This window comes from Maylandia zebra, linkage group LG22 (genome assembly GCF_041146795.1).
Source record: "Maylandia zebra isolate NMK-2024a linkage group LG22, Mzebra_GT3a, whole genome shotgun sequence".
NCBI lineage: Eukaryota > Metazoa > Chordata > Actinopteri > Cichliformes > Cichlidae > Maylandia > Maylandia zebra.
The window spans coordinates 13,795,825-13,937,053 of record NC_135187.1 but is presented as its reverse complement, the minus strand read 5'-3'; the positions used below and the strand labels follow the sequence as shown (position 1 = coordinate 13,937,053).

General features: G+C 42.3%; 8 protein-coding genes and 2 non-coding genes across 15 annotated transcripts in view; 2 read left to right on the top strand and 8 right to left on the bottom strand.

Annotated features, from left to right (window-relative positions):
- Positions 1-7,406, top strand: part of snx27a (sorting nexin 27a) — a 14,531-nt gene extending 7,125 nt beyond the window's left edge. Inside the window, exons 8-13 of the mRNA XM_004549048.6 lie at positions 294-383; positions 1,064-1,213; positions 1,881-2,009; positions 2,274-2,333; positions 2,508-2,556; positions 3,021-7,406. Coding sequence (XP_004549105.1) covers positions 294-383; positions 1,064-1,213; positions 1,881-2,009; positions 2,274-2,333; positions 2,508-2,556; positions 3,021-3,091 — 549 coding nt within the window. The 3' untranslated portion in view covers positions 3,092-7,406. The remainder of the gene's footprint in view (positions 1-293; positions 384-1,063; positions 1,214-1,880; positions 2,010-2,273; positions 2,334-2,507; positions 2,557-3,020) is intronic.
- Positions 7,407-12,080: 4,674 nt separating this feature from the next.
- Positions 12,081-12,157, bottom strand: trnak-cuu (transfer RNA lysine (anticodon CUU)). The gene has a single exon. It is a non-coding gene; the product is annotated as a tRNA-Lys (tRNA).
- Positions 12,158-24,268: 12,111 nt separating this feature from the next.
- Positions 24,269-51,399, bottom strand: chrna11 (cholinergic receptor, nicotinic, alpha 11). Of its 2 annotated transcripts, none has more exons than XM_076878915.1 (10): positions 51,382-51,399; positions 41,564-41,703; positions 41,175-41,219; positions 39,897-40,006; positions 39,731-39,810; positions 37,423-37,590; positions 37,148-37,342; positions 34,834-34,920; positions 31,525-31,634; positions 24,269-30,206 (listed from the first exon to the last, which is right to left on the bottom strand). In XM_076878915.1, exons 2-10 carry the CDS (start codon positions 41,639-41,641, stop codon positions 29,472-29,474), a joined length of 1,608 nt encoding a protein of 535 aa, XP_076735030.1. In that variant the 5' UTR covers positions 41,642-41,703; positions 51,382-51,399; the 3' UTR covers positions 24,269-29,471. The 2 variants fall into 2 exon arrangements, with proteins under 2 accessions (XP_076735030.1, XP_004549103.1); XM_004549046.4 differs by lacking the exon at positions 51,382-51,399 and adding an exon at positions 44,414-44,757.
- A 2,409-nt stretch (positions 51,400-53,808) lies between these two features.
- LOC101466709 (small conductance calcium-activated potassium channel protein 2) lies at positions 53,809-64,329 on the top strand. 3 transcript variants are annotated; one of them, XM_012918585.3, is made up of 11 exons: positions 53,809-54,348; positions 54,610-55,486; positions 55,701-55,796; positions 56,056-56,343; positions 56,570-56,605; positions 56,962-57,083; positions 58,744-58,885; positions 58,983-59,093; positions 59,612-59,733; positions 63,512-63,581; positions 63,708-64,329. In XM_012918585.3, the coding sequence occupies exons 2-11, from the start codon at positions 54,629-54,631 to the stop codon at positions 63,930-63,932; spliced, it is 2,070 nt and encodes a 689-aa protein (XP_012774039.2). In that variant the 5' UTR covers positions 53,809-54,348; positions 54,610-54,628; the 3' UTR covers positions 63,933-64,329. The 3 variants fall into 3 exon arrangements, with proteins under 3 accessions (XP_012774039.2, XP_004549101.2, XP_004549102.2); XM_004549044.3 differs by having other exon boundaries at positions 63,702-64,329; XM_004549045.3 differs by lacking the exon at positions 56,570-56,605 and having other exon boundaries at positions 53,810-54,348; positions 63,702-64,329.
- A 112-nt stretch (positions 64,330-64,441) lies between these two features.
- rps27.1 (ribosomal protein S27, isoform 1) lies at positions 64,442-66,721 on the bottom strand. The gene is made up of 4 exons (XM_004549043.2): positions 66,578-66,721; positions 65,846-65,954; positions 65,626-65,736; positions 64,442-64,696 (listed from the first exon to the last, which is right to left on the bottom strand). Exons 1-4 carry the CDS (start codon positions 66,581-66,583, stop codon positions 64,668-64,670), a joined length of 255 nt encoding a protein of 84 aa, XP_004549100.1. The 5' UTR covers positions 66,584-66,721; the 3' UTR covers positions 64,442-64,667.
- LOC111501622 (small nucleolar RNA SNORA35) lies at positions 64,902-65,031 on the bottom strand. Its single transcript, XR_002721590.1, has one exon. It is a non-coding gene; the product is annotated as a small nucleolar RNA SNORA35 (small nucleolar RNA).
- A 133-nt stretch (positions 66,722-66,854) lies between the features above and the next one.
- lrrc71 (leucine rich repeat containing 71) lies at positions 66,855-76,463 on the bottom strand. 2 transcript variants are annotated; one of them, XR_013095096.1, is made up of 18 exons: positions 76,131-76,463; positions 74,309-74,347; positions 74,105-74,227; positions 73,292-73,390; positions 72,980-73,055; positions 72,795-72,869; positions 72,567-72,635; positions 70,504-70,663; positions 70,328-70,411; positions 70,114-70,188; positions 69,897-69,992; positions 69,753-69,816; positions 69,593-69,663; positions 69,468-69,494; positions 69,280-69,388; positions 68,941-69,032; positions 68,053-68,244; positions 66,855-67,705 (listed from the first exon to the last, which is right to left on the bottom strand). XR_013095096.1 is itself a non-coding variant. In XM_076878916.1 (17 exons), exons 1-17 carry the CDS (start codon positions 76,192-76,194, stop codon positions 68,134-68,136), a joined length of 1,434 nt encoding a protein of 477 aa, XP_076735031.1. In that variant the 5' UTR covers positions 76,195-76,463; the 3' UTR covers positions 68,045-68,133. The 2 variants fall into 2 exon arrangements, 1 of the variants encoding a protein (XP_076735031.1); XM_076878916.1 differs by lacking the exon at positions 66,855-67,705 and having other exon boundaries at positions 68,045-68,244.
- A 569-nt stretch (positions 76,464-77,032) lies between these two features.
- On the bottom strand, positions 77,033-115,820 carry ash1l (ash1 (absent, small, or homeotic)-like (Drosophila)). Of its 2 annotated transcripts, none has more exons than XM_004549040.6 (27): positions 115,465-115,820; positions 114,528-114,640; positions 110,516-111,324; positions 105,229-109,678; positions 101,604-102,273; positions 101,271-101,444; positions 101,040-101,134; positions 100,428-100,501; positions 100,301-100,346; positions 99,974-100,082; positions 93,410-93,616; positions 93,164-93,310; positions 90,162-90,270; positions 89,913-90,062; positions 89,296-89,363; positions 88,373-88,539; positions 88,055-88,207; positions 87,817-87,871; positions 87,275-87,407; positions 85,516-85,788; positions 85,013-85,099; positions 84,800-84,890; positions 84,165-84,303; positions 83,818-83,990; positions 83,458-83,624; positions 82,352-82,799; positions 77,033-79,656 (listed from the first exon to the last, which is right to left on the bottom strand). In XM_004549040.6, exons 3-27 carry the CDS (start codon positions 111,119-111,121, stop codon positions 79,565-79,567), a joined length of 8,883 nt encoding a protein of 2,960 aa, XP_004549097.3. In that variant the 5' UTR covers positions 111,122-111,324; positions 114,528-114,640; positions 115,465-115,820; the 3' UTR covers positions 77,033-79,564. The 2 variants fall into 2 exon arrangements, 1 of the variants encoding a protein (XP_004549097.3); XR_191131.4 differs by having other exon boundaries at positions 79,566-79,656; positions 81,365-82,799.
- Positions 115,821-118,069: 2,249 nt separating this feature from the next.
- Positions 118,070-126,500, bottom strand: rnf115b (ring finger protein 115b). The gene is made up of 9 exons (XM_004549039.4): positions 126,118-126,500; positions 124,456-124,514; positions 124,250-124,310; positions 123,946-124,160; positions 122,523-122,591; positions 122,317-122,395; positions 122,059-122,152; positions 118,773-118,888; positions 118,070-118,633 (listed from the first exon to the last, which is right to left on the bottom strand). The coding sequence occupies exons 1-9, from the start codon at positions 126,193-126,195 to the stop codon at positions 118,511-118,513; spliced, it is 894 nt and encodes a 297-aa protein (XP_004549096.3). The 5' UTR covers positions 126,196-126,500; the 3' UTR covers positions 118,070-118,510.
- Positions 126,501-127,229: 729 nt separating this feature from the next.
- On the bottom strand, positions 127,230-139,772 carry scamp3 (secretory carrier membrane protein 3). Its single transcript, XM_004549038.6, has 9 exons — positions 139,356-139,772; positions 139,034-139,114; positions 134,142-134,261; positions 133,687-133,807; positions 131,865-131,993; positions 130,415-130,580; positions 130,177-130,278; positions 129,901-130,018; positions 127,230-128,112 (listed from the first exon to the last, which is right to left on the bottom strand). Exons 1-9 carry the CDS (start codon positions 139,407-139,409, stop codon positions 127,963-127,965), a joined length of 1,041 nt encoding a protein of 346 aa, XP_004549095.1. The 5' UTR covers positions 139,410-139,772; the 3' UTR covers positions 127,230-127,962.
- Between the last annotated feature and the right edge of the window lie 1,457 nt (positions 139,773-141,229).

Below are 141,229 nucleotides of genomic sequence, written 5' to 3'. Positions count from 1 at the left end.
ACAGTTGGTGCACAGCTGCCTGCTGCAGCCAGAAATGACGCTGTGAGACGAGAGTGAACCAAAGCATTAAAGTTATGGGCTAGGAGGCTGAAAGTCATTCAATAAAATATATAGAAATGCATTGTGACTGCCTAAAAATGCACATACGTAATTTTTACGGTCATTGTTTGAATTTTCTCACACAAGGGAGAATGCCTTCATGATGAATGGCCTTAATGTATATATGTGTTTATATTTTATGACCTTAAATGATAAATGTTGTGTCTCCCCATCCCCTCTCCCTGTTCGTGTAGGCACTGGATGATGTGAAGAAGGGATTCATAAAAACAGAGGACAAATCCTACCAGCTGCAGAAACTGGCAGAGCAGCGCAAGATGGCCACGGTCAGTACCACAGACCAGTCTTTGTTCAGGAAGGGGATTGGAATAAGTACACTTTGTGCCTGCTGACCAGCGCTATCACCAAAACACTACCAAATAAAAATGGACAGTCTCAGAAGCCTTTCACACTTCAGAATTCTTCCCTCTGTGGTGTAAAGAGAGATAAAGGAATTGGGTGTATTTGAATATTTGTTGAACATTAACTGAAAGTGGCATGTGTGTAAATTTGGATGACATTCGCAGCTATGTTACTGCTTTCACGCAGCATTTCTGAGGCTTTGAATGTCAGCCTTAGAAGGAAAAAGGTTCATTTATTTGTTCATTCACGTGTCGACAAGCTATCTAATAGCTCCAAATGTTAGGAAGTATTCAGCATGGTTTTCTAAACTTAAAACAAAATAAAAAGCAGAAAAATTACATATACTTTACTTGGATCTACAGCCGTGTTTGTATGACAGAGACACGTGGACGTGAGTGCAGTGTTATAGTTCATCCACATTGTGAGTCAGTCTTCACAGCTCAAACTGCAAGCTCTTCTGAGACCGTCAGCTCAAATGTGTTAACAATAAAAAAACAGCATTGTCACATCAGTAATGAGATTTCTCATAAGTTAACTTCTTTCCTTAGTGTGTTCTGTGGAGGAAAATAAAGTTGACTGTTACTTTTCCTCTATAATACCGTAGTACCTGAGTCTATTGCGGACATGCGAGGGCTACAACGAGGTGGTCTTCCCCCACTGCTCTTGTGACTCCAGAAGGAAGGGCCACGTCATCACAGCGATCAGCATCAATCACTTCAAGTTGCATGCTTGCACTGAGGACGGCACGCTGGAGGTGAGCATTTAAATAGATAACGTTTTATATTTTTAAGCTAAACGTCAATGCAGTGCTCCCTCGCTAGTACGCGGTTCACCTTTTGCGGCCTCGCTGTTTCGCAGATTTTTTTTGGTGCAATTTTGCATGCTTTGTTTTTTTTGTTTGTTTGTTTTTTTTACAGCGCATTGTGTTCTGCGTCCTGATTGGCTGTAGAGCATTGTCAGTCAATCTCGTGCCGTATCTCCTGCACAGTACAGAATGTCAAATTTACATACATCTTCGATCGCTAGCAGTGTGACTCTGAAGTGTTGTACTGTATGTTTGTAAGTTTTCTCCCCAACACGCAACACTGTCGACGAAATGTTGTCACCTTCGGGTGCCTTTGGTTTCATTCTATAATACTGGACTTATTTTTCTACAAGGTTTGAACTTTGAGAGTGTTTAAACAAGAGATAGAAATGTGAACATGTTCATGCCTGTCTGAGAAAAGTGTATAAAGTGTGTAGTGGGGTTTTTTACAGCCTTATAACATCTATAATTATTGTAAAAAATAAAGTTGGCTACTTCGCGGATTTCACTTATTGCGGGTTATTTTTAGAACGCAACTCCCGCGATAAACGAGGGACCACTGTATAGATTTCTGTGCATGGAGCTTAACTTCTATCATCTCTTGTTTCTCTCTCAGAACCAGGTAATAGCTTTTGAGTGGGGGGAGATGCAGCGCTGGGACACGGACGAGGAGGGGATGGCTTTCTGCTTTGAGTATGCCAGAGGAGAAAAGAAACCTCGCTGGGTCAAGATCTTCACTCCGTATGTAAGTGTACACTCAAGTGTGCCATTCTCTGGTTTTTTTGTTGTGTTAGCAGCTTTTAGAGTGACACACCTTGATGGGAACAAACGCTTAATAAATAGGAAAATCCCCGATTTATTAATCAACCCACTTTCCTTCACGTGTAATAAAATCTTTAGTAATGAGAAGCAGGAAAAGTAAACAGAAACATGACTTTTACACAGTGACTCTCCTAATTGTGGTGTATTAGAAGCCTGGATTACAATAACGTCTACTTTTTCCTCCCAGTTCAACTACATGCACGAGTGCTTTGAGCGGATCTTTTGTGAGCTGAAGTGGAGGAAACAGGTAAGAACCACTCCTTTCCTCTTTCATTCTGGGAAGCATGCAACTCTATGCCAGCTTCGGTTTTCTAAACATAGCCTGTTCTTGTATTCTATTTAAATCCAGGAGCCTTTCTTTAGTCTTTGCTTTAAAATGATTAGTCTTATATTTCTGGTGTATTGATTTCTTTGCTCTCAGGTTGAGGAAGAAGCGTCTGATAAAGACAACAAAAACTGCAGCAACAACGGTAAGCAGTAAGCGTTTGTTTGTGCTCCTTTTTGCCCTCAATTCAAAGAGATAAACAGCATCACTGAAAGAATAGAGCCTCCAATTTGATCAGAGGCAAATCATAAAGAAATTTGCATTCAGATCTGGTACAGAGTTATGTTTTGATTGATGGCACACATCAGGCGGCATGAATTATGCAAAAAACAAAGGAATCCAATATGACAGAAGTTAAAATGTCAAGGGCAGGGATAAGATTTAATGCATGCTTTTATTTTTGTGCATTATGGTAAAAGTTTACGTGAAATGTAATGAAATATGGACAAGAGACCACAAAGGCAGGAGGATAACAGACAGCTGAGGCCTGAGAAAGCTGAGGACATTCAGATAAGAGGCCTTCAGGATGCTGCACGGGGACTGTGCAGTAATTAATTCACACCGTCTTCAAACTTCCTCCTATTCTGAATCGTCTTATCTATGTTGCAGAGTTTCTGCCTCCTCTGGAGACGCAGCAGAAGGGATGGCGCCACCTAGGGGGAGAGATTGCAACTTCCTAAAGCCGTCACTTGTCATCACTTGAACTAAAACTGGTCCACTTGCATCATCACAGCCACCCCAGAGAGAGCCCATCGACAAACACAGTACTGAGTGACAGACTCGAGGCGAACCCTGCCCCAAAAACAAACTGGAAGTGACCGACTTGGGAAATTGGATTATTAACACTTGCCGAACCCAGGGGGACACACACATGTAGACACACACATGAAAACAGTAGGAAGAGCATCGAAAGAAGATAAACAAGAGCCAACTTTCACGTCACTTATTAGATCCTCCATAGTGTAACTGTTGTTTTCCTCCATGCATCTGCCCCATGATGTGAGGCAAGACATGAGAGAATTCTCACCACAGCGTGTGATTGGTCAGGGTCACCACAGCGCGAAGGGAGCGCCGCAGTGAAACGCCGCTTGTCGAGAGAGCTGACAGTCCAGAATTGAGGTTGCGACGTTCGGTTTTTCCAACAGGACCCATCCAGATCCCGCGGCGGTGACCTTGTCTGCTGAACTGAGCTGAGATGAAAATAATAATGGAGGGAAACAGAAAAAAGTTCAGTGGTTCTTTCACGGTTGTGATAAAGGACGAAAGTAAAATCATCCTTTACGCCGATGCTGGACATTAACACAGAAGTTGTGTTTTATGTCTCTGGAGTCCTCTGTTTCATCAGAAATCATAAACGGCACAAATGTAACTACATGAAACGGATGTTGAGAGAATGTGTTTGTAATTATTTGTATGTTTAACAATCTTACTTCTGATAAAATATAGATTAATATAAGAGCTGTAATAACTGGTTTCTTGAGATAACACAGTGAAACGCTAACTGAATTTCATTCAAGATGCTATAACTAATTTCCATTTTTCACCTTGACTACAGAGCAACATCTGTTGGCAGTCAGCCCGTTAATGTTAGTATGGCTACCCCCCCCCAGTGTGTGTTTTGTTGTGGTGAATTTTGCAGGGCTTGGAAGCTGAGGAGAGGAGGCGTTCTCATTTTTAGCTCTGTGCAGGAGTAATTTCTGGAACAAAAGGTTGACGGGCCAAAGCGTTTGTTTGTTTGTTTTAAATTTCACACCTTTATATGTGGGCTGTCTTGTCGACAGATTGTCAAGGCGAACAGGGAGTTTTGATTGTAATGCCTGCAGTTACCTGAGCAGGCAGCAGGGAGCAGCAGAGCATACGTATGAGGAGTCTTCTCAGACTTTCCTAAAGACCGATGCCTCTGGCTCTGTAACTCACCCAAAAGTATCACTCCACTGCAATTTGTCCATTAACCAAGAGTCAGGAGGATAGATGGGGTGTGTGCTGCAGAAAGTAGATGGTGCATAAGGTTGTGTGAGCCATCAGCATACATAGCAGTGCAGTCATCTGTCCCCCTCCTGCTGCACCTAAATGAATACAGTATTAGTTGTGTATGTGTCAATGTAATATAATATAATTTCGTGATTATTTTACAGTTCAGGTTTACTTGTGTTTCTCTTTATCTCTGTCAAAGTCGGATTTTACTCTTCTCTCACCTGAAATATGTAGAAAGCAGATTTACATGTTGACAAGAAAGAAAAATCACAGATTCTTTCCATACATGTATTGATTTAAGTTTTGTTTAATCTTACCAAGGGCTACTAGTTTATCTTGGCATTGGGTGGGGAAAAAAAAGCCAAAAAAACCCCTGAAACTGACACTAATTTTTGGAGCGCGGGTCCAAGTTTTCCTTTACGCTGAAGTTGAAATTAGTTGAAACAGTTCAAATTAGGTTTCGGCTATATAATTGTTCATTTTAGGCCTAGGTTTTAGCCGTATATTTGTTCTCAGTCGGTTACCTTGGGGCATGTTTGTGTGCTGTGCCAGAGTGTGTCCTCTGTGTTTATCATTGACATTGCTGATAAGCTTTTAGGCTCTGATTGGCCGCGTCTGATGAGCTGCCGGTGTCAGAGCCAGCAAATGAAGATGGGGGTTTTGTATCTGTACGACAGCAGAGACGCCAGACAGATGGAGACAAATGGGGAAGCGTCTCCTATTGTCTAGCAAACATTCCTTGCCGCTCACATGCTTTTTCAGCGTAGCGCACATACGCGCACCCCCCCACCCCCAATGCCACCAGTCCAGCTCCCTGCTACTCTCACAAAACTGTTGCAGCCGCACAAAATATTTTAATTGCAGCCCAATTGTTGCTTCTGAGCACAGGCCTCAGTTATACAGGAGTTTATAGAAATACATACCTCAGTGTAGTATCATGTTTGTTTGTTCTTTGCAACACATCACAAGTAGCTGGAATAAGAGGGGGGAAAAACTGCAATGCAGGATGGGCATTTTGACAGGCAGAGTAATAGGCAATTTAGAGATGGATGACATAAGAATCAAAGCTATTCAACCATGATGGGGTTTTTTATTTATTTATTTTGGGGTGGGGGGTATAAGCTAGATTGTGTGCTTGCGTGCAGGTTTGTCTGTCCTCTGCTCGTACTCTCTCCAGGTTGGTCTCCCGTCAGCGCAGGAGATGCGGTTGCCGTGGCAGCACCACGTTGTCTCCACACGCTCAGTGCAGCCTCTGTTCCTTTTATTCCTGTCAGCCAACTGACTCGGTCCTCCCAATAATGTATTCAAAGCGGTGTGTTTTTACTGTTTGATGTTTGTTCTCTGTCCCCGTGGCTCGTGCTGCTGTGAATAGGCTTTTAGAAAGCTGCTGTTTTCCCTGTGGTTTTTTTGTGTTTTTTGTTTAGTTGTTTTTTTGTTTTTGTTTTTTTCCTTTTCTTTTCTCGCTGGTTCGGTTTGTCTTGTCTGCACCAGATGCCATCTTAAGCTCAGTCACAGGCAGGTGTGTGTACCCTGTGAGCTGTTGTCCGTTGGAGACGTTTCTTCTGCGAGCTAAATGTCATAGAAAGCAGCGCGTAGGTGACAGCTAAGAGATGAAGGGAATGTTAAGAAGCATGTCTTTGTACAGTCGATCTGTGTTACTTTCTGTTTGTCAGCGTATTTGCGGTGCCGTGGCCCACCTGGGCTTCAAAGTGAGTATTTAATTATGAAGATGAGATAAAATTTTCACACAGTGCTTAAGCTTTTAACATCCAGCAGGTCACCGGGGACCTGGTTGCGATTTATCTGCATGTTAAACGAGCACATTTCCAGAACCATTAACATTCAGATTAATCCTCATACGTCATTTTTGTCCTCACGGTTCTCCCAATCTGCTTTTTTCCCCGCCATTTGGCTATGCTGTTGTCCCCGTTGTCCTAGCACTAGGTCACCAGCAACCGGGGTGGATTGTAAGAGGTTAACAGATGATGTGAATGCAAACGTGGTGATGGCAGAATAAAAAATGTCCATGCGTGGACTGCACACGAGGGCTCAGAAAGTTTGTCTTCATCACTAACCAGCACTGAAACGCTCATCTACATGATACTGTTGCTATAGTAACACATCAGTTTTCTGAGTCTTGTGTGCCAAATCAGTGCTGATTTTCATAACATCTTTCAGTGGCAGATAATATATGAAGGCCTGTTTGTTTGAACGCTGCAGCGTTTCGATTAATCTGTTTGAAGTTTTGATTTATTTTTTGTTTTTTTGACTTCGTCCAGAGGTTATGTTGGTGTCGTCAGCAGCATTTTTCTGTAAACTTGATGTCTTTGGACCTCTGGAATGCACATCTGGGTCAGAGCACATTAGCTGTAGGCTTGTCTGTTTTTAGCTGATGTGTCCTCCCTATGACTAATCTGAAGGGTGGATGTAATTGGTGTTCAAAAAGTGCTGGCCTCCATGTGATTAATTTGTCTTCATTGCTTACAGAGACGGGGGCTTTCCCATTGCAAGCTGACACCGACGTTGATTACAAATCTAAGCCTTGTTGCTATCTCCAGCATAACCTGTAAATAGCTGTTTTAAAAAGTAAAAGAATATTCTTCTGACAAAAAAATAATAATAATGCACTCTTGTTTCTCCAACTCAGAACTTTTTATTTATTTAAAAAAAAAAAAGAAACTATAAAGATTGGGGAAATTATAGTGTACAATGTTAGAGCCACCAGTGATCTTTTTTTTGTGTGTGTGTTTGTGTGCGCGTGTGTGAGTGTGTGTCGAGGAGGGGAACGTTTGTGAAACACACAGAGAAAAGGTGTTTAAAAGAGAAGCGGTGTCTCATTTACTGTATAAAGACATTAACACCTGAGGCTTAAAAAAAAAAGGAAAAATGGAGAGTTTTATATCTAAAATTATCCAGGAAGGTTTACTAACCAGTGTAAGAAAAAGAGAAAAGTTTTGAAAATGTTGTGTAGAGTAATAAATTGTAACAATATTTTAAATAAAGTTATATATTGGGAAAATATCCTATTGATCTGCTTTCTTTTACTCCCCTCAAAACGTACACTCATCAGCATCAACTGTGCCCCGCTGGTGCTGGCTTGGACCCCCTTCTTTTTCATGGCACAGTTTCAGTAAGGCGCTGGAAACATTCCTGACATGATAGCATCACACAGTTGCTTCAGATTTGCAGTAGCCTGAGCTATTGATACAAAGCAGGATGCATCCATGCTTTAATGTGTGTACCTAATTCTGATCCTACCATCTGAATGTCACAGAAGAAATCAAGGTTCAGCACACCAGACAACATTTTTCTAATCTTCTATTAGCCATCTGCTTCAAAGTTTGACATACCGTGCGTTCATAGATGCTATTCTGCGTACCTTGTTTGTATCACGTGGTTATTAGAGTTCCCTTTGCCTTCCTACTAACTTGAAGCAGTCTGGACAATCTCCTGTGACGAGTGGCCTCAACAAGGCATTTTCACCGCCGCTTACTGGATATTTTCTGTTTTTCAGATCATTCTCTGTAAATCCTGGAGATGTTGTGTGGGAAAATCCCAGCAGATCAGCAGTTTCTGAGGTACTGAGATCAGACTGGCACCAACAACCATGCCACATTCAGAGGCCCTAATATCACCTTTCTTCCCCATTCTGATGATCCGTTTGGACTTCAGTAGATTGTCTTCACCATGTCTATATGCCTACATGCACATAGTGGATGCCACAAGACTGGCTGATGTGATTTATAATAAAGAGTAGTTGAACAGGTATACCTAATAAAGTGGCTGGTGAGAGGATAAATTAGCTTCATGGAGTATTTTCACTTGCTGTTAAATGAAATGGCTCTCAGACCGTTCTAGCAGTGTACAGACTCTTCCTGTCTGGTAAGACCTCGCTAATGTGAAGACTGTCCACCTATAAAGACACAGCAGTGCTCATCTCAGACCGATTAACTTGTTGAGGAAAAATATGAGACCACTTGAGAGGCTTTAAATGTCTTCATATTTAGATTAGTCAAAATATTATTCAGGATATATTAACCACATCTATAAGCGTTTCTTTCCTGAGCTGCCCAGCATGCTGCTGTTTCAGGTACATTTCATTCATGCCTTTTATTCATCTCTCAGGCTTACATTAACTGCCCCATTTGGAGGAATAAAACCTGTAATTTTTTTGCGTGTGTGGGTGACATTTATGCAAATTCAGTTCAAACTGAGCCGCTGATTGTAAGTGGTAAGTTCAGAGCAAAACAGTTTGGCACAGAATGACTGAGTTAAGGGGCTGAAGCTGATCTGACAGCAATTTTTGTCTTTATATGCTGCAGTGGTTACAAAGTGAAGGCAGGCTGTTCACGACGAGGAACAAATGTGACCGTTTGCTGGCAGGAAACATTTCAACAGCTAAGGAGGTCTCGGATGAATAGGAAGTATAATGTCACAACTTTTTGGATTTATTTATAACTGTCTTGTGTGTTTGTCCTCATCTTTAAAAAAACAAACAAAAAAAAACACACATTTGCCTCCAAATTAGCCTCAGGTTTGTAGGAACAGGAGAGGCCCTGTGCAGCATGTTACAAGTCCCAAGGCAGCCACTAACAAGTCCACAGGCACATTATTCTGGCAGAGAAACGAGCACAGTGACATTTTGATGGTCACATGCTGCTCAGATCTTAATGTTGTTCACTGTGCTCAACAGGAGCTGTCGAGGTCCGTTGGGAGGCAGGGGGAGACTTGAGGTGAGGCATTATTCAGACCAAAAAATACAAGGTCTCTTAATGCACCCTGTGGAACGGAGCCCATAAAATGTTGTGTGTATTGGCACTGCTGAGGTGAAAATACTCATCTCATTAGAGCCATCTCACGGGGGCGCTACGTGCTGACTGCAGGCTGCCACCCCTACTTTACCACCTGCCCTCACGACTTCATTTTTCTTATGTCCACCTCCCCAGTTGGTAATGCTCGTTATCTATCACATTTTAATGCTGGCCTGCCATTAATCCTAATTAAGAATATATGAACTGCTACTGGCAGTTTACACAGAATATTTAATACTTAAAAAGATGATTATCTGTAGCCAAAGTTACCAACTGTGCTTGTCATTTAGCTCCGTAGCCTCTGATTTCCTTCTTCTAATCTGAATAATTGTCTTTATTATAGGCCTCATCTGATAATTAATTAAGTGTTGGAACGGACTCCCTAGCAAGCAGTATTATGAGGTTTTTGAAGGTCAAAGTTTATTGAGAGTAATATGCGGTACCTGAAGTTAATGATGGTGAAGATTCCTTAAAAACAAACACTGAGTTGATATTTTGTCAAGAAAATTCTCTAGTTTGACAGTCAAAGGTAAAAACATGTGCTCAAAGACTGTATGAAAGTACAGCGTTCTCTGTTGATATTATTTCTGTTTTATGACTTTTTATATTGCTGTGTTGTAGCACAAAGACATATACAGATAGTTATTTAGAATATTAAGAATTTTAAATAGAATAGAATTCAACTTTATTGTCACTGCACATGTCACAGGTACAAGGCAACGAAATGCAGTTTGCATCCATCCAGAAAGTGCTTTAGCCATGATACAGATATATTACAATATATATTAGCAATAATAATATATTAGTAAGTAAGTATATTACAGAAATGGGTCTATTATGGTATGTTATAATGTACACGGTATGAAGGTATGTTGTGAATATGCTATAAGTATGTACAGGCTGTAGTGGGTACAGGCTATGAACAGGATATAAGTATGAAAAACTATACAGAAATGTGAACTATGCAAGTTATAAACAGTTGTAGAATTAAAAATTATCGTATTGTACAGAATGATTATTTATACAGAATTATACAGTAGTGCAGTTAAGATAAGTGAGATATGTGGATAATTTCTACAGAGTGGTTGTGAGTGGTGGTTCAGTCCATGTTATTATTGTGTGTATGAGGGTACAGTTGTCCATTGTGTGTGTGTGTGTGTGTGTGTGTGTAGGTGGTTGTGGGTGTTTGTATGTCCAGTCCATGTGTTTAATGTGAGTCAGATGTCAGGAGTCTGACAGCTGTGGGGAAGAAGCTGTTCCGGTACCTGGTGGTCTTAGTCCGGAGGCTCCTGTAGCGCCTCCCAGAGGGCAGGAGGGTGAAGAGTCCATGTGATGGGTGACTGGGGTCTTTGATGATTTTCCCAGCCGTTTTCAGACACCGCTTCCTGTAGATGTCCTTTATGGCAGGAAGTGGTTCTCCGGCGATGTGCTGGGCAGTTTTCACAACCCTCTGCAACGCCTTCCAGTCCGAGGCAGAGCAGTTCCCGTACCAGACTGTTGTACAGTTGGTCAGGATGCTCTCGATAGTGCAGCGATTTCACCAGGATGTCTGAGGACAGGTGGGATTGTAGATGAGCAGCGGTTATCCAGCCGGACATGTTGGGGGCGGTTGGTCAGGAAGTCCAGTATCCATTTGCAGATGAGGGAACTGATGGCCAGGTCTGTCAGTTTCCTGATGCGTTGCGAGGGATGGATTGTACTGAACGCTGAACTGAAGTCTATAAACAGCATTCTGGCGTATGTGTTGTTGTTGTCCAGGTGTGAGAGGACAGAGTGCAGTGCGATGGAGACTGCATCCTCTGTGCTCCTGTTCTGACAGTATGTGAATTGGTGGCGGTCCAGGGTGGGGGGGAGACAGGATTTGAAGTGTGCTAGGACCAGCTGCTCTAAGCACTTTGTGATGATGGGGGTGAGTGCTACTGGGCGGTAGTCATTGAGGCTAGATGGGTTGGAGTTTTTGGGTATCGGGACGATGGAGGTGGATTTGAAGCAGGCCGGTACCACAGCATGGGCCAAGGACAGGTTGAATATGTCTGTCAGCACTCCTGCAAGCTCCCCAGAACACGCTCTGAGAACACGCCCGGGGATGCCATCAGGACCTGCAGCCTTGTGGACATTGATCCTGCTCAGCACCGCTCCTACATCAGTGGGGGAGAGAGTCAGAGGTTGGTGGCCTGGTGTCATGTCTGCTTTGGTTGTGGTTGTGGGGTTCCCTCGCTCAAAACGAGCATAAAAGTTGTTGAGCTCGCTGAGAAAGGAGACATCAGAGGATGCGGGGGAGGGTTTGGTGGTCCTGTAGTCTGTAATGGTCTGGAGTCCTTGCCACATGCGTCGGGGGTTGGAGTGGGAGAAGTGTTCTTCTACCTTCTTTTTGTAATGGTGTTTGGCTTTTTTGATGCCCTTCTTTAGATTAGCCCTGGCTGTGCTGTAGGCGTGTGCATCTCCTGACCTAATGGTGGTGTTGCGGGCCTTCAGGAGGAGACAAACATCCCGGTTCATCCAAGGCTTCTGGTTGGGGTACATGGTGATCCGTTTCTGGGTGGTAAATGGACTGGTTCTTATATAGTGCTTTTAAGATAAAATAAGCTTTATTAGTCCAACAGGTGGGAAATTTGTTTTCTACTCATCTGAGCACTCAAAGCGCTTTATACAACTTGGGCGTTCACCCATTCACACAAGCACATTTTTCTAAGTGCTTTATAGCTAACATTCACACACACTCATACTCCGATGGATGCATCGGAGAGCAATTTGGGGTTAGTATCTTGCCCAAGGATATTTGGCATGCAGACTAGGGGAAGCCAGGAATCGAACCACCAACTTTCCAATCAGTAGATGACCTGCTCTACCACCTGAGCTACAGCCACCCTCAAAAAAATTTCACCGCCCAACGTGGGGCTCGAACCCACGACCCTGAGATTAAGAGTCTCATGCTCTACCGACTGAGCTAGTAGTTTTGGAGATGTAATTCAGTACAGATGAGGCATACTGGTCCAGGTCTGTGTGGGTGAACGTATTCCAGTCCGTGTTTTTGAATCTGTCCTGGAGAACTGCGTCTGTCCCCTCTGGCCACACTCTAATTGTCCTCACAGCAGGTTTCACACATTGGATGAGTGGTGAATACCAAGGTGTGAGGAACAGGGAGAGATGGTCCGATTGTCCAATGTAGGGGAGGGGTGTTGCTTTGTAGGCTCCAGCCAGGTTGGAATAAACATGGTCTACAGTCTTGTCCCCTCTGGTGTGACAGGAGACATGTTGGTGGAATCTGGGGAGGACTGTCTTTAAGTTTGTGTGGTTGAAGTCGCCAGCAACAATAGAGATTGACAGACAACGTGACTTTCGCGCATTGCATTGTAGGTACAAGTGGCAACAAAATCAAAACACTGCATCAAGCGCTAGCATTTCCAGCACCGGTAATCATTAATTCTGCAGTTTTAATCCCTACTTGCATTTTATTTACCCCAAAAACAGTTATGTACAAAACGATGCACGGCAGGTCCATACAAAGACAGACTTGACGAAAAGGCAAAAAAAAGTATGAGGAAAAAAATCAAAGGAGTGAAAGGGTCAGACCCATACAAGCATACAGAGTGGAATAAGGACGTTAGCGTGCTGCCCAACTTTCATCACGCACATTATTATTATTATATGGTCCTAAGTGTGAGTGCATACACTCACAAAATGTTTAGTAACTTCAGATCCCTGCAACAAGCCCAGGTCCAGTTTACTTTGGTGATTTGGACTATTCCATTTCACAGCTGTTGTTAGATTTTTTTTCTTTATCTCCTGTACAGGCCAACGCAATCTAATTGTCATTTCAGGTTGTAGTGTTACACAACATTTTCGGATCTAATAAAAAAAAAAGAGTTTCGTAATTCATTCAATTATTGTCTTTATTTATAACTGGCATTATTATTTCATTCTATTATAGAATCTTACAGGAAAGACGCAAAATTGTATTCCATTGTGCTTTATTAGCTGCTTCGGTGAAAAACAAATCAACAATGCAACAAAAAAACCCCAACAACATTGCAAAACAGCATACTGGAAAACAGTTATTCTTCAGCTGATTGCTTCAATACAACACTTGAGCACATATATGCGGGACTTTTCGTGTCTGTTTTGATCTCGCTCTCTCTCTTAACCGATTAAATCTCACTGTGGTAGCAGCTTTAAACTCGGTATGACCCAGGTTGATAGAGGGCGTCCAGTCTGGATTGCATTCCAGCATTTTGTAGGCTGGTTGTCCTACAAAACACAACAAACATTAGCCCGCAAAGCCACCGCGAACAAAGCAGCATAGTGCAACAAATTCAATTAAAATTAAGACTTATTTGTAACCTACATCAACAATTATGTTGTGATAAATTATGTAATAACTACAACAGAAGACTTACCTTTGTGGAAATGCTTGGAGCAGACTAACATGTGAGCTGAAGTGTTCTGAAACGTTATATTTGGTCTTCGAATGGCTGCAATCCAGGCCATCCGTCGGCTCTTTGTTATTTCGGAAACACGGCTTGAACAATTTCTTTTCCACGACGGAATCCGATAAAAAACGATCACTTTGCCCGTCGGCTTCCCGTGGCTGTCATGCGACCGGCTATTGCAGTTAATAATACAACAGCTTCTTGCCATTCTTTGTGTTTCTTTTTATCGCTGCGTGACTGTTTTCATGTGAAAGCCCGCGTGCGCTAGTACCGCTCGCCACTCGTACCCACAATTCTTTGCGGGTTTACCCCGGAAATGACGTCACATTTTCAATCTCTATAAAAGCAGCCTCGGGGTGTTTGTTCTGGTGTTTGTTAATGGCTGCAGAAAGTTCTTTCATGGCCAACCTAGCATTAGAGTCAGGGGGGATATACACTGCAGTGAGTATGATAGAAGTGAGTTCTCTGGGGAGATAATAAGGTCTGCATTTGACCATTAAAAACTCCGCTTTAGGTGAGCAAATAATATTTTGATATAAACAAATGCACGGCTGTATGTACTGGTCTTTAGCTTAACACAAACTCAAAAGAGTCTAGAACAATTTCGATATTTTTCTCTATATATTTTACTCTGCCAAAGAAGCTTTGCTTTATTCATGGTACATCATCATTTATGGGCCTTTTGTGGATCTTCATTTCATCTACTGTGTGAAATAAGCAGTTTAGCTCCTCCCCGATTAAGCCAAGTTTAAACTGCTGCTGGGTTTGGCATCTGTGTTTATAGCTATAAATGTTGTATGGTATAATTGTGTACAGTTGCTACTGTTTGTAGTGACGATAGGTTAACAAATGAGTCTCTGTGGCAGAGGTGTGGACTCGAGTCACATGACTTGGACTCGAGTCAGACTCGAGTCATTAATTTTATGACTTTAGACTTGACTTGAAAAAATGTTCTAAGACTTGTGACTTGACTTGGACTTTTACACCAATGACCTGGGACTTGAATTGGACTTGAACCGGTTTACTTGAAAAGACTTGATATTTCACCCCAAATATAAAATTTAACACGCATATTATATAGAGATTGAAAATGTGACGTCATTCACGGGTAGAACCGCAAAGGATTCTGGGAACTCGTGGCAAGCGGTACTAGCGCACGCAGGCTTTCAATTAAAATCAGTTATACAGCGATAAAAAGAAACACAAAAATGTCAAGAAGCTGTTGTATTATTAACTGCAATAGCCGGTCACATGACAGCCACGGGAAGCCGACGAGTAAAGAGATCGGTTGTTATCGGATTACGTCGTTGAAGAGAAATTGTTCGAGCCATGTTTCCGAAGTAACAAAGAGGCGACTGGATTTCAGCCATTCAAAGACCAAATATAACGTCCCAGAACACTCCAGCTCACAGGTTAGTCTGCTCCAAGCATTTACACGAAGGTCAGTCTGCTGTTGTAGTTAATGCGTCATTTTCACAACATAATTAGTGATATAGGTTACAAGCAAGTCTGGAGCTGAACAGAAATTGTCGCGCTATGCTCCTTTATTTATTGTGCATAAATAGTGAATTGTCCTGACACAATATTGCGTTTCGCTTCTGTTATTATGGTACATTGACAAAAACATATACTTTTATTCACAGGATAAAACAGTTGTTTTGTATCACTAATTGCCCAGTACGATTACAGCATACAGTATTATTGTCACTGCTACATTTCTGTAACTCGTACCAGAAATTATTTCCACTACTAATTGATTACCGTTGAGCTCAAAGGTCCTATTAATAAACGGTTAAGGAATGTGTATTTATGACGACAATTTGTGAGACTGGTAAACTTATGATACGTACGATGGTCTTTCGTTCTACACGGTGCATTTCAAGGTCCTGCACCCATCCGTCGGTAAACTGTACCTGGGCTTGTTGCAGTGACCTGAAGTTACTAAACTTCATGAGTGTATGCGCTCACTCCAAGAACCGTATGATTATAAATATGCATATAAATATGCTAAGATGAGATAGCTGACTTCATCTAACTAGCAAATGTTGTCCAGGCTACGTTGGTGATACAGTTTTTTTTTAATGTGTATGATATTTTTGTCATGCGATTTTAAAGCTGGTCCTACAACCGCATCCAAGAATAACATGCAGCTTATCTCAGAACTGTCGGTGAAAATTATTCTTGGAGCTAGGTTTAATTGAGCTGCATTTTAAAGAGGTGCAATTTCACAATTTGTGTATATTTTCTAAGTTCACTATTTTGTCATGTGTTGAGAAAAACACAGATTTTAAAATTACATGGTCTAATATTTACATTTAGCATATAACTGCAACATTATTTTTTCGTTTTGTTTTTTTTTTAAAGACTCGAAAGGACTTGAAATTCAAAGTTTCAGACTTGTGACTTGACTCGGACTTTTACACCAGTGACTTGAGACTCGACTCTGACTTGCCTGACATTACTTGAGACTTGACTTGAGACTTGAGGATAAAGACTTGAGACTTACTTGAGACTTGCAAAACAATGACTTGGTCCCACCTCTGCTCTGTGGAGTTTGCAGATGATGTTGTGATCTGTAGTGAGCAGGTGGAAGTGAGCCTGGAGAGGTGGAGGTATGCCCTGAAGACAAGAGTAAAAGTCAGGAGAAGCAAGACAGAATACATGATGCATGAAGATGGAGACAGGTAAAGATGCGAGGAGTAGAGCTAGTGAAGGCCGATGTGGTCAAACATGTAAGGCAACAGACTCATGAGAGAGAAAGAGAGCGCAGGCAGGGTGGAGACGAGCATCAGCAAGAGTGAAAGGAAAGTTTTAAAAAATGGTAGTGAGACCTGTTACGATGTGTGATTTGGAGACAGTGGCACAAACAAAAAAAACAAAAAAACAAGGAGGCTGAGCTGGAGGTGGCAGAGTTGAAGATGCTAAGATTTTCATTGGTAGTGACCAGAATGGACAAGATTAGAGATGAGTACATCAGAAGGACAGCACAGGATGGAGACAAAATTGGAGAATCCAGGCTGAGATGGTTTGGACATGTGCAGGGGAGGGATAGTGGATATACTGGGGATATTATGTTGAAAATGGAGCTGCAAGGCAGGAGGAAAAGACCACAGAGAAGATTAATGGATGTAGAGGGCTGGTTTCACACAAGAAAAGAGGATGGAGCCAGACTGAGCCACTGTGGGGACTCCTTAAGTGAGCAAGGGAGTCTCCTTTAAGTATATTTAATAAAAGGCTAGCAGTTGACCTTTAATAGTGCAGTATTTTTACACTGACCATTGATCCTCAAGTACAATATTACAGTATTGCTTCCACCATTGTTTACTGAAATTCACCAATCAATAAGTAGTATAAACAGTCCAGAGTCAGACCAGAGTTGAGGGCTAAGATGGAGCTACAGCAACTGTTTGATCGATCAGATGTGGTGGTGGTGGTGAGGAGGAGGAGGAACAAGAAGGCCTGTCTGCCGAACAGTCAAGCCACTTTATCTGTCAGGTTGGAACAATGTCCTCAGACCCACAGAGTGGCTGCTTATCTTGTGGTCACACCTGAGGGAAAATGTGTTGAGTCCACTTAATGTCCACTTGTGTCGAAGTCACAGTGAAACAGTGTGGGAGTCTTTTCGATGTGCCATTCTCAGTTTAACACAGAGCCATCTGAGAGGATCTTTACTCCTTGATTGATTCTTTCTGTGTCCTTTCTGGTGTATTTTTTTCAATGTGTGAAGCAAATAGCTTTTTTAATTTAAGTGTTCTCTTCTTATTTTGTAGTTTGACATCGTAAATAGTGTTATATAATAACGAAATGCATAATTAAAAGTAGTTGGAGTATCAGGTCACTACACACTGCTTTGGGTTTGCAGTGAATTGCAGATTTTCCAGAGAGCAACAACTAAACATAAGACAGTCTGTTATTGCATAAATATATCCCACAAATCACACCATTATTTAGTTTACATGTCACAAAAAGACGCCAATGCTTACAGTGGTCTTCTGAAGATTTAACTCAAAACTTAAATGCAGGATATTTTTAAACAGGAATCATGCATTGTAGGGGTTTTTTTTCAAATGAGATTAAAAAGCCAGGAGCTGTCGAATAGGTGGGAGATCTAATCATATAACATTAGGTCAGAATATTTCTGCTTCTGCTGCTTTAAGTTTAATTTCTTTTCTGTATTGGTTTCCCAACTTTATCAAAGTGAAATGTCACATCAATGGAGAGCACACTGAAAAAGATGACTGAAGAGATTAGTCTCAGTCCATTATTTCTGTTTAAAAGTGGAGTAAAAACTTCTAAGGATTCATGTCTTTGCCAGTGCTCTATGATCACTGAGTATATATTTGTTGGAAGGATTTTTGTTTTGGCATGCTGAGAGTATCTCCCGCTAGTCAGTGAGCTTAGAATATAGCAGGCAACTAGCCAGTAATGTAAAGCGCAGTCAGCCACCCCTGCCTTATTTGTTAGGGGTCCGTGTTCCTCGTGCAGACACCTCATGTCCACTTAACCTTGTGACCGCAGCAGCCCAGGTTGGTTAAACGGCGGTCTGTAAAGTGAGTGGATGTGGCTTGGCAGGATTAATCAAGTCTAACGACACATCTGTAGGTAGGCTCACTGGGAAGAGTGAGCATCAATCAAAGTCTGGAGCATCTCTCTCTCTCTCTGCTGCATCGACCAGTGCTTTGGGCCCTTGGTAATTAAAAGGCATTGATTGGCTTCAGCCGCAAGATGCTGGGATGCAGTCAAGCAGCACAGCGCAGTGGGATGCTCAGAAAGAACAGGTGTGGTTGTTCATGTGTGGGTGCATTTGCATGTGTTTACACATGTAATTAATGTGTTATAGCCACGCAAATGTCAGTAGTTTTGTTGTAGTTTGCTTTTAGCTCATGCAATAGATGTCCTTATGCTTTAAGTCCTTTTTTTCTAGCTTAACTTGTTTTCTTTCTGTTTGATTTATAAACATTGCAGTAATTGCATCTTTTTAGCTTACATAAAGCTGGCTGCATGTGCCTCTAGTGAGGTTTAGTTGACTCATCCATTTGATAAAATCTGAAGCCTGAGAGAAACCTTTAGGTCTGTGCGCCCTTATTAAATGAGAATCAGGAGAGAAAAAAACAAAAAGGGGGGGAAAAAACACGATTGATTCTGTGCATATACCCGAACCCTGAGGCTCATCTTCCCCATGGACACACACAGTCCTCGCACACTCGCTCTTCTTTTATTCCATCTGAGTGAACACAGTAAATCTAAGTGCTGCCAGATTGCTAGCGCTGCACATTTTTCGACCCTCAAGTTGGCTCATCAAGCAGGGAGCCTTGCCTTGGCTGAATAAGGACCAGAATACTACTATAAATACACTCCCTGACTCTTTACTCAGTCTGACACACTGACTGAGTGACAGTGAAGGCCACACATAAACACTCAGAGTCCCCTTTGATGGGTTTATCGATGTGTTAAAATACATAGTGGTTTTTGTTTTTGTTTTTTGGTGCACTATCCTTTGAATTACTAGGATTTCTGCAAAATAATCCTTCAGATCCTCTCTTCTGTCTTCAGTTTGATATTACATTCACTCCAATTTGCTGCCTATAGAGGTTTCCCAGATAATTACTAGAGAACAAACATATTTACAAGAGTCTAATATCGTTTAAAGTCTATACTGATGCACTAATAAGCTAAAAAAAAAAAGAAAAAAGCTGGATTTAGCAGGCGTTAAAGGGTTTAGCAAAGAAGAAGTAAAAGCTGTACAGCCTGTTCCTTCATTTGTCGTGTGGAGGGGGAGCACTGGCTGTTTAAAAGATTCCTGTCTCACTCCATCGTTTGACCACAGCTTGACAATGATGATAATCCCACCCGTGGCGCCGAGTTTTAGTCTTCCTGCTGTGCTCATAGGACCGATTAACGCTTTGATCGAAAAGCCTCTGTTTAATGTCAGGATGGCAGATGAATCATTAACCCAGTGGAGTGGACTGATTCGAGGTCTAAATCCAGGCAGAAATTCAGTAACTTGTGATCTTATTTAGCAGATATTCCCTGTAGCTGTCCTGTAGCTGCTAATGAGATGTCTGAGGAGATGAGGGGGGATATTGGATCATTCCTCCCAAAAAAACTGTCTGATTTCATCAATATTTTGAGCATGTATTGACTGAACAGCAGTCTTCAGTTCAGGCCACAGCATCTCAATTCGGGTAAAGTAAAGAATTTGGCTTGCCTTTTCCAAAACATGAATTTGTGTATTTTGCAAACATTATGTTGTTGATTTATTTATTTATTTTATTCCTAAGATGCTTCAATCCAGGACACATCTGGGTCAGGGGTGTCAAGCATAAGGACCAGAACCCAGAGGACATAAATTTGAGACGTTTAACTGTATTTTGATGTCATTTCAGAGTCGTGCTGGCAGATTTCATTCATTTTCTTCATAGAAAATTTGAGACATTCTGTTGAAATTGCACTTTTTTATGCTGTATTAAGATATCTCAAGGATTATATGTCTAGTTAAACTTCTTAACACTGAGAGAAAGATGGTTTTTGCTGCTCCAGCCCACAATCTAAAATGAGTTTGACATCTGTGATCTAGGTGGTCTTTCACAAAGTTAACACAAGCAGCTTTTTCCTTTGGTATTCCTCAAAGTGGACACATGAACACAGGATTTAGCTGGGTTTTGGAACTTCTGCAGGTGCTTTGCTGTTATTCCTGGCTAAGAGGAGTGCACATGGTCCTGGCGTGATCTCTGCAGGATGCCCACTCTGAGCGACAACAGCAGCAGCTCACACTTTCCTCTGTTTGTTTTTAGAAATGTTTTCGTAGCATTTTCCTGCTTTGTTCATCTGTACAATACCAAGGTCCTGTGAAAGTTGCTGTGATAGAGCATTGATTCACACGAACAGTCTTCCAGGAGCAGAGCAGACTTTGAAGGCAAAGTCAGTCCTTTTATTTTTTGCTTTGAGGTTATTTGACAGAAAAACAGAATATTGTGCTCATAAATATACACTGATTAGCATGTAATTATGTTTTCCATCACCTGATGTGTTCTCACAGATTTCTAACTATTCTAGCAAACATAAAAAAAGAGCAGGTTCAGTTTATTTGGAGCTCCCATGTTTCCCTGCCATCATGAATACGGTGGCCAAGATGAACATCTTAACATCTGCCTAACTGTGTTTTATGTATGTTGCTTGAGACCAGCCACATATGTAGTACACCAAAGGCAGAGGTGTGAAGGTCCTCCAGTCTACTGGTTTCCTTGCATATCTCTCACTCTCTCGCTCTCTGTCTGTTGTCACTAAACATACCTTGCTTTGTGGAGGTGTGTCTTCCACCGGTCCCAGCCTATCTGCACCTGGGCTAAATACCACACCTGCCAGGGATTTGGTCTTCAGCCAGTTTCCATTTAAAGCAGAAGAAGATATTCATTAACTGCCAGATTGTTGACTAAGCTAGAGTCCTGTCGCCCTGTAGCCCTCACCTCAGTAGTGATGAAGTGCTTTGAACGCCTGGTCAGAGACTTCATCATTTCTTCACTACCAGACACACTGGACCCACTACAGTTTGCTTACCGTCCAAATCGTTCCACAGACGATGCCATCTCTCATCTCCTCCACACATCACTCACTCACTTGGACACTAGAAGGGGGAATTATGTTAAAATGCTCTTCATAGACTACAGCTCTGCATTTAACACCATAATTCCCTCCACACTCACCACCAAGCTGGAGCATCTGGGACTCAGCTCATCTATGTGTCAGTGGATCTCCAACTTCCTAACTGGCAGACCACAGGCAGTAAGGATGGGCGGACATGTCCCAGCCTCCACCACTCTCAGCACTGGAGCCCCCCAGGGGTGTGTTCTGAGCCCCCTGCTGTACTCTTTGTACACATATGACTGTGTGGCCACTACCAGCTCCACCACCATCATCAAGTTTGCTGACGACACCGTCGTGGTGGGCCTGATCTCTGATAACAACGAGACGGCCTACCTGAAGGAGATTAGGAATCTGGAGAACTGGTGCCAGAGGAACAACCTCCTTCTAAACGTCAGTAAGACAAAGGAGCTGATAGTGGACTTCAGCACTAAGCAGGAGAGGAACTACCAGACCCCCGTCATCAACGAGTGCCCAGTGGAGAGAGTGGACAGCTTCAAATACCTCGGAGTTCACATCACGCAGGACCTGTCATGGTCCTGTCACATCAACACCGTGGTGAAAAAGGCCCGTCAGCGTCTCTACCACCTCAGACGCTTGAGAGACTTCCAACTGCCCTCCAAGGTGCTCAGGAACTTTTACTCGTGCACCATAGAGAGCATCCTGACGGGAAACATCTTAACCTGGTTCGGGAACAGCACCATGCAGGACAGACGAGCTCTACAGAGGGTTGTGCGGTCAGCTGAGCGCACCATCTGCTCCGAGCTCCCTGACCTGCACTCAATCTACAGCAGGCGGTGCTGGACCAAGGCCAGGAAGATCGTGAAGGACCTCAGCCATCCCAACAACAGACTGTTCTCTCTGCTGAGGTCAGGAAAGCGATTCCGCTCCCTGAAGACCAACACAGAGAGACTGAGGAGGAGCTTCTTCCCGCAGGCGATACGGTCTCTCAATCACACCACCACACAGTACTGACCCACACATACAGTTCTTACACACACTGGACATTCTGGACATTGTTTTCACTTCATTACTTAAATCACGCTGCTGTTATTGTGTATATATTTATTTATATTTCTTCATACATTCTTATATAGTTCTATATTGTGTATTTTGTTGTACAGTTATTTTATTTTCAACTTTAATTTATATATTTTATCTTATTCTCCCAGTTAAATTTACCCTTCATTCTAATTTGTGTTGTACAGTTATTTCATTTTTAACCTTAATTTATATTTTATTCCTTCCTAGTTAAATTTACCCTTTTTAATTTTTCATATTTATTTCCTATCTTATTCATAGCCTTTTCCTTTTTTGTTTTCTTTAGGTCACGAGCAGTTGTCCAAGCATTTCACTACATATCGTACTGTGTATGACTGTGTACGTGACAAATAAAATTTGAATTTGAATTTGAATTTGAGTCCCGGACCCTGGTAAGAGTGGACTTAAGAGTGAGTGTTCTGGACTTTGAGTCAAGGGTTGTGGACCTGTTTCTGCTGTTGCTTCTGGCTTGGAATGAGGCTTGGAGCCTTCAGGACTTCCAGCTGGCTCAGAACCCAGACACCAAATTGTTGCTCTTCTGTGTAATCATTTGTCGCTGTAAATAAATGCACTGTACGGAGGATTCGAGAGTCTGCATTATGAGTCCTTCTGACCACTAACCGTGACAGGAGGAGGAGGGAACATGGAGGTAAATTTAAATTTACCCATATGAGGGATAATTTTTTGTCACGTAAGATGGGGTCCACTTCACCAAAGAGGCAAAAACATGAAGGAAAGAGAGAATGCAACCAGTATTTAGATAACACATTGTCTTCCTCCTCACTTCAAGCCTGATCTCTTCAATCGATGTCAGGACACTTAATACAAAAAAAACCTGGGCAGATTGCTCATTTATTCCCAATATTATCACAATTACTTATTGTCAGCGGACTGGACATGTGACCTCCTGTCTCTGGACAGCTGACAACAAACTGGCTAAACAGTAAAAACAGCTGGCTATATGCTAACATTATGCCAGCTAGTGTTAGGCTCCAGTGTCCTAACAATTACACTTTCCCTCTGATTAACAGTTTGATTAAATTCTCATATTGTATGAGAGTTTATTCACTAAGTGTCAAAGTCTACCTCAAAGAAAGTTTCACTAACACCGGCTAATAGCAGCTAACAGAGGCTAACAGCAGGCGTTACCAATAGAAAAGTTCAGGATATGCACAACAACTTCTTTCAGTATCGCTGTCGTTGGACAGAAGTGAGCTTCACAGACTCATTGACTTTGTATTGAACGCCTTTCACACAGTTTTACAGCCTCGGCGTGTACACCAGCTAAACAGCAGATTGAGAGCCTACACTTGAACTACAGAGGAATGATAGTCAGAGTTGTTTGTCCTATAGCGACCACCGTCGCTAGGAGGAGTGGTAAGAAAACAGGAATCAGTTGACTGTAATCTACTGACATCTAGTGGTGAGATTTTAAACACTGTGCCTTTAAAGATTGACAGCTTTGAAACAGACACTTTTACTGGAATTCCTGGCTGGAGATCTGGAGAGGTCGTTTGTAAAGAATTCCTCTTAATATTTCTACTGACAACGATTAGTGTCGATAAAGATATTATTATATTCCCTGTAAAGCACTTTGTAATAGATTCCTGTCTTAAAAAGTGCTATATAAATAGATTTTAGTGAGAAAGTGTTTGTCTTTAGTTGTGAACCGTGAATCTTCAATTTAAATATGTATATATTTTCCCTTGCGGTGTGATATAGTGCATGGCCTTTCGTCTAATGTCTGTGACTGAGCTATACTTGTCTGTGAGCCTATTTCCCCTGCCGCTGTCCTTCATAAATCCAATGAATTACCCAGTATCCCCCCTCTTTCCTCCATTAACCCTCCCCTACTGCCCACCTCCCTCTTCTCTCCCTCCTGAACGAGTGATCAATTAAGGCCCTGTCCAGCGCTCAGTGCACGTCAGCACTTTCTCTCCTCCTCTTATCCCCTCCCTGTCATTTTTTTCTTCTTTTCGGGTGTTGGGCCAGCCACCACCAACACGACAGGATAGGGAGCAGAAAAGACCAAAGGCAGTAGGAAAAACAAAAAGAGAGAATCTTTTATTTTCAGGATGAGAAATGCTCTGTACAGAGATGTGAGTGTTCAGGTGTCAGTATGTGCTCGAAGGAAAACATCCTTTCGTAAACCCTCTGGCAGGAAGTTTACCTTCTGCCTTGCTAGAGGACTTTGCTTTAAAGAGGAAGAGAGAGAAGACAAAAGATGAAGGCAAGTAGAGAGGAGTTATAAAGGACTTGTACAGCTGTCTCTACACTCTATCAGTTCACAGTGAGAAAATACATGTGCACAGACAGTGCTGGTCAGGAATGTAATGCAGTAAACATATTTTGTCCTAGAGGAGTAAAGTAGGAGATTTTTGTTTATTATCATCAAGTCCCATTAAAACTAAAACAAATCTGCTGAAATGACTGCCTGTGTGGTCAAAGCTTCCTTTTCCTTTGTGTCATAAAATTTTGAGGAACGCATTAATGAGCCACACTTCACACTGAGTGTCATGCTCCTCTGTTATGATGAACACGGGCTCTGTTGTATTTTACCAGGGTAAATCCCTCAGCCATTGTTCTGTTGCTGCAAGAACAGCAACAAATGTGCGTCTGACGGTGTAAAACGCTTGCTAGAAAGTGCACTGCTTAGCTGTTTTTTCAAATTAAAAGAAGAAAAATAGCATCAACCTTGGGATTTGTTGAAAAATACAGAGAAACTCTGCTTTTATCCTTCAGTGGGTTGTTTAGTATCTGAGGATATTCTCCCACACAGCAGTCAGGTAAACTGAATGAAAGTGATTTATGTCTCTGCTTACAGTTTAAAGGTATGGTCCAATAGTGAGCTTAGTGAGATCCAACACCTGCCACATAGTTGAAGAAAACACACGTTATCCACAGTTTAATGTTAAAACAGACCTCTGTGGGCTGTTTAAGGCTCCGTGTTTGGAAAGACACGGCATATTTTGTACTTCTGCACGCCGGCAAAGTGGATTTTAAAGCAAACACTGAATATGTGATTAAAGTGCAGTTTTAATTCAAGTGTTGCTTGAATTTACTGCTTAGTAATTACTGCCTTTTTCATCCGCACTCCCCCATTTTCAGAGGCTCAAAATTAATTGGACTTACTAACATATTATTAAATATATATGGACTTATTTTTAAGCACTTGTATGAAAGTTTTTTGTAGTCACTGCCTGAAGTCTAGAACCCATGGATATCACCAAATGCTGGGCTTCCTCTCTTGAAATGAGTCTCACTTTCTTCAGTTTTGTATTTAATAAGTGAAAAGCATGCTTTTTGGGGCTGAGATCAGGTCACTGACTTTTGCAGTTTGCCTTTGGCCATTTGCACTGTGAAGCGCTCGACTGAGTTTGGCAGAAAATGTGGTAGGCTTCAAATTATGAGCTGCTTTTCTCCTTCTTCCCATCATTCTGGTACAAATTCATCTTAGTTTCATCTGTTCAAAGATGTTTTTTTTCTCTAGGATGCTGCAGACTCACGTCCAGTCTAAAAATGGGGGAATACGTATAAAAGTGGTTGTCACATTGTAATTGTTTGATTTGAAATCCTCTGTAGTGGTGTATAGACGCAAAACTATAACAGTTGTGTCTCGACCATCAAATGATGGACTTTGCTGTATTTGCATTACATCCTAATAGACAACCACTCGTATTATCTCTTTCAAAAGCAACACACAGACTAGTTTGAACAATTTCCATTCATCCCTCCATCTTTTTTAACCACTTATCCAATTCTGATTTGTGTGGGAGTTTGAACATTTTTTAGTAGCTGTGCACTAGAATTGTACTCACATAGAAATTCACATTGAAATGCTCAGATAATAGCATCAGTGAAACACTGGGAGACTCTGAGCTGTTAAAGGTGGGCTCTATCCTAGCTGTTTCAATGACTCATCCTTCCCTTATAATCTTTGTGCTCAAAATCCCCGCATCATTAAACTCCCATTATTTCAGTATAGCTTACTCCATAGTGAGGATCAAATTGAGATTTCAGACACTTATAAATTCTCCTTTCCCATCTCCGCTGTCACTGACTAAATGTAGGGTCGCACGACTTTAGTATTTTTCACAATGTTACATTTCCATTCAGTTCTGGGACTTGTTAAGTGCACTCGTGTTGTGTTATATAACAACGAGGGAACACTTTTAGATACATCCTGTGCAAGTACAATGAAATCACATTGGACCTTTTTTTTTTTACAATTTCCTCCTCTTTTTACCGTAAATTGCTGAGAAACACTCAAAGTTAGGGAAGCGAGTCTAACTTTGTCGAGACCGGAGTGGAGAAGCTCCATTAATCCATAGATATTTGTAAACAGGACTAACTTTGCATTCTGCATACCTTCAAACTGTTTGCAGACACCCAAATATAAAGGATATATAAAAGGTAGATAAAGCTACAGAGTCTAAAAGGTGCAGCCAATACATAACTGTCTCAGACCAAAAATAGTCTATGGGGAAAACAAATATCCTACACACTCTTGATGAGTTTATGATTGTGATTGCTACTTTCAATTCTTGGATAATACGATGTTTATTTAGTAAAATATGATCTCCTCACTGTCCTTAAAGGTAGATAAAGCAGGGTGTGTGTGCATTAGGGCGTGCCTGTCCTGTGACTGACAAGTTGCTACCCTACGAGCATGCAGCATCCCTCAGTTTCTCAGTCACATCCTCCCTCCTCATCGTTTCCAGTTTTAAATCATCAAGATGGCAAACAGCCAGCATGCTCAGCTCAGGCTCTGGACTGGGATGGGGACTTTGCTAACCATCGCTGACATCACGATTACTACATTAATCTTTTATATGCGTTCTGTAGAGACAATTCATTTTTTGTTTGACTGGACTTGCACTGTATGGACAAAAGCACTGGCACACTGCCTCTACAAGAGCTGCTCGGCCATGGAAACCCATGCTATGAAGCTCCCAGCGAACAGATATTGTGCTGATATTAACGTCAGGGGAGGTTTATCTCTCTGCAGAGGATTGGCAACTTTTACGGACTATGCACCTCAGCGTTCAACAACACCGCTCTGTAACTTCATGTGTCAGAGTTGCTGTGTTTCCTTCCACTTCTACACTACAATAATACAAATTACTTCAGGAAGGGCATCCGTATGGTTCCTCTGAGGGTTCACATGCACTCCAACTAAAATAAAAAAAAACAACCCACCAGCAAATAGGAAAAAGCACACGAAACCCAACAGAAGTGTGATGGAACAGCTGCAGATGTGACAGAAACCAAAATATGCAAACTGTACTGAGACACGCTTAAAGGAAGCAGAGGCTTCATCTGTGCTGTGTGGCAGAAAAAGACAACTGCTAATGATATTATCATCATTAGCTGTCAGGATTAGCTGTTTTGGTTTTTTGTGAGCTTTTATTGCATTTTTTTTTCTATTTCCGTTGTGTATTGGTCGCCTTTGCAGCATTTTACTATTTGCTGTTGTTGTTGTTTTTAATTTGCCTTGCGGGACATCCGGCAAACGTGGAGCTACCCGCTGCAGCGACCCTGTAGTGACAGGGTAGCAGCTGAAAGCAGCAATGCTACAGCTGATCTTTAAATATCAATATAAGCTTCACAATCTGAATATGAGTACCACGCTGTAATTCACTCGCTCACCCATTCACAAATGTTTTTGAATGCAGACTGCATGGCTGAGTGCTTGCTGTTATACACCTGCAGCAATGGGACTAAAAGCATTTGGATTCAAAGATTAAGAGGTGTGCTCCATTACTTTTGTCCATATAAGTAGTCTGTGTGTTGGCATAAACCTTCAAAATGCCACTGCAGTGTATTTCATGGAAAATATGATCCTATTAAATTCTCTTATCTCATTTTAGATCACTGAGGAGACTCTAAACCTTTCAATAGATCGTACAGAAATTTGATGGGATGTTTTTTCGCTGTAATATATATTTTTTATTTAGAATGCCCTAGCCCTATTTTTCTGCCTCTCGTGCCCTTTTAAAACCCTGACTTCCCCTCTGAGTTATTAAACCTTTTAATACGAAATCCAATGAGTTTCGCTGGTCTATTACGAGCTGCCAGATCCACTTAGATGACTGCCTCATAAGTTATTATCGGTTCAGGTCTCCACTGTGGTGCAGCTACCGGCCACTGCATCACTGATGACCAGTTAATTCAGTTTCCCAGTCATGATTAGCGCCGCACACTGTGCACACTGCTGAGGAGCTTTGATCTCTGCTGATTGTTGCAGATTGGCAATCGTCTCAAAGAGATAAGGCCTCGCAAATTTAAAGTGGCTCGCGAGCAGTGGAGGGACTTCATCTTTTAAAAGCTTATTAGTCTTGAAGATTATCCGAGGTCTTTCAATTTGACGGTCATTAGATGGGTGCGATTGAATAATAGATGAGATCCTCTTCTGTTCCTCTGTGCTTTCTTGCTCTTCGGTCCACTTTTGCGTATCCAGCAACAAGCCGCTTACTGCGCCTCACTGTGCCAGTGTCGTGGGAGAGGCAGTCTCGTTCCTTCACCACTGCTCTTTGTTGTCTGTCCTTGTAAAAGTCTCTGTCTCCTCTCCCCGCCCTCTCGTCCTCACATCACTCTAAATGATGCAGTATTTTCTGAACATGTGGGAGTCTGGGGCTGTCTTCTCTCTTCAAGAAAATAAAACAGTAAAATGTCTGCCTCATTTATCTATCTGCCTCTCTCTTCTCCACCCTTATTCTTTCAATCTCTCTCTCTTGCTCTAAGAGCTTTCTTACTCCAGGTTGGATTACACTGATAATCCTCCCTTTCTTTATCCATTTCTGGCTCAGCGCTCACCCTAATTTTGGAGGAAAGTCTTTGAATTAACCAGAAGAATCCATTTCACCTTTTCAAGAATCTGATAAAGCACCCTGCTTGCCGTAATCTCATTTTACCTTCACTCTCCATCCCCTTCTTCATCTGTTTTCTTCTTTTATTTCAGTTCCAAAACAGAATGTATTGCAAAGAAAACCTTTTTTTTTTTGTTTCCGATTGCTTTGCAATCACAAATCATAGAGCCTACAGTCCACTGGAAATTGGGTTTCCTTGGATCGGGGCCCACTCCATATTTTATCCCATATTTAGTTTCTTTCATCCTTTCCTTCACGTTTCTCCTCCTCTTTTTTTTTTCTTTTTCTTTGTTTTCAGACAAAGTCTTTTGAAATAGCGTCCGCAAAGTTGGGAGCAGACATGAGGATTGAGATGGTGCATATGATGTTGAAAACACTAAATGCCACCAGACAGAGGCGGTCAATCACAGCGCCTGCAAATTTCCACTGCTCCGCCATGCTTTCGTTCTCATCTTGCTCCCGGAAGCGGTCCGCCATGTAACGCACCTCCTCCAGGATGGCCTGGAGCTGGGGGTCTCCCATCCCTACAGTGGAGCACCCTCCAAGACCTCCCGCCCCACCTCCAAAGCCCCCACCACTGGAGACAGTGCTGGGACATCCTACAGTTTCCACATTAGGGGTAGGCGGTGGAGGGGAGCTGCAAAATTGTGACGGCAGGTGTGGAGGTGGGCTTCCCGCCACTCGCAGAGGCCCAGCGGAGATGTTGTTTCTCTGGATGCTCTCCGGGAGCACCGAGGGGTCGTCCATGCTCTGAAAACCCATATATAGAAGATTCCCATTGTTGTTAGCACTCGTCTGAGCCTGGAGGTGAGGGTGCCCTGCATGAAGCGGCCCTGTTTGGAGGGGAGCCAGGTTCTGTGGGTGCAGCGGGTGGAGGGAGTCCGGAGGGTTAGGGATGCTTCCGCTCTGTGACCCCGAGGAGCAGCGGCGCAGGTGGGGGGCGCAAGGTGGCCGCTCTGGGTCGTCACTCTCACCCGGGCGCTTCATCCGCAGGAACCACGCGACCCACTGCAGCAAAACGAGCCGCACCTAGTAAGAGAGAGAGAGCACAGAGCATAAAAGCACTCAAAGAAGTAAAAGAAAACATAAGAAAGCAGCCACAAAGCACTAAAAGCAGCTACACATCCTGACCTGCACCTAACGCCAGTTAAGCTGGGCTAATAGGCAGTTATTTGTCTCTTTCAAACTGCAGCTGCACTTGTAGAAGTATGAGATCCTCACCAGGGTCGCCTGAGGAAAAGATTTTTTTTCTTTGACTGCATTCCCCACAGAGAGGAAACTTAGAAATAGGCATACATTCAAACTGTGGAAATATTGAGAGCAGTGCTCACATTACTGTTTTATGACTCTAACAAGTTTGCTGTAATGTTTCATTAAACAGTGTTTAAATAGAGACCTTATTCAAATTGAAACCTTCGCTTCTGCTCTCCCAAAAAATACAAAAAAGACTCCAAGTCCCCTGAAAGTCATTCTGGCCCAGCAGAGTCCAGATGGGTGTCTGGCATCTAATGAGCAGCTAATGTCCAGATGACTGCTCAATTACACTCGACAGAGTATGTTTACCAGCCAGGTAACCGTCTCTGTTGCTGCTGCCGTTGACGTAGGTTTTTTTCAAGGGCTGTAATTATGAACTGCGCTGGTTCGATGCCCTCATCTGAACCACATCAATTAGCCTGTTAATTGGCCATTGGACTGTCTGAACGAGCCATTCATCAACAAAGCGTCCTTGAATTGTGTCGATACATCGAGCATCTGCGCCGTCATGCAGTAAAGCTGATGCACATGTATTGAAAACTGCAGGCCTGTCAGTTCGTCTCTGCAGTCCACACATAAATCACCGGATAAATACATCTCAAGATGTTGGTTAATATTACATTACATGACATTTATTTTCATTTCACACCTTCTTTCAACATTTTTCATGTTTTAAAAAATTCACGTTATGACAAAACCTTTGTTAAAACAAAGCTTGATGAATTTTTTATCATTAAAAAGGCGAGGAAAATAAAAAAAGAAGGAATGAGGCAAATCAAATCCTCCCACACATCCAGAGTGCTTTGAAATGCACTCCTGTTGAAGTCTGTGGTGAGGCATTTGATGAACACACTCAGGCAGACTGACACTGCTGGATGAGTCACAGCCGAGGAAGTCGGAGAATAAAAAGCGAAAGAAAACTGGCAGAGGAGCACAGGTATAGAGCTAACAAATGGATGACATGTTATTGAAAATGGCAGAGCAGAAGAATTATACTGAAGCTTGAACAGAGATTAACAAAAAGATTCATTTGAATATATCTGCGTGAATTAAAAAGACTCGTAAGTGATGATGTTTGTGGAGTTAGGCTCACCCATTTGGGCATTTTTCCTCCGGTCGGATCGTGATGATGATACTGCAGAACCACCACTGTGGCGATGACTGACATCCCAACGATGATCATTATACTGGCAAAGTACTGACCTGGGAGGAGTGGGAGAGAGTAAAATATTTCATTTTTAAGTCACACCGTAATTTCCTACTGCCTCACTGAGCTTCACAGTATCTGCTACAGCTTGTTATTTAGGAAACAGCCCAGCAATCGTTGTATAGAAGTAAAAGATCTACAAAATGATGGCTTAATGTCTGTTTTCAAGGACTCTAAGGTCAGCAAGATGAGGTATTTCACTGAAACACATTATGATGGGATTCTCAAGAAAAATGTGAATTTTTAAGGATGGTGTGTTCCTGTTTTTTTCAAGGTGGATGTCTTCATAACACAACTTCTGCCAAGTTTATACTCCTGGGGGAAAAATCATCAAACAGATTAAATCCACAGCAGATTCTCCTAATTAAAAAAACAAGCAGAAAGGAAAACACTAATGATTATGACTCTTTTTTTTCTTCTCTTACGCTTTTAATGACCAGGATTTGTGTCTTCAGGCAAAGATGGCCTTGCATCTGTGTCGGTTGCCGTCTAAGCTCGCTAAACATAATTTCCAGCAGCGTGCCCACAATCAATTTAGACTATTAAACTTTAAGGTGAGCAGGTGGCCACAGTAAATCCTGTGATTACAGTTTTTTGGGGGGGAGCATTGTGTAGATTTTCTGGTCTCCTGTAGTGCGGTACTGTGCAAATGTCCCTCAATTTTCCATGTTTTGCAATGAAAATGGGAAATAGGTGCAAAAATTGATTAAAATGTGCAAAATGAAATCCATGGAAATAAAGTGTATAAGGCAATCTGTACAATTCAAACAGCTTGAAAGTCAGTGTTTGGTATGACCACCCTTATTCTTCTGTCTTAGGGAAGCTTTCTTGTTGTGTCTTTAAGTGTGTCTTCATGAATAGTTCTCCGGGCTTCTTGAAGGACATTCAAAACTCCTCTTTGGATGTTGGCTGCCTTTTGTTCTGTTCTCTGTCAAGATGATCCCACACTGCTTCAGTAATGTTGAGGTCCGGGCTCTGGGTAGGTCAGTCCATGACTGATGGTGCTGCATTGTGAGTTTTTCTATCCAAGTGTGGTTTTACTGCTTAGTGTGTTTAGGATCATTGTCATGAAGCTGTCGTCAATCAGACACTTTCAAGATGGTATTGCATTATGGATCAAAACCTGACTGCACGTTTTGTGTATTCAGAATCTCATCAATTTTGACAAGATCACTGTTACCACTGATTTTCACTGCAGTTCCCTGTTTCCCTTCCCTAAGAATGGCTTTTTTGACAGCCACTCTTCCACTCAGACTATTTCTGATGAGGGTCCAGTGAACAGTAGATGGATCAACTGAAGGGTCAGACACATTTCTCAGGTCCTCTATCAGGTCTTTGCTGCATTTTTTCCCATTTCTTAAGGACAGGACTTTCGGATACTGTTCATCAGCTGTAGATACTTTTTTAGGTCACTTCTTTTTTCCTCCACTTGTCAAGTTTCCTTAAATGTTTTAGAACACACTGCACATCATCCAGAGAAATGCCAAGTTTTCAGCTAACAGCTCACTGAATATGACTTTGTGCAAAAATACTGTTTTATGTCTGCCAAACTGTGGCATGTGTTTTTGCAACAGGCTGCTAATAAATTTAAAATGAAGTTTTCTGTCATGTATAAGAATAACACTGGTTTGTGTCTGGAGTTAGGAGCCTGTTACATGCTTGAATGAGCCATGGGTTACTGTTAAATGGGTTAAAAAGCACAAAAAATCCCATTCCACTGAAAGTGGTTAAGTGAGAACTACTGTCTCTGGTAGCTTTTCATGTAGTTTCAGGGTTCTCAGATTATCAGAACAGCAGCTGATGGGAACATTTTGTGCAGCCTGCAATTGGGTAATGTTCCTTTCATCCATTCATAGTTCATGTTATACTCTTGCACTGCAGAAAGACCGTAGCAGTAGACAACATACTTCCTCCGTTTCAGCCTTGAAGGCAAAGTATAAAAGGCAGCATCACTCAGCTAATGAATTTAAAAAACCTGTAAACCCGAAAGCATTATCAGCATATAAAAACACCATCTGAATGGTCACAGGGACACTTGTGTATCCCATCTAAATTGATACTTGGTCATTGAAACCTTGGGAAAGTCTACAGTTAGGTCCATTATTTGTTGGACACAGTATTTGTAATTTCAACAGTTTTTTAAAAAGAAGGAATGCACTGGCCAACACCAAAATGTCTAACAGACCACAGAAGACAAGTTCACAACATCTAACAGTCACCAAGGCTCTTAGAGATGCTGATCTACAATCAGCAGAGCCTTCAAGATGAACTTGTCCTAAAAGATGGGAAGAGAAAAGTAAGAAGGACAGACGCAGCTCATCAATCCAAATTTACCACATCATCTGTGAAACAAGGTAGAGGCAATCTTGTGGCATGAGCATGTATGGCTGCCAACTGAACTGGACTACTAGTGCTTATTGATGATGTGACTCCTGATAGAAGCAGCAGGATGAATTGTGAAGTGCACAGGGCTGTACTCCCTGCTCAGAGTCTAAAGTGGACTGCACAGTGCAAATGGATAATGACTCAAACCAAACTACTAAAGCAACCCAAGAGTTTCTCAAGGAGAAGAAATGGGATTTTCTTCAAATGGTTGGTCACTGATGTCAACCCAAGACAGCATGTTTAGGCCTGCAACTGAAGGTGGCTGCACTAAACGCCCAGCAGAGCATCTCAAGGGAGGAATCACAACATCTGGTGATGTTCACGGGTTCTAGAGTTGAGCCTTGGATTTCACTCCAACAGTCCTGATATTTAAAACTATATTAGTCTGTACGATTCCTCCTGAGCCTCTGAAAATGGGGAATTGTGTACAAAAGTCACCGTAGTTCCTAAACAGTTCATTTAAATTTGTTGTAAAACCCCAGAATCAAAGCCTCGAATTAAAGCCTGCACTTCAATCACATCTTAATTGTTTGGTTTAAAATCCACCGAGGTGACACACAGAGGCGAAACTACAAAAAAAATGTGTCTTTTCCCAACGAATTATCAGCCTAACTGTTTAATCAACATGTTCAGCATCCACAGGCTAACTATCAATTATAACAAACAAAAAACAAGCACAAAGTATCGATCGTGCCCATCAGATAGAAACTGCATGCAGTATTTCCAGTGAGTCAGACAGCCTGATTTAATGCTGTGTGTTGCGATGGCAGCAGATTCTTTTTCCTATGAATATATCCATCTTTCACATACCTATGAGAGGGACGGAGTCAGATGTGGCTGGCATGATCTCTGCGACCAGCAGCATGAAAACAGTGAGAGACAGGAGGATGGTGATACCTGCAGATAGAAAGAGAAATAATACATTTTGTTAGGCCATCGATCCAGTGGTTTGGTCTCCTCCCCTCAGTCGCTCTGTCTACTTCTGAGAAACTGCATTAGTCTGTTTGGTATTTTGATAAATAGTTACACTCAGGAGGAGATCGGGTTCGATTTATGTAAATGACTGGCTAACGCTCGTACAGTGAATCACTTTTTTGGCATTGTGCATCTCTAAAGCAAAAAAAAAAGCACTTCCGCATACACAGCACATAACCCTTTTTAAAGGTGTTCAAACACCACCGGTGTGCACGCGAACACACTCCTCACACCCTCCCGCAATTCCATCTTCATTTATCCACCGCCACGCAATCTGTCTCACTTCTCCAGCAGACGGAATTTAGGGAGTGCTTTGCTGGCATAACTGTCCCCATTCAGAGGTATTCAATTAAACTCCCAGGCCGAGAGATAAAATATGAATGCTCTTTAAGGATATTAGGTGAATTAAAAATGCGTCTTTTATGTCGCTTTTTCTCTTCACATATGACATTTATTCTTTTTAAAAGCATGCTCCTCTAACCCTAACGGCTCAGCGGCTCGGTGCACGCGTCTCCTCCATCAACTGAAGTGACAGAGTATTTTTCTGGAAGCCAGTGTGTAAGCTCTCCCCCCAATCAATTCACTAGCTTTAATTACATCAATAGGTTAATCGTCCGTGTGTGTAAGGCTTGGCATCCCCCCCACCTCCTCCTTTTATGGAGAAATGCTGCGTAATGCATCCTGCATCGGGGGTGAGGTTAGGCTTTGACAATGCTGTTGCCTCCCAAGCAGACATGAGTCAAAGAGCATTTAGATTTATCCAGTTACCAAGGTGAACTTAATGCAATATCAAGCTGCAATCTTCTATTTTCTTAAACAATTAGTCAAATAAATGGTGGAAAAAATAATGCAAAATTTCACAAAATTCAAAAGTGACACAAAAAAATCTTGAACCAATTAAATTAGATTAAAAAAATGTAAAGCTGAGACTTTTTCTCTATTTTTACTTTATAAAACTTAATCGGTTTCCCAAACATAGTCATAATTTTTCAACCACTTCCCTCTTCCATTAGTTGCCTAACAGCTTTACCTCTATAAATGTCAGATAACGTGAAATCTGGACTATTTAATGTCCTGAGGAGATGAACATTAGTCATCTCTAAACAGGTTGAAGCAGATATTAAAACATATTTGCAGCTGCTGCTTGATCCCGGCAATGCTCTCTCTCTCTCTCTTCCAGCCCATTATTGTGCGATTTGGATGTCTCTCCCCTTCTCCTCCTCATCAGTCGTCCCTCTCTCTTTTGTGCTGTCCTCTCTGATCCTTTTCGAATTCTTCTCCTGTCGGTGTTATCTTTTTGCTTCCCTCCCACACCCATCGGTCTGTGTTCCTCCTCCTCGCATTTCTCATCTTTCTATTTTATCCTGTAATCCCTCTCCTCTCTCAGCTCCCCACCCCTCTCCCTTTGTCTGTTTCATGCCTCCCCGTAGTCTCCAGTGCCACTCCTTCGATTCTTTTTTTTTTCCTTGAATTTATTCCGGGATGGCTTGCTTGTTGTGAGCTCAGTTTTTGGCAGCCTATAAACTACTTCACTCAAACCCGGGAGCAAGTTGGAGATTTTTGCATATTTGACACGTTCTTTTTACAAAATATATACATTCGTTTCAAAAAGCCCGAACACTGTGTAAAACCTGCAAGTCGTTTCAATCATATAAGGGACATTTGGAAGTCTTACTGCATTTGCAGCAACATGCTTGGAGAAAGTTGAAAGCAGAGCAATTAAAAACTACAAAAAGTCATGGCCACACGTGCTGCTTTTGGGGCGCCATCTTTTTCATAGAAGACACCTCGCTTCTTCCATGTATTACAGCAGCTTGGCTGTGTAGTGAGTTTATGTGCCTGAAGTTTCTATTTTCCTTCAGGTTTACTCTTTACACTGTGTGCATCTTGCACTTGAAGCTTTCATTGTTTGCATTCATGATTACCTGCTTTACAGTTCCCTGGTATTTTACCGGTGTCCCTTTGTTTCTTGGCTACACGCAGATTAGTGACTAGAGGCAAGAAACTGCAAAAATTACAAAGTATGTTTTAACTCAAATGAGCTTGCATTGATTCTCAGACTGGTTTACTCTAAATGTGTGTGTGTGTGTGTGGGGGGGGAATTCATGTTTCTGTGAAGTCTTTTAAAACATGTTTTTGATCCACTCACCCAATGAGATCTTCTCCCCGGAGTCAGCAGGCAGCACAAAAATGAGCAACGTCATAGAAGAGAGCAGCACACATGGGATGAGAAGGTTCAAGGCGTAGTAAAGCGTTCGCCGCCTTATTGTAATAACAAATGTCACATCCGTGTAGGGCTCCTTACAGCAGTCATAGAAGACCTCATTCCGCTTTCCAGGAACTCCTGGAAGTAGGTGAGAAACTGGTTTGGTTGCTCATGCCTGAATAAAAGTGAATGCAATGCAAACTTTTTTCCCTACTCACCTATTAGGTCCCATTCTCCGTTGGGCATGTAGCCGGAGATGTCAGCGTCGACCATCTGGAGGTCCAGCAGCCAGCCGTCGTACGTCCAAGAGCCAAATTTCAGCTCACATTTCTGAATGTCAAAAGGAAACCAGCGAACATCCACATTGCATGTGCTCATAAAGATTCCTGAGAAAAGGACAAAAGCACAGGGGCTCCTCAATCAATTGACTAAATGACAATAATGAACCGCCGCTTCCTGAGGAGAGGTGACAAGGGAAAGATGTACAGCTGGACCATTTGTTTAGTGCAGGGAGTCTGTCCAGAATATCAAGTTCCTTGTTAGAGAAATCATTCATTCACTTCAAGAGCTCTTTTTTTTAAACTTTCTACAACTGTGTGAAAAATGTTACATCACAACCAAAAGTGCACACTGCAACAGCATTTTTATGAACACCCTGCAGGTCTACAGAGAGTTTTTAAATTTCGTTTGGAGGCTGAGGAAGTGAAAGCAAGGACTAGATTAGAAACGAGCTCCCGTCAAAGAGATGGCTATAAAAACAAAACTTGGCAGCTATATATATTGTCACTCACAGGTTTCAGATATTTTCTGCTGTGAACAAATGCTGCTTCTGCTCTCTGCCTGCACACACACAGCTGTTAGCTAAGCCTCAGCTAGAGAAGAAAACATCAACGATGACACTGAAAAATGAGATTGTGCACAGTGCCATAATCAGATTCCCACTTCTATTATGCAGAAATAATAAATGCAACCGCTCCCATATGCACGGCATAAGTGACCAAGAAATCATAAAGACACACTTCCACCCTCAAACGAAAAATTGCAATGATCCTCGCTGTGATCGCTGGTGAGCTGCAGCTCTTAAAGTAATTACTGAAATAAAACGGTCTCTCACACACACAAGTGCAGAGAACCAAAATGCCAGTGAAGCCTTGCAGCTCTCAAAGACGTTCATTATGAGCCTGCCCACATGCAAATCAGCCTGTGGAGGTAAATGACAACAGGGAAAGGGGGCTAACAGGTGGAAGGTATAGATTTTCTCTCTCCCTGCACTTCTTACTCACTAAAATCCAGCTCCTAACCTCAGGTTCCAACCTTTGCTTCATGAGTGTGTCTTTATAATTACTCCCGTTATGAGCTCCTAAGGCCCTAAAATCTAAACGTACACGAATTAAGTTAAAGCAGATCCACCTCTCTGTGCTTCAAATCCATGCATATTTGCAGCCTGCCTCTCGAATATATCCAGTAACCTTGAAACAACACCTTCAAACAAGGCGCCAGAATCTTCTCTGCAGCTTGGAACAATCTGTCTCGCAGCGCGTACGGCTCCCAAAATAAAACTCCATCATTCTGAGCATTTCAAGGCCTAGAGACAAGATTACCTTGTTATAAATGTCATCCGGTCCAGATATGAGCTAAAGCCTGTTACACGACGTTTCCTGTTAGGCCATTAACACAACACAGCACCTTTACCTCTGCAGCAAGAGGAGTTATTCAGACAGCACGCAGCAGACATCTGGGATCCTCCACATCTGAATTATTTACTGTGTGTCAAGCTCCCCGCTCCATGCCTGACACCCACAAACTTGTTGCCTCTTATTTACTGACAATAACCAGCTGAACAACAGGAATTGTAGCCAGGCATGTGTCAGGGAGCTGATTTGTTTCTCATTCTTTTGCTTTTTCTTACTTTTTCTCATTTACTAATAAAATACACACATCAAACCACTCCTTCTCATATTTTTCAAAATCGTATCTTTGTATTCTCCCACTAATTGACTCCAGACAAAGAATTAAGCAGCTGTATTTACATTCAGCAGCAGCTCATGGGATGGCTTTTGGGGCTTGCAGTCTTCGACTTTTTATTCAAAAAGTCTTCTCAGGCCCTCCCAGTCGCTCTCTCCTCACCCCAAGAGATGGGATTCAGTCTCAGGCTTTGATAATCTGGTGTATAACGAAAAGACTGAGAAACTGCAAGCAAAGGCCTGTGGAAACACGAGAGGGGAGTCTATACTTTTGTGGGCTTGCATTTGGGTTAAGGCAGGAAGCAGAGGAAGTGAGCGTCTCCTATTTATAGGTGTTACTCACAGAGCTGGGAATCCGTAACCAGTGACTAACTAGGGATGCTGTTTTACAGTGATAAAATATTAATGTCAAGTGTACAAACAGTAGGGAGACATGGCTCGATTGTAGAATGAGACGCTGCCGTTGCACCTCGGGGAAATGTGGAGGGGATAAGGAGGGAGATGAGCGACGGGGAGAGCAGGAACGATGATTAAAATCTAAGAAATATGCGGAAAGCCTCACCTGGGGGAAGATACTTGGCAAAGCCGCTGGAGTTTACCAGAACATTGGTCTTAAAGGTGGAGTCAAAGTCATCATCTGCACTGAGGAAGGACAGAGGAAGAAGTGACACGACTTGTTGACGTGTGCGCGTACGAGGCGAGCGTTTAGGGGTTTATGCAGGGTTTACCTGTTGTAGAGGAGGATGTCTGGGGTCCAAATTTGATCTGTGGTAAAGCGAAGATTTTTCACTCCAGGATGTTCGCTCTGGTTCCACTGGAGATAGTGGTCGTACCAAGTCTTCAACACACAAACACAGACATGCTGTCTGAGCCAACAACCTGCAGGCAAATTATTGCACACTAATATTGCACACAAATTGCCAAAAGTATTCGCTCATCTGCCTTTACGCACACGTGTATTTGAGTAACATCCAAATCTTAATCCATAGGGTTTAATATGATGTCAGCTTCAACTTTTCAGGAAAGGCTGTCGACAAGATTTAGGAGTGTGTTCGTGGGAATTCTTGACCATTCTTCCGGAAATGCATTTGTGATTCATCTCAAAGGTGTTCTGTCAGGTTGAGGTCAGGACTCTGTGCAGTTCAGTCAAGTTCTTCCACACCACACTATCCATGTCTTCATGGAGTTTGCTTTGTGCACTGGTGCGCAGTGCTTTTGGAACAGGAAGCGGCTATTCCCAAACCCATTCCCTGAAGCTCTATGCACTGGTCTTGAGCTAATCTGAAGGCCACATGAAGTTCGGAGGTTTGTAGTGATTCACTTTTTGTAGAAGTACATTTTATACACCTCTGGCTGTGGAAGTGATTGGAACACCTGAATTCAGTGATTTGGATGGGTGACCAATACTTTTGGCAACATGGTGTATTTCCAAAGCCCTCTACTGTTCATCAAAATAAAACAGAAGATAAAAGGATGCCACTCTTCCATCTACTGTGTTATTCTGATAACAGTGCGCAGTTTCTTTTTAATTTCCTGCCGTTGAAATCGAAGGTGCTTGGAAAGAAGCCCGACTGGACCTTTTTAAGTTTCTTGAAGACGTTTCTCATCCAAGATGCTTCTTCAGTTCTAAGACTGTCTTCAAGAAACTTAAAGAAGTCTAGTCGCTTTCCAAGCTCCTTGGATTGTCATGACCTGGATGACTGAGAACCAGCACAGATATTCTTGCTTTTGTCTTTTTGCCCATCCTCATTAAATTCACTTGTGTTCAATCCTTTTTGCATTATAGTCTTCCCTCTCTCCGTTTTTGCTCATCTTATGTCTCTCTATGTTCATCAAGCCTGTGTCTACATTTAGGTCCTGCATGCTGAAGTGATTACAATGATATATGGACTTCAGGGTGACCTTAATTTGCATGTTAAAGACTGAGAAAACTAGTTTTTGCCGGTGGAATACAATTTAAAAAAATGATCACCCCAAAACATTCAGAGTCTCTCAGGGGTCCTTACCATCTGCAGCCACATATTAGAGGTTAACACCTGGTTCTTCTCATCCTGCAAAACATTTACACCACTTAAATCATCATTCGCCATATAAACCACAAGGCAAGAGGTGTGAGCACTGCTCTTGATCCATAAATCCACAAACAAATATCAAATATTTGAAAAAAAAAATCTGGTGCATTATTAATACCACAGTTTCAGGCATAAACAAACTACATGCTCAATGCTTGGGTTTTTTTTTTCAGTCTAATTTCCATTTTAATTGCAAACAAGAAAATGCTCAGTGTTCTCCATGAAAAACTAAATCTTAATCCAAGGATCTGAATTCGTCCTTTTTAAAATGTTTTGTCTGATGTCAGAAATCAACAGCCCCCAAATGAGTCGGAGATGCCTACCACATCCATGATCTGTATCAAACTGAGGCTGAAGGAGACGTTGAGAGGTAGGGAGTCGTTGGCCACTGGTCGCTCCATGTGGTTGTAGTCCTTCAGGAGGTTTTTCAGCAGAGTCCTCTGATGAGGGCCCTGCAATGATACTGAAAGGCAGAAGAAAGGGCTCATGTTTGAATCTGATATAATGCTCATGTGTGGAAGCAAGCGAGATTTGATGATTCTAATGTCTCTATGTTCACTTTTAGTGGGTCCAGATTATAAAGTGTGTTTCTAAAATTCTAGGAAAAACTCCATTAAAAAGCACACTGGGGAAACAAATGTCAAAAAATAAAAAAAACAGGCTGCTGATCAAATGAGAAGATTTAACCTTGAGGATTTCAGCCTCCTTATCTATAAATACATCTGGAAGAACATGACTGAAATGAAAAGAAGACAGGAGGAAATGCATGAGGAAAAGCAGGTTTAATGATGAAATTAGCAGAAATAGATCTGATCACTTATCTGGGCTTTAAATGTAACACTGAGGAAGGGTCCAGCTCCTCAGTCAGAATAAAATATTTCAAATTAATGCTGAAAACGCGGAAGAAAAATCAGCAAAGAGAAGAAAGCTTCAGAGCAAGCATGGAGAACATTAAGTAAACAGGAACTAATTAGAAATGTAGGAAAACCTTATCAGGGCATAACTGGCACTAATTAATGTGTAATTAAGTTTGTTTGAGAAGCTCAGAGGTAATGCACATTAAAATGTTGAATTAAGATGTTGATTGGCATAGAAGAAGTGAGAAAATATCACCCTGACCACAAATGTGCCGTTTATTTGTGTGCATGTAGCTGTTTGTTTGTTTCCTCTCAGTATACCCATCATAACACACCCAAGGTTTAGCCAAGAACTTTAATTTACTGTTTATACCACGCTTACATCAATCCATTTGCTTGGCTGTTTATTCAACTAAGAGCCCTCCCTTAGTTGCTGCTCAGTCTTAGGGTCAACAGAGACAGCAAAACCCTCTCACGTCCACATTTGCAGATAATTAACCTAACAAGCATGTTTGAAGCCCACGCTGGCACAGGAAGAACATGCAAACTCTACCAAGTAGATTTGAACCAGGCTTCTAGCTGTGAGGTGACAGTGAAATATACATACAGGAAATAATTATTACATTTTTATCAAAAGTGTCAGATTTTCAGTGTGGGAATTTCTTTTTTAAACTACAGCTCTGAAACCCGTAGATGAAATGTTAAAGCTAAAAAGAGAAATGTGTACACTCGACTTTATTGGGTACAGCTGTTAAAGCAAATCAGCCAATCGCTGGCAGAATGGATAAGCATTGTGATTTAGGTGTCTGAGTCTGAGTATCGGAGGAGCTGCTGATCTGCTGGAATTTACCCCACACGACCATCTCTAGAGGTTACAGAGACTGGTCCGAAAAAGAGAAAATATCCAGTGAGCAGCAGTTCCCCGGATCATGTTGATGTCAGAGAGGGCTTCAAGCTGATAGGAAGACAACAGTAACTCAATACAACCAAACACTACAGCATATATACACAGACAACATGCTGGACCTGGAAAGCGATGGGCCATTCACCACATCTCAGTCCAACAGAGCATCTTTGGGATGTGGTGGAATGAGAGATTCACATCATACACGTGAAGCCGACAAATCTGCAGCATCAGTGGGATGCTATCATGTCAATATGATCAAAATACTAAAAGCATGAAAAGATTTGAGAACCTGCAGAAAAATATGTGGAAGATTTGGATCTTGCAGAAAGTCTGTGCACTTCATACTGATAAAGTTTTATATTTCCGAGGTAAATTGGTAAATTTATTTGCCGGGATGCGGTATGCTGTGCGTGAAATGGAAGGAACTGTTTGTTTAGTGAAAATGTCACTCGGTGTGCTGATACCCAAATAAACTGCTGCGAAAAGCAGATGCAGCCTGTACTCTGAGCAGTATGGAGGAATTCTTTTTTATATATTACACTCTTATATAAGTTCGCTGCTGGGAATATGACAGGATTAAACCCTAGAGGTGCAGAGTACAAATTTGCATGCACTTGTGGTGGCGTTTCCTTTCAAAGCTTGCCAAGTAATGAAAATTCCCTGAATGTTTTTTTCTTTAAAAATCTGCGTGCCCAAATACTGTCAGAAACTTTCGCTTCCTCTGTCTTCTTGTCGTTCATGTTTCCCAGCTTTTAGTCTTTGAAACCAAACAAACTGAACACTCTTTCACTGCTGGTACTTCTCCCTGTTGGTAAAGTTTGCCTGCTCTCCTCTCAGGTCTCTCAATCAATTGTCAGCATTTATGTTCAGCTTTTATTTGTGCTGCTCGGAGCGCCGTCGGCTCGGCTGCAGCAACATGTCCACAACACGGAGAGGCAAGATGGAGATGGAAGAGCCAATCTATACGTCAATTCATTTGATCTCTGACAGGTTTTCCATGTGAGAGCCCCTCGTGTGCACACAGATTTGTGCAGAAAGAGCCAAGGCAAAAACTGCTTCCATTTTTCTATCTGACATCTGCCTCGCTGTGCTGACTAGATGTCAATCTGCCCATTACAACATCTCACGCAGAGGCATCCAACCCCGTCTCTCAGCTAAACTAACATCCAGAAAATATGAGCACAGTTAAGACGTAAACAAACAAAGCAAACAGGTGAGCAAGAGTCTCACTTTTCTTCTCCCGGAGTCTCTTTCCTACTTCCTGCTATTCTTATTCCACTGCATACTTCGTAAATCAAGCATCAGCAACGTGGACCCCAGCGCCCGAATTCCTCTAAAATGCTGCTGCAATCCGATTCCCTGAAAACAGAGTGAAAGACAGACAGAGAGAGACATGAAGGCAGGCTCACCGTGGATCAAAGCAGAGAATCCAGAGAGGAGCAGAGCCACTGAGTGCCACATCCTGGTGGTGTGGAAGGGGTAAAAGAGAGGAGGCAGAAGAAGAGAAGCTTCAGATGTTGGAAAAAAGAGGAGGAGGAGGGAAAGGGAAAGGGGGGGGTACAGAGAGGAAGGGAGGAAAGGAGCAGAGACTCAGGAAGCTGCTGGAAATCCTCCGGTCTGCATCCAGTCAGCATCAGAGGGAAGAAGTGCAAGCGTGTGCTGGAAGAAGGGGAGTCGAGAGAGGGCGAGTAAAAGGAGGAGGAGGAGATGCTGGTTGTGCTCTAGCTCCTCTCGCTCCTCTCTCTCTCTCTCTGTCTCTCTGGGAGGTGGGACTAAAATGGAGAGAAGAAGAGAGAAAATGTCAGTGAAAGGTTTGACGATAAAACAGTGAAGTGTGGGGACGGATTGGAGGAAGGAGAGAGTTTAATTGCCCTATCACTGTGGGCTGACCTTTTTAAAGACAATAGAAACTGATGAGGCACACGATTTTAAGTGCTCTTAACACTAACGGAGAAGGAGTTTAAGTGTGGAAAAAGGGGCTGATCGATGCAGCAGGGTGAAAAATGTTTGACATAGGCTCAACGCGTGCATAAATTCATGTGGCAAGCACCAAAAGTAACACATAACTGCTTATACTTCTCTCAGTAAACTGATAAAATGCACATTATAGTGATTTTTTTCCACTCTGTGTCAGTTTTTTCTGCACAAATTGCTCATACAGCCCCACATATCACTAGATTGAGCTTCTCCCTCACACTATAAAAGCTGAATCCTTCATAAATCCCTGGAGTGTCATACATCCTTCCCTTGACAGTGTCCCCACTGTGACTATGTTTGCTTTGTTCCTGCTATTCGTGTGCACCTGTCAAAACTATATTGCAGTTTGCTGCATATATGATAACACGGGCTGGTTATGGCTGTGATCACGCACTGCTGGACTGGAAACTGTCTGCTGTGTGTGAGCTTCCCACACTCGTCGCTCGGTGAGCTTTGAATCCTGCGGGGCAGACAGACTCTGGTTTAATTGAGAAAGTGCTGGGCTCTGCAGGAGGGCAGTGGGAATGTGCATAGTTAAACCCTACTTCTCATTTGTCCTCATGAAATGCTGATGCAAGGGCAGAGGCAGCGAGAAACTGAAAGACTGAGAAAGAGGAGGGCGGGGTGGGGGCAAGAAAAGAGGAAGAAAAGAGTTGGACTGTATAATAGATTACCCTATTACTTCTACTGCCCTTCGGAATTACCCCTTTCCCAGGCAGCCTGACACACACATCCAGAGCGCCTCCCGAGCTGCAGATTCATGCTCGGCTGCACACAGAGGAAGGAGAGTGGCCCTCGGAGGGGAGAAGAAGGATGGCCAAGTCACCGGCTAAAGCACGGCAAACTGCACCAAGCGTGGAGCGAGGCCACATGGTGTGCCCCAGCAATGTATCACCAGAGGAGGAGGAGGAGAAGCATCCTGTTGCTCTTTCTGCATCCCTGCAAATATTACTGCTTAAATATGTGCATAATGTATTTTGCGTTAACCTGGTGAAGAAAACACACACAAACGCACACTCACCAGCACCGAGTGTGACACGGTGCCAAGAACAAAATCCATTAGCCTTCATAAAAATACAGATTGGAGGCATTGAAGCGTGGGTGACATCTGGCGGTGTGTTTTCCTACTGCACGCTGGCTTGCAGCTTGGCAGCTCTGGCTCTGAGTGTGTGCTGGGTGGAGAGAGAGGTGGTGGTAATTAACAAGGAAGAAACTGGGCTAAATGGCACGAGAAGATGATGAGAGTCGGGGCCATAAAGAGAAGGCTAATTAGGAAACAATGCCAGCGAGTGAATAGAAACACAGAGCAGGATGTGAATTAAAGCCATATTAATGATTATGGCGGCTGGAATGAAGAGAACCAGGGTTATGGCCATCATGGGGTGCTCTTGGTCTCTCTCACTCTCTGAATATTTGCCTTTTAACTGTGCGGCTCCTGATTGTAAATCTAATGACACAGCAGCAGTGGTGAGATGGCCATTTCTCCGACCTGGCATGACTACTGTTTATCCCCCCCTCTGTGCTACATGCTGAATGGTGCCTCTGACAATGCAGCCATCAGCCGTAGTGGCTGCTGTGCTGTGGTGTTTTTAATTACTCTGCTGATTGGATTAGGCCCTTTCTTGCGCTGACACGTCCCCTTCACTTAATAGTGTGTTATCGACAAGAGCAGCACATACATCCATTTTCCTGTGAGGTCTGATTTGTCAGAGTGGCTTTTTTCTGGAGTGGATGAAGTTCTCTTCTAATGGACAATTTGATCCTGTCCCGGTAAGCCCTGCAGCTGCTCGACTCTAATCCTATAAAATGTTATGAAGTGATATCTAAGAGTACTTCTTTCGGCTTAGTATTTCTATTACCTTTTATTTCTCACAATGAACCAGTTTTAAAGTATCACAGCTGATGCAGCAAAATCAAAAATGTGATTGTAGCTTCATTTATGACATCTAGACTGGTTTAGTGGTTAGTATATTTGCTTTACACAATACAAAGGAAAAGCAAGCTCAGTTAAGGATAAGGAAAAACTGGGGAACAAGGACTCGGAATATTGTGGAGGTAAGATTAAAAAAAACTAAAGAATAAATGCAAGCAGTACACACCAGTAACAAGAGACAAATACAAAGGAAGGAGGAAAAACTAAACAAACTAAGAATCAAACATATTTAATGATAAACAGAAGTTAGGATTCTAAAAAATACAAAAGACTGGGTCCAACACTAAAGATCCATGACAGGAGGAGACACAAACACAGCCTCAGGCGGTCACGAGCTCATCCAGTGCCAATCCCAAGGCTGGCACTAGACTAGCTTGGAATAGCATTCAGTGTAAAATCTGTTCCACATCTCTCTTTGGGAGTCAGGGAGCAGCCTTGATTGAATATTAAGATGGAAGTTGCCCGGGTAAAAAAAAAGCGAAGTCACCGAGTGGCTTAAACCTGCATTCTTTCTACTGAGCAGCAGGGGGCGACTCGTCTGCTTTAAAAAGAAATCAGATGCACAGAAGTCTGCGAGAAAAGGAGCCAGCTGATCACTTGATTTATAGTCTCAGTGGGCACTTTCCTTATGAGTTTAGGATCTCAGTGTCTAGTTTTAATCCTTATTTAATATAGCCTGATGTTCATTTAGTAAATTACTGTCCCATTTATTGTAAAATAGACGTCTGAGACGCGTATGATTTATCGTTTATGATCTGGCGTCTTAATTACATCTACCTATCACTTGTCAGCTTTGGTTTAAAATCAATAAATATTGTGACAGAGCCAGATGACTTGAGTTAAATTTGCATTTAACTGATTCAAGCTCTTTAATTTTATTTGAGTACACACATTTTCCATTCCATTAAAAAAAAAGGGGGGGGGGGGTGTAGCTTTCACTTCTCTCTGACCTTATTTTGAAGTTGGAGAGAATGTGTGGCATTATCGGTGAGGACCTATGATGTCTAGCAGCGGGGAGCAGCCCCAAGGAAATGACGCCACCACTCGCATGAAGGACCCCAACACAACACGCCGTTGTACAGCAGTATATAAAGTAGAGCGGCTGAAGCATCAGCAAGCATACATTTAACAATTACTTGATTTATTAGTATTGTTTATTTCAGTTATGTTATTTATAGGACAAAAAATTAAAATTAACATTTTTCCTATATATAATGTTAGTTTTTTTATATTCTGCGTATAAGTATTTACTTACTTTAGGACCATTTGAAAGCACACTGGACCTATCCTTTAGCTTTACTCTTAACTTAAGTACAGTGGGGCAAAAAAGTATTTAGTCAGCCACCAATTGTGCAAGTTCCCCCACTTAAAATGATGACAGAGGTCAGTAATTTGCACCAGAGGTACACTTCAACTGTGAGAGACAGAATGTGAAAAAAAAAAAAAATCCATGAATTCACATGGTAGGATTTGTAAAGAATTTATTCGTAAATTAGGGTGGAAAATAAGTATTTGGTCACCTCAAACAAGGAAAATCTCTGGCTCTCACAGACCTGTAACGTCTTCTGTAAGAAGCTTTTCTGTCCCCCACTCGTTACCTGTATGAATGGCACCTGTTTGAACTCATCATCTGTATAAAAGACACCTGTCCACAGCCTCAAACGGTCAGACTCCAAACTCCGCCATGGCCAAGACCAAAGAGCTTTCGAAGGACACCAGGAAAAGTATTGTAGACCTGCACCAGACTGGGAAGAGGGAATCTACAATATGCAAGCAGCTTGGTGTGAAAAAATCAACTGTGGGAGCAATCATCAGAAAATGGAAGACATACAAGACCACTGATAATCTCCCTCGATCTGGGGCTCCACGCAAGATCTCATCCTGTGGGGTCAAAATGATCATGAGAACGGTGAGCAAAGATCCCAGAACCACACGGGGGGACCTGGTGAATGACCTGCAGAGAGCTGGGACCAAAGTAACAAAGGTCACCATCAGTAACACACTACAACGGCAGGGAATCAAATCCCGCAGTGCCAGACGTGTTCCGCTGCTGAAGCCAGTGCATGTCCAGGCCCGTCTGAAGTTTGCCAGAGAGCACATGGATGATACAGCAGAGGATTGGGAGAATGTCATGTGGTCAGATGAAACCAAAGTAGAACTTTTTGGTATAAACTCAACTCGTCGTGTTTGGAGGAAGAAGAATACTGAGTCGCATCCCAAGAACACCATACCTACTGTGAAGCATGGGGGTGGAAACATCATGCTATGGGGCTGTTTTTCTGCCAAGGGGACAGGACGACTGATCCGTGTTAAGGACAGAATGAATGGGGCCATGTATCGTGAGATTTTGAGCCAAAACCTCCTTCCATCAGTGAGAACTTTGAAGATGAAACGAGGCTGGGTCTTCCAACATGACAATGATCCAAAACACACCGCCCGGGCAACAAAGGAGTGGCTCCGTAAGAAGCATTTGAAAGTCCTGGAGTGGCCTAGCCAGTCTCCAGACCTCAACCCCATAGAAAATCTGTGGCGGGAGTTGAAAGTCCGTGTTGCTTGGCGACAGCCCCAAAACATCACTGCTCTCGAGAAGATCTGCATGGAGGAATGGGCCAAAATACCAGCTACTGTGTGTGCAAACCTGGTAAAGACCTATAGTAAACGTTTGACCTCTGTTATTGCCAACAAAGGTTATGTTACAAAGTATTGAGTTGTATTTTTGTTATTGACCAAATACTTATTTTCCACCCTGATTTACGAATAAATTCTTTACAAATCCTACCATGTGAATTCATGGATTTATTTTCACATTCTGTCTCTCACAGTTGAAGTGTACCTCTGGTGCAAATTACTGACCTCTGTCATCATTTTAGGTGGGGGAACTTGCACAATCGGTGGCTGACTAAATACTTTTTTGCCCCACTGTATTGCTTATTTCATAAAATAAAAATTGCCATCATCAAACATGCCATGCTAAAAATATATTTTTGTTCCAAAGAACTATGTTAGCTTTTTAAATTTGAACTAACTACCTCATTATCTTTTACACAGTATTTGGAGTTTAATCTAATATCAATGACCAATGAATAATTTTAGCCTCCCCCCTAAAAATCATAAAACATATTTCAGATGGAAAATTGTGAGGCATGCATACAAGCATGTGGGTCATACAAACTACTGAGTTTTGTAAGTAGAGTGCATTCTGAAAAACATATTTCAGATGGAATAATTGCATTTATTATATTATGACATAGCCCAGTTAGCTCAGGTGGTAGAGCATGAGACTCTTAATCTCAGAGTTGTGGGTTTAAGCCAGACGTTGGGTGATCTCTGATTACAAGGGCAGGCTTTGTACTTTCTCACTCGACAAAATGTAAAACCCCAATTGGACAATGAAGGTGTTTTAATAATGAAATGGTTATTCAAACATGTGCAGTGCTTTTCAATTAGAGATCATTTCTCTGAATTTCAGGAGCCGGACCAAACCTCATGCAGGCAGTTGCCGATTGAAATTCACAGACCTCTACAGTCCTCATGGAAAAACAATAAACTAGCATACCATACCATAAAATGCCAAAATGCACATTTCCACCACTGGCAACCTGTGTCAACAAACTTTAGTACAATTATTGATCAATCAATGATGTTTGACTTTTCCAGGGTTACCCTTTGTCACCAGCTCAGTTCTTAACTCTGGACAAAGTAGCAGAGGGCTTCCATTTCTTTGGCTAGTGTCACTACTAAAAAAAAAAACCTGTTTTGTAGCAAAACCATAGCACAGTAATAGCAACTAAAGTAGTACCGGTATATGAATGAGTGAGTTGATTGGCACTTTTCAGTAAAACTAGAGGAAATATAAAAAAAAATGATAACTGTGTAAGTTCTATTAATTTTAAATATCACAGCTCTATCACTCAGGGGTTTTTGGCTTGATATTTACATCATACAACATCTATCCTTTGTCAAAAACATCTTTTAAATATCTCCTTATTTTCTGGGTCATTTTTTCTGTAGATTGTGCTTCTTTTTAATACATTTTACCTTTTGCTGATCTTAGTGGGGTTAGTATTTTTCTACTCTTCAGTACTGTTATTCTGAAGTTTCTAAAATAAATAATTGCCATGTAATATAATACAGGTTTGCCCAATATCATATGTTGTCCATTTAAATATACACTAACTGGACACTTTATTAGGTGCAGCTCTGTAGTACTGGATTGGGCGTCCTTTTGCCCTTAAAACTTCTTTAATTCGTAGCACAGTTGCTGCAGATTTGTTTGCTGCACATCCAACATTTTAATCTTTTGTTCCACCACATCCTGAAGGTGCTCTATTGGACTAAGATCTTGTGACTGTGGAGGACATTTGAATACAGTGAACTCACCGACCCGTCTGGCACCAAAAACCTTTCCACAGGTGTACCTAATAGAGTAATAAAGGATAAACATATTGTGTTTTTGTTTTTACTTACTGTTAAATGAAATGATTCTTGGGCTGTGTATGGACTCGCTTAAGACCGCACTACTGGAAAGATTGTCCACCTATAAAGACATAAAGACACAGCAATGCTCATCTCAGACTGACTAACTTGCTAAAGGAAAACGATTAGATCACTTGAGAGGCTTTAAATGTCTTCATGTTTAGATTAGTCAAAAGATTATTCAGGATATATTAACCACATCTATAAGCGTTTCCTTCCTGAGCTGCCCAGCATGCTGCTGTTTCAGGTATGTTTCATTCATACCTTTTATTCATCTCTCAGGCCATTAACTGGAGGACTAAAACCTGTAATTTCTTTGTGTGTGGGTGACATTTATGCAAATTCAGTCCAAACTGCGCCGCTGATTGTAAGTGGTAAGTTCAGAGCAAAACAGTTTGGCACAGAATGACTGAGTTAAGGGGCTGAAGCTGATCTGACAGCAATTGTTTGTCTTTATATGCTGCAGTGGTTACAAAGTAAAGGAGGGCTGTTCACAACAGGGAACAAATGTGCAAACATATTCCAGTGTTTGCCGGCAGGAAACATTTCAACAGCTAAGAATACTCGGCTGAATAGTGAGTGTGATGTAATGCAACTTTTTGGATTATGGCTATTTGAGTTTCTGTTGCCTTCCTAATAGGTCGAAGCAGTCTGCCCATTCTCCTCTGACCTGATCTGCTGCTCACCAGATAGTTTCTCTTTTTTGATAATTTTCTGTAAACCCTAGAGATGATTGTGAGGGAAAATCCCAGCATATCAGCAGTTTCTAAAATACTCAGACCTTCCCATCTGGTGCTAAAAAAAACATATCACATGTACTGGAATCACCTTTCTTCCCATTCTCATACACAGATTTAACTTCTGCAGATCATTTTGATGATGTCTAGTTGCCTAAATGCATTGACTTGCTGCCATTTGATTAGCTGATATTTATTTTAAGCAGCAGTTTAACAAGTGAACCTAATAAAGTGGCTAGTATTAAAGTAAATGTCAGACTCTATAACCATAAACAAGATGTTTAACCTTGAGAATAAAACTGTATGCCCGATGTGTGCATCTTAGGTTAACTAATGTTTCCCAACAGATGAGACTTAAGTAATTAATATCCTGTCCAGAGGATGAACTCCCACTCACTAAAAGATTCAGGCCACGATGCAGATTTGCCATTTACCATCCAGAGCAATTAATGCACTCCAAATTCCCCAGCTTGGTTTCACTTTCTTAACAACCAAAGGATGATTTGCAGGAGAAGCGACTAATTGAAGATGTGCTGGCTACTGGCCACACAGGCAAGAAGAATTGACATACTTAGCTACCAGCTAGAGCGGACAGGATTTATAAGCACTTGGCAGCAAGCTTGAATTAATTTGAAGCCTTGCAGATGTGCATATATCCTTTCAGCAGCCTGTTATTAAAACGACAACATAATTTGAGAACTTTTGTATTGTCTCCCGAACCAGTTTTGCTCTGTTTAATCCAACCAAACAGTCATATTTAGGATGTTTTGGAGTCGTTTCCCCTCCGAGTGCGTCAGGTGCAGGCTGTATTCACCACAAACCATCTGCAAAGGCAGTTTAGTGCTGACAGTCATGCACCGGGGCTCAGGCAACCGGGAACTCACTGCCTGCAGAAAATCAAAACAAAGAAATCCAGACAGCAGCATCTGTCTAAGTCTCTGGCTAAGAGTTAAGCAGAGTAGTTTTAGCAGCATTAATCTATTTTACATCTGGGCGGATGTATAATAAAGAAGTACATTTTCAGAATGGATGATCAGACCAGGGCTATATTGTCACTCCCCCTCCGCACCAAGAGCAACACCGTTCTTGTGTTTCAGGCCGTCTTCAAATACATGTTGTCTTCAGATTAGATAATGCCGTTCTTTATCCTGCCACTATCCGGATGCGCTCCGCCCACACTTTGCTCCTTGGGTCTTTCCATTTGGAGGGAGGTCTATTATCTGCAGACCCATCTGTCACAAGGATTTAGATGACGCCGAATGTCATTGTTATGACTTTAATACTTAATACTTCACTGTGCTCTGTGCATATTGTTCGATTCAGAAGTGACATATTTGATATTTCATAAGCTCATAAGCAGCAGATCTGTGTCTCGCTTGATTAATCTTCAAATCTAATCTTCTGTCTGATTTCAAATTGACTGTTATTCCATTTTGAAGATTAGATTTATTCTGAAAAAAAAAGATTGCATAACACACTCCTCCCTTCACTATAATGATACCAATTAATGAAGTCTCATTTCTTATGACTTTTAAATAATTTCAGGCTTATTTCTGACACTAGGCCACCTATATTTAAGCAGCCTTTCTCGCTCCCTCTTACACACACACACACAGACACACACACACAAATATAGGGAGGATGAAGTCTGTCAATCCCAGCTAAAAAAAAAAAAAAAAGCTCTGAAGACAGATGACTCTCTCTTTGCCTTTGCTCCACACAACATCTGCAACTTAGAGACTTTGCGGTCATTAAGCCCCTCCAGCTTTGAGGAAGATGCCCTGACAGCGGACATTAACGCAGTGGGAAACGCGGTCGAACACGGGAATAAAAGCCTGAAAATGTAATGGATATCTGTGGGTATATGTCGTCATATGCAGGAGTTCATAAACTTCACTTAAATTTATGGGAGGAGCTCCGTGATGCTGAGGCTGCTGATGGATTTCTGGGAAGTTCGTAGACTGCGTGAAGAGTGCGGACGTTTGGAATATTCTGATCCGAACAAACCACGGCTCACTGGTGTTCCAGCCTGAAATTTTTAATGATCTGAATATTGGATATTCACTTTAGGATCTCTGTGATTTAAGCACATGTGACCTTCAGGACCTTGAGATGCAACTCTGAAATACCAGGAGGGAAATAAACAGATTAAACTCAGACTTAAGGCCTTTTTTCATCCTTGCAGTGGATTGGCTACAGACTGGGAACACTGACCCGAAAGGTAAGAACAAAATATGTGAAAGGAAAACATTTGGAGCTTACACAACTAGTGCATTTTGATTACTTTATGTTTTAAAAAAATTATAGTTTTGTTGCTTTTTTAGTTATTCTCTATGATGATCATGTGAATACAACAAATGTAAAAACCATAATAAAATCTCTTCACTAAGCTTCCCGTGACTGAAGCTTCTTTTCAAACCGCATTCAGTGGTTTCCCATGTTGTCTAACATCGTCATCTGTCTCTCTAACCCTCTTTCAAAGACTGTTTAGCCTTCTCATCATGGAGCATCCCCCTTCCATGACCTCCTCAATGGTAGATGGAGATGAGGTGGATGTCCAGCGCCCCATCCTGCCACCGAGGATGGTTCCTCAGCCCCAGGCGTGTGCCCCTCTATGTGGGATTCACCACACGGTCCAAACAGCAGCCGAGCACCCCGTGTGGCTGGACAGAACCCAGGCCATGGCCACCACACCTTTATACAACGGCCACCTTTATGTCACGCCATCTCCTCGCTGCAACAAAAGGGGAGACAAATCCAAAGGGAAAGAGAAGAAGGGTGAGAAAAGGTCAGGGGGGAGTAGGCCAGGTCAAAAAGACCGAAACCACCAGTGCAAAGGCAAACTCTCAGGATGCCACAGACTGCAGGAAAAAGTCACATCTTTCACTGATGTGCCGATTGCTCGCTGTGGGTCACCCTTTGAGGGCCCCTGCAGGTCACCCCGAGAAATCAGGGATGTCGACGGTCAAGGTCAACGCAAGTCTGGTAACGTTTCTGTGGAGATGCAAGACCGCCAGAGTCTTCCAGAGATAATAATAACCAGCAAGGACGACAACCCCCAGCAACACAACAAGGAGACCGAACATCGTCAGGATCCGTGTGAGGCAAAAGGCCTGCTGCCAGGAGCTGAGTGCCCCAGCACGAGCCCCACTTGCAGCCCTAAGACCAGCCCAAAGCACAAAACCGATGACGACGACGACCGGTACCGGAGGTCCCACAACATCGGCTGGCGGCTGGTTCGCAGGAGGGCACTGTTTCTGAGGAGGCAACGCCTGAACGACTGCGCCCTGGCGGTGGGGATATTCGGTGTTGTGGTGATGGTGATGGAGACGGAGCTCTCCTGGAGCATCTACAGCAAGGTCAGAGAGGAAGGGAGTGTGGGGGTGGGCGGGAACTCTAGCCTGTAAAAGAGTTGTAAAAGTGTTATAGAAAACATGCACAGGAAGATCAAGCATGTGGTTATGCACATACATGGATATAAGATTATGACTGTTGATATCTTTTCATAGCCTGAACTTCATAATGAAGGTCATCAGCTGACAGAGATGTCATATTTGTGTGTGTCACCCACAGAGCTCCATCTACTCCCTGGCACTCAAGTCAGTCATCAGTTTTACTACACTCATCCTGATTGGCCTCATCATAGCATATCACTGGTGTGAGGTGCAGGTAACTTGTTCTTTACATTTGGAAATTTGTCTTTGCAACCAATCAGCAGCCTTTATAGTTCGTGATGCCTAAAATAATAAAACCAAATGGTGATTTTGAGTCTCAGATTATTCATCTTAAGTATTTTTAGAAGTCTGACTCAGAGAAAAGACAGTAAATATAATTTTATAGTTCGTTCTGTGCTGTGATCCACAAACTGTGCACAGTTCTTCACAGAAATCGCTTGCACACTAATGCACTCTTCTGATCCCCCTGGCAGCTCTACGTTCATGATATTGGTGCAGAGGATTGGCGGATTGCCATGACAACGGACCGTTTGGCTCTGATAGTCCTGGAGCTGGCAGTGGTGGCCATTCATCCTTATCCAGTGGGTCTGCAGGCCTACTTCCTGCAGGTCAAGACCCGCATGACACTGTCAGAGACAGAGCTGGAGATCGTCCTGGCTCTGCCCATGTTCCTGAGGCTCTACCTGCTCGGTCGGGCAATGATGCTGCACAGCCGCCTCTTCACAGACACGGCCTCACGCAGTATTGGGGCGCTGAACAAGGTGGGAAGTCACCTTTGGGCTCCCCCTGCAGAATCTGGCTTTGGGCTTATCTGGCTTGGATAGTACTGTGATGAGATCATAACGCATATAAATCGAAGGAAGGAGAGAAATTCTAGGCTTTGGAGCAGGATTCGTGGAATTTTAAGTCTATATTTTGGATAATGATTTGGGTCTGGGCTTCCTTTTATAAACATTTCATGCACATCTCTTTATGTCTTATGTCTAGGTGGGCCGAGAGGTCTGTAGAGGTGTGACACTTGAGGTGTGATTATCACAGTTTTGCCCCAATGAACCCCTGTGGTTTCACATGTTGGCTATGTCCCTCTCTAGCTCTCCTTTACTTGTCTGCTTTTCTTTTCCACAGTTGATAATACCCACCTGCCTAATCCCTTCCCTTACTAATGCTATTTAAGAGTGATGAAAACAACCTCTGTCCCCTGCTTCTGCAATACCAAACCTACTATCCATGTGTCAAGCCAGATTGAGAACAAGTTTTCTTATCCCTCATGTCTTCTGTATTATATAATCATAATCTGACAAGTGCTATCCTAAATAGTTTGGTTAAGTAGGCCCCTAATGTCAAATTATGATGTAACGTATCCCGTTTGTGATCTTCAGATACACTTCAACACCCGGTTTGTGGGGAAAACACTGATGACCACCTACCCCGGGACCGTGCTGATGATTTTCAGTGTTTCTCTGTGGATTGTGGCGGCATGGGGCTTACATGTCTGCGAGAGGTATGTCAGGATATTTGTAGACTGGCTCCGGCTCTCTGGGATATCTAACGTTTCATTTTCGCCCAACTTCTGGCAGATAAAGAGTAGTAGTAAAATCTTCCCACTGGCAGCAGCAAATCCAATTTTCTTCCACTGTTCCTTATCTGTGCAGGCTGCATGATATTGACAAGATTAAATATCAGCTAATCTATGATGCTGCTAATTTTGAATATGATAGTGATCTTGAAGACGTGAGGACATTTCGCCTCGCGTACAAGAGGTGTCTGCAGTTCTGAGGTGCAAACCTCTGTAAGACACGCCACCATCATGTGAGCTATTGAGGTCAACTGAGGCAAGATGTGAGTGCGGAGGCAGAAAAGCCTGGGGGAGGGGTCTCAAGACTGCATTGTAGGTGGCTGATAGCTGGTGTCGTTCACAGTGGGCCTCCTTTACTCTTCCCTCAAACCATCTGTCCAAAACGATCAGATCTGCACCCCATTAGACCTCTGCCTCTTTCTACAGACAAAAACATGAAAGTGCTATTCCCAGTGTCACCATTACCTTTACATGGAGGAAGATTCGGGCTCTTTCAGAGGGACAACCACAAGCTACTCACTGGTTCCGATATGTGGTTGGCAGCTGGATCAAAATTGAAACTGAAGAAGAAGAGTGAACAGAAACATTAACTTCACCTGGGAGGATACCAAGGATGATAAGTTACCATTCCTAGACTCTGCTGTGCTCATGAAGGTGGATGGAAACCTCAACACAGACCATGACCTGCTCTTTGACTGCAACCACCTACATGGGGTGAGCCTGCAACCCCTCTGAGGCAGCGTGGACAAAAAAGGGATGTACACACATAATGAAAGCTCTTAAACATGTGGTTATCCTAACCAGGCCTTCGTTAAATTGATGGAGATGGCAAGGAAAAAACCTCAGAAACCAACGCAGGAGAAACAGGATGACAGATGGAACAACATCACTGCCCCAGTGTACTTCAGACCAGGTAATACGCCGGTGTGCATCTCAGCACTCAAACACAAACTGAACAGCGCAGTGTTTGCTGTACAGTGCACTGACGATTCCTGGGACCTCTACCTCTAAAGGAGGCCATCTACTGTGAATAACTATCGCTGATCAAAGGTGGTGGCTGACACCAGGTATCAGCCACCTAAAATACAGTCTTGACATCCCTTCTTGGGCAGTTCAAGCACTACTCACACCTTCCCACATGTGACCGTTAACCTGATACTGCGACGTTTTACACCTTAACCCTGGCCTTTTTTCACACCTTAGCTCATGTGACAACACCCATGATTGGCTCAACCACCATCAGGACAACCACCAACAGGACACCTCCTAGTAGGATTTAAATATCTGGGATTCTCTGTCAGTTATTTAGTGGTGAAATACCCTCCAACATGAGAGTCTAAATGTCTTCATGAACCAAGACGTCCAGTTGCCTTCTTTTCAAGCACTTAAGAATACCATAACATGCGGGATTGTGAACCCACGCAGACATAAGCCTTATGAAAAGTAGTATTTTTTGGTAAAATGCAACATAAATTCAGAGGTTCAAAAAATATATATACCAGTATATATTTATATGTAAATCTAGGATAAAAAACAGGGGATTGTGCACAGATATCAGTGTGAGTAGATTGTTTTATTTCTGCAGACACCACAACTACAGGGACCTGAGTAGCAACTACATGGAGGCCCTGTGGATGGTCTCCGTCACCTTCTTGTCTATCGGGTATGGAGATGTGGTCCCCCACACTTACTGTGGACGCAGCATTTGCCTTCTCACAGGGATAATGGTGAGGCAGAGGGTGGATAGTTGTCTCTGTAACGAGCGAGCGCTGACTCTGAATGCAAATCTCAATCTGAACGTTTAAACGTTTGTGACTCCTGCAGGGAGCCGGCTGCACAGTGTTGGTGGTGGCAGTGGTTGCCAGGAAGCTGGAGCTGACCAGGGCGGAGAAACATGTTCACAATTTCATGATGGACTCACACATCTCCAAGAGGGTGAATACTAGTATCTCCTTTTTTAAAAATTGTTATTGATGATTAAACATGTCCAAAAGTAAGAGATATTATTCAAAGGCTTCACTTCTTTCCTGTTTGTACACCGTACCATGCAGGATTTGATATCAGATACCACATATTGACTTATTTTACTCAAAATCCAGGACTTTTTGAATGCCAGAAAACAAATCTGACTTAAAATCTTCAAAACGAGTGGCATCATCTTCCAATAAAATCAGTTTGCTATGATTGGCATTATTTTTTTCCTGTTCTGTATGGATACTAAATGAATAAAGTTTTTTTTTTCAAAAAGCATTTTGGAAAATGGAGGAATTGGCTCACTCGATTTTTTCCTCATTTTCGATTTTAAAAATTTCCTCATGGTGCACTGGGATTCGTTCCAGCTTTTGTCAGCGTTTTTCAGCGTTTTTCAGCATGTGCTGTAAATAACAGCACTCTTAAGATTTTGTGCATAAACATACAATAACTCTCCTCGTGATTTTTCTTCTTTTCACCAGATAAAAATTGCTGCAGCGAATGTGCTGAGAGAGACTTGGCTTATCTACAAGCACACTAAGCTGTTAAAAGACCACACCAAAGTCCGCATGCACCAGCGGAAGCTGCTCCTGGCCATCCACCAGTAAGGCACTTAACCCACACATAATAATAATAACCTCTTTATCAATCACTGCCTGAAATGATTGATTGCCGCTCATTTTAAATTCATTTTAAATTATGTGCCATTAAAAAATGAATAGATCTACTTTCCTCCTCCAGCCTTCCTCATTCTCTCTAATATAGTATTAGGTCCATAATTCCATAAATGGTTGGACACAGTTTCAAATCATAGATGTGATTGAAGACTTTAAGCTTTCATACAAGAGGTTTTACAAAAGTATTAAAATCTGTTTAGGAATCACAGTTGTTTTTATGCACCGTTCACCATTTTCAGAGGCTCAAAAAGTAACTGGACAGTTGACTGATAAGAAGCTTTATGGCCAGGTGAAGCCTGTTCCCTCGTCATTCAGCGAAAAATAAAGCAAACATAATATCTGAAGTTGATTCAAAGTGCTGAACTTGTAATTTTAAACATGAAGCCCAAAGAGATGTCAGTGCAAGTGAGGGAGGTCATTATTAGGCAAAAGAAAAAAAAATGTAAGCAAAGAGATTGCAAAGACTTTAGGAGTGGCCAAATCAACAACGTGGTGCATTGTGAAAAAGGAGGAAAGTGCTGGTCAGCTCAGCAGCACCAAAGGGCCTAACAGACCACAGCACTTGGGTGCATGATCACAAATTAATTTCCTTCGTTTAAAACAACTCCAACACAACACCTAACCGAGTTAAGAACACTCTGGAGAAGGCAGTTGCATCAGTCTCAAAGTCTACAATCAAGAGACTATTTTACAAATGTAAATACAGAGGGTTTAGAACAAGCCGCTAACCACAGTTTTCAATAGGAAAACCAGATTAGACTCAGAAAACATCTAAAAGCAGCTGCACAGCTCTGAAACAATTCTTAGGACAGATGAAGCCAAGACGAATCCGAAGCATATAGCGTGATCTGTCTGACAGGCTGGAGGAAGAGTTACAGCATGGGCATGTATGGCTGCCAGTGTAACCGGGTCACTGGTTACACTGATAATGTACAGATGAAGTGTGCAGAGATGTACTCTCTGCTCAGACTCAGCTAAATGCTGCAAAGCTGATCAGACAGTGCCTTGCAGTGCAAATCGATAATGAGCCAGAGGAAGCTCCAAAAGCAATTTTGCAGTTTCTCAAAGCAACGAAATGGGATATTCTTCAATGACCAAGCCAGTCACCTGATCTCTACCCAACAGAGCATGCTTTTCAGTTATTGCACGCAAAATCGAAGGCCGAGAGACTCACAAGCGACTTCCACAAGTATTAAAAACAATGTCTTGATGCATGCTCAAACATCCAGGTAAGTAAATCCCACAAGGTTGATTCTGTTCATCTGGACGTAGCGTCGATCAATGGTCATGACAATTTGCATTTTAATGATCAAGGAACCGGCCTCACAGCCCATTGTTCATTCAGTGGGCTGGTTTTGATCATTGTGCAAATGTACTGTTTATAAGATGAGACTGAAGAAGTCACTTGGATGAGTGACGAAAGGCTTTTCCCACTGAAAACGCTACGTCCAGATGAACAGAATCAACAATGTTTGATAAGTATGAAAGGTATTAAAAACAATGTTTTTATTTAAAACTTATAGTTGACCAATAATTCTTGGACTGAAAACGGGTGACTGTGTACAAAATAGTTTGATTTTAAGCTAAAAATCTGCACTTCAGTCACACTTTATTTGGTTTTAAATCCACTGTGGTGATGTACAGAGGCAAAACTATACAAACTGTGTCATTATCAAAAAATCTCGGCCCTAACTGTAAAACAGATTTAGGATTTCTAATGAACCGCCCAGTTTGAATCGAGTCCTTTAAAGTCACGTCTTCTCCTACATAGTCATCTGAAGCAAATGACAAATTTAAGGTATGAATTCAATGAAAGGTCATTTAAATTAGATGCCCAGCCCGTGTAAAAAATGGAAACAACCAAAATGAAGTGAAAACCAAGGAGTGGTGCCATTTGTGTCCATATACATTGTCTCTGAAAGGCAAAAGTTCAGCTTTGTCACTTGGGGATTTTCCGCCACACCTTATAAGAAGATATTTCTTCTAAATAAAAGCCACTTGATTACTACTATATCACTCTTGTCTACTGCTGCAATTACAGTCCTAGTTTTACTGGATCTCAGTGCAGCATTTGATACAGTTGACCACAACATATTACTCAAACGACTGGAGAACTGGACAGGTCTTTCAGGAACTGTACTAAACTGGTTCAAAACATACGTAGAAAACAGGAAATACTTTGTATCAATAGGTAACTTCACATCTGAGCAGACAAGTATCACATGTGGAGTTCCCCAAGGTTCCATCTTGGGACCCCTTCTGTTTAACATCTACATGCTCCCACTGGCACAGATTATAAACAACAACAAAATAAACTATCACAGCTATGCAGATGACACACAAATATATATCACAATGTCACCAGGAGACCGAGGCCCTGTACAGGCTCTTGGTAAATGCATTGAGGAAATCAATGACTGGTTGTGCCACAATTTTCTCCAGCTAAACAAAAACAAAACTGAGGTAATAGTCTTTGGCGCCAAAGAAAAACGATTACAGGTCACCAGAGAACTTCAATCTATACATCTAAAAACCACAAACCAGGCGAGAAATTTGGGTGTAGTGATGGATGCAGACCTAAACTTAGAAAAACACATTAAGACAATAACAAAGTCAGCTTACTATCACCTCAAGAATATATCAAGGATAAAAGATCTGATGTCTCAACAGGACCTGGAAAAACTAGTCCATGCATTCATCTTTAGTAGGCTTGATTACTGTAACAGCATCTTTACAGGTCTACCTAAAAAATCAGTCAGACAACTACAGCTCATTCAGAACTCTGCTGCTCGAGTCCTCACTAAGACCAAAAAAGTGGACCACATCAGTCCAGCTCTGAGGTCTTTACACTGGCTGCCTGTCCGTCAGAGGATAGACTTTAAAGTTCTGATGCTGGCCTATATAGCTCTGAATGGTTTAGGACCAAAATACATCAATGACCTCCTGACCCAGTATGAACCATCCAGATCCCTCAGGTCATCTGGATCCGGTCTTTTATCAGTTCCCAGAGTCAGAACCAGACACGGAGAAGCTGCATTCAGCTTTTATGCTCCTTATATCTGGAACAAACTCCCAGAAAGCCTCAGATCAGCTGAAACACTCAGTTTATTTAAATCCAGGTTGAAGACTCACCTATTCTCAGCTGCATTTGAATAAAGCACCAAATCCACACTTTTAAGCTTAAATTTCAAAACTTACATTTAACTACTGATTTTATCTACTGTTCTGATTTTATCTGTTTTGATTTTATATACTGTTGTTTGTTTGTTTGTTAATTAGTTAGTTAGTTTATTTGCTTGTTTTAATCAATTTTAAATCGTGCTTTTTATTTGTTCTTGTTTCTAATGTCTCTGTAAAGCACTTTGAATCACCTTGTTGTTGAATTGTGCTATACAAATAAACTTGCCTTGCCTTGCCTTACAGTACATTTTAGCCTGCAATTGTTCCTTCAAGCTGACTTTTATATCAACCATTCCTTGCTAAATTTGGAAGATTTTCATTTGGTGCCGTTGCATAATCCAGAGAGATGCCTTTAAATTGTTTTATGGGAGCTACTCTCTACCAAAGTCCTCATAAAATCTGTTGACGTCGTGTCGCGTTTATGGCTTGTTTCTCCGGTCATGTGTCTGACTGACCCTTTAAATTACTGCTCGTCTTAAAATGAAAAAGTAGCAATGTCATAAAACCAAGCAATTTTATCTCCAGGCTGCGGCAAGTGAAGATGGAGAAGAGAATTCTTGCTGACCAGGGGAACACACTTGTGGACCTTAACAAGGTATGAGAGGAAGTGCAGGCAACACGTGTCCTTCTAACACCCCAAAAAAGAAATAAAAGAATCTAATTGCTGATACAATTTTCTTTTCTTTCCCCTAACTGCGCACCGATTTATACGAAGATGCAGAACCTGATGTATGACGTGCTGTCGGAGGTGCAGGGCTGCAGGGGGGATCTGGACACACACATCCACACTCTGGAGAAGAGTGTGGAGGAGCTGAGGGAGGGCTTCAGGAGCCTGATGCCGCTCCTCTCCAGCACACTGTCCACACAGAATTCCTCCATCCGCCACCTGCTCAGGGAGAGGGAGGGGAAGACGGAGATTGCAAGCGTGAGCAGAGAAGACAGGTAGAGGGATGGCAGACGAAGGCTTCTAAGGACACTTGAGAAGAAGTTATCTGCAGCTTAAACAGACTTTAAGAGAAAGGGAAAAGAGATGTATAATTGTATTAAAATATATTTTCTGTAGCAGAAATAACTTTAAAATGTAGAAGTTAGTACTGTGGCAGCAATAAAAAAAATGAAAATTAAACCGTCTTTGCCCAATAAGCTTAATTTGAATTTATTGCAGGAAGATTTTACTTATCAGATGTGGACTTCTGAAATATTTCACCTTCTTAGGTTGTCCATGATCAAAATAACCAGGAGATACTTTTAGCTCCACTAAATGCATAAACTAAGCCAGCTTTTATTCTGTAAATGCTGCATCTTTCTGATTGTGTAATAAAATGTGTATAAAGTCCAGCAGTTTGCTATTGTAATAAAAATCCAACCGTAACCTGAACTACTTTATCATAAAGGTGACAACACAACCTTTATTTTCCAGCTTAAAATAACAAAACAACAACGACACACAAACCATTCCTTTAGCCAAAACAACATTTTATTTAGAGAGACAGGGTTGGAGGGTGGAGTTACAGCAACAAACCATCTGTCAACATTAACAGAGGAAATCCATCTGCTGTCCCGTTAAGCCTCCAGATCTCGTTTCCGATCGGGCCGCAGGGTCCGCCGCCGCTGCCGTCTCGAAGGCGCTGATATCAACCGGTCCATCCCCTCCTCTCCCCTTCAGCTCCGGGGAGGACAGCTAGTGCTGCTTCCTCCTGAATGAGCACCCTGCCAAAAGAGACAATGACAGTCAGGCTACAGGATTAATGCAGAGCATAGCATGCTGCCATTGTGCTGCACAGCACCAATACAAGAGTCATTGCTTTCAGTCATGTGACTGATTAGGTCAGCCTTAATTTTCCCCATTCCCTGTACACTAATTCAACAAGCCACCCTGAAATCTGCACTCTCACTAGCTTTAGGGCGGTAAATAATCTGTTCTCAGCCTTCGAAAGGGGGGAGCCAGTAGTCTAGCTCAACCCTTCTGCAAACTGAGGTTGATCTGGCACCGGAATGAGACTGCAAGACCACGACAGAGGAAGTCCAGTCACTTAGCAGTGCGGCCAAAACGTCATAATGATTTAGAAACAACACACAAAATTGTATCGGCATTTCCAGATTAATGACACCCACCTCTGTCAGTAAGAAACAAGACAACAGCATTATTTTTCATAAAGAGCAAAATCAGCTCCTGGATGTTGATGTCCTGCACTTTCTGAATGCTATTTGATGACATCTATAGTTCTGTAGCCTATCTGCTATTCCAGGCTTTAAATGTCTGAAATTATTCCAGTCGTAACTATATTCCAGTTTGGAATAACACATAGCAGCATCACTTTGATAACGAATTTGGTATTACCAGTAAAACAGAGTCTGGATGTGTGACTAACCTCAGTCACTAAAAGCGTATTAAAGTTCTGGCACAGGGGAAAAATGGGTGACAGGACGAACACCCCAGCCTGAGGCTCACGTTTCCTGTAATTCGTCTAGTGGCATGCCCATTAAAAGTGCAAAAATCATCCCCATTCTAGATATTTCTGCCTCTACCACAAACCCCCCAAAATAGATTTTAAAAAAATGCATGATACAGTCTGTGTTTATATCAGCAGGCCACTGAATGCCATCGGAGGACACCCCTGCTGTAGATGAATACTGACCCTCTGTGAGACGTGCTTTGCCTCCGGTGGGCTGACACAGGACTGTAGAGCAGCCCACACACAGCACGACTGTCTGAGCATGGCTGAACACCGTCGTGATCTTGTAGCATCCTGCAAAACAATCACAATGGTCGATAATCCAAAACTCAAACCCCCGCAAACGCTCACAGGTAAAACTCAAACCCCAGGTGACCTGTGTGTGTGTGTACAGAAAGCGTACCTGGACATTTTACATCCATGAAGTAAGAGTTGGGACTCTGAACAAGACGCTTCTTCTTGTGCCTCCTCTTCTCCTCCTCAGGGGACGGGTGCAACAAGTCTTTTGCGAGCTACAAGATTTAAGAAAATGAGGAAATAAAAGAGGGTAAGCGTTATTCAACTCATAGAGAGCAATTAGAGAAAATTAAATAAAAATACCAAGCTATCAAATTCAAAAGAAAGGGCGCTTTATCAGGGACATTTAGCTTTATTATTTAGCTTAAAAACGCTTCAGTTGCCATGTTTTGCTCGTGCTACGTGCACGTTCAGGCTCCACGATCGGCCTACATTTCTTGGATTAGGTAACCCAACGTGCGCATTTACATCGATCACGAATTGTTCCCCAAATAGTCAAACATCCTCGGTAAAATACGTCGATGGCCACTCTAAAAGACACCAAGCAAAGCGAAAATATAGCTCTGAATATTGGGTTTTCGAGGCTGTATCATCGGTCGTTGAACTGGCTCCATGTTTGCGGTGTGTGCGCAGCCATCTTGTATCACAATGCGCTCGCAAATGCGCCCAAATGGGAACATTTAGTCCCGCCAAACTCAGTCCAAAACCCGGCTATATGTCTCAAACCGGCACCGATCGAATCGCCGGTCTCTCATGTACACGTTGAGCCGTGCGGTGACTCCCTGAAGGCCCGTTAACTTATAAAAATGTCATTTCGATACTGCCTGTCTATACTCACTGGCATGTTGGCGAGGAAATAGCCGCTGCCGAAAAGGAGGCATTACCGGAAGCAAGAGGTTCATATTGGTAGCTCCTTTGAGCATTAGCCGGACGTGACGAATTTATCAGGATATGGCAGCCATTTTGGAGAGGTCGAAAACCCGCCTTGTTTAGTCTTTTCAGGCCTTTATTTATTTAAGATAAATTTTCTTTAACTTTTTAAGGCAAACGCATATAATATGTAATAATAAATATAATAATAGCAATAATAATAATAAACACTATTGATCATATGTAAAAAAAAATATTTAGCTTTTAACATAGTGTACAATTTTGTTATGGATATTCCCAAATCAAATAAAATATAGTATAGATTTCCCAGGTATTAGACTGATTGAGTGTAAATTACGATAATTAAACCTTTGTCAGTTTATGTTTTAATTTTCCTCGACAGCCCCCTGGTGGCACCTCAGGGAATGACACCACTGATGTGCCTTCAGCATCAGAAGAGGCATAAATGTGAAGAACCATCCAAGGCAACGGTTGTCAAACTGTGGGATGCAGACACCAGAAAAATGAAAGCAAACTAATATGACTATAAATTTAAGATGATGGGGAAAATAAAGAATATAGGAACACCTGGAGCAGATGTGGAAGGTAAAGTACAAAAAAGCATTAAGAGCTGTAACTCCAAAATTGGAACTTTTACATTTATTTATTTATTTATTTTTAGGGAAAATAATGAATAGTTTGATGATGGGACCGGAATGGAATATTAATTAATTAAAAGCCCAGCACTACAGGATAGTGGATTACACAGTTTGATTCCAGGAGATACAAATCATATAAATCCCTCTAACCATATTCTGAAGCCATAATGGTTCAGATCCTGGAGAAAAAAACATCAAAATCCAGGAGACAAACAGTCTGTAGCAGAACATCTGTATTACTCAAAGACACTAGCATTTCCCAATGTCCATCTATCCATAACCAATTTAGAACCACCAATAAACCTAATGTGCATGTCACCTGAGTGATGGCTGGTAACTGTAAGGTGACTTAACTAAAACAATTAATCTACGCAGTTCTGATTGGCTGCCCTGTTCACTCATATTATTCTCTTTAATTAATTCTGACAAATAATTAATGGGGTTATTGAAAATGTGTATATGTGCGTATGTGTGTATATACGTATGTATGGATAGATAGAAACATATATGTGTATATATTTAAAAAAAAAAAAAATTACACATAACATATAATGTAATTGCAAGGAGGTATTTCTGTAGTCTATTGATACTAGATAGTGGAAAAGGGGTGGGATTAAATAAGCTTATGCTTCTTCCTGCTCCTTTTTGAACATGGACGTTATTTGGAGTTGTGGTTGCTCGTTTTCCTTTTGTTTGCTTTGTTCATTTGTCTCTTTTAATTCTATTTTTTTTTTATACTTTTTCAACATGTTCAAAATAAAGATTCAATCAATCAATCAATCAAACAGCTGAAATTATTATTATACAATTATACACATATTTGTGTTGCTATAAGACAAAGTGAAGGCCCATTCTGTCAGCCTCTCTACTCTCCCAGTCCCTCCTCTTCAGAGTTATTTTTTTTCATTGGATCTGAGGCAGCCATCATTTCCTTTATCTTCACGTAAAGCTCATTTTCTGGTGGGAAAATGTTTCTCTGTGAGAGAGAGAGAGAGAGAGAGAGAGAGAGAGATCAGAAATTATAGCAAATAATGTTCACATTAATCAGCACTTATATTTAGGTAAAATGGAATGAAATGGGAACAACTAATGAAAGACTCAGCTAGGATGCAATAAAGCAAAACAGACTTTAATAAATGCTGAAACATAATATAATATAAATAATGTGATGACAGCGGCTGTGAACGATTTTAAAGTCATTTTTTTGTCTAAATGCAGTTCAGGGGAATTGTGCACAGACGCCCACACACAGAGGCGGAGGATCTTGGAGCCATATCAATAAAATTGAAATGTGAAAGCCTTTTTGCTTTGCTTTGTTTTTTAGTTTAACATTTAGTAATAATGTCAAAAAATAAGTCTAATTTTTTGTGGCGATCAGAAAGGAGGTGCTATTTTTGGCATTCTGAGCATGAAGCGAGCGAGTCAGAGGTGACATTCACCTTCAAATGCCAACTTTATTCCTGACATTTAAAGTTTATTCACAAAACACAAAGAAAAACGTCATCTTCTGATTTATTTGCAAAATTCAACTTTTATGTTAAAATGTCACGTTTAGTCTCAAAAATTCCAAAAAGCAAAAGAAAAGAAAAAAAAAATTCTTTTTTTAAAACTTCATGTGGCTCTAATACGTTTCGTACAGTGTCAACTTGAGTGCCCTGTGAGTGCTACGTACCTGCAGACAGAGACGCAGCAGACCTCCACCCTCGCCCTGCGCTTGAAGTGACGCCAAAAAGTGAGGCAGCGACTTCTCTGTGATTCTGTTTCCTACACAAACACACACCAAAAGACTTTATTTCAGTCCTGATAATGCATGTCCACACTTGCAAGAAGTCAAAGACAAGTCCTGCCATCAAATCTAACAGTAGTTGTTTTTATCTCTTTTGATTATTTTAAATGTACAGCACTTTGGTCAACAGTTGTGGTTTTAAATGTGCTATATAAATAAATTTGACTTTGATTTTGTGCTTTGACTTTCCTGAGAAGCACAGATAAATGCACCACAGCTGCTGACCTGCCAGGTTGAGGGAAACAAGAGTCGTGTTTCCGGACATGAAGACCTGTCCATCCCTGGGATCCACCGACGGGTGCAGCAGGGGATTTGCTGGATCCACCAACTCTGCCTGCTCACGGAGAACCGTCAGATCAGCGCCATCATTGAGAATTATATTTTTGCTTCACAAAATGTTGCATCAAACAAACCTTATTCAGGCAAGTATTTGATGTATCCTGCAGGGGGAAAAAAAAGAAAAAAAACAAAGTGAAACCAGTGAAATTTTATACTGTGTTGTGCATCCACATGATGCTCAGCAAACAGAAAACGTTACCTCTTCTGCATGTTGCTTCTCTTTGCCCTCTGCCTTTCCACCTCTAGCCTGAGACGCTCTTGTATCAGTGGCTAGAAAAGATGTCAGGGATAAACGATAAACACAGCTGTCATCTCTCAGAGAACAGAACAAGTGTTTCAGGTGCAACAGGAGCGATTACTTTTCTTGTTTGGCTTTTGGTTGTCTTTGTTGGCGTCCGGTTTCTCGTCTTTTCTGGTTGCTTCCTGTAATAAGAATCAATAGCACAAGATTTGCAGCACACACTAGTTTAAGAATTTGCTAAAAGTCAGTTTTCACATGAAACCTTTTTTTTAGGAGTGCCTGTGGTCTCTCCTTTGTTGCCACCCAGTGAGGTGGTGCTGCCAGCTAATGTTTGGAGAGGCTCATCCTTCACTAAAGCCTGAAAAAAACAGATCAAAAATAAACCTGAAAGCGGTTTAACTACATGTGCTGTGAAAGCAGTGCTATTCAGAGCACTTAGTTATTAAAGTCAGTTCAGTGAATGACACTGCCACTCTTACAGCTTGCACTCTTTTCAGAAGCAGCTTCCTCCTCTCCACTATTTCATCATGAGTTAAGGCAAACTCACGAAGTACCTGAAAAGGGGAGTAGCAAGCACTGGAGGCTTATTAAATTACATTACATAATGCAATAAGATGAATATGATTTAAGACATTTTAACTGCTAATTTAAATGCATTATCTGTCAGTTAAACTCTGTGATGTAAATTGATACCGCAGCCAGCTGAGCAGCTCCTGCATCTCCAACCTGATTGTTGCACAGCGAGAGAAAGAGCAAAGTACGATTCAGCCGCAGGCCCTGAGGCAAAACAGGACGGCGACAGAGACATCAGCTCAGCGGTCACACAGGGGACATACACCAGGGAATATGCCATCAGTTCTGGGTTATACCTGAGCGATAAGTGCAGCACCTGCATCACATATACGGTTGAACGCCAGGTTGAGTGACAGGAGGTTTTTGTTGGCAGACCTGGCTGTCGAAAGCGCTGAACCAATCAGGCGAGCGCCTTCAACTCCTATGCGGTTATTTCTCAGAGACAAGTGAGTGAGGCTGGATCAAAGAAACGCATGACATTAACTGCTCTTGTGTGCAGAATGGTGTGTAAATACAGGAAGAGGGTTTTCCAACATTGCGGTCGCTATTTATTAATTTGTTGTTTAAGAATTATAATATGTTGAAAGTTTCATTTTTGCAGATGTTTTTTGTTAGCTACTTTGCTTTATTTTGGCTTATTTTCTTACTCACTTGTCAAAATTGCTTTAAAAAGATTTTTCTTTATTTTATTTTTTGGGGGGACTTTGTTGTCAGGTACAGTGAAAAAATGAGGACTCTATGCAGTTCTGTGAAAAAATAACGACACGCCACAATTCACTAGCTTATAGAAACACCATAAACGGCAACTCCAGAATATTTTGGTACACAGAGGACTTCATGGTCTACTCAATGACTGCAAGATGCCCATGTCCTGTGGCTGCAAAATAAGCCCAAATCATCACCTCTCCACCACCATGCCTGGTTTCTGCCGAAACCGCTGTGCATTACGCTCATGACTTTAAACTAGAGAGTGACACCAGTGCTTATGGTGCAGGTACAGTAAATTAGAGTGAGGTTGACAGAAGTGTTCATCATCCAGTATGCTGTTTTTCAAAGAAATTCAAGAAACCCCAAATGATTTAGAGCACAACTGAGAAAGAAACCTTAGCGTTACTTTTGGGTATGCAACATTCTGAGGTGTACTTTGGTTCCAGCACCACCTCCGCTGATGATCACAATGACCACAATCCCCTGCTTATATCTCAAATGCTCAGTAACAATGATGCAGGTCCTTATTGCTGCAAGATTTCAACACTGAGTACACCATCTGAAGGAGACTGATAACACTATGGCAGATGTCTTATCTCATATAAATCAGGCATTTCTTGTGGAGGAGAGTGATATAAGGTGGAGTCAATATGACCCAGCTCATAATTTTATATGACTTGTATTGTTTTCTCTCCTCTCTGCTGTTCAGTTTTTTTCTCTCTGTGTTTTCAATTATTGGAAGGTTAGAAGCGCCGACTTTAAATTATGACCTGACAAAGGGATTTCTAATTCTCGTGATGGATAAAGCGAGGTTTTGTGAAACATTTGAAGCAGTTTTTGTCAGAACTGTCAAAAACAATGTGACACCCATCTCCACAGTGACACCTACTGGCGGCTTTTGCTATTGTCACATCTTAATGCTATTCTGTTGCACTATTGTAAACAAAGCTCTATACTTTGGGTCAGTGTTTCAAAACATTTCCACTTCATAAGCTTGAAACAATCTCAAAACTTTTGTATTGAGCATCCCAACCAGTCTAAGCTGTGTGTTTTTGTGGAGAGTAGTGCTGTATGAACAAGTGTTTTCCACTCTGTAATAGATAAATCTGTTTGGACTGTGGTAATGTGGCTAGGATTGTTGCATAGCAAGAAAGTCCTGGGTTAGAATCCACCATCTGGCCAGGCCTTTCTGTGTGGATTTTGCATGTTCTCCCTATGAGTAGGTTCTCTCTGGGTACTCCAACTTCGTCCCAGGGTTAGGTTAGCAGTGTGAATGTTTGTCTGTCTCTCTGTGTTACCCTGCGACAGACTACCCTTATTTGGGAGCAGGGGAGTCACATTTGTGTTTCACACTTTGGTGTTCTGTCCAAAAGACTTTGTTCCAGAAGTCTCATGGCTTGTTCAGACATAACTTTGCAAACCTAAGCTGTGCTGCCATGTTGTTGCTGTCATGAACATTAACATTTAACATGCTAACTGAGGCCTGTAGAGGTTGAGATGTAGCTTTTGCGCTTCTGCATTTTCTCCATGCACTGCACGACCTGAACTTGGGATGAATCACGGTGCATCAGTGGCGTTTTGATTATGAACCTGATTTTTAACAAATGGCTACTACAAACATGTTTACATGTGTGACTGTTACGCTACTTACACACTGTCCTCAGAAAGAAGAAGGTGGTAGCCCTGCTGTGGAAGAACATTGCCTTCCAGTGCCACAACCCTAAGTGAACACAAATCAGAGGGGCTGTTTCAGTAACTCTCAGTGCTAAAGCGAAATTTGTCTGCTATTCTACATAATTTCCTGGCATGAAGTCAAAACACATTTGGACCTGTTGTGATGTGGTGCAAAATGCTTGGGGGACAGTGTGTATCTGCTCACCTGAGGCTGGAGCACAGCGGTATTGTGTTCATGAGGGCGACTACCATGCGATCTGTCAGTCCCGCCTGCCAAAACCTGCACAACCGTGGACAAGATTACACCAACAAACAAGAACAAAACAGTGACAGCTGTAACCTCGTTCGCTGTAACAGGAGTGTGCCTCCCTGCAGCACCTCATTACTCACCCAAGGCTCTGTAGCTGGTTCATGGAGGGGAGCATCTTTTCTAGCACTCGGAAAATCTGCTCATTCACCCTCCATCCTGTTCATTCATGACATATCCAGTCATTTTCTCACCACATGCTTCAAACAATAATATGAGCTCACTTCTCAATTAACAAGATCCAATGATGTCTTTCAAACTCTGACATTACACACAACATAGAATGATATGACTGCAGGTAACCAGTGATAACTACAGACTCAGAAACTCAAATTCTTTAAATGTTGAATTAATGCCAAGTACAGTTATAAACCCTCGCCTTCTTTTCCTCTCACCAGAAACCTTCATGCTCCTGGCTCTGTCTTTACTCTCCAGCTCCAGTGTTAGGCAGGGCTTTGAGCAGAAAAAAGCATCACTCGTCTGTAACTGGTAATCTTTAGGAGGAAAATTATTATTAGTAAGAGAGTCTGAGATCATATAAATTATATTTACTGTTTATACTGTAGGAATGAGCATCAAGGAGTAATTCAAAATAATGCTGACCACAATAATACTGCAACGGTTGGTAAAATAATTTACAATATCTGTGTGACTGAAATCTAAGAAATACAGACGACCTGGTGACTCTGTAACAACAAATTCCAGTGAAGCATTCATGGTCATGCTTACTTCCATGTCTCTTTGTGTTTGTAGATGTGTAATGTTTAACCTCCTGAGACCCTGCACCTTTTGTCCTGCTCAACCTGCTCCATCTCATGCATGCCAAACAAGATCTTGGGTCTCAAGAGGTTTTATTATTTTGTGCAGAAACATTCCAAATGTTTAGATTACTGATGCCAATACATTCTCATTAATTGACACATTTTTATCATCAATATGGGCTTTAAGTCTCTGCCTCTCCAGTAGTATATTTTTCTACGCTAGGTCTGTTAGCCATAATTCACCTGAAAACGCTAAATGTTGGTAATGTGTGGAAAACACATTCAAATCAAAGCATATAGTATTCAAAAACATGAACACATTCCCATGATCCTTCTTGCTCTAATGTCACAATTATCACAGATTTTTTTTGTTGTTGTTTTATTTTCTGTTTCTCTGTCAGTGTGATACTACTCAAAGCAGAACCATCTCTTGTTTACTGGTGACACCTTCAGTTTGACTGGCGGAGGAGGCTGGGAACTTGGCAATAACAGCTGGGATATCCTTCACGTTCAGTAGAGCACACAGCGCAGGGAAGTCAGTCTCTGCATTTCCTGTGCACTGATATTCATCTGTAGGGCAATGGGGATAAGTGCAAATCTCAGCTATCACCACAACCACACTAAGTAGAAGAGCTTCATATTTATGCTTACCGAAGGTCTGAACAGGAAGAGTTTCATTTGGAGTCGGTCCTGTAAACAGAAAGGCCTAGAGTCTTGACATAGCAACTCACAAAGCAAACATCAAAAACTTTCACTTTGATTGCATGAAAAGTTTTCACTGTCAATCATATCTCTATATAATGTGTGGTGTTAGATTACCACAAACAGCTATACTGCAATCAGTGCTACTTGAGAGACTGCAGACAGGAAAACTTATTTTACTAAAACCTCATGATGAACAAACATGTTATTGTGTACTTGTTATGATTGCTTTGATTATGTGCTGCAGCTGTTTCAAAATAAACCTAAAATGAGATCACATAACTTGAAGTCTTACTTTATTTATTTTAAGAACTTTTATTTAATCATGTGCTCCATTTTTCAGGGGAAAAAATAATCCTGTATTTACTAATTTGCTTTTTTCAAAAAAGGTTTGCCATAATGAAAATAAGCTGACATGAGAAAGTAGTATATAAAGTACAGTTTTGGTCAGACGTTCACATACGCTAATCATGGGCATGAATGTCATGTTAACTTTGGACCTTTTAATAATTTCTTTGAACTTTTCTTTTTCCAGGGTGAAATCATTGTACACCACACATCTTTAATAGCTTTTCAAAAACAAGCACCGGCTCCACAAGTTTGAATTCATTTTGGATTTTCTCTAATCAACACAGGGTCAAAATATATACATACACTCCCTTAAATCTTTTCATAAGTGGTGCTGAAGGGTCTACAATGTCTTTTAAATTTGAATACAACCAAGGCGTATTAACTTCTCATTAGTGATCATGAATAATTACAACGGATCGTTTCTCTTTGCCAGCATAAAAAGGACTCGTTTGACAGCACTCATTAGATTGACTAATGCTCAGAACAATGCGAATAGGTCTATGGAACTCAGTGAAGATCTAAGAAAGAGAACTGATGATTTTCACAAGGTGGGAAGATCTCTTGGGGCCATTTCTATACAGCTGCAGATTCCAACACAGTTTTATTTAAGTAAAAATGTGATGTGTCACCACTTTGCCAAGAATGTTCAGGAATAACCCACAAACCACCTAGGTTCAAGTCTGCCGTGAACTGGAAAATGCTGGAACACCAGTGTCACTGTACACATGGAAGCCAGTTTCACATTGCAATCCATTGAGAGGATGCCAACGAAGAAACAAGCCCCTACTCTAAAAGCTGGGTCTGTGGCAGTAAATCAACCAAATTAAATGAACTGTACCACATATCCCAAGAAAAGTGGTTAAATATCCAGCCAGAATTATTCCAGAAGCTTGTAGATGGCTTAAAAAACAGTATCTGGAGTATAAACTTGCTAAGAGACATTTAACCACATATTAGGTGGAGGTGCATTTTAGTGAACCGGTTCACTAAAATGCACCTAAAATGCACCTACAAGAATTTACCTACTCTATGTGGACAAGAGAAAATCCTAAATAAGTTCTATCTTGTGCAACTTGTTTTGTTAAAGTCATTAAAGATGTATGTTGTACAATCATTCCACCCTGGAAAAATAATAGTTCAAATAAATAATTATTCGAAGCCCTAACTTGCCATGAGATTCAAGCGCATGATATACAAACCTCTGACCCCAACCGTAATTTGAATGAGTATATAAAACAGGTATTTTCAAATAACGTTACATTCGAAATAAAAGTTAAATTCTAAGTTGTACAAATGCTTAAAGTAACAACATATTTTTTCAGATAATGTGGCAAAAAATTAAATTACAGCTACGGTTAAGTAGCAGTCCAAGTAAAAAGGCGCTGCCATTCTTCGATTAAAAAAAACAAAACAGGCTAACCTGCGCTTTTCCAGGCCTCGTCTTCAGCGTTGGTTTTATCTTTCGGGTCTTTCTTTCTAGACATGGTTGCGCCTGAAACCACAATTACAGTCACACAGCTAAAAGCGTTAAAGACGATATCGTTTCAGAGAGTTTAATAACGCCGTTGTGAACCAGTTAGGGCGTTTTGGGCGTTACTATGGATACTCAAGTTGTATCGCGAGATTTAAGTTCTTGGTTCTTCAACCTTTAGCTCTCAGTGTACTGGAAAAGTATAATTCATAAATATTTGAGTGAAAATATTATAGTATGTATGGCCCTAAAGTCGATAAGAGCGATAACGAAAACGTTGTTTAACTCGCCTATTGTCAACTACTGTACTATCGCGAGAGCTGAGAGAAGGACTCGTTTACTTCTTGACAAGTCTGTCGTACTTGATATATGAATTTGTGAGTTTTTGAGGTCCAGAAAACATACTTAAATTACATAAATAACCTCTCTCACATCTGTAATTTTTTTCTCTTTAAAGTGGATCAGGAGTGCTGAGAGAGCCTTATATTAACCCACCACAAGGAATACTTTTTCTTAAATACCGGTATATAGGTAAATCTTCACCATGTCCTAGCACTATAGTTTTACATATTTGGTTAAATTTCCATAAATTTTCAAGCGCCTTACAGGATTATATCTACATTTTTACTCACTGACCTCACCGTATTCACTATTTTCTATTTAATTTAGCTACTTTTGGATAATTTCGAGCTTATTAGGCCTTTTGGTTTTATTCAAGCCATTTTGGTAGGGTTTGTATTTAATGTTTTGGCTGAACAATAGTATCTATATTGGGTATTTATAATTCTTTTTGTAAACGTGTGTTTGTGAAGTATATGAGGGGTTTTCAAAGGAGACCACCATGAAGTATATTCACAATAATGTAGTGCTTTTATTAAAAAAACAAACAAAAAAAAACAAAAACAAATATAAAACAAAAAGTAAAAACCAACAGCATTTTTCATGACTTAAGAATCATAATTACAAACTTTAAACGAGTGGAAGAAGTTTTTTTTCTTTTTTTTTTGACAAACTGTACACATCACAAAATGTCCGCCAGTCTGCCATTTACAATGCTTGCATCTTATTTTGTGATTGTCTAAAAATAACTAAACAAATCGCACAAAAAACACACAAATACAAGTACAAGCATCATACAATGACTGCTATCACAAAACGGAACCATTTTCCTATTTGAAAGAAAAAAACAAAGCAAAAAAACCCAAAATAACATAATATTGGGCCGACAGCTTTTTTTAAATTTATTTTTTAAAACTTTTTCTTTCTGTCACCGTTTAAAAATATCTTAACATTTTTATGTTGGTTTGTTTTTTTAGTGTTCAACACTTTGCAGCAAAAAACAAGGAGCGCAGTTCTCCTTCAAAAGTAATATTAACAATGTTCAGCGGCAAAGAGGTCGCTGGCAAGTCACTGTCATGTCCCAATGCCTTCTGTGTCCGTTTGACATTCTTCTCGCTCATGCAGTACATAGGTGAATTTCATTTATAGGCAACGAAACTTCAGCTTACTTTTTTTAATGTCGTCAGGACAGTTGGTGGTGAGATTTCTTGGACATTAAAAAGAAAAAACAATACAAAAACAAAAATCTTTTTCCTCCGAGCTTAAGTGTCTTCAGTATAGTCATACAAACGGAAGAAATTATAATATTATTATTATAATAATCATAATACATTTAGGGCTGAGTCCTGTACAGTACAATAATAAACAAAATCCATTTTCAAGATATTGCTTTTGGAGACACTCCTCAATGTAAAGTGTGTATATTTACATAACTTGGCACTGTACAACTTCCTGATCCCTCTCCTCTCTCTGTCAGTGTCTCATTCTCGTCACATCTCTGTCAGTTTAACGCACCGGGACATTGCAGGCTGTCCCTTTTAAACAGAGGCATTTGGGGGAAGAAAACAAAAAAGGAATCTCATCAAATATCACAATTTCTTTCGAAAACATTCTCCATGGCAACCAGGAAACATAGTTTAAAGACAAAAAAAAAAAAAAGAACCCTCCCCAGTTCCCAATATACAGTATACACCTCCCCCCAGTCTCACAGAATATAAGAAAATATGACCATCACGATACATTTCATGTTAAGTATTGTTTTTTCCATAGTTTTCTTAAAACTGTTAATTGCCATCGAGCCCTTGATTTTTTTTTTGATTTTTTTAAAAAGGTATATTTTCATGAAATTCTGGCAGAGTGCACACACAAAATAAAACGTGTATCCACGCGCACACACTCGCACACGCAAGGCAGTCGGAGAGCACGGCTGTGTAAGGCGTTACAGTTGGAGCCAGTGTTCCCCCCCTCTTCCCACCCCACCCCTGACCCACCCTCCCCGCCTGATTTAGTTAAGCTGGTGAATTATGTTTTACTTCACAAAAAAAAAAAAAAAAAAAAAAAAAAAAAGAGGGGCAAAGCGGACTGCCTAACGAGACGATTAAAAAAAAAAGAAAAAAAAAAGAAAAAAGAACAAGACACTTTTACTGACAAAGGCGCGCACGCTCCATCTTCCCAAACCCCCTCCCTTTACTCTAATAAAACAAACACGCCACAGGCCTCTTCTGTTCCTAAATGAGTTACTACAGTATAACAGGAAAAAGATAATAGACTTGCTTCTTTTTTTTTCTTCCAGACTGCATCATCCAATACTGTGAGAGTGTTAGTGTGTTTTCATTATAGATACATTACAGAGAGCTTCACAATATCCATGGTACCAAAAGTGCAGTTCACCACCCTTGTTCTCTCTTTCTCATGAGCAGCATCTGAGCACACCGCTCAACTTTACATTTCTCCTATGCCATTCCTACCCCACCCCACAGCCCCTGGGCAGTTCTTCTCTCATCCCTTACATTTGTTTCATTGCAGCTAGGTTCCACTAGGGGGAACAATTCTCCAGCACTCATATCCCCCCCACAGACTGAATCATTAATCCATCCCTCCCCCTCTATCCATCCTTATTCAGTACCACTTATTTCATTACAGATGCTTGCTAGTGGAATTCATCTACCCATGTTTTCAATGTTCAATGCATTTAAATGCATGGGTTACAACTCCTATGTTCGTTTTCTTTTTCTTTTCTTTTTCTTTTTTTAAAAAGAAAGTTTTTGCATCATACTACTTAAATAAGCAAGAAGCCTGGGTCAGCTCTCTCTTTGTGCTCCTTGAGAGCTCCTGAAGTCAGTGCTTCCAAACACCCTCCACCCCTCTCAGAGCTGAGATGACAGTCTTGGAAGAGGTAAACTGGAAGAGGCCCCCAGGGATGCATTGTGGTCCTTAATGGCTGGAAAACCAACAATGCTCATTTCCCTTCTTGCTGTCTCTCCATTTTCTGCCCCTTGCTCATGACAGTGAAAGGCAGTGTGCTTGACAGGCACGTAGAAACATTATTTTCTGCCTACAAAATCGCTGAATTCGAGCGCCCGCCGCCGCAGGCGCCGCCCTGCGCCTTCCTCAAGGAGATAAGTGACATCAATGGCTGGAGAAAGTTGGAATGAGAGAGAAAATTAGCAGCTTGGACACAAATAGATGACACAGGGCGATCACATTAAAGATAAAAAAATAATTTAAAAAAAATCAGCCGCATGGAGGCAAGTTACTTTAAAGCAAAAATGCTTCAAGTATAATCTGTTAAACAGTTAATAAGCAATAAAAATTAAGTCTGATGTTGTTGTACACATAAAATAATAATTCCCAGGGTCGCTTAAGGCAGCTCATTCATTTAACACTGGTAATGGATTACTAGTCTGTATCCACCAAATATGGCTTTGGTACCTTGGCTTAGACATCGATGGGATAGATACTGGCTTTAACATGTTAATCATTTGTTTGTAGTAAGGTAATGTTCTTAACTCAGGTAAGACCTCATACCACAGTATCAGTATTTATTGTATTTAGAGTTCTATTTATTGTGGTGCTTAGTTAATCTGTTTCTATTTCAGCTCCTTCTTTTGTGGAGTTTTTAAACATACTGAGGTTTTTCTTTGGTCATATTTCATTTATTCCCATTGAGCTTTTCTTACTTTTTTTTTGGGGGGGGGGGGGGGGGGGGGCAGTAAAAAATGGCCTTGGGGTGGATCAAACGCTGGCCTCTGCATTAGCCTTGCAGCATATGGATCACTTGCTAAACCCAGTAGGCTAAACTAGCAACCACTACAGGGTGTGTTTAATGTTTTGGCTGGAATTTCCCTTTTTTTTGGATAAATAATGTTTGTCTTATCTTATCAGAAACAAATTGCATCTACAAGCCAAATAGTTGGGTTTCACAAGCAATACATAAATTCTTGAGAAAAACTAAAAAAATGTGCCTTTTCATAGTTCATGTACAGCCCACCTGCCTGAGCTTAGTCCAAGTGGGAGAGAGGACAAATGTACATTACTTCAAATTTACTGTAAAACAACAAGAAACTGCGAGAGCACAGACATTTGTGCTGATATGGCGGCATATCATTATATTGTTAACTGCAATTAGATTACAATGTTTCTTTGGTAATGATACAAAGTATCAAGTAGCGTAATTAGTGACTTTATAAAAGATGGACGTAGTCACTGTGACATCATCAATCAGTTTGTTAAGTGATGTTATGAGGCCTCAAGCTGACTATTTTCACCATATATCCATGTTGGTGTTTTAAAGTATGATGTAACGAGCCTGGGGTGGATCTGAATGTAAAACTGGATGCTCACTGGCTAACAACTTGTGACTGACAAATCATTAGGAAATGAGCATATCCTGGGCAATTCCCCATTGTGACTTAAATAAAAGCTTCTTTCAGCTTCTACTTTATTTGCAAGAGGTTGTCATAGCAGACAGATCTGATATATGATGTGTAAGGTTTTTTACGCCGCAACAACCCTCTGATGGTCTTTAAGTGGGGATCTTTCACGTTAGGCTAAGATTAGTAAGTGAGATGAAGTGTTAAAAGGGAACTCCGGTATATTGTAACTTATTTTAACCCATTAATGTGGCCTCAAGTGTCGTGCCAACTTTGCAACTTGTCCTCTCTTGTAAAGACTGGAGGAAATGTGAACAGCATTTATCTGGGCAACTAGAATCACTAGTTTTGTCTTTGAGTCCGACCAACAGTAAACACAAAACTTGGCTGTATTTCTATATCACGGGTTATCAAATGTATTGTAGTGGGTAACGTGTAATAATCCAGCGCATGAAATGACGTTTTACTTACTTGCCAAATGGGAAGCTGAGAGTTCAGTCCGGCCAGTCTTGGTCTTTTGTTGATGAAACACCATCTCGGGGATGGCAATGTTTTCAAAGCTTTCAATTCATGAATTGTAATTCCACACATTGAGACATTCAAAGGTCCCCTTCTTTGCAGCAGTCGGCATTAGCAGAGCAGTGAGGACAGGAACACCACCGGTTTCCCGAGGTAGGTTGCCTCTGCCACCATCTTCAGAGTACTGTCTTTCCTTCTTTATGTTTAAGCTCCTCATCCATCTGCTTACTCTGGGTAAAATCAATACTGACAAGCGAGCTGATACAGCCTCTCGCCCTCAAAATGGTCCATGGGGTAAATCCGCCATTGCATTTAACTGCCAACTCTCCTCAGAAGACAGTATAAACACAGTGTAAGTCAGCTACACACGTGTGATGATGAGTATGCCAGTGATTTGGTCAGTTGGCAAGTATCCCAGAATGAAGATTCCTAATGCGGTTAGTACAATGCCCGTTCCAGGCAACATTCGGTCAGACTGAAAAATGATTAAAATTAATTGATGTAAAAAAAAAAAAAATTATCTTTTGTGGTAAACTGTAGGCAGTTCATGCTTGTCGCACAAATAAATGCTGTTCAGATTAAAAACTTTAAAAAAAAAGGTGATGATCGCAAAGTGAGCATGACCCTTCAAGCCACTACAGCCATATTAATGGTAAATTTGCCAGGTTGAGGTAAATGGGAATTTTCCTTGAAGCGTTGGTCTAAATTTTGATATTTTTAGGTGACATAAAATAGAACATAAATATGATCTCCTCTTCATCCTATGCTTCTTATGGACAGATTCTTGCCCCAACTTCAAGCTTATTCTTTCAGAAATAGTAGTAGTTTTAAAAAAAATGATCCAACACGTTCAAATGACGTGTCACAGCAAAGTGACCTTAAACTTTAACCCTCATTTATCTGTTGACCTACCCCCCTCCTTTGTTCCCAGTCCCTCACCGTTCTTGCTGGGTGTTCTGTGCAGCAGATCCAGCAGGATCTTGTTCAGTCGTTCCCGCTGGGCCTCCCTCCTGCCCAGAGCTGGGTGGTGTAGTGGCGATGAAGTCGAGGATGATGGAACTTCAAGCAACTCTCCAATCCTCTCGGCTGAACGTTCCTCCAGCCCCTTGCGCTCATCGGCTTCCTGTCCATCCTCCTCGTCCTCCTCTTCTCCTGTCTCCCTTTCCCGTTCTGGTCTTCTAGGCTTGGCTGAAAGAAGTGCGGAATCTTCTGAAGCCATGTCCATGTCGTCTTCCACTCCTCTTCCATCTTCTCCCTCAGGTGGGAAATCTTCACCCCGGTCGCAGGAAGAGGCATCGTCCTCACAGCCTCCAGCTTCTTTGGGTCGTTCGCTTTTCCAGGCTGATCGGCCGCCGTTCCTCTTATAGTTGTCAGGAACATAATGAGGCTGCAAGAAAGCCAAAAATGAAATTTAACATAAAGCACGTACGTTTCAAGTAGATAGGGTTTTAAAATGTAGAGATAAAAAAAAAAAAATACAAAAAAAAAAAAAAAAAAAAAAACACTTAGGGAAAGTCCACCCTGACTAACATCCAAGTTACCCTCCACGAGTACAAAATAAGAAGTAATTAAAACCTTGAGGCCAAAAGGTAAGTGCTGACAAGGATATCCCTTTTTGTATTGTTTTTTTTTTTTAAAGAAAGAAAAAAAAAAAGAAAAGAAAAGTTCTGGATTCTGTTAACTTGGTCTCATTTTTCAACACAAGCAGACTTGGCTGGATGAGGCTTTCGGTGCATCTGTTTCATGAGACTGTACTGTATCAAGTTCTAAAATCATACAAATCTGACAGCTGTCATCATAACAAAAGCTAACACTACAACAAATATAAACTATTAGTCTGGTGCATACAACACTACATTAACTCTGTGTGAATGTGTTTTTTTTTAATAATTTCTTGTGTGACCCAATTTTATAAGCTTTGGTTGCTAAAACACAGAGAAAGAAAAAAAAAGACCCCAGCTAAAACATGACTTCCATTCTCAACACATTTTCTAGTGTTTGTAAATCAGTAACAGATCCCGGCTCAACAGTCCTGTCGCTCTCACCGAGAAGTCTCTTTTGGGCGTGAGCCGCTTGGGGAAGTGATTGAAGGCATATGGCTTGGTGCAGACCGGAAAACGGTTGCGATGGATCTTGTAGAACAGATGGGCCGACTTGTCCAAGCGGTAATCACAGATGTACACATCCTGCTCTTTCACACCCTTTGGCCGTCCTTTAAGAAGAATGCACACTGAATTAGCAGGGACGTGATGTATTTGAGCAGGAAAAAAAACATTCAAGTGAGCACATGCCTATGCATTTTCCTGTAGCGTATGTTTATCAAAACTTAATGGGAATATTAACCAAATTCCAACATGGTTCTAGCAGTTCAGCTAACATATTTGGGTTCATTTGTGCATTTTTACCTTTGCAGTAAGTATAAAGGTCGAGAACACAGCAGGTTCCCACCACTGCCTCCAGGGGGATGATCTCATAGAGCGGCATGCGGAATAACTCGTTCTGGTAGAATCGCCGCGATGGAGAATGGTGTGTCTCGTGAGGACGGAAGTAGTGGTGGCCAAAGGCAAATCGCTCACCCCTTTAGAGTGTGAGTGGACAGTTTCATTAGAACAATAATGAAACACACACACACACACACACACACACACACACACACACACACACACACACACACACACACACACACACACACACACACACACACACACACACACAGAGTTATTCTCCCTGCCTGTTTAGGTAATAAACTTACTTTTCGTTCTTCCACAGCTTCTCAATTCGGAAGATGTCGAGTTTGTCTCGGTTGATGTGAGACAAGAGACGGTAAGACTGTCTGACAGGCTGACCCTCAGGTGAGCGTCTGCTGTCTCTCATCAGATACACACAGTCACCTGCACACAAACAAACACAGAGATCAGTTACTTATCTACAATAATATGTCTCACAAGAATCTGACCACTTAAGTCACCTAGAATATCAGACTCTCTCCGCTGCAGATCTCTTGTATGTCTAAAGTTTGCAGAGAAGTTAGAGAAACTTTTTTAAGCAATCGTCTATTGATAAGTTGCAATAATACATTATGGCATTTGCAATAAAATAATCGACAAAAACAAACCTTAAAGAACAACTCAGCCTTAAGCTGAAATGAATGTTTCTGATTCAAAGTTTCAAGCTGTTTCACTTCTGACCACTCCTAACCGTTGAGGCAGATGTGGTTGGGTGTGGTCAAAAGTGCACACTTTTGCATGTATAACCACATCAATCACGTCAGGTTGCCCTCGAGTAACACAGCATGCAAATCATTGCATCAAAATGATACATTTCTCTGTGAGTACAGGGAGTTTTCCAGGCATGCGTGAGCTTACGATTGCTTTATGATTTAGATACCTTGGTGTAGCAGCAGGTCATCTCTAAGGAGACAGATGTAGTAGACAGAGCCAGCCTGGGCGTAGCTGGGCTGGGGTATCATGGGGACTTCCTGTAGTGAGGATAAGACACATCTGAGACACTTCTAGCCAAAAAACAACAACACCAACAAACAAAAAAAAACAGACTTTAAGGAGTTCATCATCCACTGTGGTTTCGAAACAACAGACGCACCCTATCTACAGGCCGGGGATCGCACTGTTCACACAGATAGTGCTCCACCTCAGTCTCCAGTCGCATACAGTCAAAGTGCTGCCACACCTATGATGGGAAAAAATTATTAAATCACATAAATGCATAAGACAAAAAAGAAAAAAGAAGACTTTTCAAACCATTTACTGTAAGTAACATTGAGTTACAGCTCGAATGAAATGCTCAAAAAAAAAACAAAAAAAAAAACCCCTCTGCGTTAGTGATTCACCACCTTGACTGTTTCTGAACCTCTGAACTTAAGCTCCTTCAGTATTTGTTATCCTCCTCATTTTCTGTATCTAAAAATAACAGACAACACACACAAAAGACTGCCTGCATCCTCTGCATGGAAAATCTCCTTGACAAAGTACTTCTCAGATAGGTGAAGTCTTTAGAGAGACGCTAAAATAGTTCTACACCATCAGCAAGTGAGATAAAAGAAGAGAGGTCGAAGTAAAGACTGTTTCTGATATTTTTTTACTTACCATACACTTTTCACATTGAATCATCAGACCTTCATCCTTGTACATTCCACAGATGCAACGGATGACATCGTCATCCTTGTCGTGAGACCCGGGCCCTCCTGTGTGGTGGTGATGACCGTGGTCACGGTCCAGCGAGTCTGAGCTGTCTGCCTCGCTGGCGGTCTCGCCCACTATCTCATCAATCTGGACTGCAGCTTCATTACGAGCACTGTAGTAGGCTTTCCGCAGCCGACAGACATCTCTGCCTATTGATGACTTCTTCCCATAATATTTCTGGTGGGAAAACGAGACAGTTGCTGAAAATCTTTTAAATCAATCCGTTACTGGCAGAGCAAAAGGACAACAGGACCTCACAGACACCATAAAGTGATGATATTTAAAGGGGTCAAATGAGGAATGCTCATTTGACCCCAGAATTACACGCTCATCATTCACTCGCACGGTTAAGGCTTTGAGTTGTTCATCCTTGAAAGTCTACGGGCAATTTCCTGCAGGACAAAGGTCACCGACACAGAAAGATTCATTCAAAACTGTCTTTGCAGCTGCCAAAATTTCACCGGCAAGGCTACACCCACATTCAACAGTAATTCACATTCCTCTCACACTTTTTCAGTCCGCCAGAAAGGGCCTTGGGGCGAGAGGGTGATTCTAATTTATACGTCCACTTCAAACTTCTCTGACTGGAAGAGTAAGCTGCCCTGAGAGCTTTTCAAGTGGCACTTGTTTAAACTGCTTAGCTATACAGATGTAAATCAAACAGCCTTGCAACATGTGCACACAGGATCAGCAGTCGCGAAGTTATGTTCCATTTGGGAGGTTTTTGTGTGCGAGACAGGAGAAAGAAAAGCAATGACTGAGTGGGAGGAAGAAAGTGTTGAAGCTGCACAATAACAGCGTTAAGTATCAATTTGACGAGGCCCTTTGATAATTGAGCTCTAAGAGTCTGAGATTACACACAAGAGTCCACGGCATGGCCGCGTCACTCAAAGATTAAGACTGGATGCTCCAACAGCTGAATGCCTTCGTGCCACCAGCATGTTTGAGTTTCTAATGACTGCTAACAAACGGTCTAACAGATCTATGACACTGATTAAGCAAGTAGTTTGACACCAAACCAAAAATTTCAGAAAACTATCATTTTCATGGATGAGTGTATCCCTCAGGACATGTTATTAGACTACTAGCAGCATAAACTTGTGAATTTTCACCAGTTGAAATAGGAACACAATTTATTTCCAGCTGCTTCATAGACTCTTACTCTCTACATCTTCAGTGATTTTCAAGCTGATGTGCAGCTGTTCCATTCACACAATGAAGTATATATATCAATAATATTAATAATGGATGAATCAGGAATCTTATTATCTAGCAATATAAAAATTAAAGTTAAAAGATCAATAAAGGAAGTACTCATTGAGAGAGCTAGCAAGTAATTAAGAGAGAGCAGAGATGATAGAACAAACTAATATGCTGGTATTTACATTTCACTGAGTTTCTAAATAAAAATATTCAGGTCATCTAGGCATGGTTACATTGAGTGGCTAGTGAGTGCACCTCAATTTCTACCCGCATTTTTTAAAATTCTCATTGGATTAATCTACCTCTTTTTTTATGGCTCTAAAAATGCAAACTAAGGAATGCATCACAGAGATCTGAGTTCCTCAGTTTAGCTGCTTTACTTGAACAGCTTCTGATCATTACTAATAAATAAAATCCTAATTTTTTCTACTACAAACATGTGAACTGGTCCTTTGCCTACCTCAGCATTGCGAAATACTTTGAGCATGTCTGTGTCAAATGCTTCAACCGTCTTATAATGGCCCGTGAGGATTTGCTTCTCAATGGTGCTCAGGTCCAGCGGGTCAGACACCTTCTCATAGTACTGGCTGTTCCTGATGGTGCACAAAGATAAAAGAATTAGGCTCCAAATTTGGTTTGTCAGTAGCAGAGGTGGGTGGGAGGACAAAAAAAGGAAGGAGAACATTCAGTTCAAAACTTATTAAATCAGATTCAACCAAAACTCAAATTTCTATGAGCATACAGGGCAACAAATCCCAGATTATAACAGCTTTTTTTTTACCATGTAGCTGAAGAAAAATAATAAGCTGCTATTGTTTTGACACCAGCTGATTACTATCAATACTGGACAAGCATCAACACACAGGCTGTCACGATTGTGTGTGGCGAGAGATAAAACTGTTACACTACGTGGGTGCTGTACACAGATAGACCAGATAACATAAGTAGGCGCTGTTTGGTAAACATGAAACAGCTTGTCGATATGCAGGTTTACACTCTTACCTCTTTCGAGATGGGAGGTTCACCAGCGGGGCAGCAAGTGTCTGACCAGCGGAGTCTGAGATTAAAAGAAAATAATAACATTCCTGTCATCATTTTTCAATCACAGATTCTTATCATTCAGTAAACAGTGGACAGCTACACCGAGGCACTGAAAGATTCCTTCAAGAAGCCTGATCAGACCCCAGATCAGGCTAGAGGTCATACTAATGAGAATATCAGCGTGACCGGGGTCACTTACCCTTGTAGCTGGTTATCATGTCACAAATCTCCTTGAAGATGTGAGCAAGGCGAGCGGTGCGTGTTACTTCTGTGTTTTCCTCGGCTGCAGCTAGCCTTCGTGTGCGTACCGACCGTGACGTCTGCAGGGCTGAGAACTGCGTCAGGAACACGTCTGGACACAAGATATGACCATTCAGCATTAACGTCTAAAACATCTGCATATTTACAGTCTCTGAATTTTGTCTACATTTCAAAAATAAATGTCTGTGTCCCCTTTATCGTACACTATTCTTTACATAGCTTAAATTACTTGCAACTGAATTTCTTAAGCTTGTACCTGACTTGATGTTGCCATCATCACGGATGACTCCTCCCCAGCGCGTATACATGGACAGGCTGCTGGCATCCCTCTCTCTCTCGCCCTCTCTTTTCAGCAGCTCCTGTTTCTCCCTCATCTTCTCCCAGTTCCTCAAGAGAAAAACTCTATGCTTCAACACAAAGTTTCTGGAAATCAAAGGAGACCGTTTAAATGTGTTACCATCAACTCACACCTCATGAGTTGAGAAGTTTTTACTTTTAAATGACATATATATGGTCTTGTGTATTAATAAACCACTCTATTAGAATGGAGAAGCAAGCATTATGTGCAATGGAAAAAGAAATTTAATAAAAATGTGTCACTGGCTTCCCAGGTGCATATGAATGAGGGGTTCAAGCAGATTCCTGTGTACAAGTCTTAAAGGAATTGTGATTATGTCTATCACTGGTGATGGCTTTTATAAAAAAAAAAAAAAAAAGAGTTTCTGCTATTTTATCCCTGCTTGATTCATGTGACTGAAACAGGAAATCACTTTGGAAACTGTGTGGGTGGTTGACTTGACGCATGCTCAATTATCAGGTAAGGAAATCCCAGAAAATTAATTCTGCTCATCTGGATGTTGCATTTTCAGTGGGAGAAACATTTTGTCTCCTGACTGATCATCAACAAGCAGTGGAAAAAGTGGGCTCAACTGCTTAAATTCTCATTGTTACCATTTTTTTCAGCAAAAATGCAGAAATTTAAAAGGTCATTGCACTCACAGATAAAGAAACATATTTCATTGATACTAGTATTACCACCTTAAAATATAAAACCTCTCACAAGCCTACAGGTCAGATTTATACTTTTAAGGATGCGTGGGAACCCAAACACAATTTATCAGTTGGCCCACTAGAGTTATGCTTCCTCTTCTTATCTTGTGTGTCCGTTTATGTTTTTACCTCTCTCTGTTGGACATGGGCTTCATCAGATGAGGGTAAAACTTGCTGCTGTCACTTGACTCTTCCTCCTGAAGATAACAAAAGTCCCATTAAACAATCCCTGTCTTCTCATCTTAAACAGTTTCTCATTCACACACATCGGTGACAACACCATTCAAGGTGCTCTTCAGTCTTTAGGAGCCACAGAGGGATTAAATGAGGGTTGGGGATTGAACTGCCATTATGATTAATGAGGAACCCACTATAACTTGCAGGTTACTCCTGATTTCATGCAAGTTCAGAAAACATTTTAGGTCACTAATGCAAAACTATACCCTTTAAGGTACTCCGAGTTACTTTTTTTAGAAATCCCGTGGCCCACTAAGAGCACCTCTGAGACAAAGAAAGATTTGTGCCCTACATAGATACTGCACCTGAAATCTACCAGGATAGTTAGATTTCTATTCAATTAAAATGTTAGTTTTCCCTCATTAAAATTTTTTAACACAAGATATTAAGCTGCAAGGGAATCCATTTCTGTGTAATAGGAGAAAAAAAAAGCCATTATCCAGTCTTAATTACAAGTGACCTGATCCCACCGCAAACTCTCACCACTTCCATCTATATGCATCACTCACTCGTTTCTTGAGCTGGTGTTTGGACTTCCTCTTCTCCTTGAGTCGACCGAGCCGCCGAGTCCCTCCTGATTTCCCAGGCAACCCATTAATACGCTGGCTCTTCCCTCCGATGATGCCCCTGCAGCCCTCTGAGCCACATTTGCAAACTTGCTGCAGAGAAAAGTGCAGTACAGTATGTGAGAAATATGCACAGGTGCAACAGAACGTCTGAAAATAAGCGTTCTTCCAAAACTGTTCCTAGTGCTTCACCTGCTCTTCTGTATTGAAGGAACGGAAGTTGTAGTCGTAGGTGAGCTCAGTCCCGCTGCTGATGTCTCTGAGAGCAAAGAGACCTATTCTGTACACCCCGTTCACTGACCTGCAAGAAATGAGAATATTACAATGAGTGAAGCTTTTATGAGATTTTTAATACTTAAGGAGATATTCTAAGGAGATGAAAGGAAGCAAGAAGCATGGTAAGTTTTAACCTGCCCACAGGCTCTGGAACAGCTTTTATAAAATAGCAGTTCGGTGATTCCATTTCAAAATCTGAGCTTACTGTAGTAACAACTGTCCCAAAAGGGCCTGTACAACAACTAGAAGGATACTACATGAACTTCTATTTGCAGTGTTTTTGTGGTTTCACTGACCAGCAGCCTGCAGCCTCAGGACAGTTCCTCTCGTGGACTCTTGAGGCTGAATCCAAAAGCAAACCAATCTTCATAGACTCCCATGCTATATTGCTAAATTTACAGCATGGTGCAGTTTTTGCTGCTGGCACTTTATTGCAATGTATTCACACTTCAAATTAAGAAATGTCACCAGGGACAGTAGCTCTTTGGCTAAAATCATTTTACAATTTTACAAATCTCATGAGTCAAGCTTGCTAGTTTCAGCTTAAGGTTTAGCACGCCACCATCACCAGTTCTAGTCTGCTCTGGCTCAGAAGAAACAGAATGGAGGTATTCAAAACAGTCCACCTTTTATATACAGTTAATGATATTCATAGGTCACTCCATTCTTTGCAACATAAGTGCTTTAACACATACAACTGAGGGAAAATCACAAAGTCCAAGTGCAAACCACACTTAGATGCTTCCATCAACCAAGAGATCCAAATCCAGAACATTTGTTGCTGTGAGGAAACGGTACTAAGTACTGAATCACACTTTCCAAAAGGTTAGGTAACAGGTATATGATTTCAGTTCATTATATAATTATACCCAAATGTCTATTTTTCAGGTTAATAGTGAACATTTTGACTTGATCACATGAAAAGATTCACTTTTTCAAGGGGTATAGTTCTAGGCTAGGGATAAAAAAAAAAAAAATCACTAACTACATCCAAAACATATTACGGTATATCCCTTTTACACAAGGATGTACAAACACAAATTTCTCCCTGAAGCAAAGCTTTCATTTTAAAGTTAAAATGTAATATTAGTCAATTACATCAAACCCAGTTTTAAAATTGGGACAAAAAGGGAATAGTCAGTGTGACAAATGTTCAACAAGTAATGCCTTTCTTCCTCTCTCCAAATGAAGCAGCGCTCCAGCTTTTCACTATTCTTGTAAGAATAAAACACACCATTCTGCTTGCCAGCCGCTTGATAATTTATTCCTTATATAGGGGTAAAAAGCTGATTCAGCGCATTGTCTTCAGCCACTACAGCTGTATCTAAGGCCCGGCTGCATGTAATCTCTCTTCTGTGACAAGACGGATGACTCGTCAGGCTTTGTGCTGAAAATCCTCCATCCTTGTAGAGTCTTTTATTTCAGGAGTGCACGCAGGCACCTGCAGACCTGTGTCCTAGATTGTGAACTGGTCTACGTTGGAGGGCAGAGGGTACAACGTGATAGTAAACTCTATGTCGTCATTAGCTTTCAACAATCAAATCCTCTAACGGAGTTGGCACATTCACTAAAAGAACTAAAGATAAACTAAGCAGGTTTCACTTAGAAAAGCGAGGCAAAGGGAGGCCTGCTCAGCCAGGTCTCCATGAGCTGTGGATTTAAACATGCTGCGAGAACAAGCCCTCAGGAAAAAAAGAGAATTGTTTTGGCAGGTGTAAGGGCTTTAAGCCATTAAGGTCTCTGAACACTGGAAGAAAAGGAGTGAGGTGATCTCATCAGATTACCACAACCACATTAATAAGGTTGGGGTTTCAAGGTAGAGCCTTCTCATTTACAGAGCGGTGCACCTGCAACACGTGTGTCTTTTAGAGCTATTATGTACGATACCAAAAGAGAGGCAACAAATACTGCCTAGCATTCACAGTGACTACTTATCAAGGTCTGTTCAACTGGTTTAACTGTACAGCTGCATGAATATAATAGGCTTTTCCCCAATTTCTGCGTTATTTATTACATACTGTTACTATGGTGCCTGCACATATTCCACATGGCACATTTTCAAATAATCAGTTCTGTGTTTGCGGAGGTAATAACAGGCTTCAGACAGCATTAAATGCTTAGTTACTGGTATTTTTGTGAGGATGGATGTCCTGTTCTCCAAACCTGCTGCTCCAACCTTTTTTGTTTGCCAGTAGCAGCAATCAAATGGTCTTAAAGGTAGAGTGGCTTTAATGAGAAAAGAATTAAATAGCTCATTTCAGACAGAGGGGCTGCACCAAGCAAGGCACACAATAAATAAACATTATTTTGAGCTGCAACATCATTATACTGCACTGTTACCTACTATAACCCCTGGTCGTGGCTGGACTTTATGTAGCTGGCCTTGTCTCCAGTTGTCTAAATTCCACGGTACCATCTTTTGGGCCATTCCTAGTGTGTTATAGCTATAGTCGGTTGCAGAGAAGACCATTTTAATAACACACAGACAGCCTATTTAGGTAATAGGCTGGTCTATTTTAACATGCCCCGACTTTCAAGAAAGCCACCGAAATACTGAAGTATCAAGCTAGAAGACTTTGCAATGAGCTCCTGTGACACTGCTGTCACATCGAACAGCATCACTTGTTTAACACTGCCCTAATATCCCCTGTGACTAAATCGACCTGACAATATCTGCCTCACATGGTAACCTATACCGATTTGGACTATTATAGACACATAGTGAGTATAAAAGCAGTACTCTATATCTGTAAACCAAATGTGGTTCACACCAGGCCTCTATCCCATCCCTAACAACTTGTGGCAACTGCTCGTGCTCAGAGCCAAAAAGGCTTAGCCAAATCTGTTCTTTGGTAAGCACCTAAAAGCACCACAAGGGTATTAGCAGGGAAACAGTTCAAGGCTGCTGTGACACTCACCACTTCTGCATCTGACAGTTGGGTTCACAGCTGTGGTTTATGAAACGCGCTTCATTGCCCATTCTGTAGCTATCAATCACCATGCCACTATCCAGGTTCAGGCAGTAGTGGCCACTGTGGGAGAAGTACTGTTCCATCATGCGACTCCTAAAACATGGAAGGTAGGAATGTGTTGAAGATAAGAGAAATAAATATACATCATCTAACACTAGTTTCATTGTATAGCAATGAAGATGTCCATCTCACCTGAACTCCTGTTCGCTAACAACTTCACCCAAATACTCAATGATGAACTGTCCTGAGCGGAGAGACTCCTTGGTGCGGATGCCCCACCCTTTGCCCTCAGTGCGGAAACGCTCCAGACACTGGACCCACTCGTGTCTCTGGATATGCTGGTTGTCACAATGATCTCCACATGGACACGTGCTGGGAGAACACTCAGCAAAGCTCATCCTGTGAAAAATAATTTTTTTAAAAAATTATAAAATAAGGCTGCCATTATTGGAGCTTGGAAAGAAAAGCAACTGGACTTATGTAAGTTTCTTGAAGATGTTATTACCTGTCATCCGAGAAGCTTCTTGATTACCATGACAACCCCCCCATCCCCAAAACGATTAGTTATGTCTATAACTTCTGTTCCCTGAAGGAGAGGAACGAGGTACAACACATAAGTATGGGATATCACGCCCTCGCGTGTCCTGGCTGAAGAAACCTTTATTCACGCCTTTACGGCAGATGACGTGTGATGACACGCGCAAGGCCCCGCCCGCACATATAGCCGCTGCCATCACCGTCATCCCTCAGTTCGATAGCCGCTCTTCACCGAGCCAACTGCTCAGTGGGGCCACCCTGTGTTGTACCTCGTTCCTCTCCTTCAGGGAACAGAAGTTATAGACATAACTAATCGTTCCCTTTCAGTCGATTCACTCGGTACAACACATAAGTATGGGACCTATATACACGCCCCGCAGAGCAGCCACCGAACCGGAACGGGACCACCACATCCTTAGTGAGTGGTAGACCCAGCAGAAAGGACAGCATGAGCCACCGAAGGGGCTGTAACGTCCAACCGATAAAACCGCACAAAAGTGTGCGGCGACGCCCAATTAGCCGCTGCACAAATATCAGCCACAGGCACCCCTCTAAAAAGAGCCCATGAGGTCGCCATCCCCCTGGTGGAATGAGCTCCCACCCCGTGGGGCAACGCAAAACCTCCGGTGCTGTATGCCAGCGAGATAGCTTCTACAATCCAGTGGGACAGCCTCTGTCTGGACAGAGCTCTACCTCTATGCGGATTAGCGAAGCAGACAAACAACTGGTCACACAAACGCACATCCCGAGTGCGCTCAATGTAGGTGCGTAGCGCACGCACCGGACAAAGAGAATGCACCCTCCTCTGCTCCTCAGATTCAAAAGGAGGGGAGCAAAAGCTCAGCAACTCAAACTCCATTGAACTATAAGATGCAGGCATGACCTTGGGAAGATAGGCGGCATTCGGACGCAATACGACCTTGCGGCCATCAGGAGAAAACTGTGTGCAGGCAGGATGCACAGACAGCGCATGAAGGTCCCCCACTCGCTTCGCCGAGGCCAAAGCGAGAAGTAATGCGGTCTTATACGAAAGAAGTTTCATATCTACCGACTCAACGGGTTCAAACGGAGGGCCACAAAGGGCCTCCAGCACCAAAGACAAGTCCCAAGCCGGGACACTGGACTTAAGCACGGGCCTCAGCCGGCGAACCCCTTTCAGAAAACGCACGGCGAGGGGATGCGCACCTGGTGTCACCCCGTCAAAACCGATATGACAAGCAGATATAGCCGCTAAATAAACCTTGATCGTCGAAAACGAAAGGCCTTTATCCAACAGCTCCTGCAGGAATGTCAAAACATCCACAATAGAGCACTGAAATGGGAGAGTGTGGCGGTCCTGGCACCATCGCTCGAAGGCTCGCCATTTGTAAGCGTACAAGCCTCTAGTAGACGAGGCCCTGGCGCTCTGAATCGTCGCTACCACACTAGGTGGCAGACCCTTAGCAACCAAGTTTAACCTCTCAGCAGGTAAGCATGAAGGTGCCACAGATCCGGGCGCGGATGAAACACTTCCCCCCCCGCCTGAGAGAGGAGATCCCTGCGGAGAGGAAGCTGCCAAGGACTTGCTGCAAGCAGGCTGATTATTTCTGCATACCACGACTTCGCGGGCCACCAAGGGGCCACCAGGATCAGAGAGAGGGAATGCCGACGCACCCTCTCCAGAATTGGAGATATCATTTCCACTGGGGGAAATGCATACAGGAGCACGTCTGGCCATTGGTGCGCTAGCGCGTCCAAGCCCAAGGGTGCATCGTGGTCGATTATGGAGAAGTACAGGGGGCAGTGAGCATTCACCCTGGAAGCAAAAAGATCTATTTGCGCCTCGCCAAATAGATCCCAAATCTGAGCCACTATTGAAGGGTGTAACCTCCATTCTCTCACCAGAGGACCCCCCCTGGAGAGAAGGTCCGGCCCCAGGTTCAGGTGGCCCGGGACATGGGTGGCTCTTAGAGTCAGAAAATGAACACTGCACCATAACAGCAGAGAGCGAGACAGCTGCAACAGGGGAAGAGAGCGTGTTCCTCCCTGCCTGTTTATATAAGACACCACTGTTGAATTGTCCGTCCTGACTAAGACATGCTGGCCCTGCAGGACTGGACGGAAACGCTTTAGAGCTAAGAACACTGCTAACAGCTCTAAGTGGTTGATGTGCAGCTGGCGCTGAGCCGCGGACCAGATCCCTCTCACTGACGCACCCTCGCACAGCGCTCCCCACCCACTTAGGGAAGCATCTGTGGACACCACCTTGCGAAACAACACCCTCCCAATCCGAGAGCCCTGGTGCAGTAGCCCGGGCTCCCTCCAAGGACGGAGAGCTAGCATGCAAGACGCAGTTACCGGCAGCCTCCTCCGGAGGTGACGCGAAGCACACAAACGGTGAGAGAGAGTCCAGCGTTGAAACGCTCTCATTTTCAACAGCCCAAGCGGCACTACGGCGATCATAGATGCCATCATGCCCAACAAGCGCAATATCGTCTGGAAACGCAGTCTGCGTCCCAGCTGAAATTGAGCGAGGCAGCGATGAAACGCGGCCACTCTGTGCTCTGACAACCGTGCGCGGCTGGAAAGAGAGCATATTTCCAGACCGAGAAAAGCGATCTGTTGACCTGGGATTAGCGAGCTCTTCTGAAAGTTCACAGAGAACCCCAGTGTCTGAATGTGTGACAGAACCCGCGACAGCTGCGTCTCCGCCTGTTCTCTGGAGCAAGCCACGAGAGCCCAGTCGTCCAGGTAGGCCAAGATGCGGATGCCCCTCTTCCTGAGGGGCGCTAGCGCTGCCTCGGCACATTTCGTAAAGGTGCGGGGAGCGAGCGACAGCCCGAACGGCAGCACTAGGTATTCGTAGGCTACGCCCTCGAATGCAAACCTCAGAAACTGCCTGTGTTTCGGGTGTATAGCGACATGAAAATAAGCATCTGTTAGATCGATTGTCGCAAACCAATCTCCCGGGCCGACTGCACTCAGGAGCTGTCTGAGTGTTAGCATCTTGAACCTGTACGTTCGCAGGTACGTGTTCAAGACTCGCAGGTCGAGGATGGGACGAAGCCCTCCCCCTTTCTTCGGAATGACAAAATAACGGCTGTACCAACCTTTGTCCGTCTCCGAAGCGGGGACCACCCGTATTGCTCTCTTCTGTAGTAGCGCCTGTATTTCCTCTCTGAGTACCAAGGCTGCCTCGGGGTTGACAATCGTGTTCACGACTCTTTGGAAACGAGGCGGCTTGACCCGGAACTGCAACCGGTAACCCATGGCAACGGTTTGCAGCACCCACGGAGAGGGGGCGCAAGCGCGCCACTGAGGGAAGTGAGCAGCCAGCCGGCTGGCCTGCAGCACTGACGGCGGGGCGCCGTCGCCCCCCAGTGTGTCCGCAGGGGACTGCATCCCCTGCCTGACCTGGCTCATTTCGCCTGCAGGTTGAGCATTTGAGATTGTTTGAGAGTAAACAACACTCTTTATTGATTGCAACATGGGAACATGTACATTTATACATTTTGTTGGGTGCACCTTTTCCGGGGCATAACAATGAAAAACAGCGGGAACACTCGATGTGGTCGCTTGAACATTCAACACATCTGAACCGTGTGCAGGGGTTATGTGCTTGGGAGACCGCGATAGGGAAGTGCAGCGCCTTCTGGGGCTGACAACCTGAACAGAACTTAAGCGGCACCTCTTGTGCGGCAACAGAGGGGTAAGAGCAGCGTCTCCCTGCTGCCGGATCCCTTCCCCACTCGCAATCACAGCTAGGAGGGCTGAGGCTTCTTCCTCCTGGGCGTCGGGTCCCGTCGGGGGCCCGGGGGAGGGCCTTTGCCCCAGGCCGACTGGCGTGGAGCTCGGGCCGGAGTACGTGCTCTCGCCGGCGGCCCTCCCACTCCAGCAGTGGGCGCCGGTCTCTTGCCAGCTGTCAGAGGAGCGGCGGGCCTGTGAGAGCTAGCAGTGGGCTTGGGCTGGGGCTGGCGTCTGGGGATGATGTCGCGCAGAGCTTCCGTCTGCTTCTTCCTCAGATCGAATCTAGCCTGAATGGCTTCAAGTGAATGTCCGAATAACCCAGCCGCAGACACTGGTGCGTCCAGATACACAGCTCTGTCTCTATCAGGGACGTCGGAGAGGGTCAGCCACAGGTGCCTCTGCGCCACCACTGTCGAAGCCATCCCTCTGCCCAGGGAGAGCGCTGCACAGCGAGACGCACGGAGGATGTAATCCGTGGTGACTCTAACCTCGTTAAGAAGAGGTGACAGCGGGCTGTCCTCCGGAACCAGCGATCCAAGCTCCGCCAGGCACATTGCTTGGTACGTCTGGAGCATGGTGACGGAGCTCATGGCTCGAGCGGTGCCGGCCTGAGCCCGATAAATCTTCTCCAGCTGCGAGGCCGAGAATCTGCAGTGCTTGGACGGCAGAGTTGCGGGGCCACCGACACCATGGTTATGGGACGGGGCCAGATAAGCAGCCAGAGACGGCTCCATAGGGGGTGGGTTAGCTAAACCAGCTCCCTCGGCGCCGTCCAATTCCATGTACTGTCCATAGCCGGGCACAGTGACGCGGGTAGACAGAGGTTTGTCCCATGACGCTGTTAGCTCGCAGAGAAAGTCTGGGAACATGGGGAGGCAGTTTTTGGCCGTTGCGGGCTCCGGTGGAAGGAAAAAACCCGCAAACCGCGACGGCTTCCGAGCTGGTGGAGGAGAGGGCCAGTCCACCTGCAGCTTCTCAGCGGCACGGCGAAACAGGGAGAAAAGAGAGGTGTCATCGTGGCCGACCGGCGCAGCAGCGGCGGCATATTGGGTCGACAATGAGCTCTCCTGCTCATCCTCCGACAAACCATGGATGTCCAGGCCGATGTCCAGCACGTCATCGTCTTCCTGGGGAGCGCTGGCGGGCTTCAACCCAGGCTGAAGCCCGTCAGCGCTCCTGCATGGTTCCGGTCCGTCATCGGCTAACCCGTCAACGTATTCCATGTGGTCAGCCCAGCTAATCGCGGGGACATCGACCTGAAAATTTTCGTCTTCGGACTCGGACGAAGCCGGGGCTCCAGACTCGGAAAGAAGAGGGTCATGCCGTGCGACAGCCGAGCGTCCCAGCACTCTTTCCACAAACGTCACCCGTCTTTCCAGGGTCGAGCGTCGGAGCTGGCGACAAAACGCACAAGCTTCGGGCTCCGTCAACGCTCTCCTAGCGTGGACGATCCCCAGGCAGACAGGGCAGGCATCGTGCTGGTCGCTGTCGTGCAAAGAGAAACCACATCCCTGAGGACAGGGGCGAACAGAAGATTTCTGCTTTGCTCGCTTCGGTTTGGAGTCCATTCCCAAAACGCAAAGCGAAACGCTGCACAAGAAAAACTTGAAAATAGCGCTCCGCGGGCAGCCTACGCACCAGCTGGGCGGTGGAGGCTAACACCAACAGGGGCAGTTAAGCTAGGTTCAAGTTGGCAGACAACGGAGCTAACTAGCAGTAGCTAGCTAGCCCAACTCAGCAGAGGTGTTCTCAGCGAGGTGAAGAGCGTAAGAACTGAGGGATGACGGTGATGGCAGCGGCTATATGTGCGGGCGGGGCCTTGCGCGTGTCATCACACGTCATCTGCCGTAAAGGCGTGAATAAAGGTTTCTTCAGCCAGGACACGCGAGGGCGTGATATCCCATACTTATGTGTTGTACCGAGTGAATCGACTGAAAGGGAACTCCAGACCTCTGAATCAGTCCACTCATTCTCAACTGTAAAATGCCCTATCCAATCAGAACCATGGAAGAAACTAACACCTTTGCCAAGCTGTTACAAAACGCTGTCAACTGCTGCAGTGCCACAGGGATATTTTCAACAGCCAGTGCTTGCTTGTTTTCAGCACCCCTGAGGCATGGTTTCTGTACAACATCTGAAGCACATTACTGTTTTTACTTTGCTCTGCTGCATGCTAAAAACTCAATAGGTTTGCAACACTTAAGATGTCAGATTGAAGAGGATATACTGGTTACAAACAATAAAAAAAAAAAAAATCCCCTTCCTATGGAGATAGGTTTGACTGGAGAGAAAGACAGCCTGAAGATGGAGATGGAGTGCAATGGCTGGCATTCCTGTCTTGACACCATGTTTTGCCCTCTATTCAAAATCACTTAATTCCTAAAACAAAGCGATGTAAAATAAAATTTCTAAACAAGCACATGGCTTCATCTGAATACTGAAAAGTAACATGAGACTTGTTGAAAACAACCAATTATGATGGTGTATCTTTACCTATTCAAGCATTCATCCATGCAGCCTTTTTCAGTTGAGTCTTCGGGAAGTCTACAGTTGCATGTAGTTGTTTCATAACCAGAGAGAGGCTTCACATCCACATAAACATCTATAAAACATAAAACAGAGTATTACCATATCATTCTTACAGTGTTTGACACACAAAGTTGAACTGTAGACACACATCTTTAATTCCTGTTTTTGTAACTAGTGAAGCAAATATCCTTATCTTATATATTTATAGGGAAACACCTGAGTTTAACAAAGCTACAAATTATATATTAAAAAAAAAATTTGAAATTTAAAAAAAAAAATCCTTTCACTCACTTGATCTTATTTTTTTATAAAGGGGGACATCAGGCCTCTTGTGTAGCTGAAAGGAAGAAATAGAGCGGTAAATGCAAAAGTGGTCGAAACAAAAATACATACTAAGAACCTCAGAAAGATTGATCACCTGATCATGTTTCCACAACCATAGGATGTCGTAAGGCAACTGGAAGTCAATGCGTTTCTGTCTCAGGTACTTTCCTGGGTGGGTGGGGGGTGGGGGGGATTTGGGAAGAGAGAAAAATCAGTCCGTTGTATTTATGCTTCATCTTATCATAGCTGAAAACACAGGCCTGTGATAAACAGAGGAGAGTCCTGTTCCAAGAAACAGGTTTATCTGGATAATTTACTAGAGCCGTTTGAATCTTGGACACGGACTGAAGCAAAATGAGGTTTTCTAGGTTTTACTTTCCCTCCCTTGGCAAGTCATACAGCTAACTGAGAAATTCAAATTTGTGAAACCTGCCAACGACTGAATTCTGCATAAAGAAATTTAAGAAATGTGCTCAAAACTTCAACTAAATAAATAATTAAATCTACTTTCAGCTGTTCCCATATTCCCCAATTTGTCTCTTTTCTATCGTTTACTTGTTAGGTAAATGATTAAATGACTACACTATGAATAAATAACTTGGTTTTTAGTGTTTAAAAACTCCTTGCTTCTTAAATTCTTTTTTTTTTTGATGATCATAAAATAAATCAATAGCAAAAATCTCAACTAATTAATTTTAAAACTCACCAACATGTATTGGAGCAGGAAACAATCCATACTCATGTTCCCCAGGTATATACTCTAGCTTCTCTTTCTTCAGCTGCAGAAACTGACTACGGGGGCTGTAGAAGAGGAAAAGAAAAATGTGAAGGCATTTCACTGGCTGTGCAGAAAAACTGTATGACACTATGAAGTGTTGCTGTCTGAATTAAGGATTAGTAGGGAGAGGATTTGGATCTCCACGCCCCTAAGACTCACTCTTCAGTTTTGTACACATCAGAATATAACCCCGCTTTCTGGAACTTCTTCTTCGGAGGTCGTGCTGGTCTTTTCTCTCGCTGGGTGGCTATGGGCATAGGTGGAGCTTGTTCCCTGGAGACAGGGCCTGGGCCCTCTGATGAGCAGTGGCCATCTGGCTTGGTTTCCACTGAGCTAAAGATAGAAACATGACTTGGTTTCTAGTGACAACTGGACTTAATAAATGTTATACATACCACCACTGAATCCTAATATTAGTTTTCACTGTCATAGAGAAGAGTCTCTCAAGTCCAGTCTTGTTGAATATGCAATAGTGTATTTTAATTTGCTTACCCATGAAGGCTCTGTAGCTCATCTTGGGTAAGCCAGCTCCTTCCTGTCCCAGGTCTGGACCTTGCCACAAGGCTCCCTAGGTTTTCCTCTCTTTCAGGCAAGTGTCCCTCCATGTCTTCAGCCTCCCTGTCCTCTTCCACATCCTCCTCCTCTTCCTCATCCCCTTCTCTCTCCCAGTGCTTTCGCTTCTGACCTTTTCTGCGTTGCCCCTGGACTACCGACTCAATAGCATCAGTCACAGTATCACCCTCCCACCCTCTTCCCTCTGCTAACCGTTCCACCCCTTTCTCCCGGTGCCGGACTTGATTCAACTCTACCACAGGTGGAGGGGACGGTGGTGGGGAGGGTAACGGGTGTTTCCTAGGACGTCCAGGCCCCCTCTTCTTTACCATGTTGTTTCCTGTACGGGCCTGTCTCTGCAGCTTCTTGGCACGCAGGATTTTGTTGACATGGAGCAGACTGTATTTGGAGGGCTGTACGCGATGGGAGTTGTGAGACAGTGAGACATCCAGGCAACACTCCTGAGAGGGAGAGAGGCAGGATGAGGAGGTTGAGCTGTGGGAGTGAAACAGAGAAGACTGATGATGGTGCTGTTGGCGGTGGTGCAGGGATCCTTCAGGTTCTTCCGAGGTTGGGAGTGTAACACCCCTTGTCTGGATACCTGATGACCCTGAGGAGAGAAACAGAAAATGAATGGTCTAAATGAATCTTAAAAATGCTAAGTAGCAACAGGACAGTTAACACGTCAGCACTCAGGAAACAGTGATACTATGCTTATGCATGTCTTCTCTTGTTCCTTTAGGTCCTTTTCTATTCTCATACATGCTTCTAATCACACTTCATTCCTTTTTGATTTTTGTTAATCCAAGAGTAGCAGAAAAACTCTGCTAAAATGCAGAAAAACTGCTGAAATCAGTACAACTTGTTCTTTGGTCATATTTCTTCTATAAGAAAACAAAAATAAGTACATAAAAAAAAAACCCGCAGCACCTCTAAAGTGTGTAAATCATCCCCTAGATGTATTCCAACACTTCCAACAATATTCTTTACACAAATGAAGAAAAAAAATGTTTAAAGGACACTGTACACTAACAACAAAACTTCAACCAGCCTTGAAGCATGGGGGAGGAGGTATCATAGTCTGGGACTGCTTTGCAATCCTTTAAAGGACAATGAATTAAAAATGAGTGAATTTTACGAGACAATGTCAGGGAAGCAGTCCATGCCCTGAACCTTAGAAGACACTCTGGGTGATGAAACAAGACAAATGACCCAAATCCCATAATTAAGTAATAGCAGAATGGCTAAAAAATAAGAAAATACGGGTTTTGGAATGGTATGGAAATAGAAAGTGAGAGGCTAAAGAAACTGTGCTGCTATTTTTCCCCTCATTAATATTGATCTCCTGCATCTTCTTAGAATACTTCCTTCCCTGGTCTGACCTTAGGAAACCATATTTCTAAGTTGTTTTTATTTTTTTCATTTCAGACAGACCCTAATGTTTTAAGAATGTCTACACCATCAAACTTTACACAGTTTCATTTAACGCATTTAATATGTCTTTTTACTTGACAAAAAGAAGCATTACTCTTACTCCTAACTCAAAATCCTTTCATTTTTTGGTCACCCATACAAATGGTTTATTTTGGCTGAAATATGACTTTCAAAAGAAATGCCAAAATAATAATATAACAATTCATACACTTAAGTGGATAGAAGTTGCTGGCAACTGTACAAGTCTGAATGAATCATTAGACACATTGTGTATGCATTTAGATTAAACCCTCTTTACTTCATGGTAGGGTTTTTTTTAAATAAGGACATTTAGCATAAAATGTGTGCCAAATCAAACATGCAGATCGATCTGCTGTGGTGACCACAATAAGGAAATAAGGAAGCACCTGAAAGTACAACCTCCTCCTCCTTTACTAGACAGTACTGAACTGACACACAGCAGACCGCAAATCACCCTGTAATATAAGGTCAGAGTGCGATGATCAGTTAATTAGCCAATCACTGAACCATATTTTTAACAGTCCAAGGTGCTGTGACACTCTTTGAATCTGCCCATCTCAACGGAAACCTCTTTCACATCTATTCACACGTCCTTTTCCAAAACATCCCTTGCACTCTTTTTGCTACACGTCACTATCTCTACACCCACTACCCTGTCATTGTATATTTGTCAACTTCTGTCATTCCCCACTTGCGTTGTGTGGCAACCCAGTCCCCACCCTTGGCCTCCCCTACCTTCACAGTTCTGTCTGTGACCGCTGGGTGACCCCATCTCCTAAACTCTAATCCAGGATTACCCTGGCTTGGTTTGAACTGCATCATGCTGCCTCAACAAGGACCTTTCGGCTTCCCATATTACTCATAGACACACGCATAAACATTAGGTGATACTCACATACAGTCAGCCTACCAGTGCTCATACACACGTTACAGCTCGTTAAGAGCCTCACAGATGAAGCGAGATCTCTACCACGGCACTGTGTCTTACATCAGCAACATTAAACCAACCCAGGTGCTGGGTGTACCGATGGATAGGACTAGGCCCCACATTCTGAGCTTTTGAGGGAAAAGACTACTAAGTATAGCACGTTAACAAAATACTCCACCCTTCTAGCAAGATGAGCCCTGGCAGAAATGCTATATCTATAACTGTGGCTAACCACACACACAAAGGAGCTAGTTTAAGCAATTATGTATGCTTTTTTTGCCATGCTGGTAACCACTACTAAGAGCTACCAAATGTTAGAGCGTATGCAAACAAGATGTCATTGTGTCTTTAAAGTGGGCTTGTTCACTAAAATAAATGACCCATCCAGCTTAGTATTTTTTTTCTTCCTAACACTGGAGAATTGTTAATTTTCCAGTTTTGTTGTGAGGTATGGATTTGAGACCCCAGTTGCTGTGCCATATGGCAACAGCTGCCCACATAAAGGAGTTAGTGCCGGATCTAAATGATTGGACACTGTGCCAGTTTTGCCAGAGCTGTCCAAAACTATAAAGCCCATCAAACAGCAGCCAATCACATTTAGACACAGAATTCACAATACGACTGCATCAGAACTATTTTAGGAAGCATGATTTTGGTGGAAAATTAACTCCTGCAACCTTTAACAATGTCACATTTAATTTGGGTCAAATGATTTTCTGTACAGAAAAGTTATCAAAGACACAAGCTTGAAAAGCTACACAGATCATAAAGGATTTAATGGATGAAATATCCAAGAGGAGGTGAAGGCAAACTGCTCCCTGCTGCTTTAAAATATTACGTTTTTAATAACCTATGCTACAAACATGCCAAGATTATTCAAGCAAGGTATTAAGCAATTATGTTTTCCTGCCACTTTGCATTTACTTTTTTTTTTTTTGAAGCTCTGCCATAAAATTAATTTTACTATGGGGTACACTAGGAGCACATTTAATTGGAATGCCGTCCAAATACACCATCACTACCTATGATCTACATAAAGAAAAAAAAGAAAAATAAACCACCACCAGAAATTCTCCTTTACTATAAATGTCAACTAAAACTGAAAATGTTTTTTTGTTTCGTTTTTTTTTTTTTTTTTAATTATTCCTAACCCAAACAACAGAGATTCCAAAAGTGCCTTACCCATCTCTCTCCTCTCTGCTGATGTTGAGTGTTCCTTCCTCATTGGCCGGTCCATGTGAGAGAAGCTGGAGCTCTCTGTAACTACATCAGTCTTTCTGCTCCTGCCTCCTTTCAGTGAAGTGCGGGTGATTGCTGAAGCAAACAGATTTGTACGCTTTGGAGAATCGTGGGTTTCTACATCCTCTGTGGGAGTGAGAGGCTCCTCATCCTCACTGTCCGAGCAGCCCGCTGGGTCTTCTGCCCGTCCGTCTGAGAAGGAACCCTGGCCAGGAGCCAATTGACTCCGTGACAGCTTTGAGTAGTCTGCTTCAGAGTTGCCTATTCTGAACCAGGACTCAGCTGAGTGGCCCTTTGAGCTGTTGCCCAATGCAAGCCTTGAAGGTCCGAGACAGGACATGGAGCTCTCTTTGCGCTTGTACCTTTCAGCAGATGAGGATGAGGAAGAAGAGGGGGAGTTAGCAGAGGTAGTGGCAGCTTGCTTGCTGGCACTGGTGCTGGAAGTGTCTCGTCCAAAGCGGCATCGCTGTAAAGCCTCTGCCATTCCCAAACCACTAACTCGCTCTCCTTTCCCAGATGTTCCACTGTCAGAAATCCCTGCACTAGCTCGGCTCCCTGATCCACCTCTTGCTGCTTCCTCCCTGTCATCCTCAGCACAGCGTTCTCTGTGTTTGTGCCTGTGTTTATGTTTGTGGTGCCAGTTGAAGGAGAGCTCAGAGGACATGGGTGGGTATAGGACAGGAGGCCGTCCTGCTCCCAGGTACTCCTGCCTTAGCAGCTTGTGTTTTTTCTTGTGAAACTTTGAGTGGTTCAGCAGGAGATGTGATGGGTGGTGATGATGTAAGAAAGATGTGGGGGGAGGTGGGAAAGACGGTGAGTGGTGAGTGTGATGTGATGGGGCCGTATGGGGTGACTGGTGGTGTGGGTGGGGATACAGCGCACTTGCTGGAGGATAACCTCTGTAATAGCCCAACCCCAGAGGTCCTGATGAGTAAGGAACATAGGAGGGGTGGTAGAAGCCTCCACTTGAAAGGGGGAATCCAAGTCCAGGTACAAATGGAACCTCAGACATAGACTCCCTCAGTTTGGGAGGCCGTCCACGTTTCTTCTTCATATCCGGTTTACGAACATAGTGCAACGGGTCACAGGAGTATGGTGGATGAGAGTAGAAGCTGCCAAAGTTAACCCTGAAGATTGTAGGCAGGAGGTCTCTGTGAACATAATGATGCGGTGGAGGGCCACCTGTGCCTCCTATGGCGCCAGCAGCCCTGCCACCCACCCCTGGCACTCTACTTGATCCCGCTGCTATGCCTATTCCGCTTCCGAGCCGGTGCCCTGTGGTGCGGTGAGTTATGCGTATTTCACTTAGTCGCACAACAATCTCGTCCAGCTCAGCGAGGAAGTCTGGGTCGAGCCGTCGGGAGCGTAGCTGTAAGTACTTCTTCTTGCGTTTCCTCTTCTGCCTCTTTAGCTTGTCATAGCCGGGGCAGCCATGGCTTCGGCGTTTGCATTTGTGCTTATGTTTCTCCTTGTGTCCCACTAAGGTTGTGGCGGGAGCTGCTGGGTGAGATCTTCGGGGATCAGGCGATGACCTTGTCCCATGGGGTGATGGAGACGGTGAAGGATGTTCCATAAGTACATTGCTGTGTCGACGCCTGCCCCTTGAGTTAATGCCCATCCCTGGACCCATAGCTGAACCCATGACCCCTGGCATTAATAACCCACCACCCATCCCAGGTGGGATGCCAATTGCACCCAAGCCACCTGCTCCTCCAGCTTTCTCACCACGGTCAGAGGTGCTGTTATTGTCTGTCCCTATACCACTGTCACTGGGCACAGTCTCCTCGCTGTGTGACTCACTCACTGGTGATGGCGTGGCTTCTTTTAGCTCACTCAGAGGGGCAGGGGAGGTGGGATGGAGTGGCCTGGGAGGGGAAAGCTTATGATAATGGTAGTGCTGCCTATAATGGTGATGGTGGTGATGATATCCACGGCAAGATGACTTTTTCTGGGAGGCTACTGGGACACCAGACGATGACATCGAGCCCATGACTGGGTTACGAGGATTAGGAGCTGAAAAGGTTGGAGGAGGAAGCGAAAACGTGTTATGACTATGATGGGAGTTGGAATAGTGAGAGTGACCTGCGAAGTGCACTGAGCCTGGCTCCACAAAGCTACCATCGCTGATGGGACTGTGGCCTCCACTCAACTGTGAGAGGGAGGGTGAGGAAAAAACCTCTGAGGAGAGCTGGTGCTGCTGATGGGACTGTGACTGATGGGGATGAAGAGGGGAAGTGGTGTTTGGAGATATAAAGGTTTCTGAAGGTGACATTGTAGCTGAGACATTAGTTGCCACTTTTGGTTTACGGCCTCTCCTTTTACCCATGTATATTGTGCCCTTTTTACTGACATTAATTTGAGGCCCTAGTTTTCCTCCAAAAGAAGCAGCTAGGGATGACAACGACTGCGTTGCAGCTTCTGCTGTTGCAGCCATGCTACTAGTGGTGCCTTTAGGGGTGTCTTCTGACCTTGGGCCTAAAAGGATTTGACTGAGAATACGCTTCCGCTTAACGCTTTTCATCTTATTGATTTTGCCAATAATAGTTTTCATGATAAGCTGCCCGTTTCCTTTGTTGCGGAATCTTTCCCCTGCTTCTGGAGCCAACGTGGGAGGCTGACCCTCCTGGGGTAAAGTAGGAGGAAGGCGCTTGGGGCGCCCACGTTTCCTAGGCATAGGTTTAGGAGGGTTTAAGTCTACCTCGGGGTGAAGAACAGGTGGGTCCTGTTCTTCTTTGGACTTCAACAAAGATGAAAAGACCTTAGAGGGTTGTAGCTTGTTAGGGGGATTCCCACGGGCCGGTGCATCAAGCCTTGGCATTTTAGACTTTGGCCTTCCTCTTTTTTTAGGCTGGGGTGGGAAGAGCTGTGACACTGAATTTTGTGACACAGGATTTGGTTTGACCTTATTTGGATTTGGGGGCCTGCCTACAGGTCTTTTAACTGGTGGCGTTGGAATTTCCAGGCTTGAAGATAAAGGCATGGTGGTTTTGTTCTCAGTGAAGAGACTGTCCGGGCTTCTCTGACTTTGGGCCTTTAGCATAACACGTGTCCAGCGGGGTTTTCTTCCCCTGCGCTTTTTAAGGGGTTTGCTGTCCTGCTCTGCTGGAGAGTCTAGGGATGAATCAGGAGAGTCATCTCTGAGAGGCGTCTGTGGGCTTTCTTCTTCATCATCTTCATCATCATCATCATCATCATCATCATCATCATCATCATCATCTGGCTCCAGTGGGGAAGGTGTCCTTTGTCTAATAGACTCAGTGGGACTGCTAGTCCAACCGCTTCGGTTACTATCCTGGTTGGGACTACGTTTACTTGGACTAGAACTTTTTCCCCTCTCAACTCGTACTGACTGGTTGCTTCCCCCTTTCTCTTTCCCTTCTGGCCTTCCAGTTGCTGCTGAAGGGGGGCACTTGGATAAGTCTCTGGGGATGTCCCTGTCTTGCTCTCGCTCACCTGCACTGCTTTCTTCTGCGAGGGCAGGAGACTCTCGTGCATGGTGTCCTTGTGAGGGAACAGGGGAGCCCAGGTGACTCACTGCACTCACCGTCCTCTGCTCCACCGATGATGATGAAGATGATGAAATTGGACACAATGAAGGTGACGTGGTATGGGGTAAGGAGTGAGCAGGGTGTAACGGTTGCTTAGAAATGCTACTGTTGCTGCTGTCACTGTTGCTTTCATTTGACAGGACTGTCAGGCGGTTATTGCCATAGGTGAATGCTGGGCTGTTGCTGCGACTACTGCTGTTGGTGCTGCTCATGCTGATACTGTTGTTTCCGTTGCTGCTAGCAGCTTTCCCAGTCCCATCCAAGTCCTCGTTCCTCAGCGGCGTCAGGGTGGTTGAATTTTCTAAAATACTGTCTTTGCTTCTAGACCCATATGGCCGACCAGGTGGTCTTGACACAGGAGGTGGAGGAGAAAGGTGAACCATTCTTGAATATGTGTTCCTATTGGCCAAAGCTCTGTCTCGTTGCTTGGCTGTAGGGGCCATAAAGCCTGAGCTCGGAAGAGGAGGGCTGGGATCAATCTTTGCAGGTTTGGCTGGCTTAGGGGTCTTGGATGGTGGACAAGTTGCTATTAGTTGAGCTAATTTTTCAGTGACGGTTGGCGCTCCCCAACTCTGAAGACCTTTGTCCTTATCTCTTTGACTGTCTGTGCTGTAGGTGCATTGAGGAGGCTTAACACCTTCAAGGCTGGGTTCTTTCGTTAAAGATAATGGCGGAGATGGTGAAGATGTCCGGGGGTTGGGTTGCGGAGCTGGCGCTTTCTTCCCAGAGGAATGCGTTTTGCTGTCTGGTGGAGGGCGGTGAAGGTTAAGTGGTCTCTCAGATGTGGTGGTAGCTGCTTTTGTGTCTGACTTTGAATCAGACTTGCAATCCATCTTTGGTGGACCCTGGAAGGGTGTTAGGGAGAAAAGGCAAGGGATTAATGAGAATAATAGAGATGAATAATTATTATGGTAAAGAAATAACAAACACACCACCCAAATTTCTAAATTATATATATATATAATTTTGAATGTGGTAAACAAGCAGCAGAGGCGCAAACTAGGACTGCTTGATTTGCAATTTGAAGAAGGTAATGTACAATATTAAAGTTAAATATTATCTTTTAGATATATACAGCACCAGGTACATCATAATTAAGATGTAAGCAATCTTGCACAACATTAAGCAATATTTTAAAATAAAGCGTAAAACAGAAACTGACACACATCATGACAACACACATGGGAAGTATCAGCAGCAAGTGAATGTTACACATTCATTGGTAAGATCTTTACTCCAACGGTGCTTCACAGGCATGGCCAGAGGGGGAAGTTACCCTCAGCTCAATAACACTTATTAGGGTCAGACTGAGGACAGAGAGGGAGAGTGAGAGAAAGGGGTCATGCGGGGATGGGGGTGGAGAGTACACAGCCAGGCAGAGGACAGACGACACAGACGGAGGGTGATTGAAGGGGCCAGTGAGCGATGAATAGAGGCAAGCCAACTGAGAACACAATGAAAACTAAAGTAAAATTTATGCTCTGCTCTTTACTAGCGTAATAACACTGTGATTACTAGAGTAGCTTTGCTGTAGACCCGTGGCTGACCAATAACATTTTAAGGAAGTAAGGTGAATGAAAATAATTATACTAGTTGTCATCACTGAATGTTTAATTTTGTTCAAAGTGGAAAATCACTGCTGAACCAAAATAAATAAAATCCACAGCATCTAGCCTCCATACCTTTTTTGCCGGAGCGTTCCCATTCATTTGGGAGGGTGTCAGGGTGGTAGTGCTGGCAGGAGGAGGAGCTAGAGGAGGTGGTGTGGGAGCTTTAGCAGTTGGGGCTGTTGAAGATGATGAGATGGGTGGTCTGTTTACACTGGGACTCTTTTCCCTCTCTTTTTCTCTGCCCTGTGAAGGACTCTGGCTCTGACTGCCCGCCCCGTCACCTGTGGCGCCTGCACGGTTTCCACGGGCATTACCTCCTCCACGACCCGTATGCCTCACAGTGGCTCTGAAAGCCGGTCGGCACACATAGTTCTCCAGGATCTTAGGAGGCTTCTTCATGCGTTTCGCCTGGAGGCCAATCTTCAGTTTGACATTGCCCTCAGACAGGCTGCTCTCTTTGATGGAGAAATGGGACTGGTCACCACCGGCACCTCCTGGCCCGCCTGTGCCTCCTGCACCAGCAGATGCGGTGGGGGTTCCCTCCTTCTCTCTGTCCCTCTTCTTTTCCTCCTCTTCTTCTTTCTTCCCACCCGCTCCCTCCTTCTCTCGCTCCCCTGTGGGAGCACCGGACAGGAGAGGGGGTGGAGTTGCAGTCCTCCCTTGAATCTTCTGATCCATTAGATTGTTTGGGGTGGGGGGGTACAAGTTTATGGAGTTTAAGGAGTGGTTAATGTGGATACCAGGTAGAGTTTTTGTCTGGGGATGGGATAAGGGTGAAGGGGGGAAAGGGGGAGGGGGATAACGGTGAGGGTGAAGCTCTCCTTGCTTTGAGGGCTTCTCTCCCTTCCTCGGCTGTCCAGCCCTATTTCTCCGTCCTTCAACTGCAGGACCAGGGACAGGTAGAGGGGAGAGAAAGAAGAAAAGGGAGGGTAGAGAAGATAAAAATAAATCCCACATTAGTCACTGAAATAGAAAAACAGAAACACTGACAGTTTTAAACAGTCTTAAAATGAACGCTGGTGAAAGGCAGACAGAGAGCAACAATTTTATTATCTGTTTGGTTAGAGTGTCCTTCATCTCATCTCTGACACTTTTTATGGTGCGCTCATCCTCATAGATTATAACAATCTGTGACCTATTTACACAGCAAAGTCCCTTCTACCTCACCTCAGAAATGTAACCTTAGGAACAAGGACTTTGAATTGTCCACCTGCGATTTCCAAAGCAGATTTACTTTAGAGCAGTGGCTTCCAAACTAAGTGCCTAGAGACAGGTCCAGGTGTGGTTAGGGATTTTTTTTTTTTGAAAAGAAAAAAAATTATTATTGCAGGATCATAGAAAGTGGTGAATGACAATTTTCAGTTTACTATGCCAGCGCACATCAAAAGGCCTTGACTGATGCTAAAGACAACAGCATTTGTCAGAAACGCCTGTGAAAGCCACCAGTCATATGGCTTTAACTAGACCAGGGATAGCAACAAGTCAACATAATGCCAAGCAAGCTCTAACCCAGAAATGGCAAGAACGCATCTATGACTGCATGCAAGTGTCTGTCACGGGCATGGATATAAATTAGAAGCCAGTGGAGTTTAGTCCAAAAGTAATGACATTGTAAAAATCAGGCCCAATAGTTCATTTGTCTGACAATACAATGAAAATAGCCACTCGTGCCATTCCAGATGGCATTAGAGGCTATTTTCCCCCTTGAAATTTTGTTTGGCTTGCTCTTTGGTGTTCCTTGGAGTCAGTAGTTGATCCCACAGCACTGCCACATCCTTCCAAGTGTTACGGAGTAAGATGCAGAATGAGCAATCCCTTAAGTGTTCTCATTAGCTGCAGTGAAAACGGTTGCCTGTGATAGTGGCAGCTCACAGCTCACACGCTAGCAGCAGAGAGCAGCATGCTTCTTAATTGTCCTCTTTGGGAGGACAGCCCAATTCAATGAAGTTGTCTACAGCTCCCCGCGGCCTCTGAGTGATTTAATGCGGATTTGCCCCCAAGCAGGTGCTTTCTCTGGGTGAAGTCATTTGGAGGCAATTCAGAACTGTGACCTCAGCACACTAGGTCTCTGGGACTAGACGAGAGGATCCAGCCGCCTTTTCCAGCCTGAGTGATCAAGCGTCAACATGCCGGCGGTTTTTCTGCATCCTACATTAGTGGAGAGCACTAAAGGAGGTACTTAATGGAGCCTCAGGAAAGTCATACAAGTCATCACATCAGTAAAGCATCACGGTAAGATGAGGGGGGAAAAGGAAAAGGAAATCTTCCTTGCTATAGTCTTACACCATGTTTGTTTTGGATTATGACAGTGGAAAACAGTAGTAGAGATTTTTTTAAACCACACAGTAAACACTGCAGAATTTTTGGATTCTTGCCTGCGGTTCCCCACATGGTCCTTTCAGTGTTTATTTCAATTACTCACTCCATTTTGCCTCAAAACTGCACACTCCCCCTCGCTACACATACCACACTGAAAATCACACCTCCCACTTTTCTTTAACACTCCATCAATCTCGGTGTTCTTTCCCCCGGTTTTCTTTAAGCTTTTCCATCCTCTTCCTCCTCGATTTCGCAAACTTGGAAAGCACTGAGAACAGCACACAAACTAAAGTCACTGTGTTCCCACTTTAATCAAAAACACATTTCACCCATCACCCACCCCACCAACTCCCTTTCCCTGTGTCCTTTTTACACACAGTGACAAATGTTCTCCTCTTTCTTTTATGCTCACGGTGATGGGAGCTGCTTCCGTCGCATAACAGCAGCAATGCCAAAAATAAGCCACTTTAGTACCCAACTCTGTGGACAGCTAGTGACACAAGTCGGCAGAAAAGCCTCCCAGAGAGTCAAAACATTCCCCTCACCTCTAACAAGCTAAGTCAGGTCATTTACTGGCATTCGCTCCCCTGCTGATAATCTGACACCAGGCCACATCGCTTTCTAATTTCTCATTGATCAGCCTTAACACTCAAGTGTATCATTTTCATGTCTAGCGCTGAGGTACTTTTTGTATATGTGAAGCAGTTAAACTGCACTACAGTCATTTCATTGCCATAGTCATACTGCAAAACAACTGAATAGCAACACTTGTGGTTTTGAAGGCTGATATTAGTCACGCCTGTCTGTCCTTTGCTTTTGTTTTCTGAGAAGACCAGTATGCAATGCTATGAACGCAAACAAATGCCAAAAGAAAAACGACAAGATTCAACAATCAATTTCACTCCAACAACCTAAGAAATAGCAGAGCAGGGAGGAACGTAGTAAACAACTCCTGCTCCCCCTCTCTCATTTCTTCCCCCCTTTACTCCCTCCCTCCTTTCACTCCCTCCTCACTTTTGCACACGTTGTTCATAACTGCTTATTTCCCTTTGGCCATAGCAATAGTATCCCACCCACCCACCAACCAACCCACCCCCTGCATCATTCACATGAGGGCTGGCGTCTGCCCTGAGAGCTCCCTGTCATTTCCAGAGCTCCACTGGTATTACTACAGGGCCGTGCTCAGAGGAGGGGGTGGAAGGAGGCAAATTCCTCTACTACTACAACCACCAGCACCACCACTGCCGCCGCTGCTTTGTATCACCCAGCAGCGGAATTGTAACAGACCGTTGCTTTAAAAAAGAAAGAAGCGGGGACAATGATTAAACTCCGTTAACTCGCTGCGACAAAGCGGAACAGAGAGGCAGGTGTCATTCACACCTGCACCGTGCAAACATCTCCCCCAGCAGCTCAGGGAAGTTCAACCAGAGGACTTCCAGTACAGCGCAAAAACATGCGTGCACTTTAATTTAGAACAAGAAGAAACATGGCTAACCAGAGCATGAGTGAGCAAACCAAATAATGTTATCTGCTTTCGGTTTCCTGTGCAGTCAACACAGCCCCTCAAGGGACCAACTCATGAGTCTGCGAACCGATCAGCCCTAATTTCCCCCGCAACTGCCCTTATCTAGTCATACTCGTAATTACTGTCTTGATACAAAAGAAACCGAGTATCTACATGCGGTTCTGCAAGCATGCTTTTGGGGTGGGAAGACGTCTACTCCTGCGTAAACAACACCTATCAATGTGCATCATTTCCACTCACCTCTGAAATAGTCCAGAAACGGTGTTCACATTATTTGGCTGTGTCCTGTCTTCTTGTGTATCAACGTGGTGGCCACATTTCCCCCCCCTTTTATTAAAATTATCTTCCAACAGCTGAAAAGCCAAAATGAAAATAAAAAAAAACATGATCAGAACAATTTAAAAAGGGCTACAGTTTAAATATATCTCAACGCTGTTGTAGGAGTATTACAAACAACCTCAAACGGAAACCACTGCACACAGCTCCTGACCACTCACTAAAATTGATCGTTAACCTTGCCAAGCTCCAAGACACAAAGTTGCTGAGTGCCAACATGCAAAGCACCCCCACTCGCTCCCCCTTAACAATTTTATTTCCACAACACTTAGCACTAACAGCCGGAGCGGTAAAGTAATAGATCGCCACTTGGAGCTTAATATAACCCCATGCATCACGAAAGTGTTGTTTATTTTGTAAAGAGTCAGCCCGTACAATCAGTCCAATAATAGACACGGGGCTACAGTCTGTATCAATGGCATTGGCAGCAGCTAACTAGCCATCTACAGCAGCCTGTTTGAGAGCTATTTAAGCAAATTTCACTTAACTTAGACGCCGTGTAGGCAGCAAATGAATAACAAACGCCTACAGCTTTCATACAATTTGTGTAAACCGAGTGAAAGTGACACAACCCGGGACAAGTGATGTACATAATCTTGCATCTCCGTCACATTCTCGCAGGCACTCGTGTTACTACATCTCAGCTACGACGGCTAGCGATGCACTAGCAAGTGAGCTAAACCAGAAAAAAATCTCCCAACGTTACCTCAAAGACAAACGCGCAATTAAATCTGCTTAAAAACGCGAGTAAAACAAAAACAGGGACTTATATTCCGGCGGTATAAAATAAAAGGATGCAGGGCTGTGTGGGTTATTTAAAAAAAAAAAAAAAAACACTAACTGTCAACAAAATGGCGGCTGCGTTGAATCAACAGAGACCCGAAATGGATCTCCCTCTTATTTCTTCGTCCTCGGTGCCTAAATCCTTTTTTCCTCACGGCGACTGGTATCCGTAATATCTCCCGAGATGCTCCGAAATCCACTCCGACACACCATTAGCTGGGCCTGGATGTGTCAGCGCGGGCCTCTCTCGTCAATCGGGCCTCCATGTCTGCTCAGCCCGTATCGCTACTGTGTCAGTACAACACGGGCATTCTCGGTCCCTGAGAGGAGGGAGGGAGGGAAGGAGGACGGACCGAGGAGGGCGGAGGGGAGAGGAGAGGAGGTGAGGAGAGGAGAGCAAATGTCGGTTGTACGCGGTTCCTGCGGTCCCCAGTCATTGACAAAAATGACTGTGTTTCATTATTTCGCTATTTTCGGTTGCACTAGGGCGAGGGTGTGTTTGGCGGTGCGCAACAGTCAACTGTCAAATCCCGGTTTCGTGCCTCCTTTCAAGGGGTCAAGCCTATAAATAAACCACCCTGCCCTCTGTTGTCATGTTCGACTCTGATGGATTGGGCGACTAATCGATCACCCTCTGGCGTTGTTTTTTTTATCCTTTCCTTTTTTATTGCTTGTTTGGTTTTTGGCTATTACATTTTTGTATTTGTTTTTTCTGGATAATAATAAAAAGCTGATTAAATGATTTAAAACTGTCAAGAAAAATTATTCTTTTATTTGATTCTGTCTCACCTGATCTCTAGCATCTGCTTCTGTCACACTTCTCTGAGGTTTTCCTCTTTTCTTCCTGCCTCACAGCTCCGCATCCCTCCTCTACACACGTCCAAACTATAACTAATATCCTCATTTATAATTTTGTCCATCCTGGCAGCTCCCAATAAAAATCTTATAGCATATTCAGCTCTGCCACTTCCTGGCTTTTTATCAGTGCAACTGTCTCCAAAGCGTACACCGTACTAGGTCTTGTAAACCTTCCCCTTCACTCTTGCCCCAAATCATCCCTGACGCGTCTCCACCCACTCATCCCTGCCTGCCCTCTCTTCTTCCCCTCTCTCCAGCGCTGTCCTTTGTTTTGAATGATTAACCTCAGTCATTTAATGGCATCTACCCTAACTACTACCCCTGCTCCTTGCAGCTTCACTGTTACACCTCCCTCCCTCTTATTCACACACACGTATTCTGTTTTACTTCTACTTTCTTTCATTCGCTCTCTCTCCAGAACATACCTCCACCTCTCCAGGCTCTCTTCCACCTGCTCCCTACGGATCACAGTGTAGATATATATGGACAGCAGCTGTACTGGTTAGGGATTAATACATTTAATGTTGCATCTCTAATGAATACACAGCTAAGCACTGTTTGTGCTGCACTTTTAAAACCACTGCAGCTGGGCTCCCACTTGTAAGGACAGTAGCCACTGTACTAAATCATACTTATATGCTTACTGACCACTTTATAAGGTGCATCTGTCCACCTGCTCATTAACCAAAAAGGTCAGCCAATAACACAGCTCAATGCATAGGCATGTGGACTTGATCAAGATGGCCTGCAAGAGTTCAAACCAAGTATCAGAATGTGGGAGAAAGGTGATTTAAGTGGCTTTGATTGCGTGGTTGTTAGTTCATGACAGGATAGTCTGAATGTTTCAGAAACTGCTGATCTACTGGGATTTTCACACACTAACATCTCTAGAGTTTACAGAGAATTGTCTGAAGAGGAGAAAATATCAAGTGAGCATAAATGTCTAGTTGATCTCAGAGGAAAATGGACAGACTGGTTTAAGCAGATAGAAAAAGAGATACTACGACCTCTCTGCGTGAAATTTCATGTTCTCCTCGTGCCTACATGGGTTACCTGGGAATTCCAGCTTGCTCCCATAGTCCAAACACATGCATGTTCAGTTAACTGATCGCTGCTGTTTGAAACGATATAAAGCAGGGAAAAAGCAGCTTAGATAACATTTGGGGTCTGAAACAAGTGAATGCTCATAATTTTTGCTTAATAAATGAGTCATATTAATTCATAAAAGGTGTGACAATTCCTCTGCTGTCATACACTAATAGATTGATATCTTAGACGAGCAGTTTGACTATATAATGTGACTATTTTCTGAAGAAGAGCTATGTGGGGGTTTTTTTTGTTTGTTTTTGGTATGAATTCCTGTTAAAGCATACAGAGGTTTCAAATGGACAATGTCATCGAGCAGTTACTGACCACAAAATGCAAAAGAGACAAATAGAACTGGCAGATATGCACATAATTATATCTTAATCCAGTGGTTTTTGAGCTGTGGGGCAGGCCCCAGTGTTGCTGTGCACATAACCAGTTGAAAATGTGAACTGAAACCAAGATAAATGAATCTTCTTCTTCTTCTTTTTTAAGGGAAAATAAAGAAAGCGTATCTTGCTGATGCCATTACGCTGCCCTTAAATAAAATTGAACACGGACCTTTTTTATTGTTACGTTTTTATAAAAACTGTGGGCTCTGTAGAATGAACAGTTTTTGGCTTAGAAAGTTTGGGAAACACTATGTTTTTCTAAGTGACTGGTTAATATCTGCTTCTAAATCTCAGATATGTTAGGGAGAAAAGACAGAGGACAGTAAAGATCACTGGGTTGGGCTTTAATAATGGCTGTACACAGGTAAAAGGTCAACAATATACTGCATTAAGAAACTCTCTTACCAAGAGAATAATGCATAATTCTGTGAGTTCCTCTTTGACAGCCACAGATAGCTCAGTGGGGATTAGTTCATGACATCAAAATCAGTCATTCGGAAAACCACCTAAGAGTGCAGCGTAACAAGGAGGACACATCACCTCTGAATTTTGTCAGCAAACTCTCAGATGTAGCATAAAATGGTAACTATGCTGGAGTAGAAGTTCCTTAAACAGAGATGCGTGAACCAAGTGAGAGTTAAAGCTGCAAATTATGACTCTGACACATCTGTTTTATTTAAAAGCAGCTGATGTGGGGAGCAAAATTTCCGACGTGGGAGGCGTGACTCCTGAAAACAGTAAAATGAAGTAGAGTTGTCTTCACGTTTCTCAGATCGCCTGCCTCTCCTGTTGCTCTGTCCTGAGGGAGCGGGCTTCTGCGGGTTCCGATGTGGGCGGGAGGCTGTTGTCGACGCCATCGAGGCTTTTGCGGCACACGGGGCAAGTGTCGTGCTTTGAGAGTAGAAAAACTCTTGTTAATCAGCAGAAACTATGTGACACAACACTCTTTATAGCATGCTACAACCTGGGAAATCTTTTATTTTTATTACCAGACCTTTAAACCCCTCAAACCCACTGACCGCAGCCTTACCAGCTCCAGCCACGGCACTATACATTCACTGTGGAAGTGATGAAGGCAGGGAAGCTTCCTTACAGTTTCCCCTAATGAATATTCTTCCCTGCAAACCGGACACTCCAGTCTGCAATCTAACAGGGAAGAAATGGAAGGAAAAAGTATGAACGAGTATGTGGAAGAAGACAAAACCAAAAAAAATCCAGTTATTAGACAGGTCTGTAGACTATTACAGTGTAACAAGGTGGTACAGACTATATACTTAATATGATTTATAACATAGTTCTCAATACATAATTAAGTGGTCTCTTTTTACAACAAAGATGAAACAAGGAAAGATTAGTGGAAAGGATAATGGGCAGTATAAAGAAGATAAAAGTAGGGAGAGGAACATAAGAGGTAGGAAAGAAATATGATGAGGGAAGGAAAGATGGAAGGAGATAAATAATACAGGAGAAGGAAAGTAAAGCTACAAGGACATAAATAAGGAAAAGTAAAATAACTGCAATGGACAGGGAGTAAGCACAGTGAGAGGAGAAAAGAAAACATAGATGACAGAAAGAAAACAGAGAAATAAGAAGGAAGAGGAACTGGATATAAATTACAGAAACACAGCAGGTGTAAAGGGAACATAGCTAAAGGAAAGGAAAGATAAGAGAGGGAGGAAAATATAGGAGAGGGAAAATAGATATAGGATGATGGTGATAAGAGGAAGAGGAAAGGAAATGTAGGAATAGTGAAAGAATAAATAAATGCTATGAGGAGGCAAGGAACGTGAGAAAAACAAAAATAAGAGGAAAAGACAGCATGAGGTACCTATGAAAGGTAAAATAATTACTGGTAGGAGTATTACATGAAAGACACAACAAAGAAATTCAAGTCTTCATCTTCCAGCTGCTCTCATTAGGGGTCACCACAGAGGATCATCTGCCTCCATTTCACCCTGTCCTTAGCTCCCTCTTCTGTTACACCAACCCTCTGCATGTCCTTCACTGTATCAATGAATCTTCTCTGTAGTCTTTTTCTTTTGCTCCTGCATAGCAGCGCCATCTTAAGCATCCTTTGTCCAATTATATCCACTATCCTAACCTGAGCTGTCCCTCTGATGTACTCATTTCTAATCTGGCCCATGCTGGTCACTCCTAACAAAAATCTAAGCATCGTCAAATCTGAGACATCCACAAATCTGCCTCCTGTATTTTTATCACTGTCTCCAAACCATATATCACAGCAGGTCTCACAACCTTACCCTTTCACTCTTACTGCTATTGTTCTGTAAATAAATCCCTGACACTTGTCCCACCTGCTTCCTTCTACTGACTTTCATTCATCTTCTCTCCAGGTCATACCTCCACCTGCTCCCTGGCCTCTCTATTCTCACAGTGTCGTCTGTGAGCATCATAGTCCATAGAGACTCCTTCCTGGCCTCATCAGCCAGCCTGTTCATCACCACTGTAAACAAGAAGGGACTCAGTGGTGCTCCCAGATGTAATCCCACCCCATCTTGAATCCATTTGTCACTTCTACTGCATACCTCACTACTGTCTCATTGTCCTCATAAAAGTCCTGCACCACCCTTATGTACTTCTCTGCCACTCCTGACTTCCTCATGCAGTACCACATTTCCTCTATTGGTATCTTATCTACACCCACGTAGACCTTCTCTGTATTTCCTAATAAACACTCTCAAAGCAAATATCACATGTGCAGTGCCCTTCCTCAGCATGAACCCATACTGCTGCTCACTGATCAACAGCTTTCTTCTTGCCCTAACTTCAACAACTCTTTCCTGTATCTTCATAGTATGTTTCTTCAGCTTTATCACTCTGTAGTTACTACATCACCATCCCATGACTTTTTCTTTAAAAATCACTTAGCAGTACACTTCTCCAGCATTCCTCCAGCATTCTCTCACTTTCCAAAACTGTGTTAAACAATCTGGTTAAAAAGTCTACTGCCCTCTCTCCTAGACGTCTCCATACCTTCACAGGTATGTAATCTGGACAAACCACCATTTTAATCTTCTCATTTTCATCATTCATCAGCTCTTCAAAGTTTTAATCTCATCCTTGACTATATTCATTAGCCATTACCATTTCTATTCTTGATCACCCTAACCTGCTGCACATCCTTTCCATCTTGAGGAAAGCATGTCCTTCTCTCCTTCCTTAGTGTCCAGCTTTATATACAACTCACTGTAAGCTTTTTCCCTTTGCGTTTTCCACTTCTATTTGTAGTTGTATTCTATTTTATTCTATTGTATATAGTATTTTATTTTATTCTATTCTATTGTGTACAGTATCTTATTCGTATCCCATTCCCCATATCCCATGTAACTTTGCACTGTCCACTTTCTGCCGTAACAAAACAAATTTCCCATGTGTGGGACTAATAAAGGTTATCTTATCTTATCTTATTCTCTCTTTGCCGTACGCCGAGCCTCCAAACTTTCATAATCTCCCTGACTATCCCACTTTTTCTTCAAATACTGCACTTTACTTCTTCATTCATTCTACCACCAAGTCGTCTAGTCTTCTTTCCTCTGTCTAGAGCAGGGATATCAAACGCCATGGGCCACATACAGCCCAGTTTGAGTTTAAGTTAACCGGACCAGTAAAACTAAATGATAAAAAAGTTCTGGTAGTTTAAAGTATAAAGTTTTGGTTAATTTAGAGAAAAAAAGTCAGACACTTCTATAGAAGATTAAAAGAAACCGCTTTCTGTTTTTCCACTGTGATTTAACTGTTTATCCATTACTTAATTACTTTGGTGTGGGGAGGTCTTTATTATTAGAAAAGGTGTAAAACTTGTGAAAATACAGTTAAACAGTCAAAATCACTTCTGCACGCCTTCACATTTTCCAGAGTTGTCCAGTGGGCTGGATCTCTATGGCACATTTATCTTGACCGGGCCGATTCTGGTCTCGGGGCTTCATGTTTGACACACCTGGTCTAGAGGATACACTTTTTCGGCGGGTTCCCTCACCACTTCAGCTGTACTTTCCCAGTCATCTGGTAACTCTTCCCTACCACCCAGGGCCTGTCTCAACTCAGCTCTGTGCAACATTCTTCCTTTCTTCAACTTAAACCATTTAATCCTCAGAACAAGGAAAGTAAAGAAGTAATTACGGAGTGAGGAAAGAGGAGGAAGGGCAGAAAATATCAAAAGTAAAAGAAATGCAGAAGGACTGTATGTGTATCTTATGCAAATTCCAATGTCATATGTCAAAATTTTTAAAAAGCTACTGAGCTGTACTGGAGAGATCATGTGATCCGGTGTACATGTGCCATACTGGAATTCCCACCTGTCTGTTCTTGAGAGATGCAAACGGTTGGAAGGGATGAGATCATCTCCTTTTCTGCTGGGGGTGGACCTGTGTTCTCCAACTGTCCTAATAACTGTGTGAGTAGGAAGAGAAATGAGTGGTACGACTACAAATAGGTGAACAGATGAATGGAGAATTGTGTGCAAATGATTTTATGTGAGTGTTTCAATAAAAGAAAACAATGAAGTAACGATGCTAGCGCAGCGCTTCATAGACACTAGCTCTGGTGTCACTGACCTCCGTGATGACAGAGTCAAGACCGCTCTGACCCCACGCATAATCTCCAGGGTTTGAGTACAACTGAAGCATGCTGGATCTGAGAAACGAACCAAAAGGGAGAGCAGAACAAAACAAGAGGGCGCGTGAGAGAGGGGGCGGTTGTCACACAACTTTAGATTAATTCAAGAGCAAGTGATGTGAAATCTAAAATTAAAACCGTTTACAGTGCAGCTGGTGCAGCGCCGGGGTTTCCGTTGTTGGCAAACAGGCCAGCCAAGAACTGCTGCACCATCCTTAAATGAGCAGAAACGGACAGCTTTAGAGTGCTTAAACCAGGCTTTACTGTATGTTCACAGCTTCAGATCATACAGTCACTTTATTTTAGTTGGACTTAGTAAAGTCAACAGCTTTAAACATCAACCGATGTATAAAGCTGTTCTCTATAGTACGTATCATCCAATATACACTTAGTCTGATACTGAACTGTTTTTGACTGCATGCATGTGTAAAGGGAAGGATAATGATTAAAAGCATAGACTGTATATAAAGGATGAATGTTTCCACCTGTAAAAAGTTGTCAGAAAGTACTTTTCTGATGAGTTTATGATCTCATTTGCTATTTTCATGTCTTACTGAATACAAAGTGATGTTTTTTTTTATCAACCCAATATGACTCAAAATTGAGGACAAAAAGCAAGGTATGCTTTAGGCCCTAAAGCATACCCTAAAGTTTAGGGTGTGCCTTCTGTGGGATTGGTAAGTCACTACTCAGTGAGTGGGGAGTGTCCCATGGGTTCTCAGTAAGATCCACCCTTTGCTCATGCTGTCCAAGGGGCTGAACAATGAAGTCAGTGTGAAAACACCAAAAACTGCAATTCCTCTAATGGCCACTTCACTCCAAAATCAAGTCAGTCCCCACAGACTCCCATATTTTAATTTCAAACTTTACAACACTGAAAAGAATGCTTACAGCCTGATAGAGAAACTGGTTTTGGCTTCTGTGGATAGTGTTGCCCTTCAAAATAGTATTTTATTAGTATGCAGCGCTGAAAGCGACTAAGCTGCAGCTTTTTCACAAGAGCTCACCACAGTGGTTAGCTGTGGACGTTTGAGAGATTTGTATCTCCAGCTGTAATTGAACCACCAACCTTTCACTTGCCAAGAAAAAGTGTAAACCATTACACTACGCAGTAATTAGTGGACTATATCTGCAGCGTCGGTCGATGAGCACTTCACTCTCTCATCTAAACACGGTCACTTCTGGCTGCACAAAACTGGGATTGGATTCAAAATGCAGAGACCAAAATCACAGCGGTTATATCTGTTTCATTTGGGAGTCTGTGTTTATCACTGGAAATATTAAATCATTACTGAGGTATCCTTACATGTGAAAACTTCACAAATATAAGAAATTAAAATATTACCTGTGAATTGGAAGGTAAAGGTCAGTATATTTTCACAAATTTGAACCTGTAATGAGGTTGTTCACCGATTTAAACAAACGTAGTTTGAAACTGGTAGTATATGCATGATATTAAAGTTTTGGTCTTGTTATTGATCTTGGTTTTCATTTCTCATTGGCTGTTGTTTCTGTATCGATAACACAGCACCCTTGCGGTCATGTTTCTGTATACCATGTTCACACACCCTTCAACTGCAGGCCTTTGTTCGAAGGTCCTAGACGGTGTCTCTTGCTCTGGGTTGGAAGGAGACTCTGGTTCTGTGGCCTCAGCAGGGCCCGGTGATGCTGGAAGAAGACGGCTCTGACCAGCAGATCCCTGCTCACCGTCATCAGGGTCGGACTCGGAGGAGGGCGGATGCGACAGCAGAGCAGAGCGCTCCATAAACAGCAGCTGCCATAACTTGGCGAGAGACCAGAGAAGCAATGTGTCAAACAAAGCTTTAGAGAAAGAGGAGTGTTCCTATTAAAATGCCATTTGTTAGGACGTACTTCTGAGAGCAGTGAGTTTGAATCTTCACTGGGAACAGATGCTCTGCTGGTCTGCAGGAGACTAGACAGTAAAGAAAATCTGTCAGTGGTGTTAAATGGAAAATTCATACATGCTTCACTCATTATCATTCTTTAACGAGGTATATTTAAAATGCTTTCACGTGTTCCTTTTTTTTTTTTTTTTTTTAAATCAGAGAAAGCCATACCTGGAGTCTTCTGTTACTTCCTCAATGAAGCCAGAGTCACATCTGGGGCATACGAAATCCTCAAAGACAGAAAAGCTTTTTTATAATAAGCTCGTTTACTGTCACTGCCATTTCATTTCATAAGTACAGGCATTAATCTGCTAATCCTCAGGCAAGCCTGTCCGCAAAATTTTAGAGGCTGGCTGCAGGGATTGGGCTGGAGTTGAATACAAATTTTTGGCACACAGCCGACGTCCTGGTTTTTATTCTGGAGGTGATCTGCGCAGGCCAGTCAAGTTTCATCTCTCTTCACTGTAGTGTAGACAGTGTCAGTCTCAATACAGCCACGAAGATGGGCTTCAATATGCTTTACCATCCAGGAGTGGTCATAGTGTGGTCATATGTTGTGCATACTCACTGTCTCTATTGTTTAAGATACCAGAGCTGCAGCATTGTGATTGACTTTTCAGTGTTTATAACTGAAAACACAACTTTAAAAGCACAATGCCAAGCAGCCACTATAAGAAAGCCACATGCTGTTTGGCAGGGTTGACCTGGGAGGAACTTTGCAGTTCAATACTGAATTAGATAGTCTGTTTGAAGTATTTTCAGACTATGTTTAAAAAATATACCCTCTTCCTGAGTGTCAGGAGGTAGATCGGTTTGTCTACTATCCTGAAAGTTGTTGGTTTGATTTTCCTTAGTCTGAATGTCAAAGTATCCTTGGGCAAGATATTGAACCCGGATGCATTCATTGGAGTGCAAGTGTGTATGTGAATATTAGGCAAAAAGCGCTTAGGCATCGAAAATAGTGCTTGTATGAATGTGCGTGTGAGTGCATCAGCCTAGTTTGTAGTAAGATCACAAAATGAGCACAACAGGTTCTATAAGTACAGCCCTTTATATTGATTTTAACAGATATATACAATAAAAGAAAGGATTCAGTATTCACTTTAGAATTTTGTTTGCTGGTATTATGAACATCCAATAATTTAGACGTTGATTTAATAAATAAAGTATTACTTTAGGGACACCCTCAAACCAAAAGGAATAACAACAGAAAGTCGGGCGTATTCCTAAAATCCTGCTAACGTGCGTTTTCGTTCTGCGTCACCTAATACCAGTGCGTAATTACGCCACGAAAAGTGCCAGCTGCGCAACAAATGCGCTCCACTGTGCCCTCTCCGTTTTACCTCCAAGAGAAACTGACTCAAAGTAAACGAAGTTCAACCTTTCAGTCCGCCACATCAAGCTGAATGTGTGTCATTAAACAGCAATGGAGAAATATTTTTTAAATCCTGGTGGTAAATGTGGCGACACCTACACGCCCCTCTGACTTCTCTTACACACAGCTGACGGGAGACAACTAGACACAAAGTGGCCAACAGTGGCGCTTCTAAATATGGCAACGTGAATCGCCACATTTTACTCCCTCACCCGCTCTAATAAGACTTCAGTACTCGCTGTGTGCACACGAAAACCCAAAGACTGGCCGCCATAGCCACATGTGTGCTTTAAGGGTTCCAATTATTATAGGTTTTGGAGATAATAGTTACTAATCAATCAGTTAAATCGGTTTGAAGAATCGGTTAATATTAATTCCACACCCTCCGGGGAGGAGAAATCGTGGGTGATGCTCAGGCCAGCACGTGTGGAGCAAAAACACTCTCCAAAGCAACTCACCGGGAGTTTGGGGTTTGTTTCACATTTACAGCAGTGACAGAAAAACCGGACTTGTGGCGTATCCCCAGCCTCCGCCATCTTCACGGTGAAGCGCAGTCCCTGACGTAGCTGTGGCAGCCCATAAAAGTCTCAGACGGCTGTCAGACGGATCAGAGCGGTCCAGGAGGGTGTTGATGTGTCCCAAAACCAAACTAAGACCTTTTTGAGAGGACACAATCTTCACACTGACGTTTTGATAAGCAAAACGCATGAAGGGTTTCTCTAGACTGGTTATGCCAATAATAAACGTGTTTAGAAAAATATGTAACCGGCGGACTCGATCTTCCTCTGGTGGCAGCCGCAAAGATCAAGTTGCAGCCACCCGAGCTTAAATTTAAGCAACAAGTTGTAAGCATGACACCAAGGATGTAGTTTCCTTTCAGTTTGTTGGGTGTCGCCAGAGACGCTTCTCTCTTATGAAAAAAAGGCCCTAAATTTTTGGTGTAAAACAGAAGTGTCTCACTCCTTTTAATTCGTGGATCACACAGTCTGAAAGTCGAAAGAGAGAAATATTTCTTGTTGTGTCTTGAGCATGGACGTGAAGCAAATCTGTGAGAAATGTTTTCAGCACCTTGTTGAATTGACTTTATGGGCTGAACTGCTAGTTTAAGATGATACTGAATAGAAGCTGCTTGTGGGTTTACACCTCAGTGACCAAGAGGTTTAAAAGTGTCAGCTAGAGGCTTCAGAACAGGACTTCACTAACCAGTGGGTGACATCACATTGCCTATGTCCATCCTTTATATTATGTATATGATTAAAATTCAGTTTCTCTTTCTTTATGTTGATAACAGCTTGTCTAGATTAAATATTTTCACACTTTGTAATCCAATCCAGTGGGCCAGACTGAACCCTCTGCCAGGTCGTTTCTGGCCCACAGGCTACATGTTTGAGGCCTTATTAGGGATAAATCTAATAAAGTTTGAAGGTTAATGGTTGTATGAAAGGTCAGTTACTGACAGTGAAGCCCGGAACCTGCTTAAGGTTGGATTTTCCACTATTAAAATGCAGGTGATCATCATTATTATTATCGTTCCAACAGGATGAGGGAATAACGGCAGCAGTAGACTGTGAAAGCATGACAATATATTTTAATAAAACCAGGACAGTGACACAGTCATGATATTCACAAGCAGTACTGAAAGAACAGTGACAGATACCAGAACCAAACCAACACATGTTCATCATCATTACAGTACGAAAGGTTTTGGCAATACAGTAAACGGGCATTCTTGTTTGGCATAATAACAAAACAAACTGGTTAGTTTGCACTTAAGCTACAAAAAAGTAGTGCTGGCTAAAGTTGAGCAAATCAGTTACGGATCAAATGTAGCAATGGCAACATTTCTGTGTTCAGCCCCAGTCTTACACTTTGCATTTTAACTGTAAATGTGGAAAATGTCAAGGCTAGCAGAATCCAACTTGGCACACAGCTGTCATTTCATAGTAAAAGCATCGTCCCTCTATTCACTGAAGCATCACTTTTCATATAAATTCATACAGCATCTTCTTGTTTTTTTATTATATTTTCCATCTTTCGTTTTCTTGAATCAACACTTACAATGTGTCAATTCCTGTTTTGGTTTAATATAGGTAACTTTTCCTGTACGTCATAGGAAATTGGATAACCCCACATCTGTCTCATGCACGTGCTCTGAAATTAAGTAGGGGGTAATTATATAGACTCCACTTCCCTCCATCAAATTCTAATCACCTGTGGGGAAATAAATACCAAACTGAACCACCATCGAGCTCAAAGCTCCCCTCCTCCTCCTCGTCTTATCCAACCGTCTCTGTTCGTTCTCTCTATCGAGGAGCGGTGAAGGCCCCCTGGGCAGCGTTGGCAGCGGCGTTGGCAGTAGCCTGGCGTACCGCCTGATTGGACATGACTCCAGTGGCGAACTCAGCCTGGGCCTTCTGAAAGCTGGCATCGGTTTGCCTGTACAGACTGTGGATCTGGAGCGGGAAAGACAAGAGTACGCTGACACCTGATCCTTGCAGCAATTCATCATCTTATTATGCACGCTGTGAGGGTGAAAACGATACCCACAACCTGATATTGTGGCTATTCTTCAGGCTCTTTATCTACTGAATGCTTCGCGGTAGATGGACCACCTGGACTACGTGGTGAGACGACTGTGTTTACTTGAAGCTTGTTCTTGCTCTACACCTTTGACTCAAATTCAACCCACTTAATCTTTAGCTTTACAATCATAAAGCATACAATTTATTTTGTTTGAATGGATATTCATGTGACACTTTCAACATTTCAAATAGTGAAGTTGTAAGACTTTCATATTTTCCCTAGAAAGATGCACAGACCCTGGCTCAGGTGAAGTGTGCTGTCCACTGAGTGTTTAAAAGGCTGATTGTTGACCTGTTGTGCATCTCCTTATTTTCTGTCCTATATACTGTTACAGTGAAAGATTCTCATAGTAAACATATCCAAAGTTTTCACATCGTGGTGTATGTGCAATTAATCCCTGTGAGCTAAAAGCTCGAACTTTAGCATGTTTGTGATGTCACAGGGAAGGGATATCCCTAAAACGGTGATCTCAGCTATTCCGGTCTAGTTGCTGCACAGAAGCCCAGCCCAGTATATGACATATAAGGGTTATTTTGAACTGGGAGTCATGTTAAGTTTGTCTATTAGAGTTCAAAAATGAAAGTAATGCCCTAACACTGAAACTCTCAGTTGTTTTCTTATGCACTACAACAAAATCCTGGTTTTGTGCAAGACACTTTCTGCTAGGGCTGTGCGATATGACCAAACTCTCATATCCCGATATAAGACATCTATCGTCCGATAACGATATAAATCACAAAAATTTCACATTTTCTGTAAATTCTGTGAATCTCGGGCAGCTCGACTTGCGTGAAGTGTTTCCAGCTGGGCATCGCGTACCTGGAGTCGAGTGTTTTAACCGATGTAGGAAACGATACATTTTTAGACATAAGTTGTAACGGCCGCCGTTTTCTTTGTGAGTATTTATTACACGGCGTGCTGCGGGGAAAAGCCCGTTCTGACGTTTGAGTCTAAGGTTTATTTTTTAGCACCTGGCGGCTCTTTTTTACTTCTCATCCGTAAATACTCTGCATCTTTCACGTGATTCACTTTATTTTGAAAAGTCTCAACAGGATCTTGAGCTTTAATGTGAAAGGTTTATGTGGAACATAAACGGACACGCGTTGGTTTTACAGTCGTTGTTGCTAACGACAACGCATAAAAACATTCGCTTGTCTGTAGTGTGGTTATATAAAATATAAGAGAAAGAGAGAACTTTAAGAAATGAATATAGCCACTACAGTGACCAACAAAACCATGAAAAAATATTGCCGTAAACAGTTTATTTTGCGACACCACGAAACAAACGATAGCGTAAATGAAACGAAAAATGTTTTTATATCGTCATCCGATATATAATAATAATAATAATAATAATAATAATAATAATAATAATAATAATGGATACTTTATTGATCCCCATGGGGATATATATCGTTATATCGAACAGCCCTAGTTTCTGCTTTCAGAAACCAAGATGCTGTGGCATTAAAACACTTTATCCTGATATAATCACATATAAAAAGATATAAATAACTCACTGCTATGCTAATACCCTGACTCAGTGTGGGGAACAATCCTGTGCTTTTGTTCCAACGACAAATCTGAACATCTGCTGATAAAAATAAGAGCCTTGATTTGAAGTTCTTTATGAGACATGAAAATATGAACAAATGTACCCTTTTCAGCATGATGACCCCCATAACGGTTTCTGCAGTAAAGAGAGCGGCATTGATCATCATGATCACACCGACACCGATGTGGGGGCTCAGAGCTGAAAGGCTCACAATCCAACCACTGAAGGACAGAGAGAGACACACAAAGATCAAATATACAAGGACGCATACTGTGAAAATAGGAAATAGTCAGGAAATATAAATATTTCACAAGTAACTGGTGGTTGCTAGGAGGTTTTCGACTGGGCTAACACAGAGATATTTGTTTAGGAACCTTACCTGAACCCCCATCCAGGGATGCCGATGGTCATGATGATAAAGACGATCACTTGGGCAAAGAAAACGAAGAAGAAAGCAAAGAAGTTGAAAGAGCTGTCACTCCTAGAAGAGGGAACAATATAATTACTAAGGTGACTGCACAGTAACTAACAACTCAGTGTAATTTATGCGACTGTACTGAGCAAAAACCCAAAAGGAAAACGACTCAAAACGTCTTCACCAAGACGGAGGTACACACCTGAAGGCTTTGTACATGGGTCGATACCAGCAGATAAAGGAGCAGGGAGTGAAAAGTAGGACCCACAGGATGGCGAGGCCGAGACCAACACCAACACCACCGGACTGGTTGATGCAGAACAGGGCCAGGGAAGAGATCAGGTTGAAGACCAGCGTGCCTGTGCAGACTAGACATAGATAGGCTATGACTAAAAAGGAAAAGAACTGCAGCCTGACCGCAGGGATCAAAACCAAACCCATCCTTCTCCCTTTTGGCTCTGGCTGATGCAATATGATGCCATTTTCACTAAATCTGTTGTTGTCTGCTGCCTGGTCAAGATTTCAGAGTGTGACAGACCGTTTTTAAAATAGCTCTACACTGTTCTTTGCATGTTCACACAGGAACTGTATAATGCAATCTTAATAACACCTTCACAGTTTTACAGATCAGGCGTCCTCAAAATCTGATAATTCTGCAAAAATCTAAATGATAATTTTTAAAACAGCAGTCACAAGCTGTTTTTACAGGATATACACCCTGTAAAAGCTCAGTGACCCTGAACTGCATCTCTTAAGAAATGGATGGTTGTATGGAGAGACGGCAGGAGAGTCTGAAGTAGATCCTGCAGGTTTCAGGGCAAGCACTTTGGTACCTTCCAGCCAAAGTCACATGCACATAAATGCCACAATGCAAGGACTCTTAGCAGCGGTTTTAATGCTGCGGCTGGCTGATTAACGTACATGCTACATTTGACTTTAATCATACCCACTTTGATTTCAAGCGGACCAAACCAAATCAGGTCAGTTCAGTTTAATTATTCTGTCAGTGTAAAGAAGTTTAACTACACATTAATCCCTGAGATATCTTAAAATGAGAAAAAGAAGAAGAATTTCAACCGTACATCTCAGTTTTTCCAGATGGCAAAGAATTGCAGCTGTAGTACATTATAGAAATCTGTCAGCACAACTCAGTTGTCCAAATTTCATTTCAACATTCACTTTCTCTCTCACTTTCAAAATCAGTGTCAGGTTTAACTTTCATTCATGCCCTAAAAACTTGTGGACATGCAAACAACCCTGAAAACATTAAAGCCTCCTCTTACATTTTTTCCTGGGATAATCTAAGTGACAAGGTGTGGAGAAATTCTACAGTTTCTCTGTGAAGAAATCAACGAGAACTTGTGCAAGTTTAACCAGCTGGATTGGTTGTTGTGCAGACGCTCCGTGTAAGTGTCCCAGAGTCTTCAATCTAACAGTGAAGTGCAAGTCTTTGTACAAATATTCAAGCTCTACTGCCAGACAGTGCAGGAGGAGGCACGCATGCACGAGCTAGCGTTTACTGCCTCTAACTAGCAAGTCTTAAGTGTTAAAACAAGATTCCCTTCACGCTAAAAAAAACTTCATTATGATGTTAAATTCTAACACTGATGCCTCAAATTAATAATAAACTGTTAAAAGTTGCAGAAACTCACACAACCAGAAGTAGTACATGATGGTGACCGTGCGCTGGAACCGCTGGCTGATCTCCACATTGATGTCCTGATAGAAGCAGGGACCCACAGGGCAGAAGGAAGGCAGCGGGGGCCAGTTATTCTGCCGGGCTGAAGAAGAAAAAAGTCAAAAACACTTTGGTGTTACTGGGATGTCATCAGTTTATTTCCTTTATTTATATATAAACACATCACTCCAGTTTTAGCAAATTTACGCTGACTCCCTGTTCATTATCGGATTGATTTTAAGATTCTTTTACTTTCTTTCAAAGTTTGAAATGATATGGCGCCCAGTTATTTAAGCAAACTCCTCAACATAACTGAGATAGTCTAGCCAGATCCTCTCAGTACAACCAAGGTCTCAACTGAAGCATAAAAGAAGATCGGGCCTTCGCAGTTGCAGCGCCTAGACTTTGGAATAACTTGCCAGACAGATATTCATACTTCAGTCTATTCTTTTAAATCGCGTCTTTAACCTCACTTTTTTATATTGGTTTTTATTTCTAGTTCAGTTTGAATACCATCAGGCTTGTTTTATGGTTGCTACATTTGTTTTGTTTTTATGTTAATACTTTCTCATTGCCTCATCTTATTCATCTGCATTTGTTTTTAAATTGTTTTCTCTTGTTCTTAACTAATTGTGAAGCATTTTGGTCAACTTTGTTGCTTTTAAATGTGCAATAGAAATACATTTGATTTGATTCATTTAAGTTCATTAAACCTTATCATATTTATATTACAGGAGGTTTGTACTTGTTTTTGTGCAAACTCTAAAATAGTGCTCTGACAATTTTGGTCATATCGTGACAAAATCCAATCACCACCTCTCACTGGACCTCCTGTGGATCAGCAGACTAATTAGCAAAGTAACTTTTCTATATTTTTTATAGCAGTGCAAAACTTTAGGTCCCCCTTTCATCCACAGCCACTTTAAGGCTTTCTCTGTGGCCTCAGTGATCTTGCGAATGGCTCGTCTCCTCTTCTCTCCTATGATGCCATCCACAGTGCAGGCCCTGCAGAACGACTGCCCCATGAAACCTCTGCACCCAAGCTCAACAGGGAAACACTTTCCCCTCCCACCCTGCTTCTGGCCATTCTTGTCCAGGCCATCAATCCTCTCCCTTTTTCTTGAAAAGAGTACTGTAAGCTCCAACATTGCAATGTCCTTTGTTGCTCCTGACACCAGCACAATGTCGTGCCTCAGGGCAGTTCTTTTTTTATGTGCAGAGGGAACTTCAGCTACTATCAGCTGCCTTAGGTGTTCTGCTGGATTTTTCTCCCACTTTTATGAAGCAGATGGTGGTTAGCTAGTGTTGTCACCAGATACTTTATATAGAGTAACCAGTTATCCTGCTCCATTGCACATATAAGCCTGGAAATGTGTTATACTCATGTTGTTATTATCCGTTTATCTACTCTGTTGAGTTCCACAAAGCAATGAAAAAAACTGGAGCACAATTCCTTGTATCTGTGCACATACTTGATCAATAAAGCTGATTCTGAAAAATTTAATGTGTCTGGCTTCTTTGATTTGTGAAGCTGTGGGTGCAAAAAAAATTGCAAACAAAAATTGTGATTAAAAATCTGCCAAATCTAAACCGAGCCCTGTAAACTCCAGGGTAATGTAACTTGGAAAATCAAAGGAGGAACTTAAAATGTTGAAATGTAACATATTTTTCAATACTCCCGTACACAGTAAGAAATAAAAGATAAAGTTGGACGAGGATCTTTTAGATCTAAAGGTTTAAAGTTCTCTCACTTGTCTACATTAACTCCCCATCCCATCATCCCCTCTATGTCTTACAGGCTCCTGGTCCAACGCTGTGTGCCGCAAGCTCCCGCTCTCTCCTCTCCAGCTCCTGGGCTTTCTTCTCCAGCTCCTCCTGCTTCTTCATCAGCTCTGCTGTGGCAGCATTCACAACAGGCTAGCACAGAAAGAATGAGGCATCAGAACTCTATGTCAAAGTTATTCTGCATAATCATGTATACAGGTCCCAAAGTTGCTCCAATGGTTGTGCTTAGGTATATTACTGGTTCAAGTGAGTCATTCAGACTGGTCTTTCAGCACGCAGATATACACAGCAGGAATTAGTGCAACGCTTCATTTTAATAGCCATAAAAACACTTACATGGCACTAAAGGGCATCTAACAAAACTTTTAGTACAATCCTGTTTTATACATCCAGCAGCCCCTGAACGTTCTGATGGTAAGCTGATACAAAATCACAGTGAAGAGGGTCTTTACTGTAGGGTGTATACCTGGGAGTTGTAGGAGCCATAGTTGCGAGGCTCGGTAGGTGTTGTCCTGCTAGGCGGGGTCTGCACAGGTGGAGATGGAGCAGGTGCAGATGGAGGAGTGGCTTCATATGGTGGAGGAGGCTGTAGCATGGTTAAAAAACAAAAACTGACATCATACATCAGTCAGACGAAAAAATGTGGTCACAAAAACATGATTCCAAGAACTAAGAATTAGAGTATTAATTGTTAATTAATTAAAAGTATTATTGTATAACATATACAGATCATACACATTTTAAAACAATACAAAAAAGTAAAATAAGACATTTCTCTCCACAACTAATATCTCACAATCTTTTCACAACACATGATTATTAAACAATCATTAACAGCTATGCACTTTTGAGACAAAGTTCACAAGCTTGAACATTTCTAAAAACTAAAGGAAATCAATCCACTTTTTGTGAACTGATCTTTCTAGATATCTGAGCACAGAACTTCAGATAACAGCATTTAGACCTCTTCATTCTAATAGCGAAAAGCCTTTTATCCCATATCACACACACAGCTAGAGCAGACAAAAAATATTTATCATGATATACATTTGAAAATTTGCGATAAAGATATAACTGACGATATAATTGACACTAGACAAAATACTTTACAACTCCACAACTTTATTAGTGCAACAAAAAAAAAAAAAAAAAATCAATATATTTTCACTTAAACAAGCAGCTGTTTTTTATGTGCATTAAAGTTACATAAAAATGTAACAGTGCAAATGCAAATTCCTTGCTGACAGTTTAAGCAAAAGGCATTTCCAGTGGAAATTGGCCGACATATCCTCAACATAACCATGTATAATATCCACAAAACTTAAAAAGAGGTTATACACACACAAAACGGTAATATTATGTTGAAGCACAGTACGTATTACTCCGCGAGGCTCCTGCCTACAATAGCCGTAATGCTCCGACAATCCATCAAGCGATGCGGCTTCGTAGCTTAGCAAAGTCGTACTAAAACATTTGACAGATTTTCGAGTGCCGTGTACCATATAAAATCGTTTCGAGGTCATAAACACAACCAGAATTCATGCATAAGGGGCACTGTCGATTTTCAGAATAAAAGGATTAAGTGTGCCGTATTTTCCAAAAAACACGGTAATAACGACGGCCCGCTAGCATGCGCTACCAAAAATAGTGCTTTGTTGTGTATCTGATAGACGAAAGCTAAACCAGTTCCACACCACTGAAGTTGCAGCATTTTTACAAACGAATTCTGGTTCATCTGTTTCATTTAACGATCCACTTTCGCTCTTCTCATTCTCCGTTGCAGCCATGTGCGTATGAAAACAAAGGCACTGCGCATGCGCGTTTCACCCATATTCTATCGTGATATTTCATTTTCTTATCGTTGCCCAACATTATACCGGTATTACCGTAAACGTTATATGGCCCAGCCCTACACCAGTGTTGGTCAAGTTACTTGAAAAAAGTAATCAGTAACTAATTACCGATTACATCCCCAAAAAAGTAATCCAGTTACTTTACTGATTACTTATTTTCAAAAGTAATTAGTTACTTAGTTACTTTTTAAAAACATGATTTACAACCTGAATAGGTGATAAAGCGATAGATCTTTCAGCCCAATGCTACTTTTTCTACAATCAATCATACAAAATGTAATCAAATGGAAAAGTCTCCTTTTTTAAAACTTGTTTTATTAGTTTTAATCTTTTAACTTTATGCATCAAGCAAAAATTTAATTATATGCAACATTCTCTGACTGGAAGAAATTTGTTTAACATTTAAACTTATTTTCTGCACATTCCAGCACATAAAATATATATTTTTTTGTGTTTACACTCAGTCTTTCAAATAGATGCAAGTAAAACACAGCAGAAAATAAATAACATCAAAGACTCGGCGGTCCTGTTGCTCTATTTTCACCTGTAAAGCAGGAGTAGAGTAGGCAGAGGTTTACCCTGGTGCAGGTGTGCCACAGCGGTCAGTGGAAGAATCCGCGAGTTTCTCTGTGAGTTTCCCATTACGTGGTAGCGCACTCGGTGCTTGCTCAGAAGTTTAGGGTTTTTTTTTTCCACTTTAAAAATAAGTTTTCTTCCCACGCACAACGGACGCTAATGTTTTTGTCACTTTTTATGGAATCAAACTCATACTCTCTCCCGCACTCAACATATGATCCGTTGTTGATCTGCACACAACTGTTGTCACGAACGTCGCACTCGCTTACGTCACTGTCGTGAAACAGTAACGCGTTACTGCCCATCTCTGCCCTACACACAGCAATATCCTGGGGATTTCTGGTTTAAGTCATTTCTTTGAATTGCTTTTCTGGACGATAAAGTTAAGATTCCAAACAGGTATTTTATTTTGAAGATTCCACATGGGGAATTCCATCCACCCTCCGATTTCTAGAGTGCACAGCTAATCTCAGTAAATCTAAGCTTCCTCATTCCCTGCATGGAGATTTGCATATAAAGGTAAAAATTGGACCAAAAGTAGAAAAGTCCATCATCAAAGCAGACATTTTTTCCCAAAAATCTACTGTATAGGAATTTATTTAATTTATTTTTAAATAACAGCATTTTTGATCCATCCATCAATTTTCTTCTGCTTATTCAGTTCAGAGTTGCAGGGAGGCTGGAGCCTATCCCAGCTGCCAAAATATATAGGATGGTGTGTTGGACCCCTGTGACATCCCACTCCTGCTTTTTTCCACACAAATCAAACCATATCTGATGAAAAGAACTTAAAATATTTGCTCACTTTGGTTCACAATAGAGTTTTTAAATGGACTCAAAAAGACCCCAGCGGTGTACGCATATGTGTGGGTTTGCAACATTAAGCAGGAAGTGGCCCATCTGTGTGGCAAATGTGACCCAAATGTCATGGACGCTTATGGGAGGTTATTTCCCATCATTTAACAATATAGACTTTATTGTCATGTAATTTATTTGTAAATGTTCCATAATTAGGAATCTTATTTTGACATTCTTCAGTTATATCAGTCTAAAAATTGATTGAGTATACAGTTAAAAAATGATTATTATTGATGTAATAATCACAGATTCAAATCAGGATTCTCTGATTTCCATGCCTCTCTATCAGAAATGCTTCTGCTCTGCATTTCAGGATAATCAGGGTTACACGAGGGTGCAATCCACATACAACTGTAAATATTGTTGTGAGAAAGTATGCAGCTTGTGAGCTCTGCTACAAGTGCTACATAAACAAGTCCAAGTTTAGTTCCTGTTGCTGCAGAGTTTGCTAGTATCAAAGACAGACAGGAAGTACTCATGAACTCAAGGTGTTTCCTAGCAACAAAAACCTAGTGATATAGCAAGGACCTCAGCTGTTTCCCCAGCAACAAAAAGCCCTGAACTCACTGTATCACACATACTGTTAAACACTAATGTTAAGGCCCAGCATCTCACAGGGCAAAAGCTGTGTTTGACAGACATCAGTCTAAACATATAAAGCAGAAACGGAGATGCTTGGTGTAACACAGAAACCGTTTCATCAGATAGTCTCTGTGCTCCCCACAGACAGTCACAATAAATGGCTGCCCCTCCCTGGGCCTGGTTCTGCTGGTGGTCTCTTCCTATTAAAGGAGTTCCTTCCCCCCCACAGTTACCATATGCTTACTCATAGAGAATCAGCTGATCACTTGGGTTCTCTCTCTAATATTCTTGGGTTCTTAGTTTACAGTATAAAGTCCTTTGCGATGACTGCTGTATACAGTTGTCTTCAGACGTACACAGTCATCCTGGGCATTAATCTCATGAAATTTTAAGTCTTTTAATGTTTTTTTTAAACTGTTCTTTTTCCAGAGTGGAATGACTGTGCAGCATTCACATTTAATCACTTTAAAAAAACAAGAATTGGGTGCGCTAGTTTGAATTATTTTAGATTTTCTCTCATCCATACAGGCTCAAATATACTTAAATCTTTTAATGTGATCCTGAAGATTCAACAGTTTCTTTTAGCTTGTCAGGTCCAACACCTATTAACCTATTAACTTCTCATTAGAGGTCGTGATTGACTAAGCTAGTAGATTCTTTTTGCCAGCTACCTTTAAGCCTAGTCTTAAGACTAGGCTTAAAGGTAGCTCCACTAATATTTCACCGAATATTAGTGGAGCTGTATGTACATATTTGAGCCTGTGGATTAGAGAAAAACCAAAAACAAATTCAAACGTATGTACCCAATTGTTGTTTTTTTAAAGTCATTAAGGATATATGCTGTATAATCATTCTACCCTTGAAAAAGAGCAACTCAAAGAAATCATTAAAAGCCCCCAAATTATCAAGACCAGTGTGTGTAAACGTCTTCATTTAGAGCTGAGCGGACTCGAGCTGTGTCCTCTAACACACTGTCTGCACTGTATATGAAGAATGTCAGCTGATACACAGTCTTCAGTCTTGTGTAATATTATAATATTGTTAATAAAATGTATAATTAATAGTGTGTAATAAAACAGTTAACATGTGAGTAGTTTCGCAACAGAATCCTGAGGTCTCCTTCTGCTTTCAGGCCTCTGAATCACCACAAATCCAGGCCCAGTGATTCAAACTGAATAAAAAGAGTGAAGTGAAACAGAACGGCCTCACTATGAGGACATCAAAGTAACTCTGCAGCGACTTACAAAAAGGAATAAAATTAACCATTATTCACAAGAACAACTGCGCTTTCCTAAGGATAACATCTCAGAGCTCGGGGTTATCTGTGCCAGCATGCTTTCTTAAATATTTCAAACCAACTCAGGCTGGTCAACCTGCTGCAAACCAGAAGCCAGATGCTTCAAAATACACAGGAAGCAGGAGAGACAGTGGATCTCTGTCTTCTTTGAAACAAAAGCACAAAAAAATGGTTAAATATAATAATGCTCACCGCAGTTGTATTATCAAATGGGTTGTAAAGGTCCAGTGTGGCATATCCTGTGTTGCTGCTGTGTTGAGTCACTGCAGGGTCCTAGCAGACAGGACAAAGACAGAGTAATTCAGCATAAATAAATCCTCATTTTTTCATGTGCTCGCTGTTAATAAGAGCTACAAGTGGGCGAACACTGAGGAGGATCTGGCAGGCCCTGAAATAAGTCACATGAGCAACAACACGCCTGCTATTACACGGAGCCAACACCGGCCACTTTCATCCACCCACCCATCCATCCATCCATTACCCTGACGTTAGCTTCATGCCTAACATCTCTCACCTGGAAAGGGTTTTGGTCCTCCATCGGTTCTGGGAAGCTCGTGTATTTTGACATCTCACTAGCGGCTAGCTTGAAGAAGCCACCGCGTACTCGCTGATGTCAGCGCTGGAGCAAAAAAAGAGAAGAAAAAAAATCCCTGCGTTTGTTTCCGTTTCAAAAACGAAAGAACAGGCAGGGTGTGCTCGTTTTTAATCGATGTAAACTATCTCCCCGCCCCTCTGGCTCTCATCTCAACTGTCACGGCTCTGGGTTTCACACGGGTCGATGGGTGTATTCACCGGAGCTTTCTCTAATCCGGGGCCGGCTGTCAGTGTCCGGTTTGCGGCTGTGGGCCGAGCGAAGCCGTTAGTTTTTCTGGGAGGAAAAGGATCCGCGGTACAGGAAGTAAACAGCCGAAAGCTGGCCATGTGACTGCTGCTGCAGCGGAAACACGTGGGTTCTGTCGCGGCTGAGATAATCAGGTGTACACTGGATAGCATATTATATTTGTTTATATTTAAGTGTACTGCTGTGTTTGGATAATGAGCGGTGGAACTCCTGCACAAAGAGTTGATCTTCAGTGGGCCAGACAAACTAAAGCTGTTTCCTAATGACCTACCCTTTTCGTTTATATCAAAGTGGTAATGTGTGGGGTAAGAGTGGCGAATGGGTTCAAAGTGGGGGTGGGATTACATCAGGGATCGACTCTGAGCCACTTGTTGTTTGTAGTGGTGATGGACAGGTTGGCTGATGAAGTCAGGCAGGAGTCTTTGTGGAGTATGATGTTTGCAGATGACAGTGCGATTTGAAGGCAGAGTAGGAAGCGGGTGGAAGAGAGGCTGGAAAAGGTGGAGGACAGAATACATACCTGGGATCATCCATCCAAAGTAATGGGCACTACATAAGACAGTTGCTTCTTGGTTTGGTCTCTTGCACTTAACATAATTTACACCTTCTCTTTTCTCATGCACTCTCTTACAGTGATTTTCTGACTGCATACACTATGATTCGTTTAGGTTCTTTTATTTTGAAAAAAAAATTAAAATGTGTTGTTAATTTAACACTTATTTGCATCTTCCTTTTTGTCATGGCTGTGCAGTCTGGTTAGTGATGTTGGTTAGACCTGGTCAGCCTGAAGTGAAGCCTGAAATTGGCTTTCAGTCAAATCCACTTAGGAATCAATCAAATGCCCGTTTACTCTATGCAGTGACACAATGGGCAGCTTTGTTAAAGTGACTGGCCCTAAATGGTAACTAATAATACTTTCTGGTACAGCACCCTATATAAAGGGGTTAAAGGTTGGATTATTTGCTTAATCTGACTTTTAAAAGAGTTAATGTTCTAAAAATCAGTAATAAAGAACATTGGACTTGCTCTATCTTAATAGAACTGGGGTTCATGTATACTGGTTTGACCTCTGACCCTGTGGTAATGAGCTGCATATTGTTTATTAACTTAATATAATTTAAAATAATTGTTAGCCATGTTTACTTTTCTTTAAAGTGGTAAAAACCTCTAAAAATATATTTTTGTGTCAAACACTCACAGGTAAGTCTTGTCAGTCTTTAGTATCTCACCCAGTTAGAAACCAGCACCAGTAGCAAAGGTTTAATCATTAACCTACAATTGCACAATTTTGCTCTTTTACAGATTATTAATGTGCTTTATTGATATTCTCTTGCAGATTTTTACTAAGCATAAATATAATATAAAATCTCTATAATGCAAAAATATATAGAGTGTCATGCTCTGCAGTTTTGTGGTGTTTTTGAGTTTTGAAATCTTAAGTTTTTGTTTTCAGGTTTGGGCTGCTGCTTATTCTATGGTTTTGATTTATGTTTTCTATTAGATTTATCATTCTAATAAGAGCTATACATTCATCATATTAGTGGTTC

Excerpts from the sequence above, each read along its gene's own strand:
- chrna11 (XM_004549046.4), bottom strand. The coding sequence starts at position 44,465 with ATGTGGCACTCAGTGGCTCTGCTCCTCTCTGGATTCTCTGCTTTGATC. Across the intron at positions 39,811-39,896 it reads GACATCCTCCTCTACAACAG|TGCAGATGATGACTTTGACT; the intron begins GTAAACCCTGCA and ends GTCCTTCCTCAG. Across the intron at positions 37,591-39,730 it reads TGCCAAGTATCTTCCCCCAG|GAATCTTTATGAGCACATGC; the intron begins GTGAGGCTTTCC and ends TCCTTTTCTCAG.
- LOC101466709 (XM_004549044.3), top strand. The coding sequence starts at position 54,629 with ATGGAGCATCCCCCTTCCATGACCTCCTCAATGGTAGATGGAGATGAG. Across the intron at positions 57,084-58,743 it reads GGCTTACATGTCTGCGAGAG|ACACCACAACTACAGGGACC; the intron begins GTATGTCAGGAT and ends TTATTTCTGCAG. Across the intron at positions 58,886-58,982 it reads GCCTTCTCACAGGGATAATG|GGAGCCGGCTGCACAGTGTT; the intron begins GTGAGGCAGAGG and ends TGACTCCTGCAG.
- rps27.1 (XM_004549043.2), bottom strand. Across the intron at positions 65,737-65,845 it reads CATGGATGTAAAATGTCCAG|GATGCTACAAGATCACGACG; the intron begins GTACGCTTTCTG and ends ATTGTTTTGCAG. Across the intron at positions 64,697-65,625 it reads CAAAGCACGTCTCACAGAGG|GGTGCTCATTCAGGAGGAAG; the intron begins GTCAGTATTCAT and ends CTCTTTTGGCAG.
- lrrc71 (XM_076878916.1), bottom strand. The coding sequence starts at position 76,194 with ATGTCTAGAAAGAAAGACCCGAAAGATAAAACCAACGCTGAAGACGAG. Across the intron at positions 74,348-76,130 it reads CGAGGCCTGGAAAAGCGCAG|GACCGACTCCAAATGAAACT; the intron begins GTTAGCCTGTTT and ends TTCTGTTTACAG. Across the intron at positions 68,245-68,940 it reads TGCTGCGTCTCTGTCTGCAG|AGAAACATTTTCCCACCAGA; the intron begins GTACGTAGCACT and ends TCTCTCTCACAG.
- ash1l (XM_004549040.6), bottom strand. The coding sequence starts at position 111,121 with ATGGATCAGAAGATTCAAGGGAGGACTGCAACTCCACCCCCTCTCCTG. Across the intron at positions 88,208-88,372 it reads TGATGGCAACATCAAGTCAG|ACGTGTTCCTGACGCAGTTC; the intron begins GTACAAGCTTAA and ends TCTTGTGTCCAG. Across the intron at positions 87,408-87,816 it reads AACCTCCCATCTCGAAAGAG|GAACAGCCAGTACTATGAGA; the intron begins GTAAGAGTGTAA and ends GTGCACCATCAG.
- rnf115b (XM_004549039.4), bottom strand. The coding sequence starts at position 126,195 with ATGGCGGAGGCTGGGGATACGCCACAAGTCCGGTTTTTCTGTCACTGC. Across the intron at positions 122,396-122,522 it reads GGCGCTGCACCAGCTGCACT|ATCCAGCATGCTTCAGTTGT; the intron begins GTAAACGGTTTT and ends TTCGTTTCTCAG. Across the intron at positions 118,889-122,058 it reads CATCTCTCAAGAACAGACAG|ATTGCAGACTGGAGTGTCCG; the intron begins GTGGGAATTCCA and ends CTTCCCTGTTAG.
- scamp3 (XM_004549038.6), bottom strand. The coding sequence starts at position 139,409 with ATGTCAAAATACACGAGCTTCCCAGAACCGATGGAGGACCAAAACCCT. Across the intron at positions 139,115-139,355 it reads AGGACCAAAACCCTTTCCAG|GACCCTGCAGTGACTCAACA; the intron begins GTGAGAGATGTT and ends CCTGTCTGCTAG. Across the intron at positions 130,019-130,176 it reads ATCCCTGGATGGGGGTTCAG|TGGTTGGATTGTGAGCCTTT; the intron begins GTAAGGTTCCTA and ends TCTGTCCTTCAG.